Here is a 121896-nt window from a genome sequence, read left to right as displayed (position 1 = left end):
TACGCACTGTTTTGGTATCTAGAATGCACTGTCAGGGGTTTGGTTGAGGTGAATACAATGGGGACACTTCAAAGACGCATGGATTTAAGAAAAATGGAGGTGATGGACTATGATGGAGGGAAGGGTTTGATCATGGAGGAGGTTTGTATAGGTTAGTACAGCATTGTGGGCTGAAAGGCCTGTACAGTTCTGTTCTAACCGATATCAGTTTGCACTATTTATAATCCTTCTGAAATGTTGCCACTGGAACTATTTTAAAGGAAAATACTTGTTTTCACAGCATTATTTTTAATTAGCCAAATGATTAAACTTATGGAGACACTTGAAGCAAAGAATCTGATATGAATATTGAAAATTAGTTGAATCTTAGTGAAAAATTAACTTGCAGACTTGAAGTTTTGGAAAAATACAAAAGATCATTTTTTAATAGGGTCAGTTCCAGTGGTAAAGGAACATTTATAGCTTGTTGATGTACTTGAGGTTAAAAAAACAGTGCACTTTTACAAAAGAATTGTGGATGAGTGTGAATAGTTCCTGCTTGAATGAACACGGGAAGGAACTAGGAGGTAAAATGCTGGAGGAAAGTATACAGCAAATGTAATCGAACATAAGGCAGCCAAGTTAACGAGAACATTAGAAAAACCTCAGTAGGAAAAAGTAATAAGGAAGGTGGAGTGTATGTAAATTTCTCATGGGCTGTTGATAGCTAAATGAGGCAAAGTACTTAGAAGTTAAAAGTCGTTAAGAATTCAGGGCAAAATAATGAGAACAGATTGATTTCTATAGAGTCACCCTTTGTTCAGATTTTCATGTGCAAATCAGGCAAATAGTGATTGAGATATTTAGGATGAGGTGCATATTGCAAGGAAATAAATTTGTATTTGAGGAAAAGTTTGATTAGAAAAGTTGCCAGCCTCTATCAAGAAGATAATATCAGAGTTTCTACTGTGTGGTTTCCCACAGAAATGTGCAAGTTTTCAGCTCCTTTTGTGACTGTGAGCCAAGCTGTCTTGAAATACTCTGAATTCAAAGCATAATGAGACCTCACAAAAGCTCAACCTTGCGAAAAAAAGGTGTGATTATGTATTGCTTAGGGGTGGGATAATGGATGAAGGGTGGCGTGCAGTCGTCATCTTCTGCCATGGCACGGCATGCTTGAAAGTAACAGTAGGAAAAATAATCCTGGATCAGTAATCAGTCCAATTTAAGTTTGTACCAATGAATAGGTGTGGGCCAAATGAGCATGCTCTGGGGTAGCAGGATGGTTGTTGAGGTGAAAGTTTTTTCTAGTATCTGCTGGGGCAGGAATCCATTTAAAATGCTGGAATGTTAAGAGTGAAGGAGAAAATAAATGGGTTGAAAATGTTTTTCAAAGAATTTGTGCGCGAGTCTGTGTCAGACATTTTTATAACGACATCCTTTATTCACAGAGAACTAATGTGCTCTACCCCATGGCAAATAATTAGATTTGTAGTTCACATAAACCATAGTAAGAGCTAAACAATGTTAATCTTTGCAGTTACATTTAATGATTCTCTCACTCAGCATGGAGATATTTATGACATGTTCTCATGGTTGTTTTTTTTTTTGATCACTTTAAGTCAGATTTCTGCCAACTTTTAAAATTTGCATTTCATTCATATTTGCAGCAAAAGATTACCCATGGGAATGTTTCCCTCTTGGGCTGAGAACTGCTATGCCCTAAGACAAAACTAACTTTATAATTTTCCATTAGTAAAGGGATCGAAACCAATCTGAAAGTCCAACTGGAACAGTTTCAAGAACTGATGACCTAGTTATGAGGGAACTAGAAATGTCTGATTTTTGGTGGGAAATTTACAGAAATAATTGACACTTCCCTTAAAGTAAGGTAAAGCACCATATTTTTGGACAAACTAGCATGTGCTTTGTATCTCTGTAGTATGTGTAAGTTGATGTGACCTCGAGTGTGGTCTTGAAGTAAAAGTGACTCTTGAAGCACACCTGAACTTTGCACTGATGTTCCTGGAAGAACCCATTACATGGCAAATCAACATAATTCAAGAAATTTATTTCTGTTAAAGAAATACCCAGTTGGATATCTGTGCGAAAGGGTTAAATCTGTGAATTTTGGTCAATTATTATTGAAGATTTCCCTGCAACATTTGGTTTCCCAACAGGGCTCCAATTAGAAGTGTAAATGATAATGTTACAAAAGCACTGTGTGAAAATGGTTGTGTGTGTTTCTGAAGCCAGTCATATTCTTCTATTAAGTTTTGTGCTTCTAGTTCAGGGGACACTATCATCTGGATCTTCTTGTAGTAATTATTAAGCCAGAGAATCTAGGAAAGAAAACATTAAAAAAAAGCTTCTGATTACTAAGCATAATAAAAGGAATATTATTTCCAAATGATGGTTGTATCATTGTGCAGACTTGTTCATCAACAGGGGTAAAGATGTGTCTAAGAGGTACAAGAGTATCATTCAATAATATGTTCACCCCCACATATTCCATTCAATAGATTTAAACAATTGGAAATGGGTTCAACTGGTCAAATAAGAATACAGGTCTCTGCCAATAACTCCTGATTTTTGACATCCTACCAAGAAGCACAAGTTTGTTTGCATTGTTAATCATTATTGTTTTTGCACCAAGGACGTGAGAACACACTTTTTGTTGGATTGCACTTGTTCAATCAGATGATTTTTTAAAAAATTGAACATTATCTACAACCAAGTGCTTCCTGAAGACTGATGGCTTGAGTGATGAGTGAATTTTACTGTTCACTGAACTGAATTGCTCCCTTCTGAAAATGGGAGTTCCAAAAAAAATTAGTTAGCTCAGTCAAAATATCCTACTTTGAATTTTACTTTAATCTGAAAATGTTTCTGATTACATTGCCACTGACAAGATCTCACTTGACATATGCAAACATTTCTTCCAAAAATAATCACTAAACATGACTACTCAGCACCAATCCAAGGGTGTTTCTTCTTCAGACATGGTACGTTAATTTGGGATGTGCAAAATAAAACCCTGCAAAAGCTAGAAAAAATTTTACACACAATAATCCATTTTGCACCATTTTTTTCCTGCAGTGGTTATAAACTTGTATTCCTAATTAAATTTGCAGTTGTGTTCAAACAGCTGACAGGGAGGAGGCTACTTTTGTAAGTTGAGTGCTCATGAGAGGGAACTTGATAAGCAAGAGTGGGACCACCTCAGAGACCCAAAATGGATAATTTTCATTGTCCAGAGCTAAATTCTCAGCTTGAGGAATGTATAACTTTGGATTTTTTTTTAATCTGCATGACACATGGAGCACTGGACAATGAAAATTTTACTTCCTGAATACTTCTAGGGGTGTATTTCATGGATTTTGGCTTGCTGATCATGAAAATCGCCTTTAAAAATGTTCCTATCATGTACTCTTTTAGAATATAATCTATTTTTGTGATTTCCTGTCATAGTTTTAAGTCTTCAAGAAGACAAAACCATGAGCTGTAACACTGAATTTTCTGCATTCACACTTGGATGACTTCCCTGCTGATCTTGGTGCACCCAGTGATGAACATGATAGGTTTCACAAGGATGTTATGCATGGGAAAGTGGTCTCAGGGCAAATGGAAACCATTAATGCTGGCTGACTGTTGTTGGACAGTGACAGAAGATATCAAATGCTGAGTACAAACAAATCAGTGGAAGAACATTTTTTGGTCAGTTGACCTTGTGCTATGTGTCAACATCATTATGTGATTAAACTTGCTAAATTCAATAAAAGCTAATTAATGTTTCTTCATCTTCCTATGTGAGTCAGTTTGACCTGTCATAATCCTCAATTTTTTTTTGGGGGGAGGGGGAGAACAAAATTGTTGTCCAGTATAATAATTTATTCTTAACAAGAAATTGGGTGAACATTTGTCTCCAGATTCCTTGCAAAGCTGATGCAAGAAATTAATAAATGTATTAATATTTCCATATCCCATTGTTTTGAACTGCATTCAGGAAATGCTCTGGAACAAAACCATACTCTCTGTTAGTTCTCCTTGACCAATAGAAAATTTGAGGTATCTCCTTTGGGTATTTGTGTGGAAAAGAAATTGGCATTAAAAATGGCTCTAACAGGAGATGGTAGGTTTTCTCTTGCCTTATTTTCTGATTAAGCTTATTCAGAGTGGCCAGAGGAAAGAGCATAACTTGTTTCTTATAGGGCTCAATTAATGGCAAGTATCTGACTCAGCCAGAAGATCAATCCTGCCATTTTTGGCAAAAACAGGATCAGGCCCAAAGCTAGATGGTGACATTGTTTTTTGGATAATGGTCACTCTCCCTCAACTCCAGTTGGCAGTGGCTGGGCTTTGATGAGGAAACACCTGCTCAATTTGAACAGCCCCAGAGGTTCAAGAGGATGCAGGATTCGTTGGATGGAATGCAGTCTCTGTACCATTCATTGTTCCTGGAAGTGTCAATGAAGCAGTAGACTGCAAAATGGGCAGAGTGACTTTTAGGGAGAAGTACAGCCCTCTTCAGAGCATTGGTAAAGGAGAAGTTAGATTTTCCAACAATCTCACCTCAACCCATTTGAAATAAATAAATGAAAAACAATACAAGTTCTAGTAATTTCCTAGAAAATTATGAAATTAAATAATTATGCAAACAAAAAGACTTCAGTCTTTTTAAAACATCTAAATGAGGTGCATGATGTCTTGAACAAAAAATGTGTTCTATAGTAAATGTATAAATTTTTAAATTTTCATCTGTAACAAAGGTTTTAGTAATGCCTTTGACAAGATCCCACATGGGAGGTTAGTTCAGAAGGTCAAGACGCTAGGTATCCATGGAGAGGTTGTAAATTGGATTTGCAATTGGCTGTGTGGGAGAAAACAGTGGTAGTGGATGGTTGTTTTTCAGTCTGACAGCCTTTGACTAGTGGTGTGCCTCAGGGATCTTTGTTGAGACCATTGTCATTTGTTGTCTATATCAATGATCTTGTGGTTAATTGGATCCGAAAGTTTGCTGATGACAAAGATAGGAGGCATTGTAGACAATAAGGAAGATTTTCAAAGCTTCCAGAGGGATCTGGACCAACTGGGCAAATGGGCCAATAAATGGCAGATGGAGTCTAATGCAGACAAGTGTGAGGCGATGGATTTTGGAAGGGCAAACAAAGGTAGGGCATTCACTGTAAATGATAGGGCACTGTGGAGAGCAAAGAGGTCTGGGAATACAGATACATTGTTCCCTGAAGATGGTGCCGCAAGTGGATTGGATTTTTTTTTAAAGTTTTTATAAATCGCAGTATTGTGTATAGGAGTTGGGATGTTATGTTGAAGTTGTTTAAGCTATTGGTGAGGCCAAATTTGGAATATTATATGCAATTCTGGTTGCCTAACTATAGGAATGATATCAATAAGATAGAAAGAGTGCAAAGAATATTTACTAGGATGTTGCTGGGTCTTCAGGGGTTGAGTTACAGGGAAAGATTAAGCAGGTTCGGACTTTATTCCTTGGACCGAAGAAGAATGAGGGGAGATTTGATAGAGATTTACAAGATTGAGAAATATAGAGTGGATGTGAGTAGGCTTTTTCTAAGGGGGGAGATAAATGAGAGGTCATAGTTTTAAGATGAAAGGGGAAAGATTAGGGGAAAATCTTCAGAGTGTTGGGAATGTGGAATGAGTTGCCATCTGATGTGGTGAATGTGGGCTCAATCTTGAGTTAAGAATAAATTGGATAAATACATGGATGGAAAAGGTCTGGAGGGTTATGGAATGGGAGCAGGTCAATAGGACTGATGGAATAATGGTTGGCACAGACCAGAAAGGCTGAATGGCCTGTTTTCTGTGCTGTAGCATTCCATAGTTCTAACATGTAAAGCACAACCTAAAATGCTTCTTGGGAATAATATCCAACAACATTAGAGATTGGGATCAGTGTTAAAGCTTGATCAAAATCCTAGGTTTAAGTGATGCCCTCAAGAAGAATGAGACTTAAACAGGTGAAGAGGTTAGGGAAGGAATGCCTGAGCTTGAGACCCAGGCAGCAACAGAAATGTATTAGTTTACAAATAAACAATTACTCACCTGCTGCTCATTCATGATGGATAAATCTATCAGTTTTCTTTCATAGGGAACGAGGGACACATGTTCAAAGGTCAAGTAGGGGTTTCCAAATGAATGCTGCAAATGAGAATGTTTAAGACGATTCTTATTTTCTCTGCATTTCAAATGAATCGTGTAGTGTTGTGTGAATCCTATGAAACTATATTTCAGTATCAACTTGTACAAATCTTAATCTAATTTTTTGATCAAAATACTCTGATCATAATCAAAACTCCATTTCCTATAATTTTTGACATCCAAATAGATGATTATCCTTGGTGCTGAAAGCTGCTGAGCTGTTTATTTAAAGTGAGTTAAAATGTATAGCAGTCTTGGCTGTTTTTATCATGTTTGTATGGTTAATGGTAGCTTTTTTAAATAAAAGAATATCCACTGATATTCATAGGAGCTACACAGAGCTACCCTGACCCGTTAGAGCACTTGTTGCAAAATACCTGGTACAGTAAGAAAGAAGGTCTCTTTTGTGAGGTTCTCTCCAGCATTACATGCAACCATGTAAAGAGCACAATTTATAGTCCAGGATGACCATGAAAAGGAAGATTAATTAGCACTATGGGTGGGGGGGGGGGGGGAAATGATGGCACTGTTATGGAATTAATTTAGCAGCCTCATGGCCTCGGGAACAAAACTGTGTTTTAACTTGTCTGTGCGTTTTCATATGCTTAAACCTTCTCAGTGAGAAGAGGGAAAAGTGAGTGTCTGGGATGTGGTGAGGTTCTCAGTATGTTTCCTGCCTTGGCAGCAGGACACATTGATATAGTCTGTGGAGGGCAAAGAAGTTCTTGTATGTTCTGAGCTGCATTGACTACCTCCTGTTGCTTCCAATCTTGAGCAGAGCAGCTCCCATGCCACCTGTGATGCATGCAGCAAGTTTGTTTTAGATGTTGCATCTGTAGAAGTTGTGGAGAGACAGGGGAATATGCTGAACTATCTATATTTTCAAAGCAAGTAGAGGCATTGGTGCACTTATTTAGTCACAGAATTGATGTGGTTGGACCAGCAGAGGGCCAATGTACCCTCTTTCTTTCAGTCTTAAACCTAGAAAATAGTTATCAGTTCTCCAACTGGGGAAAACAATCCCTTGTCAACCCCACTGAGAATATTACGTGTCAATGAAACTGCCTTTTATTCTTCTCAACTGCTCACAATACGTTGTTCAATCTTCATGAGACACAGCCTAGAAAATAATAGTTACACGACATCCAAGGCGAGCAGATACATTCCTCCTTGCATAAGGTGACCAAGCCTGGAACAGCATTCCAGGTGTGGTCTCATGCTCTGGACAATTAAGCAAAACTTGCAATTTTTGGAATCCAACCCTTGAAGAAAAGTTCGCATGTCCAGTGCATTCCTGGTTTCTTTCTGATCTGCTAATTGACTTTGGTATTCTGGTATTCAATATACAAGGGCACACTTCTTTCTAAACCATTGATGATCTCCATTTTAAAAAGGTTTGACTTTTATACCCTACCAAAATTAACAAATTTTTCCACATTTTACTCTCATTTGCATATTAGATCACAAGAAATCTGAATAAGACTGTTATTCAGCCCTTTGACCTGTTCCAACATTCTGTAAGATCATGGTTGATCTAACTTTCCTTGTCCTGTTTCCTGCTTATCCTTAGTCCTTTTATTTCCCCATCTGATTAAAATCTGCCTCTGTTTTCTAGCTTTCTGATACAAATAATTCCAAAGAATGGCAATCATTCATAAAATAATTCATCTTGATTTTAATCTTAAATGACTTAACATTGATTCTGATGTAATGCCCTCTGACCTTCATCATTCCCCCCATCAAACTCCCTTTCTGCTTCAACAAGATCGCTTCTCACTTTTCTAAATTCTAATACATTCAGAACCAATATATTTAACACGTACTCAACAGACTTCTGCCCTATTATCTGCACTCACATTCTGGTTCCCACCCTCCCCCCCGCCCGCCAAACTAGTTTAAACCCTCCCCAACAGCTCGAGCAAACCTGCCCCCCAGGATATTGATCTCTCTCCAGTTCAGAATCAGCCCGTCCTTTTTGTGCAGGTCAGACCTTCCCCAGAAGAGATTCTAATGATCTGGAAATCTGAACCCTTGTCCCCTGCATCAGCCACACATTCACCTGCCACAACTTCCTGTTCCTACCCTCTCTGACGTGTGGTGCAGGCAGCAATCCTGAGATGACCACCCCTGAGGTCCTTCTTACCTAACTCCCTATATTCCCTCTTCAGGACCTCATCGTTACTCCTCTCTCTGTCATTGGTCCCCACAATGTCTGGCTGCTCTCCCTTCCCCTCCAGTATGATGTGAACTCAATAAGAGACAACCTTGGCCCTGGCACGTGGAAGGCAACATACCTCAATCTCCTTCACAGAACTCCTATCCAGTCATTTAACCTACAAGTCTCCCATCACCATCGCTCTCCTCTTCTCACCTCTTCCCTTCTGAGCCGAGGGCCAGCCTCTGTTGCACAGACATGACCACCACAACTTGTCCCTGGTAGACCGTTCCCCCCAACAGTATCCATACCAGTATATTTATTGTTGAGGGGAACAGCCACAAGGGTGCTCTGTACTGTCTGCCTATTCCCCTTCCATCTTCTAACAATCACCCAACTACCTGCCTCCTGATGTTTGTGGGGAGGGGGTGACTGTCACCCCGAAGTTCCTCTTTATCGCTGCCTCCTGAATGATCCAGAGTTCATCCAGCTCCCAGGAGCTGCAGCTGGATGCACCTCTTGCAGGTGTAGACATTGGGGACAATTGTCCCACATCCTGCAATCAGAGCATTGGCGCCATTAACTCTTCTTAATTTAAATACCAATATCTTAACTGGCCTTACCTAACTGGAATCAAACAAGTCATTAGTCGCTGCTTGCCAAAGCCTCTAAGTCCCACCCCTTCCCTGAGCCACTCTCCACTGTCTGCTCCGCTTGAGCTACCCCTCTTTGTATTTGTTACAGCTCCTTATCTTTCTTTCTCCTCCTATGCACCAATCACCTTTCTGTTTAATCCTTAACTTGCTCCCTTTTAAATTGCGCTCACCTCCAGCTGGCTCCCATCTCTCCTCAGTCCCTCGCTCCTCCTCTTCCAGCGGTGGTCCCAAAATTACAATGCTCAAGCCCCTGCTCCTCTCCCTTTTTAAACTGCAAGGAAGCTACCTGGATTGGAGAGAATGCCTCACAAGGGTGGGTGGAGTGAATCTGGTCATTCCTCCTTGGGGGGACAGAGGGTGAGGGGTGGCCTGATAGAGGTGATGAGAGTCATTGATCATGTGGGAGGCCACAGACTTTATCCCCAGGGCTGAAATGGCTAACACGAAGGGGCATAGATTTAAGGTGTTTGGTTCGGTGCGGACTAGAAGGGCCTAATGGCCTGTTTCTGTGCTGTAATTGTTATGTTATGTTATCCCTTCCATATGCAAGGTTATCCAAATTAATCTCTGAATTTCATTCAATAGCCTCTTATTTTTCCCCTAGTGAAGGAGAATCTAAATGTAGAGGGCATAGAATTAAGATGACAAGGAAAATATTTAAAAGGGATGGGAGGCAACATTTCCCACAAGATGGCAGTTATATGAAATTAATTTGCAAAGGAAGTGGTAGAGAGTTTAAAAAGACATTTTAACAGCTTCATGGATCGAAAAGTTTGGAGGGACAAGTACAGGGAAATGGAACCAGAATAAGTAGACTGTTTGGTTAAAATCATGCAAACTCTGATTTCATATTTCCCATAGATTAGCCAAGCAAGATTGTTTGACTGAGGTGTGAGGTATAAGATTATTGTTTTCACAAGTATTACCTTTGTGTCTGCCTTCACAACCATGACAATATCTTCAATCCGAATTCCAAATTCATTATCTTGATAATAACCTGGTTCTGGAAGAGGAAAATTAACCAGTATAAAACATACCATAAGTAGTTACCCTGAAGAATTAAACCAGGAATATAACTTTCTTTCTGAAATTACTGTTCTTGAATTGAGGCCTAGAGAATGAATAATGTTAAACTACCAGTGATTGGTTGACCTGCAAATTGTCCATATCTGGAAAATTCAGGAGCACCAGAGATGCGGTGATTTGCAGGGCTCCTGAACAGGGTTCAAACCACAAAAATGATTTCCATGTTCCCCATTACAGTAATTAGTGGATAATCCAGTATGTCTTTTAACGATGTCTGTCATCCAGGGGCTGAGCCTTATCCCAATGTCAGCTGATGATGATGGTGGTTTGGGAGTTCAAAAAAACAAGTCTGAAGTATTGTTTCTGGAAGTGTGGCACCTCATGAGGTAGACAAGTGATTAAGATATGTTGTAGTTTTTAGTACTGTCACCTGTTTGTGAAACCTAACCCTGTGTAAGTTGAAGGTTTACAAATTCTCTCCTATGTAAGAGACCTACGATAAATCTTTTTCTTAAATACCTGTAGAGCATCCTACAATCTTGTTTTGTGTTTTATGCTATAGCACAAAAATAACTGGTGCAGTTTTTTTTGAGGTCACGGTATAGAGTTGGTCATGACATTGTTTTCCAGTGAGGCTGAATCTATATGGTAGATTAATATTAGTAGCTACCACCCATTTATCAATTAACAGTCGGCTTTTGTCTATGCACGCTTGGACGCTGATCTCAATTTGTGGCCACTCCACTGACACATGGGAAGATGAGCCCAACACTCAACATCTGCAAAACAAAGGTAATTTGTCAACCTGCCCTCTTTCTACAAAACCAATAAATCATTGAGACCCTCAAAAACATATTTATTGCCCAGACATCAAGAGAATTCTCAGTGAATGTAGTGATTAAATTCTCAATCATCTTCAGTCTGCTGGTTGATGCTTTTGCCTGATTGGGTGGGTGGGTTGGGGGTGGGGGGGGGAAGTGCTGGCACTTCATCAAGTTTATTGTCAACTGGGCAGCAGTAATTCATTCTCTTCTACATTCTTCTGAAATTTGGACTACCTACAGCAGCCACCTCAAGACACTGGAGAGTTATTACCATCATTGTCTCCACAGAATCTTCCAAGCCTACAAGAAAGATAAATGAACCAATGTTTGCATCCTCTTCCAGATCCACATTCCCAGCATTAAGGCCCTAATTACATGCTCAATTAGCATGCCCAACACCAAGCTCTGAAACAGACATTCAAAAAAGATGCATGGACATTAAAAAAAAAATTAAAGGTTGTTTGCAATACTTCCTTGAAAGCTTTCATTGAGGACTTCCTAGCCCACAGCAGCATCATGAGACTGGCCATGCTGCAAAAATGACTATCTGTTCCAAAACTACCAGTATTAAATCTTTTACACATAAGCATTCAAGAAAAAATAAACTCTGCAAACCTAAATCATAACTTGTGCTCCATCCCTCATGGTTCTGCTCTCTGTACATCATCAGGGCCTGGTGCTGCATGTTTACCATATGGGTAGAACCAAAAGAAGCCCCACCGTGTCCCTTTTTAAAAATGGCAGATATTGCACAACATTAATTTGATCATCCTGGTCTGCAGATAGGTGTGTATGAGTAAAAATCCTGGAAATGAAGCCCAATTGTATGCTGCATATGTTGGAGTCTATGAGATCCATTTAGGATCCTCTGTGTATAAGCATGTCAGACTCTGATGGTGGACCCAGAAAGATTTTGCAGTTAGACCCTGATTTTCCTTTAAACTTTGTTTCGTTGAATTCAAGTATCATGCACTGACTTCTATGTAAAAATGAACTATTGTAAAGCTTGCCATAAGTTGATTATCTTTTTTAAAAAAACAGCCATTTAAGAAATGTTTTCACATACAGAAGAATTAATGTGAATCTTTCATCTATGTGAGCTTTGGTACCTCAACTGTTAATAAAGTTCTATCTGAGTGATTTTGGATTTGTCCCAAAGGCTGTGACAAGTGAGATAAGCCACGACACGGTTAATGTAGTGATTAGTGTGACACTATTACAGCGTCAGTGACCCAGGGGTTTGAATCTGACACTAAGGAGTTTGTACATTCTCCCTGTGATTGCAAAGGGTTTTTCCCAGGTGCTCCAGTTTCCTCCCATCTTCCAAAATGTATGGAGTTGCAGGTTAATTAGGCAGGATCTATTTAAATGGCCAGAATTAGCTTCTACTATTGAAGAGTTGTGGCAAACTCTACTAGTATGAAGGTTAGTCCTAGAACATGATCTGACTAGAGAAAGTCCATCTAGGAATCTCTGCCATTTGTTAATCCTAATAAGCGTCAGAGGTATTTTTCAATACTAAAATGTATCCTGTTGAGAGAGCTCTGAAATTGTAGTGGAGTGAAGCTGCCACTGCTTTAGGCAAAGCACATAGCAACGAGATTTTTTTTTAATTGCACCTGTTTAAAATGACAGGGTGACATTAAAATTTCTTGTTCCATTCTCACACAAAGGAAATTATGATGGCCCAGTTCTCAATAAAAAGATGGGATGATTCTCACATTTCATTCATATCCCTCTACTACCTTCCTCTTCTCATGACCTTGCTTTGTTCCGTCTGTTTGACTATTCTCTTATCCTGCTTAACCCAAGTTCTCCACTGGGCTTTGATTCCTTATCCAGAATCTCACCAGTTGCTCCTTCATGCAAATTTCAGCTTGGTTGCACTCTAAACTGGAACATTCACTTTTATGAGAAAGTGAAGCTATAAAGGTAATGTCACCATATTGTCAGTGAACAGGATTTCTGTTATTCTGTCAACATTAGTTGTTCAATAGACATATAAAAAAGACCTAATTGGTTTCTCATCCAATTTATCTGTATGCAAATATAGCTCGAGAGTGCTTGAGGATGTGAAAAGAGGCGATTAAAATGCAAATTTCCTACACTGATACAGTTAACATAAAACATACAGGCCCATCAGCCCACAATGTTGTGTTGACTTTAAAAACCTACTCAACAATCTAAACCTTCCCTATCTCGCATCCATAACCTACTTTTCTTACATCCATGTGCCTGCCTTTTAAATCTCCCTCTTGTACCAGGCACCCACTATTGTGTTTTTTTAAACTTGCCCTTGATGTCTCCCCTAAATTCTCCTCCCCTCAACTTAAACATATTTGCTACTGTCACCCTGGGGAAAAAGATGCTGACTGTCCACTCTATATCTATGCCTCTCATAAACTTGTAGATTTCTATTAAGTCATCTCCCATGCTGCTTTGCTTCAAAGAGAAAAACCCTACCTCTGTTAACTTCATAAGACACTTTCCAGGAAACATCTGGGTAAATCCCCTCTGCACCCTCTCCAAAGCTTCCACATCCTTATAATGAGGTGATTTCGGAAATGAACACAATATTTCAAGTCTGGTCAAATCATAGTTTTATAGAAGTGGAAACTACCTTGTAGATTTTGAACACAGTCCTCCAACTAATGAAGGTAATCAAATCATAAAGCACCTTTAACTACCCCATCAACCTGCATGGATACATTGAGAGATCTATGAATTTGGACCTCAAGATCCCTCTGTTCTTTTACACTGTTAAGAATCCTGCCATTAACCATGTCTTTTACCTTCAAGTTCACCCTTCCAAAATGCATCACTTCGCATTTACTTGGATTGAGCAAGATCCTCCAACTCTGCGCCCTATCCATATTCTGCTGTAATCTGCAATAATCTTTGACACCTCAAAACTTCACATCTGCAAACTTGCTGACCCTTCCATTTCTGCATCCAGATCACAAAAAGCAGGTGTCCCAGAACAGATCCCTACAGAACTCCACCTGTCACCGACTTCCAGGCAGAATGCATTACCCCTTGCTTTCTGGAGGCAAGCTGATTCTGAATCCACCCATACCTTATGACTTTCTGAATGAGTTTATCATGGAGGACATTGTTAAATGCATTACTAAAATCCATATAGACTACATCTACTACCCTACCTTCAGTTTCTGTCACTGCTTCAAAAAGAAAATATTTGGATTTGAGGCATGATTTTCCCCTCACAGAGCCATGCTGACTGTCCCTGAGAAGACTATGCTTCTCTAAATGCCTGTAAATCCTATCACTTAAATATCATTAGGGTCTGTAAGAGCAAGACTGAATGAGATTAGCATTTAAAAAGCAATGGGAAAGATAGGTTCTTGTTTAAATTTCTTAGCCAATCAAAAGAACAGGAGATTAAGCAATGCAGCCAAGCATGTGAGTAGCCCAGGATTTGGAGGCTTTGGTGAGCAGAAGCCAAGAATGTACAACAGGTAACTCTTTACAGTAACAAAGAGTAGGTCATGGAGATGGCAGCTAGGGCAGTGGAATGCTCTAATTGCAGGATGTGGGAAATCTGGGAAAACACAATTGTCCCTGATAAAAGGGGTGGGGGGGGGTGATGGAAGAAAGGTACAAGGAGACTGTTCCATCCAAAAGGCAAGAGGCAGGTTGTGGTTGCACATAAAGCAGTCCAGAGCTACAGTCTAGCCTTGCAGGTTTGTCTTGCAGAGAGACAAAACCTCTTGGTGTACAAATTAGCTTATTAAATTGTACTGACAATAACCACAACAACAGTGCGAGTATAAGGTGTTCTCCACCATTGACCTGAAGGCAGCATACCACCAACTGCCCATTGGAAACAGCGGTTGCATTTACATGGCACTTGAGGCAGATGGCAGGCTGAATCAATTTCTGCGACTTCCCTTTGGTGTCACCAGTGTCCCTGTTTCAGAGAGCAATGGACCGAATAGTAGATGAGTCCAACTGAAAGCGGTGTTCCCCTACTTAGACGATGTGACAATCTGTGGCCACAAATTTAAAATGCTGCTTCCAGGCAGCCAAGGAAAGGCACCTAACGTACAACAGGGATAAATGCGTCTTTAGTGCCAGGAAGTTGCCAATCCTGGGCTGCATAGTGCAGAACGGGGAAATCAACTCGCATGCACTCTCTCCTAGACCTCCCAGTGTCACTCGCTGAAAGCACTTAAAAGGTGTTTGAGGCTGTTCACTTACTACGCTCAATGGGTCCCCAACTACGCCAACAGGGTCCGCCCATTTATAAAAGCCTCAGTTTTCCCACTGTGCCCAGCAGCCACCAGAGCATTCAGGGACATTAGGGACCATAATTGCTAAAGCTACCATGTGATCCATAGATGAGTCAATCCCATTTCAAGTAGAAATGGATGCATCCGATGCAACCAAGATGGATGACTGGTGGCCTTTTTCTCGTGAACCCTACAGAGGTCAGAAGTAAGACACTCAGCAGTAGAGAAGGAGGCCCTAGCCATTGTGGAAGCAGTAAGGCACTGGCGACATATCTGGCGTGCAAACACTTCACCCTCGTCATGGAACAACGGTCTGTGGGTTTTATGTTCGATAACCAGAACGGGGAGAATTAAGAACGACAAAATCTGTGCTGGCAAATAGAATTGTCAACATTTAACTATAACATTCTATTCCACCCCGGGAGACTCAACGAGCCCCCGGACGCGCTGTCCAGAGGCACTTGTGCCATCCTTAACCACACATCCCAGTTGCAGAACTTGCACAATGAGCTAGGCCACCCGGGGATCACTTGAATGTTTCACTTCATTAAAACCCAAAACCTCCCATTTTCAGTAGAGGAAGTGAGGTCAGTGAACAAGAGCTGCCCCATCTGTGCAGAATGCAAACTGCAATTTTACCGACCAGACAAAGCCACCCTGATAAAAGCGACCAAACCTTTTGAGCACCTCAGCCTTGATTTTAAAGGCCTGCTCCCATCCAATAATTGAAATGTCTATTTCCTAAATGTAATAGATGAATATTCCCGTTTTCCCTTGATCCATAGACATCTGTGTTTCCTCTGCGTTGTTCACACATCCGGCCGGCGCAAGATCCCTGGTGGCCACTGAGTCTTCTCTCCCATCTGGGAATGTGACGAAGGCGTACTGAGGATTCATGTGCCTCATCTCTACTTGATCCACCAGTGGGTCCGCTTTGTGGGATCTGCAGTGTTTCCAGAGGAGAACAGGTCCTGGTGTCATCATCCATTTAGGCAGCTCTGTGCCCGTCGTGGCTTTCCTTGTGAAAGAAAAGATATGTTCATGTGGGGTCATGTTAGTGGCAGTACACAACAAAGAACGAATAGCATGTAGGGCTTTTGGCAATACTTCTTGCCATCTAGTAACAGGCAAGTCTTTTGCTTTTAAAGTCAAGAGGACTTTGTAATCCCGTGTTCTGATGCATCAGCAGCCACTGTTATAAAATGCCTCCAACCCATCTTCAGCATATTTGGGTACCAGAACTACATTCACACAGACAGGGGAGCTGCATTCATGAGCGCAGAAGTACAGCAGTACCTGCACGAGAGAGGGATTGCTACCAGCCGCACTACAAGTTACAATCCAAGGGGAATGGACAAGTCAAAAGGGAAAATGCCACTCTATCTGGAAAACTGTCCTCTTGACTTTAAAAGCAAAAGACCTGCCTGTTACTAGATACCAAGAAGTATTGCCAGAATCCCTACACGCTATACGTTCTTTGTTGTGTACTGCCACTAACATGACCCCAGATGAACATACCTTTTTTTCACAAGAAAAGCCACAACCTACCTAAATGGATGATGACACCAGGACCTGTTCTCCTCTGGAAGCACTGCAGACCCCACAAAGCGGACCCGCTGGTGTATCAAGTGGAGTTGAGGCACGTGAACCCTCAGTACGCCTTCGTCACATTCCCAGATGGAAGAGAAGGCTCGGTGGCCACCAAGGATCTCACGCCGGCCGGATGTGTGAACAACGTGGAGGAAACACGGATGTCCACGGATCAACAAGGAGCGCAGCAGCAGTCACTAGAACAGTCGTTCATTGAGTCACCCAGAGGACTATACCACCCACCCTGGAAATCAGGACCCTGGGTACGCCCGCCCCACAAAATATCACCACCCTAGACTTGATGGCAGGACCTAATACCATACAAGAGGATCCCCAGCCCACATGGCCACATGATCAACCAGTACTTCCCACTCCCACACCTCTACCAAGAAAGGCTGAAAGGCAGACCACACTCCCTGCCCCTATACCACTACCGAGGAGGTCCAGAAGGCAATGGAAGCCATGAAAAATGTTGGACTTATGAACTTACAAACAAGGGAAGGAGGACGTGGTGGGGGGGGGGGGGGGGGAAGATAATTTTTTAAGGGGGGTGAATGTGGTGATATGTAATTACACTCACTAGGTCACCAGGGGTCATCCTGGTGACCTTGTATATAAAGCAGTCCAGAGCTACAGTCTAGCCTTCCAGGTTTGTCTTGCAGAGACAAGACCTCTTAGTGTACATATTAGTTTATTATAGCTGTCTTGTACTCACACTGCTGTTGTGGTTATTGTCAGTACACAGGTAACTGCATGACTGTTAGGTAGTCAGTGCAGAGCAACCATGGCTGTTCCCCTCAAAAATATGTATAATATTTTGGATCCTCTTGGGATATGATCTACCAGGGACATTAATAGTGGTCAGTTCTCTGGCACAGAGACTTGTAGTTCGACTAAGAAGGGAGGGAGGGAGAAGAGGAGAGTTATTGGGATTCACTAGATAAATAGATAGGAGGTTTTGTGAATAAGATCAAGATGAGTGGATGTTATGTTGCCACCCAGGTGCCAGGGTCATGAATGTTTCTGATAGAGTCCACAGCATTCTGAAGTGGGAGGGTGAGCAGCCAGTTTTCGTGATCCATGTTGGTACCAAGGACATTGATAGCAGTAGGGATGAGATCCTGAAGAGGGAATATAGGGAGTTGGGAAGGAAGCTGAGAACCAGTACTGGAAGGCTGGTAATCCAGGATTGCTACCAATGCCACATGAATTTGTGGCTGAAGAGTTGGTGCAGGGGGAAGGGGTTCCAATTTATGGATCATTGGGATCTCTTTTGGAGAAGATATGAACGTACAAAAAGGATGGGCTGCACCTGAACTGGAGAGGGACCAATATCCTGGTGGACAGGTTTGCAAGAATTATTAGTTGTGGAAGGGGATGGGAACCTGAATGTGAGGGCAGGGCAGAAGGTGGAAAGGGTGATGCAATGCATTGTGGTTTGTGAGGAAGGACAAGTGGGGAAGAAGCATAAATGTAGTCAGTTGGAGGGTTTGAAATATGTCTATTTCAATGCAAGCTCACACCAAGACACAAGAGAAACTTGTCCGTGAACTACTCTTTGCAGATGATGCCGCTTTAGTTGCCCATTCAGAGCCAGATCTTCAGCGCTTGACGTCCTGCTTTGCGGAAACTGCCAAAATGTTTGGCCTGGAAGTCAGCCTGAAGAAAACTGAGGTCCTCCATCAGCCAGCTCCCCACCATGACTACCAGCCCCCCCACATCTCCATCGGGCACACAAAACTCAAAACGGTCAACCAGTTTACCTATCTCGGCTACACCATTTCATCAGATGCAAGGATCGACAATGAGATAGACAACAGACTCGCCAAGGCAAATAGCGCCTTTGGAAGACTACACAAAAGAGTCTGGAAAAACAACCAACTGAAAAACCTCACAAAGATAAGCGTATACAGAGCCGTTGTCATACCCACACTCCTGTTCGGCTCCGAATCATGGGTCCTCTACCGGCACCACCTACGGCTCCTAGAACGCTTCCACCAGCGTTGTCTCCGCTCCATCCTCAACATCCATTGGAGCGCTTACACCCCTAACGTCGAAGTACTCGAGATGGCAGAGGTCGACAGCATCGAGTCCACGCTGCTGAAGATCCAGCTGCGCTGGATGGGTCACGTCTCCAGAATGGAGGACCATCGCCTTCCCAAGATCGTGTTATATGGCGAGCTCTCCACTGGCCACCGTGACAGAGGTGCACCAAAGAAAAGGTACAAGGACTGCCTAAAGAAATCTCTTGGTGCCTGCCACATTGACCACCGCCAGTGGGCTGATAACGCCTCAAACCGTGCATCTTGGCGCCTCACAGTTTGGCGGGCAGCAACCTCCTTTGAAGAAGACCGCAGAGCCCACCTCACTGACAAAAGGCAAAGGAGGAAAAACCCAACACCCAACCCCAACCAACCAATTTTCCCTTGCAACCGCTGCAATCGTGTCTGCCTGTCCCGCATCGGACTTGTCAGCCACAAACGAGCCTGCAGCTGACGTGGACTTTTTACCCCCTCCATAAATCTTCGTCCGCGAAGCCAAGCCAAAGATTTCAATGCAATGAGTAGAAGGAATAAAGGAGATGAATTTGGAGAATGTATCAGTACAATGTTGTGGGCAGAGATTTGGCTGACGCAAGGACAGGATTGGCTGACGCAGGTACTGGGATTTAGAGGTTTTAAAAGGGATAGGATGGGAAGTAAGAGGTGGTGAGGGGAGTATCATTGCTGGTTAGGAATAGTATCACATCTTCAGAAATGGAGGATGCAATAGAAGGAGTGTTAACTAAGTTAGATTGGGTGGAAGTCCAAAATAAGAAGGAAGCAATCACTGAAGTGGGAGTACCCTATATCCCCCAAATAGCCTGTGGGATAATGAGGAACAAATAAGCAGGTAGATTTTGGAATGGTGCAGAAATAACAGGTTAGTTATAGGAGGGTTCAACTTCCATATATTGACTGGCACCTCCTTACTGCAAGAGGGATAGAGCCGGCAGAATTTTTCAAATATGTCCAAGAAGGATTCCTGACACAGTATGTGGCCCAGCTGACAAGAGGAGAGGCCGTACTGGATCTAGTACTGGATAATGAAGATGGTCAAGTGACAGACCTCTAGGTAGGGAGCATTGCGGTGATAGTGACAACTCCCTGACCTTTTTCATAGTTGTGGACAAGGATAAAAGCAGACAAAATGGTAGTATTTAATTGGGGAAGGGATAATTGATGGAATGAGGCAGTAACCAGGGAGGAGAGTAAATTGGGACCAGGTGTTCTCAGGAGAAAGCACAAGTAATGTGGAGGATGTTTATGAACCACTTGTGTGGGGTTTTGTGGTCACATTGAGACAGGGGAAAATGACAGGAAAAGTAAACCCATGGTTGACAAAGCAGGTGAGGCAGATAGTCAAGAGGAAAAAGGACACGTACATTTAGATTTAGGAAGCAAAAAACAGGAAGGAGCTCATGAGAACTATGGTAGCCAGGAAGGAACTTAAGAGAGCCAGAAGGGGGCATAAGAAGGTCTATGCATTTGTGAAGAACAGAAGGATGATGAGTGAAGGTGAGGCCTCTTTAGGATAAAGGAGGTGATATGAGGCTGGAGGTGAAGTAAATTGGGGAGATCCAAAATGAATACTTTGCTTCAGTATTCACTGGAGAAAAGGATCTTGATCAAGGGGATTTAAAAATAAAATAGAATGCTTATGTGGTGGACCATGTTAACATTTAAGAAAGTACTGTAACTTCTTTAAAGCATTTGGATTGATAAGTCCCCAGGACTGGATGAGACGTATCCCATGTGCCAATGGGAAGGGAGGATAGAGATTGCTGGGGCATTGGCTAAGATCGTTATGTTCTCTTTGGTCATAGGGGAGGTGCCAAAGGATTGGAGAATGGTAAATGTGGTTCACTTGTTTATAAAAGGTAATGGAGAGAATCCTGGGACTTGTAGACCAGTGAGCCTTTTATCAGTGGTGGGCAAATTATTGGTCAGGATTTCTGAACATTTAGAGAAGTACTATCTTGGGGATAGTCAGCATGACCTTTTGTATGAAGGTCATGTCTCATGGGCCTAAATGAACTTTTTGAGATGGTAACAATAGAAATTGATGAAGGTAGTGTGGTTTCTGAACATTAAATATTAAATATTTTGTCTCCTCACTTTAAATCTCATTATTTTTCTTCTCCCAGTTCACTATGGTTTTCAAATGCAAGAATTCCAAAAACTAACATTAAATTTTTTCTTTGTTATACTTTTGGGGCTTTTCTTTTGGGCTCCACTGAGACAGTTATGTTATGAAAATAAACCCCTGAGAAACATTGCTTACCAATGGATGTAAACATTCCCTCTTCGAGTGTCCAAGTATCACCGCTCCCAATGCCAACTGGCCCTTTGTACAATAGAAAATGGAAACTGAAAGATTAATGTTACAAAGTACTTCTCTTCAGATATTTCCAATGACTTGTTGATTCTCTCACTAAAACACTTTGATTTACTCTTGCACACACGAACATACAAACACACATAGCCATTCATCAAATATATGCATTAGAAATCTAGACTGCGGCAATGCTTCTTATCAGAATCGATGAATGATTAATATTATCAGATAATATTCCTTAATTTTTTTTCAGAAATCTCATTCACTCTTTACTGTGTTACACATTTGAAAGGGAATAACTGGTTGGAAGTTGGATTGAATGTTTTCCTATTCTCAAAAACAATATTGTGTATACAGGTACAGTACCCCATATCCAAATACTCAAAATTTGAAAAGATCTGAATTTTTTTCAGCTATGGTTTCATAGGTTATATGTAATAGAGGTCAGAAATCCTGATTGGGGATCGGGATGTAGCAGACATAAGTCGTGCATTATGGAGTGTAGATTTTTTCAATACGTCTACATATATTTGTGTATATGTAAAAAAAATTATTATAATGTGAATGCATTTATCTTTAAATCTGAGTGAATGTATGCATTTTTTAAAAATGATGTTCCAAAACACTTCTAAAAGGGTACTCGACCTGCTTTTACCAACTTGATGGAAAACAAGTCTTCATTGATGTGGGAATAGGTTGCACATCAAAGCATATGTTGAAACATGACATATGGGATCAGCATCATTAGCACCTTTTTCCATTGGCCCAGAAATTAATGGGGAAATTAACTGGTGAAGGGTCCAGTGGAAAAACAAAACAATCAACACACTGGCATCAAATCACGCTGGAGATTGATGGGCTCTACCCCACCCTCATCCCCAGCATCAGCTGACACTGATGTGATAATTAAACCCATGGAAAAAGAAAAACTTCCATTTATTCGAAGGTGGACTCTGATGTGTGCTTAGTGGAAAAGCAGTCCGTGTCCCGGTTAAAGGTCGCCGAGTGGAAACAGTCCAAATGGCTTCCTATCCCAGGGACACTGCATGGCCAATTTAACTGGGATGCCAATGGAAAAATGGCTATTGTAATGCAGTGGTTAGAAAAAGACCACTCCGAAGGCACCACCAGAACATAGGTGGGCAAGAAAGGGAGAGACTGAGAAATCCTTTGTAATTATGCCTCTTCCGGGGTTAATGACTCCCCTGATCATGTAGGAGATCTAGCCCCATAATTTTGCTCTCTGTGAAATAATAGATGATTAAAACAACACTATTTTCTTACTAGAGGAAAATCCTGGTATCCATAATTCAAGTAACCGGCAAAAAAAAAATTGAGGAAAATATTTTTTTTAAATAAGAATCAAATAATAGGTAAAAATGCTTAAGTTTAAAATTCTAAAAAGTAAATGTTCTCTGAGTAACACATAAACCTTTGGTGAAGATGGGAGCAAATATTCAGCTAGTGGAGGGCCTTGGTCATTTTGCTCAAAACAGCGGTTTGAATAAAGTTGTGTGAAACAGCCCAGGATGAAGAGCTGGTTGATGGTGCTCACCATTGGGGTGACTCTCTTCAAGTGTCTCCTTATCCCTGCTTAGCAAGAGATGTCCCAGTCAGAGTCTTTATCTGTAAACTTAGGGGAGTGTGGGGGTGGGGGGGGGTAATTATCTAGATTGTTGTTAGTCTTTTGGGCGGCTCCATGGGGGGAGGAAACTGCTGACGCAGTGACAGTTAAATGTTTTCAAAGAATGTAACTGAAAATAAAGTAAAATGCTTTTAATTTTATAAATAGTCATGCAAGAAATTTTTTCAGTGCAAGTACAGTATTTTTGTATTTTAAATTGTTTATTCTTAATGCAGGTGTATTAATTAGGCCAAGACTCAAGCAATCAGAAAATACACTTATCTACCAAGTTTCATAGATGCCCATTTTTTTTACTGTAGTTACATTCACCATTTGGATCACTTTGAAATATAACCAGAATAATTTATGTGGCTGCCTTGTGAATTGTCCCAGCATTGATAGAATGATCCTTGAAATTAAAAAAGCAATATGTTGCTCTCTTTGAAATTTTTTTTTAATGTAAATGTTAACCAAAAGTAATTTCCTGGGCCTTGGAGCTGCAGCTTTTGTGGCAACAGTGTGAAATATGCAAAGCAAAACAATGAATGTTTTTTTTAAAAACAGGTTTAATGAGAGAAAAACTCCATTGCAACTGAAAATGCCTGGTGTAATATCACCGATGGGATTTGCTCCCAGTAAAATCAATTTTTGGATCATGTTGCAATTAAATAAAGCACGTGAATCGGGTTGTAGGCGATAATATACAACAGGCTTAAATGGTTGCACGTAAATAAATTTCCCAGCACCTTCACTGAAGGAGGGAAGATAGGAATATAATTGTATTTAGTTTTATACATAATCCTGTGGAATCATTTCAAAATCAAATAGTTTGTTTATGAAACCACACAGTAACTCTCAGATACCAGCTATTTTGTTTGATAAATGTTTCTATGTTGATTAAAGCATTTAAAATGAACACAATGGCAGTGTTTCAACATTTTAGAAAAAATATTTTGGAGCAAGTAAATTTTTCTTTTTCATCAACCCCATTCTTTCTCCTTGTAGAGAAATGGAAATCACAATCCATGTTGTTCAGATGGCCAGCTTCTCCCTTGGCTCCACCCTTTAAAGTTAGATGTATTATACCCCTGGATTTTCGCAGAATGAAGGTGCGAAGCTAGGAAAATGTGATAGTCCATCGGGTACACTCTTAAGTTGTACTGTGGAGTCATCACAGAGTTTATAAAGCTCTCAGTGGAGGCAGTGACTACTAAGCAATCAGTCAAATGCCCATTTACCCTCCCCTCCCCTCCTTTATTGGTGAGGTATTGCCAGGCGACCGATGCCAGTGCTCCAGAAAACCTGTCACTCCCCATGCTGATGTCTACTCTCTCCTCTTGGCCTGTGGGCAGACAAGATGGTGTCGACCATGAGGCACAGCAAGATGGCCACCCTCCATCTTGATCCATTTAAGGACTAGGTGGCGTCTAACTCGGTGTGGCAAGATGGCCACTGTGGCTTCTCATGATGCTTTACTTCCGGTGGGGAGTCCCGTCATGAGGTGCAGCAAGATGGTTGTGGCGAGAAGCACAGAGAGGCTGAAGCCGGGGTTGGGCACAGGTCGAGCGATGATTCAGGGGTTGCACATGTGGTTGCCCATTTTAGGTTCCCTTTAGCCCAGCAGACCTTCACCCAGTGCCCCCGCTTATTGTATCCTGAGCACACTTGAGACCTTCACAGGGTGCGGGGATGCTCTGCCTGTCCACCGAAGTAGCATCCCTGGTTGCGAGTGGCTGCAGCAGTTGACACTTGGACTGCGGAGGTCACTGGTGCCCAAACAACCTGGTCTTCCGAAAAGGTGCTGTTTTCACTATGAGGTAGTCAGCTCCCATTTAGGCCTGTTTGAGTGCTTTTGCTGGCTCCAGGGTGCTGGCCAAGTCTTTCTTCCCAAACTCCAGCAGTCACTACCTCATGTACCTCAACCTCACTCCTGCCATGAGAGTGTCCTGACTTTGTTCCTTCTCTCTCACCCAGGCCATGGCAGCTCTGGAGTGGCAGGGCCCACATTTCAAGAATATAGTCATCCAGCGACTCATGCGGATGGTGCCAACGTTGAGAGCTTGTGCCTCACCAGCACATTGTTCTGGGGTCTCATGTAGCATGCCTTCATTCTATGGCTGATTTGTATGTAGCACAGTCTCTGGCAGCATACCCTTTGGGGCTGACTCGAGAGAAAAGTGCCAATCTCCAGCAACTCTCCAAGTTGAAGACTTCTTGTGTGGCCGTCAGGTAGGACTGGAAGCACTCCAGCCATAAGACAAATTCCTCCGGGGCCTCAAGGGACAGAGGGTCGACCTGGAGCATGGCTGGCTTCAGCAGGGCTTCCATCCTGCTATTAAAATTGTAACATGATTGAATGCACTCAGAGACAAGTGAGGAGCACCAACACGCTTTTAATAGCTTACAATCAATGACCAGTAGACACAATAGTCCTCAGGTGAATCTGAGGTAAGGCGGGAAAACCAGGGTTTATATTGGGGAAGGTGAGGGTGGAGCCAGCCATCTGAACAATACATAAACAGTGAATTCCAGTTCACTGCACTTCTCTTAATCTCTTGACACGTGGAAAGGGATATTTTTCTGGTCAGTAGTTCACGTAGAATGTCTGATCCTATTGATGGATTTCTTCAAAGGGTAGCTAGCTTAAAAAAAATTCTAACATCGTTGGATTCAATGGTTTTCGTGACAACTTAAACTAATTTTCCTTTTAGCAAATATCTGAACTGACAAGTTTAGTTTTATAAATTTGCCAGTGACTTTTCTTAAAATATTGAAAATTTCTCACTGAAATGCTAAAAATTGTAAATTCAACAGAAGCTCTAAGGAAATCGGATTCAGAACTTCAGAGAGCTGTAAGTAGTTAAGACAGTGTTTATTAAAAATAGGTTGAATAAAATGAAAGTCATCTGATGCTGCTCGACCTACTGAGTTTTTTTATGCTCTGGATTCCATTATCTGCAGACTCGCGTCCTCATGACAGAATTAAGTGACTTGCTGGAAGTTCAGAAGTTTTAAAGTTTTTTAAAATGTTGACTGATGGTATTAGTTTCAGACTTTGTTTGCAAAAAGAGTGGCAGAGAGGATCAATGGAGTCTCCCTTCGGCCCCTCCCCCATCGATGTGATCAACCGGGACCATTGCCTGAAGAGGGCGCACAAAATCAGTGAACCGGTGCGGACTCGAAAGGCCAACATGGCCTGTTTCCGCTCCTTAAATGGTTATATGGTTATGGTTAAATCCTCAAACTTTTGTTACTTTCACCATCTTCAGACAAGTGAAAGAATATTACTTGTAAATTTATCCTCTGAGGTGAAGGTTGAGAGAGTAGATGAATGCTTGCTTGCTCTACAAAGTACAAATACAATGATAAAAGTTTGAACGTGCTCACATTCATGAACTCCAAGGAAACTGCCAATTCCATGTCCAGTTCCATGCATGTAGTTCAGTCCTACTTCCCACAATGCATGTCTAGCCCAGACGTCCAGAGTATCCCCTGAAGGCAAAACATTAATGAAGCAGAATTTTTTAAAAAGATATAAAGTCAGTAAATGTCTGAAAATATCTTTTTGCACAGCATACTTTTCAGAAACATGGAACACTCAATCCTTGGATAGAGTGCAACTTTTTATATATTAGTTCTCAGGTCTGGTTACACTAGTAACACTGGCATTTATTACTGCGATTAGGGATCTAATGTACTAAGGGACAAGTCCCCTTGCTAAAATAATCGACCCTTTTGCTTGAATGCAGCAAATTAAACTGCTCTCTTGGAAGGTGGCAAGCATAGCAAGTCTATCATGGGACCTGACCTGACCTCCCATCCATCAAAGACATCTGAATGAAAAAAGTACAGAAACCAAGACCAGAAGCTCCAGATTCAAGAATGAACCTGGAAGAAATTGGTGGGAATGTGGGGAATTAGTGTAGAAGTAGGGCAGCGTTGATGCGTAGAGTTTGATCAACACTATACAGTGCCAGTGGTCATGAGTGACCGTGGTTCGAAATTATGCTGCTTGTAAGGAGTTTACTCCAGCTGCTCAGATGAAGGTTTCATTGTCATTAACACTGCATTTAGAATGTAATATACATGAAATGCTTTAACTTTTGTCTACTGTAAGGCAGACAGAACGTCTCCACTTTGTCCCATGCCTCTCACAGAAATCTACAGCACCTGGTGTTCTTACATGGTCTGCTTAGCTTCTGAGATCAGACAATCTCAGGTACATTCAGGCTATTAGGCTTCCAAGTTTCCCCCCACCTGTTAAATTGTATGGGGGTTGTCAGTCAATTTGGTGTAATTGTTCAGGGCGGGCTCATGATCCAAAAGTGCTGTTACTCTGTTGTACATTTAAATTTTTTATTTAAATTTATGTTAACTATTACAAAATGGTTAGTGTGGACATAGTGAGATGAGATTGTTTCCACACATTGACTACTAGGCCTTTTCAAGCTGCTGTGTAAAATGGGGTTAACCGTGCAATTTGCCTGTTAAGTTCCCCCGCCCATGCGGCAGGTTTCCAATCCAACCGGGTCCCTGGCCTACCTCAGAGGTAGTCATGGAACCCAATAATACTTACCTAGGTTGTGTCCTCCTGCAGCCTTGAAACCCCTGATGAAGTGCCTGCCACAATCTGGAGGGGAGAGTGAGGTTGCTGCAGTTGGGGGGGGGGGGAGGAGAAAGGTTACTGCTGTGGGGCCAGGAAGGAGTGCCGCGGGGAAGGGGAGAGGGGTTGGCTGCCATGGGGTGGGGAGCATGATTGGTGGGGAACGGGAGAGACAAGTTTGCTTGTCGTGTCATTTACTGCATCATCGTGGGGGCGGGATCCCCCTCAAATCACCGGGTTGGCGATTAAATGGGTCGATCCACCCTCAGCATAAAATGTCCTGGCAGCACCTTTGCCCCACTAAGTGCACCTGGATCCCACAAGGGCCACTCAGGTGCTGCAGTTTAAAATCACCTACTGGCTCCGCGAAACATGTCCTTTCTATTTATCTAGGTTGCTCCATCTTTCACTTCAGCCTTTTTTGTTCCAAAGGAACAACCCGAGCTTATGTTATCTTCAGACAACTTGTTTGTAAATCCTCTTCTTCCTGCAGCCTCCCCTTCACTGTTTTTCATGTACTCTGGTTTCCAGAACTGTATGTGTATATATATATATATTCAAGTTATGGAGCAAAAAACAAGTTACTAGAGCAGGACTAGCCAACCTTTTTAATTTAGACATACAGCATGGAAACAGGCCATTTCTGCCCATGAGTACGTACCGGGGGATGTAGGTTAATTCGGCAGCACGTACTTGTGGGCTAAAATGGCCTGTTATTGTGCTTAAATTAAAAATTTTAAAAGTTGGCCAACCCTGTACGAGAGGAACTCGGTGGATCAGGTAGCATCTGTGAAGGCAAAGGAATGGTTGAAGTGCTGGATTGAGAGTGTAAAGTGGGAGAATCTATGCAAAGAGTTGAGGGGAAGGGATGAGGTATACATGAGATCATAAGAAATGTGGGGCTACTTGGCTCATTGAATGTGTTCTGCTATTTAACCCACCGTGACTGATCTGGACTTGGCTCCACTTACCTGTTTATTCTCCATAAGCCTTTGTTCTTATAAGCTTTAAAAATATATTTACCAGTGTCTTAAATATATTTAATGAAGCAGCCTCTATTCTGCAGAATTCCACAGATTCATGGCTCTGTGAGAGAAAGTTCCTTTTTTTTTAAAACTGCAATGCATGAATGCATTTGATGAACAGCCCAGGCCTGAAATAGTAGCCCTTTTTAAATTGCAGCACCTGGGTCGCCCTCCTGGAACCCAGGTGCAGTTGCTGGGGCCAAGGTGCTGGAAGAACCTTTTAAATTGCAGAGGCTCAACCCATTAAATCGCCAACCTGGCGATTAAGAGGGATCCTGCCCCGCAATGTTGCATCACGCACTCACCGAAAGTTCTGCCGGATGTTCGGATGCTGGCTGCCTGGTGACGCACGCACGCATGCAAGCGTTGCCGTCACAGGAATAAGCGGGTGGACCATTTTTGTTTTCAAATTGGCCGCAGATGAAACCTAAATTTAACTGGGGACCCTGACTACCTCGGAGGTAGGTCAGGGACCCGGTTGGGTTCGGACAAGGCTGACCTGCTTGGACCCTTGCCAAGTTAACTCCCTTTTACATAGCAGTTTGAAAGGGCCTATTGGTTACTATTTACTTCCTATGGATGCTGCGAGATCTGAGTTTCTCCATCCAGTTTGTATGTTATACTCAACCCCAGCATCTGCAGACTTTCTTGTTTAGTTCCTTTATATTTTGGTCTTAAATCGACTCCCCTGAATCTTGAGGCTATGTCTCTTAGTTCTGGTCTCACCTGCCAATGAAAACAACTTCCCTGCTTCTATCTTATTTATTTCTTTCATAATTCCCCTCCCACCATACTTCTAAACTCCAATGAATATAAATCCAGGCTACTTAAAACTCTCCATCATTAGATATCCCATTCATTTCCAGAATCAACCTGGTGAATCTCCTCTGTACTGTTTCTAAAGACAGTATATCTGTTTCCCAGTAAGGAGCTCAGAACTGGACGCAGTACTTCCAAGTGCAGCCTCACCAGCACTCTGTACAGTTGCTGCAGAACTTATTTTCTCTTAAACTTAATCCCTCTAGCAATGAAGGCCAACATCCCATTTCACATCTGAATTATCTGCTGCACCTGCAAACCAACATTTTGTACTTCATGCACAAACGCTCCCAAGTCTCTCTGCACAACGGCAAGCTGCAATACCTCACCAGCATGATCCAGAGGCTAGCAAGTGAATCCTGGTGAGAAAGGTTTGATGGAGGACAGTGAAGGAGGGAAGGTGGTGTGGAGACAACAAAAGGCTGCAAGTTATGAAAGGTGATCAGTGGGACCAGAAAATGGTGGGATGTTGGGTAAGGAGAAGAATTGGGGGAGCAGATAGGTGCCCAATGAGTTGAATGTCTGGGTGATAGGAAGATTAAACCAGGTGGGGAGCAGAAAGAAACTGATTAATAGAGGCTGGGTGGATATGTAGTGAGGGGGGGTGGGAGAAGAGGAGGGTTGGGAAGGGAACACAAAAGGATTAGTATCAGAAGGAGAGAGAAAAGAATGGTTAACTTGAAACTAGAGAATCAATATTCATGTGATTTGGTTGTAGACTTCAGATATGGCTGAACTACTGCAAAAACGAATGCCAAAAAAAAAATTTTTTTTTGTTGGTATTGGGAGAACTTGCAAAGGCTAGTCATAGCTAAAAAAGTATAAATAAGTGAAATTATTAGACAGCACGGTAACAGGTCATTTTTGCCCATACACCTGTGTTGCCTAATATACACCCAATTAACCTATACCACTGGCATGTTTAAAATGGTGGGAGGAAACGGGAGCCACTAGAGAAAACCCATGGAGATGCAGGAAGAATGTACAAACTCTTTACAGGGAGCGCGGGATTGTAAGGCACTGGCACTGTAAGGGTGTTGTACTAATTGCTACGTCAACCATACTGGCCTTGCAGCAAATAGTGTCAATTTACATAACATGCTATTAAATAGGCTAAATATTTTTAAATATCTTAGAGCTAAACATCAAAACCATCTTTTAAAAGAGTATTTTTGCAAATCAAATGTGGCTATATCATGCACATTGATTATTATTTCAAAATCAACCCAAGGAAACCAATTCTGATGGAAACAGGAATGTCACAATTTGGAGGCAAATTTGGTGATCATCTAATAAAAAATGTTCTATTACACGTGTGAAGAGTCATTGGGAGAGTACACACAGGTTTTGATCGTCAGCAAACAAGGCTTCCCATGGAAAGCTGGACTTCTTCACCTGAAGGCTGCCTTACCAATTGTTCCCACTGGGAAGATCGATCGAGCCAGGTCAATCTGCCCCATCAGCACCCGAGTGTAAGCTTCCTGATTAAATATTTTAAAAGTACACAAATCAAAAAGGACAACTTTATTCCACGTCCATAAACTGAAATGCATTTTTACTTTAATTGAAGAGCTCCATTCATTTTAATTAAATTCAACTTTCTAAACTTTGTGGGACAACTTTAGAATCCTACTCAAGATGCAAGTGCAGAATACTTCCCCTAATGGGAATATTTGGATGAAAATGTAGATTTTCATAAAGATCCTTAAACATTATTACAGTTTAATAGAGTTTTAGCAAGTAATGGTAAAAATAATTATGAGAGAATATACAAACAATAAAGGAACAAATACCCAAGGTTTCACAAATCTTTAAAAGAAAGATTGAAGGGGAAAAAAAGCCATAAAACGGGTGAACGGTTTTCTAAAATGTCTATATCAGACTAAGAATCAAATCAAAATTAGGGTGATGAACACGAGTTACTCCATAATCATTGTAATTTGGGATGTCTTACTTCTGGAAACTTGTTGGAGGTATGGAGATGATTTCATACCAAGACTGAAAGAATGCTAGTATTAATTCTGCAGATATTTGGTGTGTATTCTCAATGTACAAAACCATAAACCAGGAATAGAGTTTGAAAAACAGTTTCTTTGTTTGAACTTTAGGCTTAAAACCCAACAGGGGTAGAGTTTGTCCTTCTGAAGAACCAAATTTTGGAAATGGAACAGAGCAGGTGATAATTGGGTGGAAATTTGTCCAATGCTGATGGTCAGTAACTCTTGCACATGTGAATTGCACTTACCTGTGCATGAGTTATTGATCACTTCTAGAATGCACAAGGTTTATTTTTGGGGTATATTTCCAGGATTTTTTTTTGCATTGGAGGAGTGAATTATAACCATTATATTCAACATTGTTTATCAGTTTAATATCTTGCCTTCAATATTTCATGCAAATATTAAGATACAATAATCCATCAGCAATACCAGTTAGCTGCTCAGTGTTTGAAACCTCAGCAGTATTTAGGAGTACCTTAACCAGAACCACTGTAGTGGTTCAAGTACCTGGCTTTAGCACCACCTCCTCAACAGCTATGACAACTGAAATATGGAAACTTGAATAAATGACTCCAGCAGTCCTCTTTTCAAGGAGAATGGCAATTACTTTTAAAGAAGTGGTTCTCAACCTTTTTCTTTCCACTCTCCTATTCCCTATGCCATATGTGCTCTGTGATTAGTAAGGAATTGCTTAAGGTGGTATGTGGGTGGGGGAAAAAAAAGATTAAAAACATGTTTTAATTGTACCTAAATGACTCGTTATGTGCACGGTTTCATAACTCCAAAGGAAATGGGCCAATGACAATTTTTCTCAATCAAAATAACAATTGGGTCTAGAGCAGTGGTTCAGAACCTTCCCTTCCCACTTGCATACCACCTGAAGCAATCCCTTACTAATCACAGAGCACGGATGGCATAGGGATTGCTTCAAGTGGTATGTGAGTGGAAAGAAAAAGGTTGAGAACCACTGTTTTAAAGCATTCCTTTTCTTTTGGAAAATCAAATGATTCTGGAAATTCACAGCAGGTCAGCAATATCAATGAGAAGGGAAACTGATTTAATGATAAACTGAAGATCCTTCATAACTGATTCTGGAAATTCACAGCAGGTCAAGCAATATCAATGAGAAGGGAAACTGATTTAATGATAAACTGAAGATCCTTCATAACCTGGAAGGAGACAAAATAAGCTTGAAGTTGAAGGGAGGGTAGGGCAGTTCTTTGGGAATTGAGATTACACTCCTGGTCTATGCCATGGTGAATATTCCTGGAACCATAGTAGTTGGAATGTATTTGTGTCTTGCCTGATATCCTTTGCTACATCTTTAGTTTCCTGATAAATAAAAGAACACAAATCCAAAAGGACAGCATCGTTCTAAATTTGTAAATTAAAAATAACATTTTTCTTTTAATTGAGGAAATCCGTTCAATTTCAACCGTTCTAAATATTGTGGGCCAATTTTAAAATTCTGCTCAAAATGTAAGTATAGAATGCATTCCCTAATGGGATATTTGAATAAAAATGTAGATATTCATAAAGATCTTTAAACATTACAGTTTAATTGAAGTTTTAGCAAGTAATAGTAAAAATTAAATGAGAGAATATACAAACAAAGGAACAAATGGCCTAAATTGCACAAATGTTTAAAAGGATTCTGAGGAAAATCCATAAAAATGGGTGAACTGTTTTCCTAAAATTCATATATCAGACTAAGAATCAAATCAAAATTAGGGTGATGAACACGAGTTACTCCATAATCATTGTAATTTGGGATGTCTTACTGAAGAAACTATTTTAGGCTTTGAGACAGAGAATCCAGAATTGGTGATTATATCAATCAGATGATTACATTCACGGGCTTCTAAATTCACCTACCTTTTGAAAATCAGTTGGCATTCCCCAATGTATTGTACGGGTGATATCAGTTGTCCCATCTCTGAGATTTTAATGCAAAACAAAGAATTAGTAGAATAAAGCATTCACAAAGGTGGATCTACTTTATCCAGAGAACACTGAAGTTGTGGAATTCTCTACCCAAGGAAGCAATAGAAGCTTCCTCATTAAATATATTTAAGACACAGTTGGATAAATTTTTTGCATAGTAGGAGAATTAAAGGTGATGAAAATCAGCTAAGTGGAATGAGTCCGTGGTCAGATTAGCCCTGATCTTGTTGAATGTCATAGCAGGCTCAATGGGCCCATTCCCATTTCTTATATTCTTAATATAGGCAATTTCCAATATGTTGAGTTGGTTTTTTTTTAAAGTAAATTGGAATTAATTTCCAAAGTAGTACAGGGTTCTCACATGTGCTTTGAAGTTTTATGTTAAGGCTTAAATCTTAATTCTCTATAGGGCTTGGTAATCCAGATATAATCTTCACAGGAAACAATGACAAGGATCTTGTCAGCCTGTAGTCCCTGATTACTTTGTGTAGTCGTTTCACATTAAATTTACAATGTTTGATAATGCGGTTGACTTTTTGTTGCTGAATCTACATGGCAGCTTTAATTGGGTAAACTTTCACCAACATGAATTATTTCCATCGTGTTAAAGTGATTGACTTGAACATGGGCTGATGGTTTGAACTGATACTACTTGTGTGTGCACATTGACACTTACAGGTACTGCCCTCCAGAGTCGATCAGGTACATCTCGTCTGGTGTCAACTTCCTGTTGGTTTCTTCATTAGGACTAATCCAAAAAGTAAATAAGTCAGTAATCAAATATCTTTGATCCAGAAAAACAGCCTCCAGTTTGAATGGACTGATTTTTTTTTAATTAATGAACAATTAATGGCACCATTATTTCAACATAAGGGGTGCCGTGCTAATTTTTTAGGTGCTGGTGGTCACTAAAAATGGTGACAAGGAGTGCAGCTCTGGCAACACTGCACCCCTGTTCGATAAATTTTAAGAAAATTTTTTAATTGCATCATGTTTCTGACCCCCTTCCCTGACAATCTGTGGCATTAAACCCCTCTGTAGCAACATGTCAAGTCTGCCATTATCTTGAGACGTTACAAGACCAGCCATAAGTGTACTGTGGATGCAAGATCACCCCACAGCTGGGTATCCATTTGCCTTTCCTAATTCCTTACAGAAGTCAGAGCTGTAGTGGAATAGTCTTCAACTGCCTCAAGAATTCTTTCCGACAACACTTGGGGATATAAAGCTGTCCGCTTCATTATCATCCCATTCATTCTGTTTAACATTCGCTCCATTCACCATTGAAGTACCAACCATGTGCAATATACACTACAGCAATTTATCAAAGCTCATCTTTCCTCTCAATGATGCAACCTCTACAACCTAAAAGGACAAGAATTACAGATATTCAGGAAAATCACCATCTACAAGTTCACCCTCCAGGCACACCGCATTCTGACCTGGAAATACATAATCAATTTTGCTTTGTCACTAGATTTAAATCCTAGAGCATCGTACCCAGTACCAATATGTGAGTATCTTCACCAAAATGACCATGGTTTAAAAGGCAACTTACTATCACCTCTCTCAAAGTTATTATAAATGAACACTTAATACATTGCAGTGATGTTATAAACTCAGGAAAGAACTGAAACAAATTAAAAAAAAAAAATTATAGATACAATACTTGTCTTGCATATGTATTTTTTGCCTGTGTGTGTATGATGACTGGTTGTGTGTCTGAATGTTTTTGCACTGAGGACCAGAGAGCACAGTTTTGTACTTGTACGATAAGATGACAATAAACTTGATGTGACTTGATAAATTCCTGGAACTAAATTCCTTCATTCCAATATTCTTTCTTTCTCCTCATAACCAATCTTTTAAACTCTATGTCAATATAATCTAGGTATTTTCTCATGTGAAACAATGGAGAAACACGTCTGAGGATCCTACACAAAACACACAAGAACACGTTGTCCTTCACTGTGTTTCTATTATGATCAGATTCTTTGAAAGGTCAGTGTTTATCGTTAACCAAAATGCTGACTAAACCTCTCACCTCTAAACTTTGGCCTCGTAATTTTAAAACCAAGATTGAAATAGCGCATGGAAGTGAAATTCCTGTTGATTCACAGACACAGTGCACTTATTAAAACACCACACAGTGCCAAGAACCAGTAATAGAAATTACTTAATAGCAATACGACTGCCATCCATTGTAGATGTTCCAGGACCTTCCTTGAATGGGACTTACTTCCTTGAATTGCCCTCCAGAGTCTATCAGGCACATCCTAGGTGGACAGTTGCTAGAGATATTTATTTTCCTTGTGGTTTCAAATGTATATTATGCCCTGTCAATTTAGCACCTATGGCCACTCAGTTGTTTTTTTTAAGCTAAATTAGAAAAGGTGGCAGAAGTAGTTATTCTACCAATGTTTGAAAAGTATCCAGACTAACAGTTGAATTGCCAAGGCCCAAAGTGGGCATCAGACCCTGGATATGGAGCTAGTATGAAACTTCATGGTTAGTATAAATTTAGTGGGTAGAAAGGTCTGTTTCAGTGCTGTATGATTCTATGAATATGTGACTCTATTGTGTCTATGAAGGGAAGGGAAGATTTTTAGAAACCCAGAGCATCTGGATCAGGGGTTATTTTGCTCTGAAAATGTAAATTTAATGCTGCAATTAGCAACCGACTTGTCATTGCCCCAGATATATAACATCTTTTGAGCTTATCGAAGCAGATCTTGTTAAATATTGATGCACCTCAGCAATGGGAATAAAGCATTGAGAGTTATTAACAGGATTCTGTCCCTAAAAAGGAGGAACATGACCTAGTAATTTACCAACACTTCACTCATATTTTCCAATTAAAGGATAGTGGTAGTATTTCAATGGTCTGATCTTTATAAATGCTTCATCAAGTGAGATGCCTTTTAGTCTTTGCAATGTTAATTTTAATGAAAATGAGACTAAACAATGGAGGTGTGTCACACCACACTGTTCAGAGATTTCCCCAGTACGCTATTCATGGAGTTGCATCTAAATTGGATTCAACCTGAACAATGCCACAATAAATTTGAAGGCCAGCAATAAATCATGGACCCTAAAGTTTGCTAATGCAAATGGAAAAATTCCTTTTCTAACAAGAAAATGTGCATGGTACTTTTTTCCTCCTAATAAAATTGCAGGAAGGTATGCTTTGAAACATCCAATTTCTAAGGGCTGCGGGGCTATTCATTATTAGAAAACGTGCGTTCTCATACTTCTAATTAAAAAGAGAATCGTCCTGTTTTGAATCTTGGCATTCTGAATTTTAAACATTTTGACCATTGTAATTGAATAGTAATTATCAGGATGGAATAGAAGTACAAAATGTACATGATTCTGATAAATGCAATCAAAGATTTAGTCCCCAAATTAGAAATGCTGCAAAGCACCTAGTATCCAGCATCTATGGGGATTGGTAGATGACTGATAAGTGAGACTGTGTGTTGAGATTGGTGAACTAATGGAATGGTGTGCCAATTTTAAACTTCTGTATTTTTTTGCCGGTTGCTTGAATTCTGGATAACCAGGATTTTACTCTATCTCGCAAAGTAATGCTAAACCTTGAACAAATTTTGATCCAAAGGTTCATAACCATATGACAAAATGAAGAATTAAAGGAAAAAATTATAGCCATAATTGAGGATAGTGGAACATGAGGTAGGTAGGAATATGCAACAATGCAATTAATCAAAGTCAATTAGTTTTGGCAAGGAAGTAACATGCTTCCTGAGCAAGGATTAAAAATTGTTGACAAGTGGTAGGACAAAAATCTGTGACCAGCAGCAAAGGGATAGATCCACTGCTGGCCTTGGGGAACAGCTGGACACTAAGATTTACTGAGCTTGAAACATAGCGAGGCTCATTCAAAATATCACTTTGAATTTGGCGCCATCTATAGTGGACTTGTGGCATCCAACAATAGACAGGCTGATCAGAGCTTGCAGAATTTCACAGCAGAAAGCATTTCACCATCAGGCACCAAGGAGGGAATGGCAAGATCATCTTTCCAAATAAAGACAAAGGTGAATGTGCTTTATCAGTGTGGTGCAACGCAAGTCTGGTTTACAGTCCCAATCAGCCAAATGCAGGCTGCATTGCATTGTGACCTTGAAAGTATTACCTGGAAAGGTGGAAGCTGCACAAGTCAGAGTAAATTTGCAAAGAGAATACTTCAAGAAAAAAACATGGCTGTGAGAAAAGAGAAAGGAATGAGGATTAATTTGTTCCACTGCAGATGTAATTGAAATCTAGTAGTTTCCTTTGCATTTAAAGGATTCTGTGATTCTTAAAAAAAAGTGCACATTTTGTTGAGAGATAGGAGCAAAAGAGGCCAACAGCATAGTTTTATTTGACCTGATAAATTAAGATGAACTTTGCTTTGGCAGCACTCTTAATTCAGCCTCCCCTTGCTCATTGACTTGTTAAAGCATTTTCTACAGTAATTTATGACCAAATGACATGAACGTTCTGAGGCATATCTATAATAATCAAATTAAAGTTTGGTAATGAGTGAGCACAAAGTCTGAACTTGGAATTGCAATTTAAACATTTTTAATTCAAAAGCAAATCTTACAAAGCATGCAAATCACTTTTTATCCCACTTTCTTTTAAGTATTGGAATATAGATAAAATAGTTGTGAATGAATGAAATTGTAACATTAATTTTCATTGCGATAAAGGTTGTTTGGGGGCACGTTGAGGCTGAGGTGGCTTAGTATCTGGCCCTGAGCCCCCTAAGAGGATCTGAAAAGTGGAAATGGGGGGGAGGGGGGATGCAGGAAGAGAGGAGAGGTTGAGATTTATCTGCTGTGAAAGCAGCCTTCAGATATTTAAATACATTACTAATGAAATTGCAATAATTTAAGTTAAAAGCATTAAAATTCAACAAGTTGTCAAAACCACACAATAACTCAAAAATAATTAAATTGATTATAATGAAGCTGAATAATTTAGAAATGTCAAAATATACAGGGTCAAGGCTAATTTGGGTTTTTGGGCAGCACGGACTAGTGGGCTGGAAGGGCCTGTTACCATGCTGTAACTTAGTGTAACTTGCCTTCCTCTTTTTCTCATAATCCATGACATTCTCATTGGGATAACTGGGCTTCAGAACCTGGGTGAAATCAGACTGGCATAGAATAAAACAGGAGAATTGAATGAAGACTGAATCCACTGTTGGATTCCTTGGGAAGATGAGAGGTAACTTCCCAAATCCATCAGCAAATCCCAGTCATCCAGGATATGCACAACATTGAGTTATATTTCTGTTCAAGTGACTGAAATTGGTACTTCTCTTCAGCCACAGCTCCAGGATTTTGTCCAGTGTAGAAACGTAATACCTGTTGCGCCAATGGGCTGAATATCTTTGGACCAAGAGATGAGTTATTTGTTTACCTTGACTGACCACAGTCCTCTCTACTGACCTGTAGTGTGCAAGAGCTGCGTTCAACCCACTGGCTGAGATGGTTTCAAAGCTGGGTCCTCTAGAATAATTCTGCTCACTGTAAAAATATCATGAAAAATTAATACTCAGTTTTATTATTGATCGTTACCTTGTGATCTTTGCAAGATTCAAGATCTGAAAACTTAAGTTGGTAATTATAGATGTTAGATGTTTCATTCATTTATGTGACATTCCTCTGTCCACTATTTTAACTGGGTGTCCTTTCATTAAAAGATAGTGTTTAAAATAGTAGACTGTTTATACTAATGTAACTGATGCGCCATCAATTACCACAAAAGACCGAGATTGTGAAACCGATATCTTTTTATTGACTATAGACTGGAGCAGCACCCAGCCTCTTCGACTGATCCTGGCAGAATGAATGGGGGGCATGCAAAGGATTGTGGGTATGATTGATCTTGGTAGGAAAGTCCAGCTGGCAGTACCAATCACAGCATTACTGTGGTTTTCCACAGTTACCACACTCAATTTTAAGATTACTTGATCAGAGAGACATTGCAATTAATCAAAGTCAATTATTAACATTGCAACTGCACAATAAATATTCCAAAAGTTTTTTTTAAACCACGTAGGATAAAAGATTGTTTCTTCAGAAATGTCCCTTATAAAAAGGAAGAACAAGCACACAATAAGATGTCAATCTCAATTTCACACATAGTTTGCTGTATTCATGCTGACATTTGATGGTATTTTCATAGAAAGAAATTATCACAATCCAAGCAATAGGGTTCTTACTGTAAATGCATTTTACTTGTAATATCCCAGTAAAAACATTGTCTGTGTAGATTTTTTTTCCTCTAGTCATAGACAGTGGAAATGGCAGCCAAGACAAGGGAATGCTCCTCTTGCAGAATGTGGGTAGTCAGGGAAGCCAGCAGTACGCCCAACGATTTCATCTGTGAAAAGTGCATCAGCTGCTGCTCCTGGCAAACAGAGTTAAGGAATTGGAGCTGGAGTTGGATCAACTCCAGATCATTCAGGAGTTACAGGGATGCTATCACATCGAGGAGGCAGGAGGAGGGTGACAGTCAGGAGAGGGAAAAGGAACAGGCAGGAAGGGCAACCCATGGCTGTTCCCCTCAATAACAATGGTGAGGGACAAGCCATGACAATCAGGTCTCTGGAAGGGAAGGGAGGAGAAGTGGGGAGCTGTAGTGATAGGGGACTCCATGGTTAGGAGGACAGATAAGAAGTTCTGTGTAAGAGATCAAGTATCCTGAGAGGTATGTTGCCTCCATGATGTCAGGGTCTGAGATATCTCAGATCAAGTCCATGGCATTCTCAGGAGGGAAGGTGAGCAGCCAGATGTCATGGTCCGTGTGTAGGGACCAATGACATGGGTAGGAAGTGCGATGGGGTCCTGCAAGGAGAGCTCAGGGAGTTAGGTGCAAGGTTGAAGGACAAGGCCACAGGATTGTTATATGTATCATGTGGTAGTGAGGTTACAAATAGGAGGATAATGCAGCTTAACACATGGCTAAAGACATGGTGTAAGAGGGGGAGGTTCAGGTTTCTGAATAATTGGACTCCCTTCCAGGGAAGGTGGGATCTGTTCAACTGGGACTGTTTGCATCTGAATTGGAGGGGAACTAATACCCTTGCAGGAAGGTTTGCTAGTGCTGCTCTGGTGGGCTTGAACTAGATATTCAGGGGGATGAGAACCAGAGTGCCAGAGCAGATAGAGGAGTGGAGGAGGGAAAAGATGATGTGAAAATTGCATGTAACGTTAAAGTCAATGTTAGAAGTATGTGATGTAAATGATCTCAGGTGCATCTATTTCAAAGCAAGGAGTGTTGTAGGAAAGGCAGCTGAGTTTAGAGTGTGGAATGGCATGTGGAAATATGACATTATGGCCATTAAGGAAACTTGGTTGCCAGAGGAGAAGGACTAGCAGCTCTGTAGCCAGGACTGTTCTGGGCTTCTGTTGCTTCAGATGCAATAGAATGGGGGTTTGGAGTGGGGGGGAAGAATGAAATGGGGAGGAGTGGCATTGCTCATCAGGGAAAATATCACAGCTGTGCTCAGCCAGGAGTGCTCATCTATTGAGGCTGTATGGGTGGAGCTGAGGAATGGGAAAGGCATAACCAAACTCAACAAGAATTGGAGGAGCAAATCTGTAGTGAGATAGCAGATGGCTATGATAGTAAGAGATTTTAACTTTCCACATATTGGCTAGGACTCCCAAATTGCAAGAGGGCTGCATGACTTGGAGTTTGTCGCATGTGTTTAGGTAAGTTTTCTAAATCAATAATATAGAGAGAGTGCAATACTGGATCTCATTATTAGGGAATGAGACAGGACAGGTGACAGAAGTATGTGTCGGGGAACATTTTAGGTCCAGTGATCATAATGCCATTAACTTCATGTTAATTATGGAGAAAGATTGGTCTGGGCCTTGGCTGGAGATTCTAAATTATAGAAAGGCCAATTTTGAAGAAATAAGAAAGGATCTAGAATGTGAAGATTGGGATAAGTTGTTGTATGGAAAGGATGTGCTAGGTAAGTGGAAGACATTCAGAGGTGAAATTTTGAGAGTACAAATCCTGTTAGGATTAAAGGCAAAGCAGACATAGGGAGCCTTGGTTTTTGAAGGATATTGGGGATCAGGTTAGGAAGAGAGGTGTATTGCAGTTGTAGGCAACATGGTGCAAATGAGGTACTTGAGGAATATAAAAATGCCTAAAAACCTAAAAAAAAAAATCAGCAAGGCTAAAAGACATGAGGCTTCTTTGGCAGACAATGTGAATGAAAATCCTAAGGGTTTATTAAGGTAAATTAAGAGCAAAAGGATCGTAAGGGACAAAATTGGTCCCCTTAAAGATCAGAGAGGTCGGCTATGTTTGGAGCTAAAAGAAATGGAGGAAGATCTTAAATGATTTTTTTTCATCAGGCATTAGAGTAAGGAAGTGGGAAGTAAGGAAAATAATCAGTGAGGTCATGGAACCTATACAGATTAAAGAGGAGGAGGTGCTTCCTGTCTTTAAGCAAATAAAGATAGATAAAATTCTAGGGCCTGACAAAATATTCCCTTGGACCTTGAGGGAGGCTTGTGTAGAAATATTTAAAATGTCCTTAGCCATGGTTGTGTTGCCGGAAGATTGCAGGGGAGCTCGAGTTGTTCTGTTGTTTTAAAATAGGCTCGAAAAATAACCCTTGAAATTATAGGCCAGTGAGCTGACAACAGTAGTAGGTAAATTATTGGTAGATGTTCTAAGATTTCAGATATGCAATTACTTGATCAGCCGGAAACTAATTAGGGATAGTCAACATGGCTTTATGCATGGTAGGTCATGTTTAACCAATCTTTTAGTGCTTACCAGGAAAATTGATGAAGGAAGGGCTGTGGATATTTTCTACAGGGACTTTAGTAAGACTGTTGACAAGGTCCCACATTGGAGTTTAGTCAGCAAGGTTCAGACGCTTGGTATTCATGGTGAAGTAGTAAACTGAATCCGACAATGGCTGGATGAAAGAAGCCAGAGAGGAGTGGTGGATGTTTACTTCTCAGACTGGAGGCCTGTGACTAGTGGTGTGCCTCAGGGATCGGGGCTGCGACCATTGTTGTTTGTCAATGATCTGGCTGATAATGTGGCAAATTGGATCAGCAAGTTTGCAGATGACATGAAAATTGGAGGTGTTATGGACAACAAAGAGGGTTTTGAAAGCTTGCAGAGGGATCTGGACCAGTTGGAAAAGTGATCTGAAAATTAGCAGATGGAATTTAATGCACACAAGTATGAGATGCTGCATTTTGGAAGGATAAACGAGGAAAGGACATACACGGTAAATTGTAGGGCACTGAGGAGAGTGATAGAACAAGGGACCTAGGAATACTGATTCATAATTTCCTGAAAGTGGTGTGACAGGTGGATAAGGTTTTATAGAGAGCTTTTGACTAGTGGCCTTCACAAATCAAAGTATTGAGTTGGGATATTATGGTAAAATTGTATAAGACATTGGTGAGGCCAAATTTGAAGTATTGTATGCATTATTTGTCACCTAACTATAGGAAAAATATCAAAAAGGTAGAAAGACTGTTCAGGTTGGGTGATTACAATTTCATTCCTACAATTTGTCAATAGGATTCCCAAAATTTTTTAAATATGTTATGTAAATTATATGTAAATTTTTCAAGTTGTATACAACTACCTATTTTAGTATGCCATCTGCCCATTTCCAAATACACATCTGATTTCCAAGTTACTGCCTCACATTTTCTAGCTACCACTAGGGCTATTTTAATAAAATATTTTGGATATTTATTTAATTTCAATTTCAATTCTACGTCAAAAATATTTCCAAATTTTTTTAAAATTTGGATCTTGAGGAAACTTAATTTTTGTAACTCTTTCCAAAAATAAACCCAATTCTGTCCAAAAGGTCTTAATTTTGAACAAAAATGTACATATTTTGTTATTGCATCTCAAATATTAATCTGAAAAATTAGAATTTAATCCATTTAATTTATATGGAATAAGATATATTTGATGTAAAAAAAAAAATTATATTGTACAGTACTATTCTATACCAGGCAATCTGTGTTAGTCATACTATTCCTGACAAAGTTATAACCAAGTTTCCTCTTGAATATTTTTAAAATCTTTCTCCCATCATTGTCTTGACTTATGAACTCCTGGTTTATTCATTCCTTTTTTCAAAATTGTATAAGTTGTATTCACCCAACCTGAACCTTCCAACTTCTAAAATCAAAAAAATTAAGATATATTAGATTATATTTAATAGTTTTAGTAAGTTTTTATTAATACTATCCAGATGTTTTCATTCCTATTTTTTTTCTTTCCTATTGGGTTGTGGGGGGGGGGGAGGGGGAAAGATGGGAAATATTTTTTGAATCTCTATGTATTAATTTTTTCATTAATTTCTGAATAAGAAATGTGTATTTTTTAATGCATATGTGAAATTAAATAAAATAGAGTACAGAGAAGATTTATTGGGATGTTGCTCAGACTTCAGGAACTGGGTTACAGGGAAAGGATAAACAGGTTAGGACTTTATTCCCTGGTCCATAGAAGCATGAGGGGAGATTTGATAGAGGTATTTAAAATTATGAGGGGGACAGACAAAGTAAATGTAGGTAGGCGAAATACAAACCAAAGGACATGGGTTATGAGTGAAAATGGAAAAGTTTAAGGTGAACATGAGATAAACTTCTTCCCATAGAGAATGGTGGGAGTGTGGAACAAGCTGCCAGCTGAAGTGGTGAATATGGGCTCAATTTTAACATTTAAGAAGAATTTGGTCAGGTACATCAATGGGCGGGGTATGGATTGGGTGCAGGTTAGTGAGACTATAGGCAGAAAAATGGTTCAGCACAGAATAGAAGGTCCAAACCTTCTGTTGTAATTCTGTGTTTCTGTTGTAATTTTCTATGGTTCTATTACAAATTACTTTCTTACTTCAATAACTTTACTTTTACTTGATGTAAAAATGTTGTCCATGTTTTCAAATTGCCCCTAAACTCACATTCCACCTTAAGTAATCCCTATGCCATAAGTTCTCTGTAATTAGTAAGGGGTTGCTTAAGGTGGTATGTGAGTGGAAAGAAAAAGGTTTCAAAACCAAATTGATTCGTAGGGGTTTCATAATTGCAAAGGAAATGGGTCAATGACAATTATTCTCAAGCAGAATATTTCAGTAACAATTGGGTCTGGAGCAGAGGTTCTCAACCTTCCCTTCCCACTCATAGGGAATACTTAAGGTGGAATTTGAGTTTAGGGGCAGTTTGTTTTACGTGAAAAGAGGCTTATGTTCTGGGATTCTATAACTTTTATTTAAGACTAATAATTAATTAAATCTGAGTAGAAGTAAATTGATACTGTACTCTTAGTTTTGAAAATATTACTTGCTATATTGAACATTTACAGATTGTAACTTAACTGATGACAATATTGGAATTGGAGATCAGCCTACATGTACATCACTGTATTTCCATACAAGCATCCTGTAGGATTTGTACCTGCGTAACTTGTTTAAATAATGTGCACCTGAGAGTTCGGTCTCTGTTCCTTTTGGAACATTTTTTTCCAGCCACATCATGTAACGTATGACAGCAACTGCATCACGCACCTGAAGGAAAAATAGTAAAGGCAAATACCTGCATTGCAAGATATCATGATCTACCCAACTACTGTTGTCTCCTAAATGAATACTACTTCTCCCTTACCACCAGGGTCAAATCACAAACCCACCATCTGAGTCCAGAATTTATTCATCATTTCATCTGGACTTTACCAGTCTAATTACTTTTTCCGTGCATAAAATCATTCTGCCCATTTTAGCAATTTCTTAATAGTTTCTCAGACTTCAAAGCAAATGCATATGTCAATTTCCACAGAAGTGAATTAAATTAAATAATTACCAATTGTGCAAGAAGTAACTTCACCTAGTTCCCCTCCACTCCCTCCTCCTCCCTTATCTGGGTGGACTTGTTGAGGATTGAGAAAGTGCTTTGAGATCAGCCATTAAAAGGAAATAGTTTTGCTTGGAGTTTTCCTGTTGTGAATACTTCCAAAGCTTCAGGCTGCCTTATTTCTCAAGCAGGATGTCAATTTTTCTATAATTGCTTAATTATAAAACAATACTGGGCTCAACAACCATGGATGCTGCCTGATTTATAAACCCCTGATGTAGACGGATACATTTTTTAGTACAATATTGAGGGATTGCTACATTGTCAGAGGGGTTCTAAGCACATTCAGTTCAATATGAATAAATCCATATCATTTGTAGCTCCAGTAAGATGGCTTAAAAGAAGAAATTACAAGTAGCCTTGCCAATCTCTCAGTACAGAAAAATCAATTTGCACCAATCAATTACTTGGTCTAATAAATGTGCCCCTTTAAAGCAGTATTTTACTATTCTAATCCTCAAATCGTGCAAGATCCCTGGGTTTCTGATGACCTGACTTACAGAAATCTGACTTTAAGAAAATTCACACATACATTTTTAAAGCATTTTTCAAGATTGTAATAAAAATAATCAAATGTTTTGTGGTATTCATTAATAATTGGATGCTAGAGAGAGAGAGAGAGATTCCATTAGTTTTTTGGATGCATGAACAGAATCAACATGACATCTTTGAATCCACATGCCACCTCGAATGCTTCTAGTTTTATACTCACATGGGCAGCTTTCAATCCTTTTTGCTCAGTGGCGTCCTTGGTAGACTTGGTGATTTGAACTGGGGAGTACTCATCAATAAGTATCTTTGACTGCAAAAATTGAAAAATTGGATCAGTAACTGATTTTGAGACTATTTTCTTAGAGCTAGAATTGTTAAATTTTTGAACTGGCCATTTGTTTTTAAAGTTCAAATTTATCAGATATTAATTACTTTGAAACTTTTCCTCATGAATAGAAATTAGACCCAATCTCAATTCAATCATTTTCAATGAATTTTTTTTTAAAAATTGGATTGCATTTAAGGCTATCACCCTGGTAAGGTTTGTGTCATGCGACTCATTTTTCTTTGGGATGCAGCTAGGGAAGCATCTTTGAATCAGCTACATTTTGCGTCTCAAGTGTGTATTCGAGCAATGAACACCCACACTTTACAATTTTACAATTTTCAATAGCTTAACCGCTGATCTACATTGAAATGAACAATCCTGCATATTGTAATGAATTGGGTCAAAGCAAATGCTGGAAATATTGCCTGAGCGAGCTTACATCCAGAAATCATCTAACATTTAAACTCAATATTACAGGAGTAGGAAGAAAGTGATGGTGAGGAAAGGTGATTAAAGAGAGAGTGATCAGTGATTTCAATTTGACAAATATTCAGGAAGTAGAAAGTATATTCAGTTTGTATTTGCAGCAGCTTTATTTAGGATGTACTGCAAAACTTTGAATTTACCTCCGGAATGACCTTATAAACGCCATAGGTCATGTATTTTTGACCAATCCAGACAGTAACATTCCCTTTTGCATATTCTTCCACATTTTGTTGAATATCCTCATAGGACTTCAGTTGAACGCACTCAGCTGTGATACAGTCCGTATTCAAATATTCTCTGATGTCCGGAGGCAGTCGTGATTCATTCAGAAACAGTCTAGTCATTAAAGTAGATTTTCAGACAAAAATACACAGAGAATTGAGTTTAACCTGTCAGTTAGGTAATTATGTACTTTGTAAATTTCTACTATTTTGTTTACTGAAAATTATCTTGGCTAAGCCTCAATACCTGTTCTTCAGTATTAGAGATTGTATATTGTACTTTTCAAGGATTGAATTCTTATTTATAATTTTCTAACTTGATTCCAGCTGCTCTGAAAGTAGTCTGTGAAATTGTGGGTTCATCTAGGAATAACTGATTGGAGCTCACCCAGGGTTTTCTGGATTGATTATATAATTGAAGTTTGAAATATTGTAGGTCCAAACACAGAGGAAAGGATGACTTAGCCATTGGGTTTGAGTTAGAGTAGACCATCGAAGTGAGAGTAAACTAAAGATTACCTGAAATGGGAAGAGGATATGAATAAAGTGCTTATCATCCACATAGTTTGTGTGCCCTTCCTTAATGTAATGGTCTAAGTTTCCTACTTAATAATAACTAAGTTTAAATAACTGCAATATAAACAGTATTTTGATAGAATGTTAAGCATGGAGGACAAGTGAAATACATTTTTTAAAATTGCAGATGTGGGAAGTTTGAAATAAATACTGAAAATGCTGTAAAAAAAAATAAAAAAAAAAAAAAAATCAAACAGTATTGGTGGAACTGATGAAAGATTTTTGGTTTGGGTTATGGTAGGAAGAACAAACTATTATCGTGCTTTTTTTTACTTGGGGAATCAAAATATCTAGAGAAACAATGGGCACTTTTGAAATGGACAATGTGTTGATGAAGCAGATGTGGATCAGGGAATTCTAGTATTCTAGTTGTTTATGACCCACTACTCTAGACTAAGGTCAAGCTTCACAAGGTCTGTGGCACTGGAAGAACAAAATTGCACATTTCTGCAATTGAAAATTGTACTTGCTTGAAAAACCTATTGAAATTCTTGGAAGAAGGAACCAGTGGGCTAGTTAAAGGAGATGCAGTGGTTGTTGTGTCTTTGAATTTTCAGAAGGCCTTTGACAAAGTGCTGCACATGAGGCTATTTAACAAGGTAAGAGCCCAGGGTATAACAGCAAACATATTTGCATTGGTAGAGCATTGGCTGATTGGCAGGAAGCAGAGTCGGAATACAGGGATCATATTCTGGTTGGCTGCCAGTTGCTCGTGGTGCTCCACAGGAGTTGGTGTTGGGGCCGCTTCTTTATATGTTGTATATTAATGATTTGGATGATGGAATAAATGGCTTTGTGGCCATTTACAGATGATATGAAGTTAGGTGGAGGAGCAGGAAGTGATCAGGAAACAGGGAGGCTGCAGAATTGCAGACAGATTAGGAGAATGGGCAGAGTGTGAAATACTGCAGAGTGTCAGAAAATGTATGGTCAGGCACGTCAGTAGAAAAAGGGTGGATTTTTTTTTTAAAAAGGGGAGAAAATTGAAAATACCCAAATGCAAAGGGGTTCCTTGTGTAGGATAACTTTAAAAGTAAGTTTGCCTGTTGGTGGTGAAGAAGGCAAATGTTACTCTATCATTCATTTCAAGAGAAATAGAATACAAGAGCAGGGATGTGATTTTAAGGCTTGATAAGGCACTGATGAGACCTCGTTTGGAATATTGTGAGCAAATTTGGGCTCCTCATTTAAATTTTTAAAAATTGAATTTAGACATACAGCTCAGTAACAGTCCATTTCAGCCCATGAGCCTGTAGTGCCCAAATATATCCAATTAATCTACCTACCGGTATGCTTTCAAATGGTGGGAGAAAACTGGAGCACTCGAAGGAAACCCACGCAGACACAGAGAGAATGTGCAAACATTTTACCATCAGCGCAAGATTCAAACCCTGCTCCCGACCGCTGGCGCTGTAACAACGTTGTGCATGCCTCTACGCAAACTGTGCTGCCCCTTTAAGAAAGGATGAGCAGATATTGAAGAGGGTTCAGAGGAGATTCACAAGGATGATTCTGGGGATGAAACTATTATCATATGAGGAGCATTTGACCTCCATTGGCCCATATTCATTAAAATTTAGAACGAGGTTGATCTCATTGAAATCTTTCAAATATTGAAAGGTATAGACAGAGTAGATGTGGAAAGGTTTTTTCCCCCCCATGGTGGGAAAGTCCAGGACAAGAGGGTACAACTTCAGGATTGAGGAGTGTGGGAGTGACTCAATGGGCTGAAGAGCCCATTTCTGCTGCTATGTCACGGTCTTGTAGAAAATGTGAGAAAACTAGGACGTTGCAGGTTGTGCATGGGCAGGATTGGGGAGGGGTGGAAGAGAAACTATCAATCTCTGCCTTAACTACACCCAATAAATTGGCTTCAACAATGGCCTGTGGTGACAATTCCATAGATTTACCACCCTCTAGCTGAATAAATTCCTCTGCATTTAAGTTGTAAGCAGATGCCCTTCAATCCTGAAGGTTTGAGGATGAGGATGGGGTCCTAGGATGTGGTAAAAGCCTGCTTCATGGAGAATGGGAGTGTGGTGGCGTTCCCTGAGGATTGGGTCCTTATGCCTTTGGTCAAGTAGTAGGCCAGGGATGTGGGATGTTTGACAAGAACTGGGGTTGCCAAAAACAATTGTCCTGTGGTGGGGAGGAAGGGTGAGTGTGGTGTTTGCTGAGATCATTCCCTGGGCTAACTGGAGTACTAGTGGGAGAATTATTATTGGGGAAGGGGGGGGTGAAATCATGAGGGCCAGTGAGCCAGTGGATTTGCTGAGAGTGATCGGGGAGGCTGGGGGGTAGGATTGGAATTGGATTGATTGCCCTGAAGGTTTAAATATAAGGATCGGGCTGATTTTAGAAGGATCCCTACCTGGTGCATCATTAATGAGACCTAATTGCCTAGGGAGGCCCAGCAATGGTTGGTCTTGGAACACCTGAGTTAGTTCCATCAGAGTACTCTGAAATGAGAAAATAGTTTTCCTCAGCACGGCGCTCTCCGAGACAGGCAAAGATGACTCACACAGGAGAAATGTGGTTGTATTTTTGGTGTGAAAGAGAATGAAGGGTAATAATTGTTACTGAATAACATTAGTCTTCAATTACAATTCTGGAAAGAAATATATCCTGCAAATAGATTTCTAAGCTGTGGTGTCTAAATGATGCACATGGACTTGTGATTAGTGGTTAAATATTTGGTTCTGCAAGTTAATTTGAGGAAGTACAGAGCAAAATGGGAACCAGTAGATGTCAAATATACAAATTTCCTGAAACTGTTTGATCAGGGACAGTGTAGAAAGTTCCAGGATGATTAAAACAATGCTTAGTTTTCCACTGAGCACAAAGCTTAGGCTTGCATTGGCTATCAGTTGTGAATTTCAAGGTGGAAATTATGCACATCATTTAGGGTGTCACGATATCATACACAGGGAAGGACAGAAGACATACTGAACCCCTTCAATTATCATAATGGGTTTTAGGGCCACGAGTGTGTGTGTGTGTGTGTGTGTGTGCATGCTTCATTTGACCAATGTGTGGCAGTTTAAACCCTATGCCTACATTTCATTGTTACCAAGTTTCCTCTATTGTACATCATAATTATTGTGCAGGTACTCCCCGACTTGCAGCCTATGCGACTTGCATCCCTTCACATGTACAACCAAATTTTTTTTTTTAAATACAAGTAAAAATATAAAATTTATGCAGTTTATGTTGTATTTGACAAACTAACAGGGATTCAGTACATGCAAGAGCCAAATGTGAGCACTTACTTTGTTAGTTGGCATCGTACATGCACCAACTGAACTCCAGTACACGAACCCACCGCGCACACGCCAACAGAAGACTTGCGCATGCACCCAGCGTACAGATCCCAGGACGCCAACTAACAAAATAAGTATGGACATTTTGGCTCTTACATGCCCTGCATCCCTGTTATAGTTTGTCAAGTAAAACATTTGATTAAAAAGTTTGGTTTAAGACTTCGGTGCAGGCAAAATTCCGACTTGCGTCCACCGAGATATGACTGATCCTTCAGACCCAATTACAGTCATAAGTCGGGGAATACCTGCACTTTTGTTTCAAGCTGAGTTTTGCTGTGCCACAGTGTATTACCTGATCCAATTTGCTGTCAACAATGTGTAAGTTTCAAAAAAAGGATTGTATGGAATGTCATTCCCTCTCAGATTGAACAGCCCTAGATGAAAACGATGAGGAAAATTATCTTTAGTATTTGCACAGTTGATAAAATAGATACATCACTAAATTCCATTTCATATTTTTCTTTCTTAACCCTTTTCACGCAGATCTTATTTTATCTTGCACTTGTAGTAAGATGGGAGGCCCAATTAGTCCATTTGGTCCATGCCAGCAATCCAATCAGTCCTGTTCCCCCATTCTTATGACCTCGACCTTGCTGAGGCCAAACAATAGGTACCTCCTCTTTCATACCCCATGAACAGGACCCCACTTAAAAAAAAGTCAAGCCACTATCTATTGCATCCCTCCACATGTACAACCAAATTTTGCCCTCTATTGGCCCATATTCATTAAAATTTAGAATGAGGTTGATCTCATTGAAACCTTTCAAATATTGAAAGGTATGGACAGAGTAGATGTGGAAAGGTTTTTTCCCCCCATGGTGGGAAAGTCCAGGACAAGAGGGTACAACTTCAGGATTGAGGAGTGTGGGGGTGACTCAATGGGCTGAAGAGCCCATTTCTGCTTCTATGTCACGGACTTGTGGAAAATGTAAGAAAACTAGGACGTTGCAGGTTGTGCATGGGCAGGATTGGGGAGGGGTGGAAGAGAAACTATCAATCTCCGCCTTAACTACACCCAATAAATGCACCATCTCTGACCTCCTCACTTGCAGCCATCTCCCTCCCATAGCCTCTATCTTCATTGTTTCTCAACCCTGCACTTACCGCTCCTATCACCTACCCTAGATCCATAAACCCAATTGTCTCAGTAAACCCATTGTTTCCAGATGCTCCTGCCCCACTGAACTATCATACTTTAACTCCATTTTGACCCCTAGTCCAGTCGCTCCCCACCTACATCCACTATTCCTCACATGCCTCCACCACTTCAACAGCTTCTAGTTTCCTGAACTCGATCACTTCATTTTCACCAGAGATGTCCAATCTCTATATACCTCCATCCCCCATACTGAATATCTCAAAGTCCTTAATTTCTTTCTCAACAATAGACCCAACCAGTCCCCCTCCACCACCACCACCCTTCTCCACCTGGCATACCTTGTTCTCACCTTCAATACCTTCCCCTTTGACTCATCCCGCATTTTTCAGGTTAAAGGGGTAGCCATAGGTCCCAGCTATGCCTGCCTTTTTGTTGGCTATGTGGAGCAATCCAGGTTACAAGGCTACAAAAGCAAGGTTCCCAATTCTTTCTCTGCTAAATTCACGACTATACTGGTGTTGCCTCATGCACTCATGGATCCATAAATATAGGATCTAATGAATTTTTCTGGATAAAGTGAGGTCAGAAGTAGAAAGAGGATCATGCGTGGTCAGCTTGGTCCTCTGATTTCATGAACATGACCACTAGTGACTGACTCTGCCGTTTCCTGAACACAAGACCCCATGTGAGGAAGCTCTAGTGCCTGAAGATGCAAGCATTGGGCAGATTTTTTTTAGTATTTCCCTATTATTTTCCAAAAATAATTTAAATAAACCTCAACCTAATTCATTTGCCAAAACTAATCCAGTGTTTAATATCTTGCCCACATATTTTCCAGCAAGAGTAGCAGTTTGAGAAGAACCATAGAATGCTACAGCACAGAAGAGGCCATTTGGCCCTTCTAGTCTGAGCCAACCACTATTCTGCTAGTCCCACTGACCTGCTCCCACTCCGTAACCCTCCAGAGCTCTCCCATCCATTTATCTATCCAATCTTTACTTAAAACTCAAGATCGAGCCCACATCAGATGGCAGTGCATTCCACAATCCCACCACTCTGTTCCCCCAAACCTTTCCCCTTTCAGCTTAAAACTATGAACTCTTGTACTTATCTCCCCCAATCTAAGTGGAAAAAGCCTACTCACATCCACTCTGTCTATACCCCTCAATCTTGTAAACCTCTATCAAATCTCCCCTCATTATTCTTCGCACCAAGGAATAAAGTCCTACCCTATTTTATCTTTCCCTGCAACTCGACTCCTGAAGACCAAGCAACATCCTAGTAAATCTTCTTTGCACTCTTTCCATCTTACTGATATCCTTCCTGTAGTTAGGCAACCAGATCTACACACAATGCTCCAAATTTGGTCTCACCAATGTCTTAAACAACTTCAACATAACATCCCAACTCCAACACTCAATATTTTGGTTTATAAAGGCTAAGATGTCAAAAGCTTTCTTTACAACCCTGTCCACCTGCAACACCACCTTCAGAGAACAGTCAGAATCAGAATTTGTTGTCATGAACAAGTCATGAAATTCGGTGTTTTGTGGCAACATCATACTGCAAATGTCCGTATTATAACCATCTTACAACATTATATTTTTTTAAATAGTGCACAAAAAGTAAGGCACAAGATTCGTTAAACATGACCTACCATGCACAAACCCATGTTTACTGTCCTGAATCAGCCAATGGCTGTCCAAATACCTATATATCCCATCTTTTAGAACTCCTTTCAATAATTTACCTACAACTGATGTCAGGCTCACTGGCCTATAATTACCTTTATTTTTGGAGCCTTTTTTAAACATTGGGATGAGATGAGCTATCCTCTGGCACCTCATCTGTGGCTAAGGACATTTTGAATACAGGTACTTCCCAACATATGTCTGTGTTCCGCTCTGGATGACCAGTCATATCTCAGAATGGACACATGTCGGAATTGCGTACCTACCTTGCAGTCAGCATCTTGGGGGCTGTAGGCTGGGCGTGACCATCTTGGTTCCTGTGCTCATGCGTGGTGGGTTCAAGTAGTGGAATTTGGTTGGGGCATGCACGAGAGTTAAGCACCCTAATGATATTGAATTTGTGCTCTTAACTCTCGCGCATGTGCCAACTGAATTCCAATATACGAACACCATACGTGCCTACCAAAGAATCGCACATGCGCACAGGAATCAAGACGGCCGTGCCAGCCTATGGACCCCAGAACGCCGACTTACGAAGTTCGCACATTTTGGCTCTTACATGCTCTGTAACTCTGTTATAGTTTGTCAAATACCACATAAACCATGTCAATTTTATATTTTTTTTTAAATTTGGTCATATGTAGAGATGGATGCAAGTGGATAGGTTGCAAGTCTGAGAGTACCTGAGTATCTGCCAGGGCCCCTGTAATTTCTACACTCATCTGCCTGAAGGTCCAAGGGAATTCATATCTGGCCTGGGGGATTAATCTGCCTTTATTCACTGTAAGGCTTTACACCTCCTTAATCACCATATGTTCCATGACACTTCTGTTACCCTTCCTTCCAGTTTCAGTGCCAGTTTCCTGAGTAAATACTAATTTTTAAAAAGCTGTTTAAGTTCTTCCCCATTACACGAGTTGACTACTCTGATCCTCTAGGGGACTATTTTTGTTCCCTACCATCCTCTTACTCTTAATATATTTGTAGAAACCCTTCGGATTTACGTTCACATTATCTGCCAAAGTAACCTCGTGTCTTTTTGCCTTCTTGAGTATTTTCCTGCATTTTCTATACTCTTCAAATACCTCATTAGCTCCTCATTGCCTAAACTTGCTATACACCTTCCTTCTCTACTTAACTAGATCTCCAATATCCCTTGAAAAAAGGTTCTCTGTGCCTGTTAACTTTGCCTTAATCCTAACAGGAACATAAATTCTGCTCTCTCAATATTTCACCTTTCAAGGCCATCCACCAACTTAACTCACCCTTGCCACAAAACAACATATCCCAATCCACACTTCCTCAATCCTTTCTCATTTCTACAAAATTTGCCTTCCTCCAATTTAGAATCACAACATGAGGACTAGACTTATTCTTTTCCATAATTAACTTGAAGCGAATGACATTATGGTCACTGGACCCAAAATGTTTGCCTACACCAGGGGTCCCCAAACTTTTAAGACGATCCCCTTCAGGGACTACATGGTCCCTCATCGACCCCGAGACATGGAATCCTAGTGCTGGTTGGGGAGGCGGGGGGTGGAATGGACAGGGGGGGTGGAATGGACAGGGGGGGTGGAATGGACGGGGGGGTGGAATGGACGGGGGGGTGGAATGGACGGGGGGGTGGAATGGACGGGGGGGTGGAATGGACGGGGGGGTGGAATGGACGGGGGGGTGGAATGGACGGGGGGGTGGAATGGACGGGGGGGTGGAATGGACGGGGGGGTGGAATGGACGGGGGGGTGGAATGGACGGGGGGGTGGAATGGACGGGGGGGTGGAATGGACGGGGGGGTGGAATGGACGGGGGGGTGGAATGGACGGGGGGGTGGAATGGACGGGGGGGGTGGAATGGACGGGGGGGTGGAATGGACGGGGGGGTGGAATGGACGGGGGGGTGGAATGGACGGGGGGGTGGAATGGACGGGGGGGTGGAATGGACGGGGGGGTGGAATGGACGGGGGGGTGGAATGGACGGGGGGGTGGAATGGACGGGGGGGTGGAATGGACGGGGGGGTGGAATGGACGGGGGGGTGGAATGGACGGGGGGGTGGAATGGACGGGGGGGTGGAATGGACGGGGGGGTGGAATGGACGGGGGGGTGGAATGGACAGGGGGGGTGGAATGGACAGGGGGGGTGGAATGGACAGGGGGGGTGGAATGGACAGGGGGGGTGGAATGGACAGGGGGGGTGGAATGGACAGGGGGGGTGGAATGGACAGGGGGGGTGGAATGGACAGGGGGGGTGGAATGGACAGGGGGGGTGGAATGGACAGGGGGGGTGGAATGGACAGGGGGGGTGGAATGGACAGGGGGGGTGGAATGGACAGGGGGGGTGGAATGGACAGGGGGGGTGGAATGGACAGGGGGGGTGGAATGGACAGGGGGGGTGGAATGGACAGGGGGGGTGGAATGGACAGGGGGGGTGGAATGGACAGGGGGGTGGAATGGACAGGGGGGTGGAATGGACAGGGGGGGTGGAATGGACAGGGGGGGTGGAATGGACAGGGGGGGTGGAATGGACAGGGGGGGTGGAATGGACAGGGGGGGTGGAATGGACAGGGGGGGTGGAATGGACAGGGGGGGTGGAATGGACAGGGGGGGTGGAATGGACAGGGGGGGTGGAATGGACAGGGGGGGTGGAATGGACAGGGGGGGTGGAATGGACAGGGGGGGTGGAATGGACAGGGGGGGTGGAATGGACAGGGGGGGTGGAATGGACAGGGGGGGTGGAATGGACAGGGGGGGTGGAATGGACAGGGGGGGTGGAATGGACAGGGGGGGTGGAATGGACAGGGGGGGTGGAATGGACAGGGGGGGTGGAATGGACAGGGGGGGTGGAATGGACAGGGGGGGTGGAATGGACAGGGGGGGTGGAATGGACAGGGCGGGTGGAATGGACAGGGGGGTGGAATGGACAGGGGGGGTGGAATGGACAGGGGGGGTGGAATGGACAGGGGGGGTGGAATGGACAGGGGGGGTGGAATGGACAGGGGGGGTGGAATGGACAGGGGGGGTGGAATGGACAGGGGGGGTGGAATGGACAGGGGGGGTGGAATGGACAGGGGGGGGTGGAATGGACAGGGGGGGGTGGAATGGACAGGGGGGGGTGGAATGGACAGGGGGGGGTGGAATGGACAGGGGGGGTGGAATGGACAGGGGGGGTGGAATGGACAGGGGGGGTGGAATGGACAGGGGGGGTGGAATGGACAGGGGGGGTGGAATGGACAGGGGGGGTGGAATGGACAGGGGGGGTGGAATGGACAGGGGGGGTGGAATGGACAGGGGGGTGGAATGGACAGGGGGGGTGGAATGGACAGGGGGGGTGGAATGGACAGGGGGGGTGGAATGGACAGGGGGGGTGGAATGGACAGGGGGGGTGGAATGGACAGGGGGGGTGGAATGGACAGGGGGGGTGGAATGGACAGGGGGGGTGGAATGGACAGGGGGGGTGGAATGGACAGGGGGGGTGGAATGGACAGGGGGGGTGGAATGGACAGGGGGGGTGGAATGGACAGGGGGGGTGGAATGGACAGGGGGGGTGGAATGGACGGGGGGGTGGAATGGACGGGGGGGTGGAATGGACGGGGGGGTGGAATGGACGGGGGGGTGGAATGGACGGGGGGGTGGAATGGACAGGGGGGGTGGAATGGACAGGGGGGGTGGAATGGACAGGGGGGGTGGAATGGACAGGGGGGGTGGAATGGACAGGGGGGGTGGAATGGACAGGGGGGGTGGAATGGACAGGGGGGGTGGAATGGACAGGGGGGGTGGAATGGACAGGGGGGGTGGAATGGACAGGGGGGGTGGAATGGACAGGGGGGGTGGAATGGACAGGGGGGGTGGAATGGACAGGGGGGGTGGAATGGACAGGGGGGGTGGAATGGACAGGGGGGGTGGAATGGACAGGGGGGGTGGAATGGACAGGGGGGGTGGAATGGACAGGGGGGGTGGAATGGACAGGGGGGGTGGAATGGACAGGGGGGGTGGAATGGACAGGGGGGGTGGAATGGACGGGGGGGTGGAATGGACGGGGGGGTGGAATGGACGGGGGGGTGGAATGGACGGGGGGGTGGAATGGACGGGGGGGTGGAATGGACGGGGGGGTGGAATGGACGGGGGGGTGGAATGGACGGGGGGGTGGAATGGACGGGGGGGTGGAATGGACGGGGGGGTGGAATGGACGGGGGGGTGGAATGGACGGGGGGGTGGAATGGACGGGGGGGTGGAATGGACGGGGGGGTGGAATGGACGGGGGGGTGGAATGGACGGGGGGGTGGAATGGACGGGGGGGTGGAATGGACGGGGGGGTGGAATGGACGGGGGGGTGGAATGGACGGGGGGGTGGAATGGACGGGGGGGTGGAATGGACGGGGGGGTGGAATGGACGGGGGGGTGGAATGGACGGGGGGGTGGAATGGACGGGGGGGTGGAATGGACGGGGGGGTGGAATGGACGGGGGGGTGGAATGGACGGGGGGGTGGAATGGACGGGGGGGTGGAATGGACGGGGGGGTGGAATGGACGGGGGGGTGGAATGGACGGGGGGGTGGAATGGACGGGGGGGTGGAATGGACGGGGGGGTGGAATGGACGGGGGGGTGGAATGGACGGGGGGGTGGAATGGACGGGGGGGTGGAATGGACAGGGGGGGTGGAATGGACAGGGGGGGTGGAATGGACAGGGGGGGTGGAATGGACAGGGGGGGTGGAATGGACAGGGGGGGTGGAATGGACAGGGGGGGTGGAATGGACAGGGGGGGTGGAATGGACAGGGGGGGTGGAATGGACAGGGGGGGTGGAATGGACAGGGGGGGTGGAATGGACAGGGGGGGTGGAATGGACAGGGGGTAGTGCTGGTCAAGGTAGGGGGTAGTGTTGGTCAAGGTAGGGGGGGTTGGATGGGTGGGTAGCTGAGAGACTATTTTAAATCACCCACCCAGTGTTTATTGACCCCCTTTTGACCCCTGACACTTATAAACCCCCTGAATGGTCCCATCAACCCCTGGGGATCGATATCAACCACTTGCTAGTAGTAACGTTTGTCTGCAATTAAGCCAAATATTACATGGCAATGACAAGCCATGGGCCAGTTCAGGTTACAATGACATGATGTAGGAAATGATTGCATGACATTTCACTGAGGCCACTTGTTTCTTTAAATAGCAGGCACTGAACTTATCATTATTGCCAATTATAGTTTCTGGCCTACATTTAAATTGTACAATTAAAAAAATCTGTATGTTTAATGATTTAAACAATTGGCAAGAAGCTACTGTAGAAAAACTGTGAAAGGTTGTTTATTTCAATCTTCCTTATGAATACAGTCAAGATAGTAGAATCCAATCTAAGGTTGTTAATTTTAAAGCATAATTGAATTTTTCAGCAAACCTTAATCCCATTCAATTTAAAAATTTTTTCAAGTCAATTTTGACGTGAGACAATTCAAAATTAGTCATCAGTCAGATTTATTCCAATAAATGAAATGGTAATTACATAAAATGGTATTGAAGTCAAATTAAGGGAAGTAAATTCTAATACCCTATCAAGTATCAATTTCTGCCAGAGTAAAGGCTCAACATTGTATACAAATTCAAGCCCCATCAAAGGACATTTATTCATTCATCAAAATCTCTTCACAATTTCAAATCTTTGTTCATCACAATTTATCTTAATGTATTTACTGAAAAGGGAGAAAGATTCTTATCCGAAGGAATAGGTCTCACATGCAGTTTCATCCAGTGCAGAGATTAACACTGCTGTTGGCTTGTATGGGTTATTTTCCATTTGTGTGCGGATTTCTTTCACCTTTTCTTGCCACGTTCTTTCTGCAATGCAATGTACAAAGGATTTTAAAACTCCCACTCCTGCCAGAGTTATGTATATGCATTTCAATATGAACACACTTAAAAAGAAAAGGTTGTTCCTCAGCTTTTTTTTTTGGATGAAGGGAATGATTTTGATGAAACAGAAGATAAACACAAACAAGGCTGGGTTTCTGTGTCCATTTCAAATCTGCTTTTTTCCCCCAACACTCAATTCCTTTGACAGAGTGGTCCAATTATGTGGTCCGTTTTTCCCTTGTTGCTTCAAAGAAAGTTGGCCTTAATGCTGATTTTATGGATTGATTTAATCTTTTACTACATTCATGTGTCATAAAGAAACTACAAAAAAATGGAAAACTTCAAAACCACAAGAGATTGATATGACTACAAATAGTACCAAAATTCCATTATATTTGCAGGTAGGCTTAAATTATTTCAATTTGAGATCAAGTAATTGAATGTTCATTCTTGGTTAAAGTTAATATCTATAGAACATTACAGGACAGGACCTCAGCCCTCAATGTTGTGCTAACCTTTCCTACCAAAAAAAACTAAACCTTTCTTACCTTGTAACCCTTTGTTTTTCTTTCATCTATGTGCCTGCCTGAGTCTCTTAAATGCTCCTAATGCTTCAGCCTTCACCACCATCCCTGGCAAGGCACCAGGCATTCCAGACATCTACAACTCTGTATTTTAAAACAAACTTATCCCTGATGTCTCCCCTAAATTTTCCTCCCTTCACTTTGTACAGATGTCTCCTGGTGATTGCTATTCCTGCCCTGGGTATAAGGTGCTGACTGTCCACCTTGTCTATCCCCCTTATAATCCTGTAGGTCTCTATTACGGCTCCTCTCATCCTTCTTCGTTCCAAAGACAGAAGTCCTAGCTGTGCTAACCTTGCCTCACAAGTCTAATTTCCCAATCCAGGCAACATTCTCATAAATCTCCTCTGCACCTTCTCTACAACTTTCTCATCCTGTCATGAGGTGACCAGAACTGAAGTAATGTGTTGGAAAATTTTAATTAATAGATTTTATTTTGTCTGAAGCTATTCCATTCTCAGCAACCTGATGTGCACTTAGAAGATGAGAATAGGATGCAATTTTGAAAATGAACTTTGTTATCTCCAATTTGAAATATTTTAAAATAAAGTTAATTATTATGTTTCTTTAATTCATTCATTAGGTGAGAACATTGCCAGCCTAACTAATGAGAACTATCATGGATAATAATGATTGATAGTTAAGAACCTTTGGCCAAGAAATTGTTTTGGTATTAAAGTGATTGTGGATAGAGTCCACACCAGGAATGTACAAGGTTCCAAGGCTCTGATACTCTTGTGTTATTGGCAAATCCAAAAAATGGTTTGCTCTCTGGGATGTCCTGCCACAAGAGAGAATATAGATTGTGGAAGAAATCTTTAGGCAGAAGACTGGGGATGGTGGGAGAATGGCTGGGGTTAAGATGAGAAATGTGGTAAGAAGATTGTGAGGGGGGGGGGGGGCAAATTTGGGTAAGGACCTGAAGTTGGGTGGGTGAAGAGGATTCAGGGAGAGTTAAATATCTTCTAATTTTAAGTACCTCTAACTGTTCACTCTCAGCCACCTTCTCAGCAGGAAAACAAATATAGTCTATCCCATTTCTCCCCATAACTACAGTCCTCCAATCTTGGCAACATGCTGGTGAATCTTCCCTGCACACTCTCCTGCATTTTGGCCTGAGAGAAAACCATTACCCGTGAAATTTTCTAGGACAGTGTTGGTTGTATCCTTTCACTGGTGCTGGAAGTCATTATCTCAGAGTTATTTCTACATGCTGCCAAGTAGAATGTGAGCTTTGTGCTCTAATTGAGAACCTTGTTTTAGAAAATTCTTGTTGTCAGTCATCCAAAGACTGTGTTGGCACTGTGTTAGGGTGAGTGGTGAATTTCATCACTAATGTTTATCATTTCCTGTGCTTCCTGGAGTCCTTTCATGGATCTTGATTAAGAGGCAGTGTTGTGTGACAGAGGCAGGTTGGAGAGGTATACATCCAATGGTAATTTTACTGGAGGCCCATCTATTCATACACCCGAGAAATGGATTCAGAAGTGATATAGTGCCCTACATCTGTGAGCTCGGAAAAGAGCATTATCTACTTTTTACAAATTGTTGAGGTTTTGGACATCTTGGCTCTGAAGATTGAATGGTTTCCTGCTTCATTTTAGAATGGAAAGGCTCATGGAAACTTTTCACCTCAATGATTAAACAATGGATAATTTAGTTGAGGCGGTATGTGACATTGGCTCTATACTCATAAGAGGGAAACCATCGACAGCAAAATCCCTATTATCCAGATTTAAAGCAACTGAAACACCCCCCTCCTCCCAGCAATTAGTTCACCAATCCATGCAAAATGCAATGGCAAGCAACCAGAAAATTCACTTATCCTGCATCTATCAATTCCCATAGATCTCAGATACCCAGAGTTTTACTGTATAGGATTCTGAGATAAGGAAATTGTATATTCAGACTTAATTTAGTGTTGTAATTATGGTTTCTAACTGAAGTGGGAATGTACACGAGGAAATAAGAGACCAATTTCTGATAATACCCATGACATCGTAACTGCAATGTTGATCCCAAAACTCATATTTGGTGGAAGGGCATCCTTTATTCCAGTATGCCACATGGCTGAGTCACTTGTGTGATTAATGGCAGATAAAACTAGCATGTGAATTAACTTGTGAATTTACTACAAGGGAAATTAGATGCATCTAATAAATCCTCACTGAGTTAACAAGTGGACTTCTCCCTGCTGCTTTATTCAATATTTTTCTTCATACAATTCTCCACTCCTGCCAGCATTCCTTATTGATTGATTACATCAATGTAGGTGAACTCTATCTTCATCTACCACAACATTTCTAGATAACCCAAACAGACAGAGGAGCTGGCTGAAACTGGAAAATATGCTGCATCTTCACCTTGGTTTAGCAAATTTCCTAGCTTGGGGAGAAACTGTGAGGTAAATAAGGTTATAAAACCACAAAGAAATACAGCAGAGAATCTAACCATTTAGCCATTTGGCTCTTCCCAATCATAAAGTTTCTATTAGGTTGCATTTGAGTTGCCTTTGGGATACCTCAGGATAATCAGGTTAGTGGTAAAATTTGCTTTGTTTTTAAGAATAAATCAAAGAGTATAATTTTCTTCCATAAAAATGAAAGTGCTTTCTTTTAAATTTAATAAAGTATTTTACCAAAAAACTGAGCAGGTACTTTGAAGATATCCTCTGTCGGTTTTGGTGGACGTTCTTCACCCCAGATGATATCCACCAAGTTGGATTCTTTGGAAATAAATTGTCGTTTGCCTTCAAGTAAAGAATTTCTGTAATTCTCCCATTGCACTATTTTTAAAAAAAATAGAATGCATTAATTGCTCTGAGAATAAAGAGTAGATGCACCTTTATTGGGGAAAAATATCAAGAAGGTTTATCAAATCACAAAGTTAATATATTGAGTTACATTCTGAAGTATGCAGGGCCTTTTTCTGTCTCACAATAACAGAAGAAAAGGAAATGATTCTTTTTTCTTTGTAGTGTTTGGTAAGGAAGCATTTTGGTCAGGACATCAGGAGAACACACTTTTCCTCTGCATGTGTGCTGAGACTGTGAATGTTGCCTGAATCAAGTAGAAATTCATTTTAAAATTTATTTTAAAGTACAACACATCTCACATGATGCTTCAAGATACTAACTTATCAACTATGAAATGCTGTACCTGTAATCACACCACCATATTTGAAGATGGAGTATTTCTCAATATGGGGCCCAATTTACTGCTCCCTCCTCTTTACCTGCAGATGCCGGCATTTACTGAAACAGTCTCAAAGATTATGGATGTTCTTTAAAAAAAATCTTTGATTATTATTCTCCAAATATCTACACATTAAATCCAGAGAACAATTATACTGATTTTCACCCTTTCAGCTTTATAAATACTGTAGTTTTCCAAAGTTTTGATTTTTTTGAATGTAAGTAATTGGGCACATACAGTCTTTTCTCAGTCACTTATTTAGATCAATAAATTCTGGCAAATAATCTCGACTCTCCAATTCTCCTTCTACCAGATCTTCTCATTCTATTAGTATCTACTTCCAATAAAATAATATCTTTTTAAAACAATGTTATCGGATCTCTGATCAATCAGTCCTGATCTGGGATCAAGTGGTGTTTGCTGCCTTTTGATTGAACTCATGGTTGGGAAAAGGGATTTCACCTTGCCTGACTCTATCCTTCTGTCACCTCCCTCTTCTGCCCCATGTTCAACTGTTGTGAAGCTCAGATTTTTTTGATTTTTTTTAAAGTAAATCGAAGACCTGACCACAAAATTACTTTCAAAAACTTTTATTTAGCAAAAAAATTTCAAATATCAACAAATTTATATTTTCTCGCATGAATTTTGCATCTGTTAAAATGTATCCTATCTTTTCTGATTTTTTTTTGGAATTGTCTTATAACTTTTTGTTAATCAGCTATATTTGTTTCTACATTTGGCAAGTCCTCTATACCACATATTTCCCTCAGGCTCTCTCAACTTTAGATGCTTTCTGTTCCCCTCTGCGTTTCTTGTCCAGCCACCATTCACTCTCTCGTTTGTGATGCTGTTCATGTCATCATTGATGCAACTGGAGAGACCGAGCAGAAGAATAGTGGAAGAGAGCACAGGAAAATGTCGGTGGGAATTAACACCTTGTGTTTCAGTTCTAGTTATTAAAGATGAAGAGGACAGAAAAGGGAAGAAACCGAAATGGAGATGCTGATTATGGTCAGAGATGGTGTTAGATTCTGATGGGGGGGGGGGTAGAAAAGTCACCAGAAGGAAGAGGAAGTAGAAAAAAATGTGTAGATTTGGGCAGCATTCTGCATTATGTTCTTTGTTGCAGCCCAATATTACAGCTCAAGCTCTGATGGGTTCAAGTTTTGTCCATGGAGAGCATACATGTTCTCCTTGTGCCTGTTTCATTTTCTCTGGCTGCTAGTTTCCTCCCACATTCCAGAGATGTGCTAATAGCTTGATTGGCCATTGTTGGTCTGGTGGGGGAATTAATGGGCACGTGAGAGAAAAGAGACACCTTTGGGTTTCTGGAGGGTAAACATCTCCAGTGACCATAGTCCATCCCATCAATAGCCAGGAAAACACTCGGGTCCCTCTATTTCCTCAGAAGCCAGAAGAAATTTGGCACATCACCAACATTCTTTACCACCATTGAAAGTTTACTATCAAGGTGCATCACTATATCATACAAGAACATCTGCACTCAAGACTGCAGAGGGTTGGAAAAGTGGCTCAGGCAGGCAGACAATAACAACTCCAGTTGCCTTGAAAACCTGATCAACATATTAAAAGACTCATTCCCACCCCCTGCCCGCCATAGTCTCTTCAGTCCCCTCTTATCAGGAAGAGGATTCACTAGTGTGAGATAGCACACCACCAGGTTCAAGGGCAGTTTCTTTCCCATCACTATCAGATTCCTGAATAAATCTCAATATAGTAAAATTCTGTTGCCTTTGCACCACACCAATTGATCTCTCTCTCTCACTGTACTTTTGTATTGTGTCCAACTTGTGCTAAGTATGAGATGTCCACTGGTCTACTCTCAAAATAACATCTATTACTACCTTAAACTGGACATATTGCACTTCAAGCCGATTCAGCCCTATGAGTTCATGCTGCCTAATTTACACCATTAACCTACACAGTACATTTTTGAAGGGTGGGAGGAAACTGGAGGCCTCAAAGAAAACCCATGCAGATGTGGGGAGGACATACAAACTCTTTACAGACAGCGTGGGATTTGAACCTAGTTCTGGTCCCGATTGCTGACACTGTGCTAACCACTGCACCAACTGTGCAGCCTATTAGCATATGCAACTGTTGGTGCATGTGACAATAAACTGAATTTGAATAGATTGCAGTGGGAGAGTGGGGGAGATGGGTTTGCTTTGAGAGTTAATATAGACATGAAGGCTGAATAGAATCCTCCTATTTCATATAGAATAATATAACATGAGAACCTAGGAGGATCTGGAATTTCAATGCAACTAATACATTAAAATGTAAGGGAAGAAAATAAAATGCTGGGGTGTGCAGTCCCTTCATCTTGTTGCTCCTCTGGATAAGAAGACTGCATGTTGTCACTGTGATCCATCTGGGATTTCAATCAAATCATGGTATCTCAATCATGGAAAAGAAAAATTGAAACTCTGAAATAAGTGTTTCAAATTTTCAAGGAGGATCATCAATCTGGGAATGGAAGAGGAATTCAACAAAGGGTGATGTTTCCAGCCATTGAAGAAAATCATTATCCAATCCTGGATTCCACAATCTTGATTTCCTTAGGAGGTAAAAATAAGCAACATTTCAGGCCTGAGCCCTTCAAGGGCTGAGTAAAAAGCAGACAGGCATCTGAATTAAAAGAAAGGCCATCGGGGGGAGTACAGACTAACAGACAAAAGATGTTAATTAGATATGGAGAGGAGGTTAGGGAGGAGGAAACAAGAATTGATTGGGGAAGGGTTTGGCTGAGAAAGCAGAGCTGGGGAAAAGGAGACAGAAATAGGAAGAGTGAGAGACAGAGGTTGAGGAAATTAGATGGGGGAAGGCTAAGAGAAACCAGAGAAGTCTATGTAAATGCCATCCATTTGGAGGGTGCCCAGACTTTGTGGGTGGACTCAGTCTGACAGTGCCCAAGATCAGGGACAGATAGGTTGGCAAGGGTATGGAACAGAGAATTGAAATGGATGGCCACTAAGAGATCCCCGCCATTGCAGTGAACAGAGCCAAGGTGCTCAAACTGGGTGGAGCTTCCATACCAAATCAAAGGTGATCTCCTCCTTCCCCTCTACCACCACCAATCTGCCCCTCATCCATATATCCTCCAATACCAGCACATCTGCCCTGGGCTCCTGTGTTGGTTCCCTCAAAGATCTTTGAAGCTTCGAATGGTGGTGAGGGAGGACATGGGGCTGCATGTTGAGCAGTTTCTGCAGTCACAGGGGTAGATATGAAGAGGGAAATTGGTGGGGAGGGAGGAGTAGACAAGGGGGTCATAGAAGCTGTCCCTGTAGTAGGTGGAGAGGGGAGGAACAGAGAAGACATGTCTGGTGGTGGAAGAAGAAATGGCAGGGGATTATATTTTAAAAGTGGACACTGGTAGGGTGGTAAGTAAACACAAGAGGAATCCTGTCCTTTTGCACATGGTGGCAGACAGGGCCAGGGCAGATGTGTAGGTAATGCAGGATATACCGGTGAGCGTTGAGTTGATGGTGGTAGAAGGGAAGCCATATTGTTTGAAGAAGTAGAAAATCTGTTCTGGCATGGAAGACCTCATTCCAGATTGAGCACCTTGGCACTGCCTGCCACATAGCAGGGATCTCCCAGTGGCCACCCATTTCAATGCCCCACTCTATTTCCCTTGCTGACATATCTGCCCATGGTCTCATGCACTGCCAGACAGACCATCCTCAAATTGGAGGAACAACATCTCGTGTTCTGTCTGAGCGCCCTCCAAATGCATGGCATTAGCATTGACTTTTCCAGTTTTTGTTCGCACTCCCCCTTATTCCCTTTGCCTGTCTCATTTACCCCAGCTCTGCATTCACAGAACCAAACCCTCCCCCAATCAATTCTCACCTTTCCTCTCTCCATGTCCAATTTGTCTGTAGGTCTGTACTCCACCTCCTGCCCTTTTAATTCAGATGCCTACCTGTTTTTTTTACTCATACCCTGAAAGACTCAGACCAAAAAGTTTGTTATATACCTTTACCCCTTTTAGATGCAGTGAATCTGCCAGCATTTTTGTATTTTTATTACAATCACAGATTATGCAACCTTTTGTGTTTCATTCCACAATCTTAACGATTGCAGGTGGAAAGCTAGAAAAAGCCTGATGATATTTGGAAGTCCTTTAAAAATGAATTAGAGATTGAACTAAGTTTTGATTTAACAATGTTGATAATAAACAGTTCTAAGAATATAAAAATTCTGAAAAACATTGTTTCCTTACCAACAGAAAACAAAAAGGGATCAGCAGCGACTATTTCTCCCTCTTTTGTTTCTTGCAGAATCCAGTTTACAATCGTTGCTAAGAAAAACAATATTTATATTAATAAAATGAAACCATGCCATTCAAAATTGAGTAATCCAGTCAGTTATTGTTGTCGAGGCTTACTTTCCCCTCTATTGAGTTCCCAGTTGCAGTCCATCTGACGTTCTGCCTGAATCCAGTAACGTCCATCTGTCCACAGTACAGCATTTGTCTTACTGACCACTGCAGTACCTATGAAATAATCAGATTGGCACCAACTCCCAAGTAAGCAATCTGTTTCTGTTTGACTCAAACCATAGCATTTTACAAATAGAAGCTTTTTTTTCTTATTCTTTCATACATTAAATTGTGCATATGTAAGACTGGCTGCCGGTTTTCCATTTCCAAAATCAGCTTCAATATAACCATATTTTAAAGGCAAGGAGTATCTGTGTACATCTTAGGGCCAAATATGAATTTTTGCTCCTTATATGTTGTTCAGATTATTTTGTATTTTCATAGAACAAGAATTTGGATTTATATTGCTCATTTCATGGCTGCAGGATAGTCCACATGCTTTGCACCTGATAAAATGCTATGAAAATGCAAGCATTGACATTAGCAAACAAAATATATTGCTCAGTTATCACGCAGTTAATTGTGTAAATAGTAAAGTACCCTGTAATAATGTCCAGATAATCATGCCTTCGAAAGTAATTCTGTTCGAGGGGACCAACATTGGCGAGGGGACCAACATTGGCGAGGGGACCAACATTGGCGAGGGGACCAACATTGGCGAGGGGACCAACATTGGCGAGGGGACCAACATTGGCGAGGGGACCAACATTGGCGAGGGGACCAACATTGGCGAGGGGACCAACATTGGCGAGGGGACCAACATTGGCGAGGGGACCAACATTGGCGAGGGGACCAACATTGGCGAGGGGACCAACATTGGCGAGGGGACCAACATTGGCGAGGGGACCAACATTGGCGAGGGGACCAACATTGGCGAGGGGACCAACATTGGCGAGGGGACCAACATTGGCGAGGGGACCAACATTGGCGAGGGGACCAACATTGGCGAGGGGACCAACATTGGCGAGGGGACCAACATTGGCGAGGGGACCAACATTGGCGAGGGGACCAACATTGGCGAGGGGACCAACATTGGCGAGGGGACCAACATTGGCGAGGGGACCAACATTGGCGAGGGGACCAACATTGGCGAGGGGACCAACATTGGCGAGGGGACCAACATTGGCGAGGGGACCAACATTGGCGAGGGGACCAACATTGGCGAGGGGACCAACATTGGCGAGGGGACCAACATTGGCGAGGGGACCAACATTGGCGAGGGGACCAACATTGGCGAGGGGACCAACATTGGCGAGGGGACCAACATTGGCGAGGGGACCAACATTGGCGAGGGGACCAACATTGGCGAGGGGACCAACATTGGCGAGGGGACCAACATTGGCGAGGGGACCAACATTGGCGAGGGGACCAACATTGGCGAGGGGACCAACATTGGCGAGGGGACCAACATTGGCGAGGGGACCAACATTGGCGAGGGGACCAACATTGGCGAGGGGACTTTTGTTGTTTATTCAATAATGCCACAAAGTCTCTATATACACTTGCCAAGTAGATTGGGCTTGGATTTAACTTCTCAAAAAAGATAGAATTTTTTAATAATGCAGCACTCAGAATTATTAACATTTATTATATGCCGTCACCCTCAGTGTGGGTCTTTATCTCCAAACTTTATGATTCAAACATGAGTGTGTCAAGGGAGCAGTGGGACATTGTAATATGCTCCATTTATCCATGAAAAATTGAATGGTTTGAAAGTGTAAAATGAGTTTATGATTATTATTCTTGATGACTGATTCAAGGTGCATAACTGGCTCACTCAAAAAATATACAATTTCCTATCACTTGAGTGGACAAGGCACAACATACAGAAATCATTAACTAATTTAGGTTGCTGTAAGATGTACATTTTACCATGAAACAATGAATTCTATTCATGTCAACATTTAGGGCCAGTATTAAAATGATGAAGAACCACATCTAAAGCTGCAGCTTCTATAATTAAAGAAGTACAAGTTAAAAAACAGGAAATAAGGTTTGATCTTTACAACAAATATGAAAAAGGGTCTTTGGGCAGTAATTATAAATTAAATTTCCTGCAAATTTGTCAATAATTTAACCTTCAGCATTAGCCCAAGGGAGACTTTCAATTTTCTTTAACTTCACCCTCTGCATATCCATTCCCTTATATAAAAAAAATTACTGTTAAAAATTCAATTTTTTTTTAAATAGTAGTTTTCTTTCTTGTGGTTTATAACTAAAACAATGATTTTTAATGCACTTAAACAAGCTTAGAATTAACAATGTGTAACAATTCATTTTCAATATTTTTATTGGTTTTATCAAATAAATGTTACATGGTACATGACAATAAAGTATTAACACATTTTGTATAGCCATACAAATATTGAAACTTGTTACATTAAAAAAGAAAAAAGAAAACCACTATACTAAACATGTCTAACAATTAACCAGTTAATATGGCTGCAAAAAATGGAAAAATGAAGAATAAACTATTCATTACTTGTTAATTTGAGGAAACCAAAAACATCACAGCAATAAATTCATTTTCTTGTACCTTATTGCACTGCTAATTGGGCAACTTAAAATGATATAAAAAAAAATGAAGCTGATTAATTTGGACCATTAGGGTGTCAATGGGAATCTCCATTTCAAAGATAGCTTTTTTTTGGGGAACATGCCTCAAACTAAACGGATGTCAAACCAAAAATGAGAGAAAACATTATTTACCCAAATCAGTTTTTTTTGTTCCTGTGGTTGATGTGGTCAATGACACAGGAATACCCAGTGATGCTGATTGGCTTCACAAGGACCAAATGATTATCTGATCACTCTCCAGGTTCACCTGGGCAATTGCCTCAAGCATTTTAAATGTCCTCAGATATATATATTTGTTAATAAAGTAATTAATAGAAACACAAGTAAAACAGTATATTTGTTTAAAATTATCTTCCATCAAAATATTTTGGTATGTTTATTCCTTCATACACTAAAGCCTCATTAAGTGCTGCTGCTTGTCCTCCCACCATTTCCAGATGGGACAATGGCAGAAAATAGGAAATTGCTGAGAGTAAGTGCTTTCAAAGTGCCTTGTAAAATGTGGTTAACTGGGCACTTTGCTTGGTTAGCACCCCACTCACAAGGCAGCTTGAAAGGGTCGGACCCAATCAGCATCATCCAAAGTCAAACAGGTCCCTGCCCTATGAGGTAGTTGGGGAACCCAGTTAAACTTACCCAGGATGTGTTGACCGGCAGCTGAACAGCAAAATGGCCGACCCAGTTACTCCTGTGATATCAGCGCTTACATGCTGATGTCACAGGGAAACCCCATTTGAAGTGTCTGTGGTGATCGGGGGGAGAGAAGGGTCACTGCCAGGGCCTGGGATGGATAGGGGTGAGAATTTGCTGCCACGAGGGGGGGGGTTGTGACGTTCCCACAATCAGTGGGAGAGGGGTCGTTGCCACGTGGGAGAGAGGAAACTGCTGCCACGGGGGCAGAGGGGAGGATTAGGAGATGAAATAGATTTCATCCAATCAAGAAATAGATCATGACTGCATTCAGTGAGGTTTATTCAGCCATGAAGATTTGGAGAAAGCTATTATGAAAGCAAGCATTTTAACAGGGGGCCTTTAGACTGTGATCAGGATTCTCTAAGAAAGAAAACATTAAAAACAATTTGGACATCTGTATGGTTTAATTAGAGCAGAAAAGTGAAGATGCCAGAAATCCAGAAACATCAGCTGGTCATGCAGCAGTGAAGGAGAGCAAAATATTGTCAATGTTTCTGACCAAGGACCCTTCAACAGAACTGGAAAAATGAGAAAACTCATGTTTAAAATTGCGGAGGGTGAAACAAAGGGGATTTCTCCGATAGGGCACCGACCAGAACTGTCAAGGTAACAATAAAAACCAGCATCTTGAATCAGAGATGGAAGAGATAAATCAAACAATTTGAGACAAATTAAAGTCACATCTGTGGAAGGAGGAAGAAATAATAGAATGGTTACTTGCTGACAAGAACAATATTAAACCCCAAGGGCCAGAACATAGTTGGAGGGAAGATGAGATTGTGCTTTTGGTCCTGCCAAAACAATCTTTTGGGAATAGGAGGCTCCTTATATACGTGCACGGAAATGAATTTTGTTCTTTTCTGACTGCAGCAAGTAGTCACACTTGATAATAGATCGCTGTAGCTGCATAATGACATTCTGCCCGCTTTTCCAAATATACCTGGCAGAAGAACTCTGGGGGGCGGGGGGAAATCAAAGGGGCTAGCTAATAGCAAAATTGCTCATTTTAAAATGATTGCAAGGCATTTTCGAGGTGTAAAGAAAATTATTTCACTTGTGGTAGAATCTAGGATATGGGAATGTAGCTAAAACACTAGAGTACTGTTCTTATTCAATTGATGTCCTTTGAACTCCAGCAACAACATTCAATACCCTAATAGCACACCTGGTTAATGAAAAATCTTCTAAGAAATTTTAAATTAAATTAATGATGCTGATATTCTGTACAATTTACAGTGAAATGTCTCAACTGTGAGTACTGTTCAAGTGGCCTTGAGTGCTATTTATTATACCATTAATGAAAGACACAATACATACTCTAGAAAGAATAATAAATATAACTGAGGGTACGTCAGCTTTAAAAGACCTACCTTCAACTGCAAGAGAACCAAAGAATGCTTCATATATTTGGAAACCAAATCGAAGACTGGGTACAATGCATATAATTAACAATAATAATTTAACATAATTGAGGTAGAAACCATGGAATGGAGGGGATATAATACCAGTTATTCCACTTTTCTGTCTATAATTTTTTTTAATAACTTGTATACACTTCTAATTAATTTCTAATTAGTCCCAAAATTTAAAATGGCTACTGATTCATGCTTTGGATTTCTATGGATCTGTATTTTGTGTTGGTGGAGGAGGTATTTGGATTGTGACACTATGCATTATTTTGTTTGTTATTCTATTGACATGAAATGGCACAAATTTTGAAATGTTACCTAGTCATGGGCAATTAAAATTAAATAATTTCTAACAAAGGCACCCATTAATTAGCTTGATGCTGAAATTGTAACAGTTTTCTGAATACTTTGAGTGCTTTAATCAATGTGTTGTCTGCAAATCTCTACTGCTTATGCCACATCTTAAAAAATTAATTGAGCTTCAAGCTCTGACAAGATGTGAGCCAAAATTCAGCAAATTCACTTATCTGCTGCATTGTGTGTTTGCTGCAGATTTTTGCTCAGGATTTAACCTGTTCAGGGTTCATTCATTAGGTTCATCCGATTCTGCCTATTGGGGAAAACTGATGCTTCATATGAGAAACAATTTTAACTGAAGAACTCTGCAAAGAAGAATGCTGATAATCTTCAAAATTTACTCCTGCCTTAAATTATAATATCCTATAACAATTCTAATATATGCTTTGCTTCGGATTCATATTTTGACATTTTCCATCTTCCATAGAGAATGAAGTAGCTACTCCTTCCTCTTTCCATTGTCTAACCTGTCAGTTTCTCTGAAGGCCACAGTGTGGCATCACCTTGATCTACAACATAATAGTAATTTGACTTTGAGAATTCATATGCTTTCTTTATCTATGCAAACTAGTAAACTCTTCCATGCATGTGGTGTACTCTTGGTAAAATATGGAGAAAGAATAAAACCACCTTAAATGTATTAACAGCCATAATCCCCATTCTGGGATAGTAATACCTGCAGTTCCAGTGAATCCTGTTATCCAAGCTCTTCTTGCATGCCGGGGAGCAATATACTCACTCTGAAAGAGAATACAACTTAATTTCAAGCCCCATTTACCAAAAACATCCCATCATTACTGCAATAGAAAATCTTATGCCAAACTTGCAGAGATTGATTAGACAAATAATCAATTTTCTGCTGAAAATCTTTAGAAGTTTGACATTTTGTTGATGTAAATTCCCAAATTACTGTAAATGGAAGATCAAATTGAAAAACAAATTGTATTTTAATTTCATTATCCCTTCCATTGTAAATGTAAAATTTCAAGGACTAAAACCGGAATATGTGCAGTGGATGATGGAGTAAATTCCCAAATTTAGTTAATTTATTATTGATGGAACTAAATTGTGATTCCTTCGAGTCAAAAGCCCAGTTTAATCATTTTGCACGCTTAAATAATTAGAAGTATGCCAGGATTTTAGACTACGTGATAGAAGACTAGTATCTCTCATTGTGGTGTCCTAGTATCAGACATCATTGCCACTCTCTTGGCATTAATCAAGCAGCAGACATTGCAGCAGGAACAAATAGCTTGACTGAACAGCGGCAGAGCTGTACCACCCGACAGCAGTGCAACAAGACTCTGGCCTCTAAACTCAATGGTGCATCATCATATCTAGTCTGTGGCAGTCGAATACAAGGCCAGGTCGGTGTTGAAAAGAACTTGGATCATATTCAAAGTCGACAAACTGCATTAAACACTAAAATACTGAAGTTTCTAGCACCAACATGTTATTTTGTTTTAATTCTACACTTGTCTTAAGAAAAAGCTTAAAAGCAAAGGCATTTGATCAGATAGTCTTGTATTTTCATCAATTAAATGAATTAACTAAATGAATTGCTGAATCACAGAGATTAAAAAATGTAGATTTCAATAGATACTAAATTGTTATTTATTTTACATTTTTATGTTGAAAAGATTTAAAAAGTAAGAAGTTTTTGAATTTTGAAGAATTGGGAATCTGGTTAATGCAATTGCTTCATTTTTTTCCCCATTTGACTGATAGATATCAAATATCAATAATAATCTTGGTACATGACCAAGCTTATTACCCGAAGCATAATTTGAGAAAAGCAGAAAGTACAGGCCAGTCATATAATTTTTAAATAGATATCAATAAATATTTTAAACATTTGTCTGCAAACTCACCAAATGAGGGTCAGTGGCAGGAATCACATATACACTGATGTTTTGTGCATCCATTAAATTCCTGAGAGCATTTAAACGTGCTGCAGTAATGACTACTGTGGGAGGCAGGTACTACATATGGAAGAATACAAAACAAACTTAACAGTTAAGATTGTAGGTAAACAAGAAAACTACAAAAGCTATGGTCTATTGTGCTGGAGAAACTCAGCAGGTGACACAGCATCGATAGTTTTTATTTATTGGTATACAACAGTGTTTCTACTCTCTCTAAAATGAGATGGATCATGGACAAATTATAGGATCAAACCAAAGAATAATATTTAACATTGATATACAGGTTTCTGAACAAAACAATGGTTATATATTTTAGTCTCAAATATTTACCATTTCATTAAATAAACTGTTGCTTTTATATTTAGAGAGGTGCAGTTAGCGTAGCCTTTAGAGTAGCGCTGTCACAGCACCAGTGACGGGGATTCGAATCTGGCATTGGCTGTAAGGATTTTGTACGTTCTCCTTGTGTCTGCATGGGTTTCCTCTGGTTGCTCCGGTTTCCTCCTACCATTCAAAACATACTGGGATGTAGGTTAATTGGGCAGCACAGACTTGTGGGCTGAAAAGGCATGTTACTGTGCTGTATGTCTAAATTTAAATACAACTGTTTTAGTGGGTAGGTAAAGCAACTAATATGATGCAAACCTGCACAAATCAATTATTTAGATTCCTTTGTGTAATAGATAATTGATTTCAAACAAATTTAGCCCCTATCTCTCACGTCATAAAGGGGAAAATAAACCAAGATTCTTGACCTAATCAATATCCAATGACTTGTCAGAAAGTGAATCACAGTGGCATATTTACCAGTTTGACACAAATGAAGAGCAGACATATGGCAACTGGAAGGTGCCTTTAGAACAGAATCCAAGGAAGGGACGTTATGCAGCAGAGAATGAAAATGGGGGATAGTTCAAATATTGCAGTTCTGTGGCATGTGTAGATCATTCTTTTGTTTTTTAAAAAAACTTGACAGTCACGTACCAAAATGTAAAATTTGGGAATGAAAAAACTGCAGATGCTGGAAATCAAAATGGAAATTTCTGGAAATACTCAGCAGGTCAGGCTGCATATGTGTAAAGAGGAATGGTTAATGTTTCAAGTCAAATCGGTTTGTCAGAACTGATCAACTATTTTCTAACTCCTGGGCTTGTGTGAGTTTTGGATCATGTGTCGCTGTTGCAGACATCACATTGCACCAAGAGACAGTGAGAGGAGAAATATTTGTTGTAGTCTGATTCCAGTGATGCAGTTATACAAATCAAAGTTACAGTGAAATCAATGATGTTGCTGTTGTTTTATTTATTTGGGCATTCATGTTTAATATTAGAAAAAATGTGGGGTTTACTACATTTGCTTTCTACATCTTACAGATCCTCTACTCTTAATTCTTCCTGCTGGATAGCAAAATGCATGAACCACAGGCATTCCTTAAAATGCCACTAATTTGGTTTTAAAACAGGCTATCAAGTACCTTTCTTCTCCATGACTGGTTTGCCTAAAATCAAGTAAGCCCATTTTCTAATGGAAATCAGAAATGAGGGGAGGTTAGGTTTATCAGAATTTTCCTGGAAGATTTCATCTGTAGCTGTGGGATAAACCCTCATTTATAAATTCAGGGCAAAAGGAAAACTGCTGGAGGATCTCAACAGGTCAGGCAGCATCCATGAAGGAAAATCCATCAAAACTTTAGGCTATTTATCCATCCATATTTCACCAGCTGAACCATCTTACAGCGAGGAACTATATTATCTTGTTCATTTTAAATAATCTCATCTTGTAATTTTATCTCTACCAATCACATACATTACCACCTCCAAATTTGGCTCTCCTTTCAATGTTCATTATCTTGGCTACTTACTGGTGGGTTTGTAGTGCAATTTCTCACCAGATCGGTGTTACTTTTATCTGAATGAACAGGATCACTTCTTGCCTGCAAGAGCAAACCTGAAAAATGACCAGCAATGCATTGATGTTATTTTTCAGTTGACATTCCATGGTTTTGAGAGTTGCATTGTTTTAAAGCAATTGATTTAACTCTGACATCGGTGTTGAGTTAGGAAATCGCTGAATGTGTAATTGTTTACCAGGACTGAGAATTCAGGTGATAGTAGAGGAGCCGTGAGAGAAAGGAGTTATACATCATGTGATCCTGTTGCCTCTGGCATTCAGGCACCAATCCATCAGTACAACCAGAAGATAAGCATGCTGGTTGGTATTTCACAGACTGGAGCTGGTACAAGGGCAGGGACTCGTTGTCATAAAGTCTTTTTTTTGTCATTTTGAATGGAAACAGGCCCTACAACTTACTATTTAAACTAGTTCTGCACTTATTCTGTTTTATTCTCTCCACATTTCCATCGAACCATTCTTCTTTCCTTCCACATTCCATGACTTATCTACACTCTGCAGGCTATTTGCAGAGGCCAATTAACCCATCAACCTGTGCATCATTGGGACATGAATGGAAACTGAAGTACTCACTGATCAAAAGGAGAACATGCAAACTCCACAAAGATATTGGCAGTCAGGATGACTCAATATCTTCAAAGCTGCATGGTAGCAGCTCTGACACCTTCTTGTGCAGGGTAGCAGCTCTGTTAATTGCGCCCAATGCAGCTCCAGTGCAGCCATCATGATCAAATAACCATACTTCAAAGCCAAGGACAAAGCCTTCCAGCCACCCAGTGACATCCACAAGGGTTGCTGGTAGCCCCACATTTTGCCAAAACCACAAGTCAACCGTAGATTATGATTTTAAAGTCTCCTTTGCAATCAAACATCTTATGTTACATTAAAGTTAATGTTCCATTTGTAGAACCACTATTTAGCATAAATATTAATTTACCTGACTGTTCATATTGCTCATTTATTCTGTGGTTCCTCAATCTTACTAAAGTCTGGCAACTGCATGGAGGATTGGAACAGCTGCCACTGGAAATTAAGTCCCATTCTTCTCTGACACTTGTACTTCAGGCAAGTTTCAAAAGAGGGGAAAACAAAGTGCATTTCTTGAGCAAGTGCAAATATAGCGATCTGCATCTGATACCTAAATATTCCATTGAATCAAGAGTGTTTTTTTTTAAAAAAGCATTCCTTCTGATTTCACTGAATAATGCAGCCACTTTGTGTGGATCTTATCCTATACTAGTATACCCAGTGGTTGACTGCTCGCAGTATGAAATTTCTCACAATACTTCAGTATTTGCGAGAGTAAACTTGAACTTGATGAAGTGAGACAAGAAGGTGGCAAAGGTGAGGTGCTGCACAATGGAGACTTTCAACACCAAGAGCCACCTGTCAGGATTCCCCAAAGGGAGCACATTTTGGTTGTGGCATGTAGCGACATTTGATTCTGAAAATATTCTTATAAACTCCCATTACATCCACTTCAATCTGCATTCTCCGATCACATGCACATTTACATCACCACAAAACTCAGGAATACATTAAATTGAAAAGATTTAGGCACCTTTATCAGCCATGCTGGATTTATTCTCGATTTTGAACAAATTACTTATTCTAAAATGGTCATGATCTTCTCCCATAGGCAACAGTCTGGAACACCTAAAATCAGTTCTCATTCTGAGGGATACACTTTTAGAGCAAGGAAATATTCACTGCAAATTCCTTCTTCTTTACTAAGTCAATATCATAGTGAAACTCTCTACATACTGAATACAAATACTCAATGCATATACTGAGTTAATATATTTTAAAATCTGCTCAGGGGGTGAAAAACATCATGAGCAAGTCTTCTCATTCACAAACTTGAGGGATGATCATCAAATGGACCACTTAATTTTTTAAGTCATACATTTATCCATATTCAAAATTCATTGTACTATATAATCATATAAAACCATATTACATGTTGACTTTAAAACCCAAATCTATCTACCCACCCACCTCCCCCTACACCTCACTCTTCAAGTCATTCCCCTTCTCTCAAAGATAGGGCCCACTACTAACACCACTTGACAGAAAAAAAATTAAGAATAGAAAAAAAAATTTGGGACTAGTATCAAAACAAAAGGGAACTTTTTGCCTTTTTAACCAGATCTAAAGAGTACAACTGTGAATTTCAAAAACATAGAAAAGTAATCTAAAATTTATAACATTCCTTAAAATCTTTAGTTATATTCCACAGAAAAAACATTGTTATCCATTTCATACCTTTCCTTCTATCCTCCCAATACCACATTCCTTTCAAAAACCATTTCATTTCTCTCATAGGACCCAATATCAACACTTCCCAAAAAATATATGAAGTCCCAAGAATAAAGGATAAAGTAAAGAAAAAAGTGAGAAACCCTCTCTTTAGTGTAAAAATCAAAATTACACCCCCCACCCCCCCCCCTCTATTTTACAAGTAATGGGAAAGCCCACTAAAAAACACATGTATGGATTTTGGAGGCTACCATCTCGAACTCCCAGGCAAAACAATTACAGAAAATGTTACACTTTTTTTCCCCCCAAAAGGATTAATATTAAACAAATACACAGGAAGAACTACTATCATAATTCAGATTTAAAGGATCATGTTTAAAGAAGTTCTCTTATTCTCTTTCAATTTCCTTCAAAGTTGGTAATTTGTTCACAAAAATTCTTCACTGTTTCAATATCAGTAATTTTTTTGTCCATTTGGCTTCGTGATTTTCAAATTGGCTGGTTGACGCAGCATAAATTTGTAACCTTTTTTCCCAAAGGGTGTTCTTCATTGGATTAAATTCCCTTCTACGCAATATTAGTGCAGCACTTGTATCAGGATTTTAAAAATATTTTCACCTTCAACTTCCAGAGGTTTTCCTTCTCTCTTTATGTTTTTCACTGCAGCTCTTAATATTTTTTTCACGATCATTAAATCTCATGCATCTAATTAAAAGAGCATGGTTTTTCATTAATTCCTGAATGTGGATAAGGAGATCTATATACTTTCTCAATTTCTATCTTTGCTCCAACATTTTGTACTCCCAAGACATTTGGGAACCATTCTTGAAAGAAGTGGATGGGATTTACCCCCTCCAGTCCCTCTGAGTCCCACCATTTTAGCATTATTATGTCTACTAAAATTTTCTAAAGAATCCATCTTTTCCAATATTTTTGCTTTTTTCTGTAGCCCATTCATTTTTTTCCCCCCACTTTAACCACTTTCCATAGTTTCATCCATTTTTTTCTGCCACTTCCATTACTCTTTCATTTAAAATCCCAATTTCTGTTTCTAGCCTGGTCACTACTTTTAAAATATGATCCAGTTTCTTGTTAGTATTCTAATCTTTCAATGAAAGTACTTTCATTACATCTTCATTAGTGTATTTTTCTTTAGTTTATACATTAACTTTTTTTTTTTAAACTTGGTTCACTGATTTAACATTTACCAGTTCATCCTCTTCTTCTGTACTTTGATTAGTCTCCAAGTCATCATTTTGGGAGGGAGCTCTTCCTTGCTTCTTCCAGTTCTCTTTCACTGTGTACATGACCAGTCTCCTCTTCTTCCATAACATCTCTTGGGTCCAACACTGAAGGCATTCCACCACTCCTCCCAGACTTCGGGTTGTCTCACGGGAAGCAGAACAAACCATCACCCCCTGTAAGTAGGCCCTTTTCAGTTGAAAAACTGTGCTTCTCATTAGGAGCTCAAAGTCACTGACAATTCTTGATTCTTCTTCAACATCTGCACCATAAAAGTATATTATTCCTTTTCTTCCTGTTTAACTGACTGCAAATTATTTTATTTTATAATTACCTGGGAGCTTTGGGAGACCACCATTTTCCTCCTCTGAATCACGTGACATCCCCCGGAAATATTGCCATGTTGATAACAACATTGCTGGTTCCAGCTTGACTTTTCCAATGGACGTGTTGCAAGATCTCTACATTGTTGTAATAGAACACTAGAGGGGATGGTGTTTGTGGGCAGCTCTTAAAGGGAGATACACTTGACATGCAACATATACAAATTTCCTGACTGGTTTTCAACTGTGTAAGATTTCTCTAAATAAATTTCTAAATCAATTTGTAGATTGTTCAGCTGACAGTTTGAGCCATGGAAGCCCTAAATAGAAGAGTAATGAAGCAAAACATATCAACAATAGTGGGAAAAATGAGCTGGAGCTTGCAAGCATAGGGAACAATATCATAATTCATGTGCATTGCACATATAATTTTGAATGAATTTCTTTTGCTAGTTATAAGAACTGCTAATGTCGGGAGAATAAAGCTCTAATCAGTACACTGCCTTTTAATTCAAGATCAAAGATCAGGATACTTTATTTTTATCTACCATCAGACAAGATATCAAGTGATAATTTTTAAATTGTTTGCCAATTTAATTCCATTCTGTAATTATTTTTATTTCCACTGTAAACTTATTTTTGTTTTTATTTGTACCATGGCAAAGTTTTAGTAATATATTCAACATCATTTTCTAGATTGAGAACATAAAATCGTTCAAGGGTCTAAAAATTCATGGTGTCAGGTTCCAGCCAATGGGTGGGACCAGAGAGCAGTTTTTATTTGATTGCATTATAAAGTTATAAACCATGTTAACTCTGCAACTCACACCAAGCCTGTTTATTACAATACAATTCAATAAATTCAGGAAAATAAATGGTTCTGTATATACCAGCACACAAACATTATTCCTTACAATCCCTTAAGGTTAGTTGCTCAATTTCTATACACGTTTAATCTTCGACAATGATGAAACTTTGAAAATCAAATGGAGTTCACAAGAAGTCCCAAGGAAACACACAATGGATAAAATCCAAGTTATTACTGGCAAGGTCAGAATTGGTAGTCTATTTCTAAAGGCTCCTTAAAAGTGAGGATGAGAAACCTCCTTGAAGCACAATTGCCTTTCTGATGAGGGTCAACCCAAAGTACAGAAGGGGAAGAAATCCAAGAATATAAGCCAAACATTAAATTAATATCCATGTCGAGGGAGGACCTGCAGGCAACTGATGCCTGCTGCCTTTGTTCTTCTTGGGAATGGAGGTCAACCCACAGTACAGAAGGGGAAGAAATCCAAGAATATAAGCCAAGCATTAAATTAATATCCATGTCGAGGGAGGACCTGCAGGCAAATGATGCTTGCTGTCTTTGTTCTTCTTGGGAATGGAGGTCAACCCAAATGACAGAAGGGGAAGAAATCCAAGAATACAAGCCAAGCATTAAATTAATATCCATGTTGAGGGAGGACCTGCAGGCAACTGATGCCTGCTGCCTTTGTTCTTCTTGGGAATGGAGGTCAGTAGTCAAATACAGGGCATATATAATTTAGATATATAATTGAGTGCATTTAGTTCATACCATTTACAAACTGTGGAAAGTGTATTTTGTCACTGGACAGCACTAAGTTATATCTGTGCAACCTGAAAGAAATAGTTAAGTGGAAAATTTAAAAACTCTTCAATGTGCAAAGACCCTGGTAAATGCAAGGAACTCGATGTTCAATCCATAAACATGAACAATGTACTATGACTGAATTTCCTGAGTCAACAAGCTATATAAAATGGTGCTCTACATCCTCAACAGTTGTGTGAAAGAAGAATCTGTTTATATGGACAAAACCAGAATCCAGAGCTTGACACCTCCTTTCTCCAGAATGCATGCTTAAAACTGAAGGCAAACTGAACTTAACTACACCAATGTTTGAGTCAGCATTTGACAAAGAATGGTAATATTGAGCAATAACAGCACTGAGGATTTTAGTTGAGCCTGGCAGTCCAACCTGAGGCTGAAGGACTGAGGTTAGATTTAGTTTTATACTCGAGCCTGATGTCTGAAAGCTGGACTTGGAGTAAAATGAAGGAAGGTGACTGAAGTTGTTAGAAGCCTCAAGTGCTTCTAACAGTTCTTCAGGATAAGTTACACATCTATACAACAGTCAGTTGTTTCATCAATGACCTGCCCAGATAGTGCTGAGTTTAAAATTTAGCATTTTACTCAAAACACACAGAAAAAGTTTTTAAAAGCCTTCAAGAACTGGAGAATAAAAACTTTAAAGCAATGGTTCTCAACCTTTTTCTTTCCACTCACATACCACTTTGATTAATCCCTATGCCATCAGTGATCTGTGATTAGTAAGGGATTGCTTAATTTGGTATGAGTGGGAAGGGAAGGTTGAGAATCCCAGTTTTTACTCAAAATACGTTGCTTGAGAAAAATTGTCATTGGCTCATTTCCTTTCAAGTTTTGAATTTGTGCACATAACAAGTCAATTAGGTACGATTTAAACAGTGGTTTTCAATTTTTTTCCTTTCACTCACATACCATCTGAAGCAATCCCTTACTAATCACAGACCACCTATGATGTAGGGAATACTTAAAGTGGTATCTGAGTGGAAAGAAAAAGGTGGAGAACCACTGCTTTAGAGTGAATGGAGGAGTGAAAGAAATTAGCATGAGCATTAATGGTTCTGTAAACTTAACTAAACTTAAACATTAATAACTTTTTAATAATCTTAGAAGGCTGCTAAACCTTTCTTCTGTCAGGTATTTTTGTTGTGCCTATGTCTCGTGATCTACTATTCTAGTATGGGACAATTCAGTCTTACAGCTGGCAATCAGAATTAAGCTTATGTAATCAAAGGAGAAGCTGTATCAGTCACATTCTCAGAGGAAGATTTTTCTGATGATTAAGAAAGGAGGGCTGAGGTAAGTCTTTAGCAACTTGCACGCAGCTTTGGTGAAGTAGTTCATATGGAAACCAGTCCCAAGGTGAGTAGGTAGGTGTAAAATAAGAGGGTTCTGATGCTCATTCTCTGTTAAAGAGACACAACAGGGAACAGATGCCATTAGTAGTAATTAGGGGCAAGATTGAGAAAAATGGAGCCAGACTCGTGTGGTGTGACCCAACTAGTTAATGAAGGAAATGCTTGGAGGAGGATGGTGGGTTATCCCTACCAAAGGTGACATTTGGTTGAGAATAGCAAGGAGGAGTAGGTTGCTCCTGGTGCAACCATTTGTGAATTTGGCAAAAGCTGCTTCAGTATCATGGCAGAGGTGGAAGCATGAATGGCTGGATTCAGTGGACTTCATGGAAAAAATAGACAGACTTCAGATGCAAAAACAATATTAAACTAATAATGAATAACTAAAAGTAATCCAGTACTATGTTCAACCCAATCAATTCATATATAATGATTAACAGCAAAAGAGAATATAATTAATAAACTGTTGAAAGCTGTTACAGCAAGAAGAGGCTTAATGAACTTGTATTAGTAATTGGTTATTCTCGCTTCAGAAAGGCACAATGAGTTGTTAGGAAATTTTGCAGCAATTTAAAGAATTGTAAATTTAGGTTAATGTTCACTTGCAGTACTGTAAATGTGTGAAACCCAAATTCTAATAAGAAACAAATGTCCCTTGCAATTTCTCTTCAAGGAATAAGAAAATACTGAGGAAATCCAAGTTAATGAGCATAGTAATGGCAAGATTGTAATTTAGCTTTTAAAAAATTAATGTGCTCACCTTCTAGTATCAGAAGCCATGTCCAGATTGCAGTACAGTAAAGTTTCATACTTCAAATGAAGTCTGCTCATTTACACAATGGAGGCAGTGCAGTCAACTGAGGAAACATGTGAACAGACAAACTTTAATAGGCTCTGCTAGGGTCACATGGATATGCCTTAACAGATCATAAATTAATATGTGCACATATACTAATGTATAGTTCGTTGCAGAAACAAGACAAGCCAAATTCTAATTTGATCTTTATGCAGAAATAAAAACGGATTGAGAAAAATTCACCCATACTTAAATACAGCACCTAATGCAATAAGAAACACAAGTGCAAGGTGTAGTGTTACATGACAAAGTGTAGGACATAGAGAACAGAAGAATTTTAGTAATTTTTGAAGTGTTAGAGATACAAAAGGTCAAATGTTATAATGAATACAGGAAATCTACTAAGAGCAGCTTGCAAAATGCCTCAACTTTCCAAAACTATCTTGTAGGGTTTTTTTTATTTTTCTCATATAGTTGAAGGCACAAGAGGGGAATGGAACAGATGAAAAATGAATTAGCAGCTCAAACCTACTCAGTTATGAAAAATAAACAGACCAAAAAGCCCTTCCTTTCCAAATAATTTCTCTCCTTCCTGCTTTCATTTACAACTTGATGCTCTGTGTAATGGGATCTTGGATTTCCTCACCTCCAGACCCCAATCAGTGAGCATTGGTAAGAAAATCTCCTCCACAATCTCCATCAGTACTGGAGCACCAGAGGGGTGCGTTCTTAGCCTCCTGCTCTACTCATGTTATACCTACGGCTGTGTGGTTCGGTACTGTTGTGAGCGAGGAAACGGGTTTGGTAGGTCTCAAGGGCAAGGACTCAGGACCCACAGTTTAGGTAGGGAAGGATTTTATTTACAGAAGGCATGTAGGAGATGGTAACTGATGCAAAATACACAGACACACCTCTAAACTGGTACATATAATGATCAAGGAAAAATCACTACAATGCCCCACCACCCCTTGGCTCAGTGCAGGTAAGGCTGTATGCTACAAGGGACACTAATTTTAAAACTCCCAACCCTTTTAACAGTGAACATCTTACCAACAGTTTCTCCAGTGCCCTTCTACATTTGCAGGCCTGGAGTGAAGCAGGGTGGTCCCAAACTAGCAAAGAGGGAGAACAAAGAACACATGCACCTTTATAGTGCTGGAGCGTGTAGCCCAGGTAATTAGCAGGATCCAATGGCTTGGTACCAGGAGAGTTAATCCAATTACAACAGCCAATGGCTCAAGGCCAAGTACAGGCAGGCTGGAGAGTCAAGTCCAGGCCAACAGCAAGGTGTGCACTAATAGGTGGGGTGGAACCAAACCTTGATTGACACCTGGTGTGTTCTCCAACTCATTCATGGGCAGTGTTGTCACATGACAGCCACAACCCTTCTCAATACAGGTTCAACAATAAAACCATCTACAAATTTGTCAATGATACCACAGTAGTGGGTTGTATAAAGAAAGGTGATGTCAACATACAAAAGGAAAAACTTCAAGAAGGGAAAGTCAGAGGTGTACAATCCAGTGATCATTGGAGAGAATTGGAGGTGAAGAGGGTGAAAAAATTTAGTTCTTGGGAGTCTGTATCTTGGAGGCTCTTTCCTGGACCCAGCACACCAATTCCATCGTGAAGAAAGCAGATCAGCACCTCTACTTCCTCAGGAGTTTGTGGAAGTTTGGTATGACCCCAGAAACCCTGGCAAATTTCTACAGATATGTGGTGGAAAGTGTGCTGACCCACTGCATCACAGTATGGGGACTCCATTATCCCTGAGTGTAAAGCCCTTCCTAAAGGTAATGGACAGAGCCCAGCACATCACAGCCAAGACCCTCTCCACTATTGAGAACATCTATAGGGAAAGCTGCTGTCAGAGAGCACCAGGAATCATCAGGGTTCCACACCACCCAGCACTTGCTCTGTTCTTGCTGCTGCCATCGGGAAAGAGGTATAGGTGCTACAAGACTCTCACCACCAGGTTCAGGAAGAGCTACTACCCCTCCACCATCACATTCCTCAACAACAAACTCAATCAGGGACTCATTTAAGGACTCTTACTCTTTAATGATTTTTTAAAAATTCTTTCTATATTGTGCAGTTGGTTTGTTTACATTCATTATCTGTTTGCACTTGTTCTTTTGTTTACATGCATACACTTGTACAGATTTATTGGCACTACCAATTAGTGATAATTCTGCCTCGCCCGCAGAATAGGAATCTCAGGATTGTATGTGATGGCATGTATGTACTCTGACAATAAATTTGAAATTTAAATCTAAACTCATTTCACTTCTAACTTAACCTATTTCTGATTAAAGGGACTTGGCATTGAATTGTCACTCTTTTTTCTCTTTAATGGTGTAACTGGCAAATATTTCCAGTATTTTAAGTTTTTATTTCTGAGGAAACAAGGATTCAATTTGCAAGAGTTAACTTTAAATACTTGAGAAAACAATTCACACATGACATTGTTAAAAGTAAATTAACAGTTAAATTTTTGTCTCAAGTTGCAAATGCCATGCTTGGTAGGTTTGAGTTGTGAAGAACATCTGCTGCACATATTCCTAAAGATAAGGGAAGCACAATTACTTCCTTCTTCCCTGTGGAGACAGAGAAGAAAATCTTTTACATCAGTTGCAAGGGGATATATTTTCCAGAAGATGCTGATTGCACACTGCAACTTGGCTAAAGTTCCACAGAAAAGCCTAGAAATACACCTTCTGGCATTCCTCCAAAGTTTCTGAGAATTATCCACCAAATCTGAGACAAATTAATTCATGCAGAGGAATGGAGAACTCATGAGAAATATTGTTTTGTGAGCCCTCCACTTCTGAAAGAAATTTTAAAAGCCCATAAATAGGCTTAACTTGCAATACTTATGCAATTATTAGGAAATGTATGGGGAAAGAAGATCCTAGACTTGCATTAAGAACTCCACTGGTTTTAGCAGATTAACTAAGAGAACCTGTCTCTTCAACAATAATTTGTATCTTTTTCTAATCCCACCCTTGTACATTTTTTATGACACAGAGCATTATAAAATGTTTGAAAATGAATGTATCATTTTAATTTAAATTAATAATTTCAAGTTCATCTGATATAATCTCAGGATGGATGATTTTCAACACCTCCGTTTTTCATGATCAGTTTTGTTGCGGTAAATGCACATTGGATGTGCTAACTAAAGAATACCTGCTTTCATTTTTCAGCTAAGTGAGGTTCTGAACTAGTACACATCAATGGTTTAAATTTTGCAAATCTCCTTAGCTGGCTTTGGGGTTGTTGTGAATGCAAAAGTAGAATAAGATCACATGAAGCTACTTCCCTACCCATGAATGGGCATTATATGGAGGGGTAGAAACATTAATGCAACAATTTGAGCTGCTATTTTGAACCACACATTTAAATACCAACATGTCATCAAATGCCTGCTATCTGATAGTCTGCTGTCCATGATACCCAATTCACTGGATGCCATAAACAATCCTTGTGTAAGAAGCATAGAATATGTTGAGACACCAGCCCACAAGCAAAAGTAATTTCACATGGTTACTGGAAAAATTCAGTATCCAGAAACCTTTTAGTGATTATTTCAATATCTGTAGTTGAAGGACCAATTTTGTCTTCTGTACACATTTTCTAAATAGAGAGAAAACCGAAAAAACTGAGGTCTAAAGGGATTTGGGAGTCCCAGTGCAGGATTCCCCAACTTGCAGGTTGTGGCGGCAGTCAGGAAGGAAAATGCAATGTTAGCATTCATTTTGAGAGGATTAGAATATAAATGCAAAGATGTAATGCTGAGGCTTTTCAAGGCATTGGTCGGACCTATTTGGACCAGTTTTGTGCCCCATAGCGAAGGAAGGATGTGCTGGCATTGGAGATGGTCCAGAGGAGGTTTAAGAGAATGATTCCAGGGATGAGAGAGTTAACATCCAAGGAGGATTTGATGGCTCTGGGCCTGTACTTGCTTGAGTTTAGAAGGATGAGGGGGGAGTCTCTGAAACATTCCAAATATTGAAAGGGAAAGATAGAATAAACATGAAGAAATTGTTTCCAGTGGTGGGAGAGTCTAGGGTCAGAGGGCCCAGCCTCAGAATAAAAGGGCATCGTTTTAAAATAGAAGTGAGGATAAATTTCTTCAGCCAGAGGGTACTAAATTTGTTGCCACAGACTGTGGTGGAGGTCACATCATTGGGTGCATTTCAATCAAAAGTTGATAGGTTCTTGATTAGTAAGGGGATCAAAGATTCTTGGAAGAAGACAGGAGAATGAGATTAAATGAAAAAATACATCAGCCATCATTTGGATGGTGAAGCAGACTCAATGGGATAAATGGCCATATTCTGCTCCAAAGTCTTATGGTATTATGATTCTGGAGATGTCTGTAGAGCAGAGAGACCTGTAGGTACAGGGACAGAGTCTATAAAAGTTGCTACATGGGTAGACTGTGGTGAAGAAGGCATATCTTCAGTCAGGGTATCAAGGTATTGAGTACAGGAGCTGGGATATCCTATTTCAACTGTACAAGACACGGATGTAGTCTGGTCATCCAGCTATGGGAAAGATAACAAAAAGCTGGAAAACGTGTCATATATATTTGTACGAATGTTGGTAGGACTGACAGGATTGAATTATAAGAAGGTGGATAGACATTGATTTTTTTCCCCTGGAGGCTGAGGATGGAATCTTTTATTAAATCATTATAAGGTAAATAGTCACAGTTTATTTTCCAAGTAATGAGGAATTTGAAACTAGAAGGCATAGATTTCAGTGAGATGGGAAATATCTAAAAACAACCCAGTGGGTACCTTTTCAAGGAAAGGGGAGTGGGTATATGCAATGAGCTACCAGAGGAAATGGTAGAAGTGCAGATAATTGTAACCTTTAAAAGGCACTTAGACAGGCAAATGGGTAAGAAAGGATATGGTCAAATGCAGGTAAATGGGACTACTCTGGATAGACCATTTGGTCAACATGCTCTATTTGGGGGCAATGAGAGCTAAAGGCTTTAGGCAGATGACAGAAATTTACCTTTCCTGATTAGCCTTATTCACTTTGTGGTTAAACCAAAAAATAATTAAAAAATACATGCACTAATTGGACTGAAAGGCCTCGTTTCCATGCTGTAAATCTATATGTCTAGGATTCGTTTGTAATTTCCATCCCAACACTTACTTCCAACAGCAAAATATAACATCAATTCATACAGATAGAGAAACATTTTCATCTGAACCTGATCCATTTTGCATCCCCATCAACTCCAGATACCTCGCTCCCAAGGTATAAGTGTGTCCTGCAGACATAAGAGATGCAGTGGATTTCTTGTGCTGCTGGGAGAAAAAACACCCAAGAAACATATTTCAATGTTAAAGATGTAAAATATTAGCTCCTAGATGAGATTGTTTTTTAGCTGTCAGGTAATGTGACCACCTACAGCACACATGTCAAACTCTGGCCCGTGGGCCGATATAATTATGTTTGGCCCGCAAGATCATTTCAAAAATGTATTAGAGGTGGCCCGCTGGCCGCCGCGCCAGTATAGCGCATGCACAGTAATACAACAAATCCCAGAATGCATTGGCATCAGCCCACTAATCGCCCCCACCTTCTCTGTTTACGTTGCAGGGTCTCACCGTGGACTCTGGTTTTGGGGCCTGGCCGGTGTCAGGGGAAGCCAAGACCGCTTCCCAGCGCCCGGAACCGGAGGCCTCGGGCCTGACCTCGCCAGGAACGTTGCCCACTCCCCCTCCCTGCCGCAGGCCGACCCGCGACTCACGGTGACGGGGCTGCTGATCCGCCGAGATGCCGCCCTGCAGCGAGAGCCGATGCCCCCGCACTGTCGTTGTCCAACCCGATCGCCCGCAAACCCCGCCCTCCCGCACACAGGCCTGAGTAAGGATTATGAACTTTAATCTCAGGATAAAACGATCTTCCAATAGTTTCATGTCACAGTGATAAATATATTCCTGGTTAAAAATGGTCCTGCACCTGGATACAAGCTCATTAGGCATAAAACTTGAAAAGTGTGTAAATCAAAGGATATCTGTACCAATGGAAAAAGGGCATGGCAAATAACCCTGCTAGAGTTCATGCCCACAATCAGTCACCCATTTGATTGTTTCAGGAATCATGTTATTCTCCCACATTCTCAATAGCCCTCAGATTTTACTATTCGACAGCACACTAGCAACATTTGACAAATCCTCTATAGAGAAATATTATTTATTGAATATTTTATTTCTCATTTGTTAATGCTTCTGGAAAGAGTTTATCCAAAACTATTATTAAACATTTATTTTAATAAGAAAAAGTTTAACATTACATATGTTGAAAGAAGAGAAAACATGCAGATGTTGTTGAAAATTTTCAATAAATATTTAGTTCGGCCCTCGACTTAGTCCAAGTTTTTAATTTTGGCCCTCCGTGAATTTGAGTTTGACACTCCTGACCTACAGGTTCTCAGATTGTTGATGAGAACCATGTGGGAACCACAGAAAGGGACAGGAGGAGCCTAAGAGGTAGGTCAGGTGCAGTTTGATCTGGTGTGCTCTGGATTACATATCCTTCTAGTAGATTTAGTGGAAATAGAATTGGTGGTATCTTTTTAATGTTGAGGTGCCTGGTGCAGGTAGCGGACACTAAATCTGGAGGTGTTGTGGACAGCGAAAGGTTTTCAAAGCTTGCAGAGGGATCTGGACCAGCTGGTAAAATGAGCTGAAAAATGGCAGATGGAGTTTAATGCAGACACATACAAGGTGTTGATCTTGAAAGGACAAACTAAGAAAGGACATACATGATAAATGGTACGGCACTGAGAGTGTGGTAGAATAGAAGGATCTGGAATACAGATTCGTTGAAAGTGACCTCACAGGTGGGTAAGGTTGTAAAGAGAACTTTCGGTATATTGGCCTTCATAAATCAAAGTATTGAGTAGAGGAGTTGGGATGTTATGTTAAAGTTGTATAAGAAATTGGTGAGGCCAAATTTGGAGTATTGTGTGCAGTTTAGATCACAAATACAGGAAATATATCAATAAGATAAAAAGAGTGCAGAGAAGATTTACTAGGGTGTTGCCTGGACTTCAGGAACTGGTTCAAGGAAAGGTTAAATAAGTTAGGACTTTATTCCCTGGAGCATAGAAGAATGAGGGGTGATCTCATTGAAGTATTTAAAATTATAAGGGGGATAGACAGAGTATATGTTGGTAGGCATTTTCCACTGAGGGGAGGTGAAATATAAACTAGAGGTTAAGGGTAAAGGGAAAAGTGTAGAAGGAACATACAGGGAAACTTCTTCACAGAGAGTGGTGGGTGTATGGAATGAGATTCCAGCTGAAGTGGTAAATACAGACTCGTTTTTAACATTTAAAAAGAAATTTGACAGCTGCATGGGTAGGAGTGTGGAGGGGTATGGGGGCAGGTCAGTGGACTAGGAAAAAAAATGGTTCAGCACAGACTAGAGGGGCCAGCTTGTTTCTGTGCTTTAATTGTTCTATGGTTGTATGGTTCTAGATCTCAGAAACATATGCTACCTCGTAATGCATGAGATAAAACAATTTTATTTGGGGATCTGGGCAGTAAGACTTTGCCCCACATTCTCTGCAGAACAATATTATGTTATTGACAATCTGGTTCTTTACACATATCATAACCCCTTTTCACACTGCCACTGAACTTGGGTTGAACCAAACAATTTAGTGGGTATTTAGTGGGTTACCTGCCAGTGTGAAGGCTCCCAACCAGGCAGGCAGGGTAAAAATCAACTAGGCTCTGATACAACCCCCTGGGCTGTATCAGAGCCTGGCTGAGTTGGCTCAGCTCCAATGTGAATGGGCACACCGCTTAGTGACATCAGTGCCTGCGTGTGTGCATCAGTCGGGTAGTTTTAATATCAGTGCAGTTATATTTCAAAGGTTTATCATGTAGGTGTTGATCACAAAACACAAAGGTTTGACGCTAGGTCTGCCAGATTGTGAGGGAGCTAAGTTTGAACAGTCTGAAGCCCACTGCAGTGGATTTTCCCACAGTCTTTTATACATTGTGCATGTATGTCTTATTAAATTAAATTGTGCGCATATTTCCCACACTCTTTCACGTGCTTTATTCCCGCTACGATTTCACTGGCCTGTGAATACATAATGCATCACTCGGGACGTCTGCCCCCCCCCCCTGATCCGCAATTTCGACATGAACCAGGTCCGGTGTGAACTGCTCACCCGGTACTGCAACACAGTTTATTTACTTGCCTATATAGTGGGTTGCCAGTGTGAACAAAGTTGATGTAAAGAATGGCTTTGTTTTACATTAAAATGTTTTGATGAACTTCACTGTTACAAGTATCAGTGAGGTTCCGAAAGTCTTGTGATTGTTGGTCACGTTGCAAAGAATATTGAATGAGGCCATTTATTTTTTTTCACTTTTTTCATTAGGAATCTTTGAGCAAGAAGAAGTAGCTTAGATAGGAAGTTTGATCAGCATGGATGAGTTGGATCAAATAGTCAGTTTCTGTGCTGTAAATCTCTATAACTGAGTTTCTGGCCAGTTTTGGGATCTTGATCTATAAATACACTTTTCCTTAATTGACAAAAAGCTGTACTGAAAACATGGCTGAATTTCATATCACTATCACCAAGATGTGTCTCGAGATAAAAGCTTTTCGTTTATTCTTAACTTTATTATTTATTGTCAATGGTTGGTGTGATTCAATAGAGGTAAACTGGTAAAGGACATCTGTCTATGGATATCATGTGTAATGTTATAACTTGTAAGCTTCATTAAAAGAGTCAGTGTTGGCTTGAAATGGGATAAACGTGCATGTGCAATTTAAATTTTGACATATAGCATAGTAATAGGCTTTTCTGGCCCACGAGCCCATGCTGCCCAATTACACTCCATTAACCTACAACTCCTGTACGTTTTGAAGGGCAGCTGAATTAGCACCTAGTTCAAACTCCTGCTCTGCCTCCTGTGGCATCAGGAATCTGGGTGTAAGAAACTTGCCACAAAGCACTCCCTGCTGCTGCTTGCTGCTTTGCTGGGAACCTGGCATGAATGTCTGCTCTAAGCTGGTACTCCTGCAATAAAGAATAACCCATATCCTGGTGCAGAGCAGCTGTCTGTGAGGCTGGTGTTGAGCCTTTTGTTTGGCTGCTAACTTGCACAGAGGCTTCTCTATGGCAACATACTCAAAAGTGGTTGCTGTTACCATAGAGAAATCTCTGAGCTAGCGAGAGCTGTGCAACTAAACAAAGAAAGGGAAATGGCAACTTCCTTCACATCTAGAAGAGGTGATGAGGGAGTGGTGGCCTGTCAACACGTGGAGGAAATCTGCCCATCTCCAGCAATAGCAGCACATACTGTGCCAACCAGGGTGCTGCCCACATCTCCATGCTGTGTGGCACATTGTCTGCCCCAGTGGCCCAGCACCAATCCTCCAAGATAGACTCTATGGATTAAGGCATGAATGATTTGGTGGTAAATAAGAGAATCTACAGATGATGGAAAACTGGAGCAATAAACACAAAATACTGGAGGATCTCAGCAGGTCAGCCAGCATCCATGGAAGACAATGGACAGTCGAGGAGGGAGTCACGTGATGGCGTAGTGGCCGGACGGTGAACTCCAGCCCTCTCCAGAAAAGTCGGGAAAAACAAAGGAAAACACAAAGGCACAGAAATAAAAGTTACAGAAAAGTGAGTATAAAGGTGCAAAGAAGATGGCGACAAAAAAAGAAAAATCGAAAACAACGGTAAGAAGAGAGGAAGAGAAGACAAAGGAGGAAAAAGGTGAAGGCCTTACCTGTCCGAAGAGGCCCGCTGCGGAGAGAGAAACCCGCTCCCTCAGGTCGGTAAATAATGGACTACAAAAATGGCTCGCAGAGCCGAGTAAAAGTGCGCAACCGCGCATGCGCGATACTTCGCGCATGCGCGATGCGAATGAAAAAAAACACACCGACGGGAGGGGGGACCAGCTGGGGAGTCGACCTCCACAGCTGGCAACGACAGCTGCAGAACACCTGCAGCAAGAAGAGACCACAGAAGACAATAGAAACAAGAAAGAAGAGGAGGAAAGGGCATCAAAGAAACAACAGATGGTCAACCCAGAGGAAGAAGAAGAGGAAGAGGAAGAGTACAGGGAAATAGAAGAAGAAAAGAAAGGCAAGGTAAAGGATATACTTGCTCTTATTAAAGGATACATGGAGTCATTTAAAGAATGGCAAACACAGGAATTTAAGGATTTAAGAAAAAGAATAAACAACACAGAAGAGAAAATAAATAAAATGGAGATGACCTTAACAGAAATGGGAAAGAAAATGGACAAGATGGAAGAGCGGGCAGTAGCAGCAGAAATGGAGGTAGAAGACTTAAAAAAGAAATTGGAGAAATCTAATAAAAAAACTAAAGAGACACAAGAACTACTAGCTCAAAAAATAGATACAATGGAAAACCATAACAGAAGAAATAACATAAAGATAGTGGGCCTTAAGGAAGATGAAGAAGGCAAGAATATGAGGGAGTTTATACTACAAGAGAAAAGGTACTGGAGAAGACAATGGAAAAAGTAAGAGAGGGCAACAAACCACTGGAGTATAAAGGGCAAAAAATCTTCATTTATCCAGATATAAGTTTTGAACTCCTAAAGAAGAGAAAAGAGTTCAATACAGCAAAGGCGATTTTATGGAAGAAAGGGTATAAATTTATACTAAAGCATCCAGCGGTATTGAAAATATTTATTCCAGGACAACAAAACAGACTATTCTCGGATCCAGAAGAAGCACGAAAATTTGCAGAACAATTACAAAAATAGACTGAGGGAGGAAGACGGGTAATGAGAGTTAAAATGATCACGATTGATATGGATGTGGGTAAAGACAAAAATAGACTGAGGGATGAAGACGGGTAATGAGAGTAAAAATGATCACGATTGATATGTATGCGGGTAAAGAGGTATAAGAGTGAATAGAGACAATGAGCATACATGAATGTATCTGTACTTAGAGGAAAATATAGATAGTATAGACAAGAATTAATAAGGGAAGGTAATGGAATAGAGAGAATAAGGAGGGAATTAAAAGAGTGACCTTTGTGACATATGAAAAGTGAAATCTTTTCTGGGGGAGGCGGGGTGGGGGGAAATAGCGGTCACTGCAAAATCAGTTGACGCTTGCGAGTGGATTCGCAAATCCAAATGGAGAGGGGAGATGTGGTTGTCCGACAAGGGATAAAGGACAACTCAGGAGGTGAAGGGGAGATTGGGGATAAATAAGATAGAAATAGGAGAATAAGGAAAATGTTGGATGTTGTAGAAATGTTGTCTTATAAAGAGTTGAAAATAAGAAAACAGAAATGGAAAAGGAGGAAAGGTAATGATGGAAAAACGGAAAGAGAAGATAAACAAAATATAAAAGGGCTACGCTGAACTATATGTCTTTAAATATTAATGGAATACATAACCAAATTAAAAAGGAAGAAACTACTAAATTTAAATGAATAAATGTATTCCATTAGAAAAAATAACATATAGGTTAAGAAATAATATTGAAATATTCGAACAAGTATAGGAGCCTTACATTAAATACAATAGCGAAAACCTACCGGGGACAAACATTACCTAAGTTGATGGAAGGAGAAGGAAAGAAAAGAATGGACTCAGTAGAATTTCTGGTGTAATTTTGTTGAATGACAACATTGTCTGACTGGCTTAATGCAACCTAGATTGTATACCTAAAATGGATGAGAGGGGGGGGTGGGGGGGTGGCTTGGGAGGAGGGGGGGGAGAAAAAGTCACTGTATATGTGTGAAAAAGAAATAGTGTATATCATGGCTAATGTGATTTATGGTGTGAAAAATAAAAAAATTAAAAAAAAAAGAAGACAATGGACAGTCAATGTTTTAGGCTGAAAAACCTTTGTCAGGAACAACAAGAAAGAGGGCAGAATGGAAAAGGTGGAAAAGGAGCAGGAACTGGGTGGTGATGTGAATATAGATGGGGAGAAATAGTGAGAGAAGTAAAAAGCTAGAAGGTGATGAGAGGAAAAGGCAGCAGGTTATGGAAGATGCACTGATGGGGGGATATAAGATCATTGAATGAAGGGAAGGAGGTAATATCTAGAGTAAGGAAGGTGTGGATGATAAATAGATAGGGTGAGGGTGAAGAGAAAGAAAAAAGAATATGGCAAAAAGATCAGGGAAAGCAAGGGGTGGGAGGGGTGCTTATGAAAACAAGGAGGGGTGTATACCAGAAATTAAGATGCTTTTTTTTGGAGATAGCAAGACAGGACATTAGATGAAATAAGAGCCATTTTGAGAGAGTAGAATTTCAACCCAAGTTCTAGCACAGCAACAGGTAGCAATGACATGGCGGCATGTATGAATGGCAGGATGTAGGCATTGCACCAGTTCTCTGCCTTACAGCAATGTCAATAATGAATCTAATGACCCTACTTTGATGCTTTTACTATTGGTTCCATAACCATTCTTTATTTTAGGACTACTTCTGGAGGCCTGAATGAGGTACCAGTGCACCAAGTAATGGCTCTGAACAAAGTGGCTCCAATCAGTTGACCAATGAACAAAAAATCAATTCTCTTAGTATATCAGAACATCAAAAAAATAGGAGCAAGATGAGTCCACTCAAGCCAGTCTCACCAATCATAGCTGATCTTCCCCAGGCTACATCTTCTCTTCTGTATCACTTCCCTATAGCTCTCAGTTCCTTGAACTTTCAAAAAATGGACATGCTCTTTCTTGAGCATGATTTGGTTTCCATATCCTGGAAGGGTAGAAAATTCCAGAGATTCACCATTCTCTGAGAAATTTCTATATTCCCTAGTCTTAAAAAGACCAGCCTTAAACCTAGTAGTTATGTCCCATCATTTGAGATTCTCCCAATAAAGGAAACATCTTGACATCTACCCTGTCACCCCTCATTCTTATGATGTTCAAAGAATATGGATCAAATTTGTTTAACTCCTTGTTAAATGGCATGATTAACATTGACACAATTTCACACCTGCTTTATTTTAACACAGATTGCACATATCAGCTAATTTAATCTAAATGTACTTGTACAGTATTGAAATAAATTTTCAGATGTTAAACTGATCCATTAACAATAACACAAAGAATAAGATCTATTCACATTATTTATGAAAATATTTATCATTTTGTATTAATCTGCACGTGCTCTCTCTCCCGCGCATGCATTCTCGCGCTCTCTCTTTAACCGATGTTTCAGGGAAAAGAAATGGGGGATTTGTCAGAAAGAAAATAGAATTGACTGTAAGAGAGAATCATAGCAATATTGAACACAATTGAAAATATTGTTAAGATGGCTGACTGTTGCATACAAGATTTCAATGTGAAGTCTTTGAAAAACACGTCCTCAAAAGTACAAATATTGATTACCCTATTAAACAATGTAAGAGCAATGCAAGGGCAGCCTGAAATTAAAGGCAATGAGTAAACAAGGCGGGAAATGTTCATTATTTTGAATGCCACACAAATTAATTGCAGGAGAGATGGCAAACTCCAAGACCACTTTATCCAATTGAAGTGTTATTCATCAGGAAACACACTGAACAGGACCCAATTTGAAATGCACATTATTTGCAATTAGTACAGCTGATAAATAAATTATTTAAAAATGCCAAAATCTGAAGTTATGGTGTGTATTTTGAACCTTTCTCACAACATTATTAACTTGTAGTAATCTCCAAAACTCAATAGTATTGATATGATAGGGAAAGCTTCCTATCCCAAGATCGCAAAGATATCTGGGTGAAATAACAGAAAATGTGATTACTTCATGTTTTCACCATTTATTGTGACATAGATATAGCACAATAATAAATAAAAGATCAGTATTAAGAAATACAAACATTTAAAAGGAAATCTACCAGCCTGGCAGAAACTTTGAATGGGTTTTTCCATTGAAAGTTAAACTTACCTATTCACCTTTTCATGTTTAATTGGTTTATGAAAAGCAATATGTGAAGAGGGCTCTAAAAGAGTAGAGCAATATCTGAAGGAGTGAGGGAGTTGTGGAGGAGGGGCACTTGAAACCTAATGATTAGCTCACACCTGTTCTTGCCAGTTCCCTACTTTACAGCCATTGCACTAGTTGGAGTGACACATTTACCCAATCTAAAAATAATTGAAACAGTAGGGAAAATGGATATCACTAGGATGAAGGCTGGGAAACAGTAGACAGCGTGGAGATGCTTTTTTTTCCCCAGCATTATCTGACTGAATTTGGACATTTGGAAGGGGAGAAATCGAAAAAATGGCTACTTTTCTGGGATTTTGTCATTTAACTGGCACTTCAACAGGAAGAGTGCATCAAATGTTTAATGCACAGGAGGCAGACTGGCTGACAATCATGCAGGACTGTTTTAGAGTAATCCCTGGATAAATTGGGTCACCTTGTTTCCACAGCAGACGATCTGTTGGCCACACACTGGACAGCACGTTTTTACAGCCCTCCCTTAAATGTGGGTGTGCAAAAGAGCTGCAGATATATTAGACAGTGCCAGGCTCTACTGTGGATCATTGTTGAGCCAAACTGCTTATGGAAGGCTCCAGTTATTGACACAGTCGCCCTGGGTGCCACTTCTCCCTTGTTACCTCTTTGATGCTTCCATGATGATTGAACAGGGTTCAATGTGTAAGTAGGCCACAGAGGTAACAGATATCTTCTTGAGGTCCCTGATGGAAGAGGACAAGAAGGGTCCATGTTTTTAGATTTAATCTCCACTGATCATGCAGGGAACCACACTTCTACCTGCAACTCTTTGAAGAGCAATGTATTCCGAGTTTTCTTAGTGTTGCTGGAGATATGTGAGCTCTTGTGAGCTGAATCACAGCTATAGACCTGTGCCTGGATTCATCTGCCCAATTGAACTCACCAGCCTGGGATCAATTGAGGCAATAAGAGCTGCTCTAGGCCATATTTCACTACAGTTCATGGGAAGATAATGATTCATTTTATTTCAGTAAAAAGACCAGGTGTTGCATGTATTATGTGATCCCCAGGAATTTGCCCTGGTCCAATTTCAGGTTAATGGTGAACACCTTATATTCAGCATCTTTGCAGAACTCATTTATTCCTGGAGAGTCCGTCTTAACTTTAAAGTTGAACTGTCAAAAGGCAAAGAGGTGGGAATGAGGGCTGGATCTGAATAATAAGATCAATCCCATCCATCTTTGATCTCCACCTGCTCTCTGGGCTCCAGTGACTATACCTGCACCACACTGTAACATTGAGACAACCAGAGGCTTAGAGGGGTCTGCGATGTCCCCAAGATAAGGTTGTAGTATCTGCATGTTCCCTTCATCGCCATCTGCTACTTTCTACACAAGCTTTTCACTGGGAAGGATAAGGCACTGCTTGAGAACTTCCAGTGAGAGGGGAAGGAAGTAGAAAAGGAGGAGAAGACAATGAGACCCAAACATTGATGGTGGTGGAAGCAGAGGATCATGGCCTCCAAAAGTCATTGGGGAGACTTCTCTGATATTACTGCTCAGGAACTAAATGATTGTTCCTACAGATTCTCTTGATTTCCCTGAGAATCCGCACTCCTAACTCAAGCTTTCAGATTTAAGAGGGCCTTGTCTAGCAATTCAATCCACTTCAGCCTTGGTAAGTTTTAACTCTTGTTTGCAGTGAAATCACAAGAAACTTATCCAAAAATGCTGTGCAGTTCCTGCTGAAGGACTGAATTTCCTTCAGCCTGCTGTGTTCTGTGAATGGGTCAAATACTATCTATTGCCATGTAATAATACAGAAATGTAATATTACATGAAATTGTCTTTCATCTACCATAGGTTGATAAAAATTCACCATTAGCATTGCCAGGTGTCCCTTATAGTCAGAGAAAGAGAAGCAAAAGAAGGTCTCTCCAGAGTTGCGTCCAGGTATCACATCCAGCACTCTGCAGTCACACAAGCCTCCAGTTCAGTTCAAACCATCGGCAACCTGAGCCCAGATCCAAACCTTTGACATGATGAAGAAGCCTTCAGCGTCCAGGGCCCTTCGAAAGCCCTTCTTGCCCTCAGCACCCTCTCAAATCGCAGTTTCAATACCTGGTACCTGGCTTTCCATTAACCTGTCTCCAGCAGCCCTCAGCTTGTCATGAATCCTTTGACCTCAAGTTGCCACAGCTTGCCACCTATGTTGGTCCTTCAGCTCTAGAGACCCTTGCTGGTCTACTGCTGTGGTCACTGTTGTTTGGGTCATCTCCTCTGCATCTCCTCAATGGAAGGGTGGGGGGGGGGGGGGAATGGTGTTCTCCCCATTACTGTGCCCTGTGTCAGTCCACTGCTCCCCCAGACTCTGCAACCATTTGAGGCTGCTGCTAAACACAGGAACTGCCATCTTGGGCCCAGACCTCGGAGTCGCAGAATTTTAAATAAAACTCCATCGGCTCCTCTAAAAGGGTGTTTAAAGTCTGTTCGAAGCTATCAGCAGTAGATTTAGGTAGTTGGACAAAGCAGGGGAGCTCTGTGTCTCCATTCCCCCGCTCTCCGAGAGTATGTACCAGCGACATCATGGCCTTTTTTTTTGAGTCAAAAGGATGATGTAAAAATTATTCATCTTCAATAGAATTCTGTATTAAAGGATCCAAAAATTTCCAGTGGCCATAAAGAGATTAGACCTGATGTAGAAACGGTGAGTTAATTTTTTTTGAATAAGAAAGAACAACTACAGCGGAAGTGTAATGTAATTTACATTTTTAAAATTAAAGTTGCAACTATTTGAATTGTTTCTAGAGCTTGTGTCTTTCAATTTTAATAAGTTCAAGATGTCTTAAAAGAAAACTTAATTTGCGACGGATCTTGGATTTTGCAAATGATTCACACTCTTTATTGCTCTGTATAGGTTGTGCATGGCTTATCCAACGTAATGTATTTCATTAAAGCGTTTCAATCCGATGTCCTTGAGTTGTGCCGATCCTTATCTTTCATGTTGTTCTCCTTTAAAGGAAACTTTCACTGTGGGACTCACTCATGCTATGATTAACTTCAGCAAACAGCTCATGAGGAAACTCAGTGGGCACATTGCTCTGTAGATTAGGCCCAATGTATTTCATCGGCATCCATCTCCATCCTACTCACTCCCCCACCTCCCCAATTATGTTCCCAACTCTGCTGCGCTGGGGGTTAAACTTCCCCTGATGATCAAAAAGAGATGGTCAGAATGATAGTACAGCTTGTGGCACTCTCCAGATATATTCATGCGGTAGGCCAAGAAATTTAGTCCTATGACATACTTTAAGAAAAGAAACGTGTTTTGCAAAAAAAATTGTCTAAACCATTTGAACTATTTACTGCTTGAAATGAATTCTGTTGTGAAATCCTGCATTCCTGCCCCTTCCCATGGTCACCAACCAAGCTTCTGATATGCTCACTGGGAAATATTTTGACAATGACTTGACAACTCAATCTGAGCTTCCCATTTTTATGTTCCATTTGGAGGAAATCAGAAGGGTACCATCATGCCAATATTTATGTAGGCTCAGGTGAAAATGAGGAATTGGTGAACATGAAGATTGTGTGATACTTCAGATACAACTTCTGCCTCCAGAAATGACATTTTGCACTAATTTGCTTTTAGATGTTGTGACCATCAAGACTTGTTCCTCTGCTTCTGTCAGAGTGAGACCTCCAGGTACAGCACAAAAACTGCCCTTGTGAAACCCAAGCATCCTCCAGTCAAGATTTGGTCCATCTTTATCTCTTGTGGGTGAATGTAATGCAGAGGATTAAAAGAGAGATACCAGCTCCAGGTAAGGAATCTGCTGCTCCTTGACTATTTCACCTGATGCTGAGGAGATGACATTAGACCATGTTTGCTGCATTGCAAAAGCATGAGGAAGGCATTGTGCTGTGTGTCAGTGATTAGATTGAAGGCAATAAGGGAAATCAGTAATAAGGTAAGCAGATTTAATCATGTCTTATGCTCGCTTTGAGCAGGGAGCCAATGGAGAGGTGCATCCATAGCAATTAATACAAGCAATGTTACACCCCTGGTCATTGTCACTGAAGTCCAGGTGGTCTTTCAGTTGGTTAACCCACAGACAGTGCTTGGCCAAGATAGAGCCCAAGATGTGTCCTAAGAGCCTGTGCAGATCACTGGTGAATGTACTTAAAGACATCTTTAATCTCTCCTTATAACAAGCCAAAGTCATTACTTGCTTCACAAAGGCCACTATCAGGACCACCACAGAAGAAGAGCATAATAATGATACCCCACCAGTGGCTCTGACATCCACCATCACAAACTGCCTTGAGAGGCTGGTCATGGCTCACATCATCTCTGGCCTCCCAGAGCTCGTCAGCATATGCATTCAGTCCACTGCTCCCTCTACGTCTCTTTCTTTGGCTTGGCTTCGCGGACGAAGATTTATGGAGGGGGTAAATGTCCACGTCAGCTGCAGGCTCGTTTGTGGCTGACAAGTCCGATGCGGGACAGGCAGACATGGTTGCAGCGGTTGCAGGGGAAAATTGGTGGGTTGGGGTTGGGTGTTGGGTTTTTCCTCCTTTGCCTTTTGTCAGTGAGGTGGGCTCTGCGGTCTTCTTCAAAGGAGGTTGCTGCCCGCCAAACTGTGAGGCGCCGAGATGCACAGTTTGAGGCGATATCAGCCCACTGGTGGTGGTCAATATGGCAGGCACCAAGAGATTTCTTTAGGCAGTCCTTGTACCTTTTCTTTGGTGCACCTCTGTCACGGTGGCCAGTGGAGAGCTCGCCATATAACACGATCTTGGGAAGGCGATGGTCCTCCATTCTGGAGACGTGTCCCACCCTCTACATCTACAACTGTACTAAATAGCATTCCAATTCCATCTTCAAATTTGCTGACAACACCACAGTTGTGTGCCAGGTAACAGATAACAAGGAGTTGAATTTAAGGAAAGTTATTGCAAATCTCATGGCATGGTGCCAAGATAACAACCTCTCAACATCAATAGGATGAAAGAGATCATTATTGTCTTCAGGAGAGGCGGCAAAGTCCACACCAATGTGTAAACATTAATGGTATTAAAGTCAAAAGAGTAGTTAGCTTCAAGTTGTTAAGGAATAAATATCTTCTATAACCTGACTTGGGATGTGCATTGGCATAACAATCAAGAAAATGCACCAACACATCTAATTTCTTAATTTCAGCATGTTCCCCTTGTCCCTCAATAACTCTTATAGGTGCACCCTTGAAAGTTTACTTTCTTGATGCATCACTTTGCGATTGATATCTGAACTGCTCTACTCAATACTGGCAGAAATTACAGAAAGTAGTGAATGTAGCTGGAATTATAATGAAACCACTCCCCTCCATTTACATCTTCTGCTGTCTGGGAAAGGCAGCCAACATACTGAAGGCTCTGTTGTACCCCAAATACTCTCTTTTCTCTCCTCCCACTGCGGAGAAGGCTTCAGTGTTTTAAAAATTGCACCAGCAGGCCTAAACAGAGTTTTGTTCCTGAAGTCATCAGTATCCTGAATGAACTCTATAGCTGTGTTCTCACGCTGCCCTTGTTTGGTGCTAATTGATGTTCCTTTTTGTTGTAATCTTGAACCCCGTAAACCATGCTCTATACAAAGATATAGGAAATGCTTGAGGCTTGTTAAATTCTATAAAACTGTAGAACTGCTTTTCCTTCTGTTCCATTCCTGAGGCAATAGGTTCCAAAGACTTTCCAGGAGCAACGTTCGCTTCTGTCCAAGCTCATCACCTCAAAGTCTTTGAGTATGAATTGAAGAAAACACGTCAGCGCCTCTACCTCCTCGGGAGTTTGCCGAGGTTTGCCTATATGGGGTTGGAGGGTTATGGGCGAAGAGTGGGAGGGGGGAAATGGTGGAGTTGTTCAAGTGAACCGGCGCGGACTCCAAGGGCCGATATGGCCTGTTTCCATGCTGAAAACTGTTATATGGTTATATGTTACATGGTAACCTACTGTTCTAATTGTAGAAGAGTCTTTCTCATGGTGCCAGGCATTTTGTGAAAAATAAACTTAAACTTGAATGTGAAGTGTGAGGCTAGTCCTTCTCCAGGCCCACAGGTGTATAGCCAACTAGAGTTAAAGCTTGAAAGATGGCTATAAAGTTAACAGCTACAATACAATATATAAATAGACAACCAGCATCATTGGTACTGATTAATTATTAACAGCCCTGCATCTTAATTAAAGCAAGAGACAGACAAATTGAGGATGTGTTTGAGTTTAAAGTTTTGCCTGATTTCCATCCATTCATTTCTCAGGATCAAAATACATCCTGGGTTTCTAAATCTGGGTTCCTCAGGCCCACGCTTGGATTGAGTGCTGTTGGCCACAGGAACAGTTCCTACAAATAGATTCCTACAACCAGATTAGGGTCCATTTGGCATTCATTGGTAAACTCTCATGAGCAGCATGTTATTTGCTTGAAAGTGGTTCATGTTACCCTTGGGCATCAATAACAGAATTTTAACTCCTATTTCCACAAAGCATGTATGTAGAAATCACTCCACTGCTAATTTAATATTGTGATTTAGAACTTAATTTTAGAATTGTTAGAACTTAATTTTGTTTGTTAAATTACAACCACTAATGCAGTTTACACGTGTTTATAGTTTGGTGTAATTGATGAGAGTCTTGATTTTAATAATGGTGACTCTCAAAACAAGCAAAACTCTTGGAATCCTGGTCCAAACTTGAGTCCAGCCAGAGTCCAATTGGCCCTACTGTGTCCCATTCAGAGTCCAATTGGCCCCTCTGCATCCCAACCAGAGTCCAATTGACCCCTCTGTGTCCCAACCAGAGTCCAATTGGCCCTACTGTGTCCCAACCAGAGTCCAATTGGCCCCTCTGTGTCCCAACCAGAGTCCAATTGGCCCCTCTTTGTCTCAACCAGAGTCCAATTGGCCCCACCATGTCCCAACTAGAGTCAAATTGGCCCCACCATGTCCACCAAATCCAATTGGTTCTAATGCATCCCAACCAGAGTCCAATTTGGTCCCAGAGGCTCCCAACAAGAGTCAAATTGGCTCCAATGAATCCAATCAGAGTATATGACAAACTAGCCAGCATCTTTATAGGAAAAGAATGATTATGATGGAATTCATTATAATGGAGGTATACATGATGGAAGTATAATTTCCACTTGCTTAGCAATCTACTTCAATAGTGCTCTGGTCATTCTGGTCCATGCTTTTTCAAAACCTTGGACCAAAAGGATGATGTTTGCTCTTGGTGTCCATACAATATTTGTTTGAGTATTGTGTCAAGGAATACCAACAAAATTGAAGTCAATGTGAAAAATCTGCACTGACTCCCACAAAACAGCATGTTCATGATTGTTGGAAGCTATCATTTTTTAAGATATTATAGAGTTTGGCATAGACATTGTAGGTCGATGTTCTTGTGCTGTCCTGGTACATATTCTGTGTTCCACTGTAACTCCATCAAAAATTTCAAGAGATAGCTAGCCCAGGGGCTTTGGGGGACTGGAGTGTTGGGAGTGAGGGATTATGGGAAGATAGGACAGAACCAATTGAAGGGTTGGTGTAGGTTGATGTATTGAGCCAGGGCAATCAGTATCAGAGCCAAATGCATTGGGGAGGGATTGGTGGGGCCAGGATGGGACTAATCAGAATTTATTGCCATGAACAAGTCATGAAATTCAGTGTTTTGCAGCAGCATTGGAGTGAAAACATTCATATCATAAACCATCTTATGACATTGCTATATTAAAAAAAAGTGCACGAAAAGTAAGGCATTGTCTTTGGTTCATTGATTATTCAGGAATCTGATGTCAGTGGGGAAGAAGCTATCCTTGTACCATTGAGTACTCATATTTAGGCTTCTGTACCTCTTTCTCGATGGTAGCAGAGTGAAGAGGGCATGGCCTGGATAGTAGGGGCCTTTGAGGATAGAGGTTTTTTTAAGACACCACCTCATGTAGATGTCCTTGATGAAGTGAAGTCTGGTGCCTGTGATGTCGCAGACTGAGTTAACAACCCTCTGGAGTTTATTCTTGTCTTGAGAGCTGGTGTCTCCATACCAGGCAGTGATCCAACCACCCACAATGCTCTCCACAGCACACCTGTAGAGGTTTACGAGAGTCTTCGGTGACATACCGAATCTCCTCAGGCACCTCATAAAGTTAGCACCTGGTGAGCCTTCTTTATGATTGCATCAGCATCAAGGCTCCAGGATAGATCCTCAGAGATGTTGACAGCCAGGAATTTGAAGTTCTTGACCCTCTCCACTACTGAGTCCTCGATAAGGACTGCGTCATGTTTCACTGACTTCCGCTTCAAGTCCACAATTATCTCCTTGGTTTTGCAGACGTTGAGTGCAAGGTTGTTGTCGTTACACCATTCAACGAGCTTATTTATCTCATTCTCATATGTTTCCTCATTGCTGTTTGTGATTCTGCCGATAACATGGGGGCCCAGTTTGTTACTCAATACAACATAGAAAATTACAGCACTGTTCAGGGCTTTTGGCCCTCAATGTTATGCAGACCTATATATTACTACTGAAAAATAAAAATAAATCTTCTTACCTTGTTACTCTCTATTTTTCTTTCATCCATGTGCTTGGCTAAGAGTTTCTTAAATGTTCCTGAAGTTTTAACCTCAAGCACCACCTCTGGCAGGGTATTCCAGGAACCCACTACTCTGTGTAGTTAAAAAGAAAACTTACCCCTGATGTTGCACCTAAACTTTCCTCCATTCACTTTGTACAGATGTCCCCTGGTGTTCGTTATTCCTGTCCTGGGAAAAGGGTGATGACTGTCCACCTTATCAATGCCACTCAGAATCATGTAGACTTCTATTAAGTCCAAAGAGAAAAGTTCAAGCTCTGCTAACCTTATCTCATAAGACGCTCTCTAATCCAGGCAATGCCCTGATAAATCTCCTCTGCACCCTCTCCACAGTTTACATATCTTTCCTATAATGAGGTGACCAGAACTAACATGACCTCTTGACTCATGAACTCAATCCCCCTATTAATAAAGCCCGGCATCCCATAGATTTTCTGCACAGCAATCTTGAGAGATGACTGGACCCCAAGGTCCCTCTGTTTCTCCACACTGTTAAATATCTGATAATTAACCCTGTACTTGACCTTCTCATTTGACCTTTCAAAATGCATCACCTCACACTGATCAGGATTGAGCTCCATCTGCCACTTTTCCACCCAACTCAGCATCCTGTCTATATCCTTTGTAACCCATGACAACCTTCAGCATCATCCATAACTCCTTCAACCGTTATATCACATGCAAGCTTACTGATCCATCCTTCTGCTTCTTCGTCTGTTCTTTATAAAAATCACAAAGAGCAGGGGACCCAGAACAGATCCCTGTGGATATCCACTCATCACTGACCTCCAGGCAGAATACTTTCAGTCCATTACTATGCTCTGCTTTCTACATGCAAACCAATTTTTAATCCACCTAGCCAAGATTCCATGGATCCCAGGCCTCATGAGTTCCTGAATAAGTCTTCTCATGGGGGACCTTATCAGTGATAACAGTGGTTTCAGGGATTGCAACAATAGATAATTTCTGAGCAATAAATGATAATGATTATTTTCCCCTGCAATGCTGAAAAAGAGACACTACATGGGAGTACAAGTCTTTATCCCTTTATCCGTGATACCAAAACCCAAACATTTTTTTACTTCATGTACAGTATGCTTTCAGGGGTTCTCGAGAGAGCAAGGAGAGAACGCGGCCCACGGCGAGTGGGGAGAGAGCAGCAGCACGATTCAGGTGGGTGAGCGGGAAGAGAGTGGCAGTGCGACATGGGTGGGAGAGCGGGAAGAGAGCCATTTAATTCCATAATCCAGAATAATCCGAGTACCGAGGTGTCTGGTCCCAAGGATCTTGGATAAAAGGATAAGCACCTATAATACAGTAGAATTAACATACAAAACAAAATTAGTTTGGATGTGAAAATATTGAGTGATGAAAATGGCCCAGAAATGGTTTTGAAATTTTCCACTCTATGATGGGTAAAATTACAGTTGGATACCTCTGAAATAAACAGTGCTGGATGGCCAATATATGAGATGTGAATATTTGATTATATTTAATAACTGTTCTAACATAATTAGCAACCCTGGACCCTCCATAAATTCAGAATTTACTACTTGAAAATTAATAAAACTACAGTACAATTGAATGTTAAAACTACTGCACCCTTTGAGCTCTACCAAACATTTCAAGGTATATTGTAATAAGGAGCTAGAGGCAATTGTACAAAGTTCAAGGATTGAAAACTAAGCATTCTCTTCTACATCTTTGGTGCATGTACTATAACTTCCTTAAAGGACAGATAGTAATGAGAATAAAGGTCATTGCTATATTATGTTACTAACTTTCACAAGAAACTTGCCAACGAGGAAACCCATTTGATCTATCATGGTTCATCTACCCAGAACAGTTTAAAATCTGCCGCTTGTAATTCCTTTGTAGTTGTCATTTGTTTCTTAAATAATGCTATGAATGGGCTTGGTACTATAATTTTTTTTCATAATATGAGGATTGTTCACAAATGGAGACTTGAACACTAACTATATAATTGCATATTTACCTAACCAGGTCAGTATGCCAGGCCACATTCAAGGAAAGACATCATAGAATGAGTCTAATATTTAGAACAGTCTGGTTAATGTCCCATAATAATCACAAAAAGCTGATCTTGTGAAATTATCAGGCTTTTAATAACTAAAGACTGGAACGACCAGCAACATCTTGACTGATTGAAGCAAAGAGAAAGGGGAACATGCAAGGGGCTATGGGTAGGATCAGTCTTAGGAGGCGTGTCCAGCTGGCAGCAGCCAATCATGGCATAACAGTGGTTTACCGCACTGGTATATTTTGGTTATTTGTCTTGATTCTTATCTAACTTGCTTAATTTGATGTTGTCATTATCAGAGCAAGATATTCAGCAAGATCTTCTGCTGATTGACGAACGGTTCAATTCTATTGCTAATTTTTCCTGACCATTTCGTTTCTTCCATTGTGGTTCCAAGTTTAATATTCAGGCAGGAATTCAGTTCTGATTCCCACACCCCTCCACCCTCAATTCCCCACTGATGACCGTGAATTTTCTCTTTCAATCTTATTGATATCTTCCCTGTCGTTAGGTGATCTCAACTGCACACAAGACTCCAATTTTGGCTTCACCGTAAACTCCACATTGTGAAACTCAGTACTTTGATATATGAAGGCCAATATGACAAAAACTCTCTTTACAACTCTATCCACCTGTGACAGCATTTTCCCAGTTCCCCCTGTTCTACCGCACTCCTCAGTGCTCGACCGTTCACCGTCTTTTCATGGTTTGTCCTTCAAAACGCAACACCTCACAGTTGTTCATGTTAAATTCCATCTGCTGTTTATTCCAGCTAGTTCAGATCCCTCTGCAAGCTTTGAAAACCTTCCTTGCTGTCCACAACGCTTCTGATCTGAGTATTGTCTGCAAACTTGCTGATCCAATCACCACATTGTTGTCCAGATTGTGGATCTAGATGACAAGCTATGCTGATCCCAGAACCGATCCCTGCAGCACACCACTAGTCACAGGCTTCCAGTCTGAGAAGCTATTGTCCTCGGCCACTCACTGGCTTCTCCCACACAGCCAATGTTTTTGAATATTTTAATATGAGGTTTCACATCCAAAGTACAGAGGACCTATGGAGAGATGTTAAAATTCTCAAAGATACACTACACTTAAAATCACCAATGCCTGAAGAGGGCGCACAAAATCAGTGAACCGGTGCGGACTCGAAAGGCCAACATGGCCTGTTTCCGCTCCGTAAATGGTTATATGGTTATGTCCTGTGCAGGGCAACATCTTTATAATTGAGAGTAGCCAATTTTGCCTTAAATGGTGACCTTGCCGAGAGCTTGCCTCTGCTCAGTGGCTGAAAAATCTGTCAAATAACATGCAACATTGCTGAATCTGCCAAAATACTCCAATCATGTTTGTTTTAATTTTTGAAGCATATTATTATAATGTAAAATAGTACAAAATGCTGTGCTCCATCATGACCTCTGCAACTGTAGTGTACACATCTAACAGTAACCTGTGGTATATATTCACTTGTACCTGTCTCTGAATCTGGGCAGATAATCAGTGGTTCCTCAGCAAGCTTCCAAAAATTGTTCTGAACTTTCCTTGCTTTATAATGCAAAAAATAAACATGAAACATTTTGATTGCTACAATCTTGCTTTTCAATTGGAGCATTTCACTCTTTTTGCCTGCTTCTTCTTTGGCTTGGCTTCGCGGACGAAGATTTATGGAGGGGGTAAAAAGTCCACGTCAGCTGCAGGCTCGTTTGTGGCTGACAAGTCCGATGCGGGACAGGCAGACACGATTGCAGCGGTTGCAGGGGAAAATTGGTGGGTTGGGGTTGGGTGTTGGGTTTTTCCTCCTCTGCCTTTTGTCAGTGAGGTAGGCTCTGCAGTCTTCTTCAAAGGAGGTTGCTGCCCGCCAAACTGTGAGGCGCCAAGATGCACGGTTTGAGGCGATATCAGCCCACTGGCGGTGGTCAATGTGGCAGGCACCAAGAGATTTCTTTAGGCAGTCCTTGTACCTTTTCTTTGGTGCACCTCTGTCACGGTGGCCAGTGGAGAGCTCGCCATATAACACGATCTTGGGAAGGCGATGGTCCTCCATTCTGGAGACGTGACCCATCCAGCGCAGCTGGATCTTCAGCAGCGTGGACTCGATGCTGTCGACCTCTGCCATCTCGAGTACTTCGACGTTAGGGATGTAAGCGCTCCAATGGATGTTGAGGATGGAGCGGAGACAACGCTGGTGGAAGCGTTCTAGGAGCCGTAGGTGGTGCCGGTAGAGGACCCATGATTCGGAGGCGAACAGGAGTGTGGGTATGACAACGGCTCTGTATACGCTTATCTTTGTGAGGTTTTTCAGTTGGTTGTTTTTCCAGACTCTTTTGTGTAGTCTTCCAAAGGCGCTATTTGCCTTGGCGAGTCTGTTGTCTATCTCATTGTCGATCCTTGCATCTGATGAAATGGTGCAGCCGAGATAGGTAAACTGGTTGACCGTTTTGAGTTTTGTGTGCCCGATGGAGATGTGGGGGGGCTGGTAATCATGGTGGGGAGCTGGCTGATGGAGGACCTCAGTTTTCTTCAGGCTGACTTCCAGGCCAAACATTTTGGCAGTTTCCGCAAAGCAGGACGTCAAGCGCTGAAGAGCTGGCTCTGAATGGGCAACTAAAGCGGCATCGTCTGCAAAGAGTAGTTCACGGACAAGTTTCTCTTGTGTCTTGGTGTGAGCTTGCAGGCGCCTCAGATTGAAGAGACTGCCATCCGTGCGGTACCGGATGTAAACAGCGTCTTCATTGTTGGGGTCTTTCATGGCTTGGTTCAGCATCATGCTGAAGAAGATTGAGAAGAGGGTTGGTGCCAGAACACAGCCTTGCTTCACGCCATTATTATTGGAGAAGGGTTCAGAGAGCTCATTGCTGTATCTGACCCGACCTTGTTGGTTTTCGTGCAGTTGGATAATCATGTTGAGGAACTTTGGGGGACATCCGATGCGCTCTAGTATTTGCCAAAGCCCTTTCCTGCTACAAGATCATGAACTACAGTATTTGATGTTCAAAAGTTAGCAGAAATATTCGATAGGAAAAAAGTCTGAACTTATCAACAGTTTAAAAGATTGTTAATAGATTTTACTTTGTTTAGATTTTCTGCTTTCAAAGGCTTTTGAGGACAGAAGCAGGGCACCAGAGTCATCTTTTTAATCTCTAAGATGACTTCTAACTTTTGGTATGTTATACAGGTACACGATCCCTTATCTGGAACCCTTGGGGAACAGTGTGCTCCAAATTTTGGATTTTTCCAGATTTCGGAAAGCCAGATTTAAGCCCACCCAAATTGTGCTACTGTATCTACTCCCACCTCCTTCCAGTCACCCTGCCGTCTCCCCCACCCACCCCTCGCCCGCCCGACTCACGCTGCCGGTCTCTCGGCCGCCTGACTCGGTCTGCCGCCTCTCTCTCCACTTGCCAGATTTTGGAGCTTTCCGGATTTTAGATGTCCGGATAAAGGATCGTGGACCTGTGCATAATTCCATCTGATTTGTTTATTTGTAATCATCACATCCTCCAGAATCAATTCTGTTCATTCAGCTTCACATTTATTATCATCTTATTGTACAAGTTACAACCCATTAAAACAGCGTTCTCTGGTCCTCAGCCTATAAACACATATACAACCAAACAATACAAATGGAGTATGTATATACATACATAAAATAGATTAATATTGTTAAATAGTAGAGACTTGGTTTGTATGAGCAGTTCATTCATTTTTCAGCTATCTCACTGCCCGTGGGAAGAAATTGTTTCCCAGCCTGTGGTCCTGGCTTTGATACTTCTGTATTTCTTTCCCGATGGCAGGAACTGGAAGATGCTGTGTACGGGGTAATAGGGGTCCTCTTCTGACGGTGGTCCCAGTAGATCATGGAGGGGAGGGAGATCAAGGGGATCATATAGGCTATTAACTTTGATAGGACAGATAAAAATGTGGAGTAATTTTTAAAACCTGAGACATTGAAAGGACAGAATGGATGTAGAAAAGTTGTTTCCCATGGTGGGAGAGTCTTGGACAAGAGGGCACAACTTCAGCATTGGAGGACTCCACTTAGAACAGAAATGTGTAGGAATTTCTTCAGCCAGAGGGTGGTAAATATGTATAATTTGTTGCCAGAGGTGATTGTGGAGGCCAGGTTATTGGGTGTATTTAAGACAGATTGGTAGGTTCTTGCTTAGCCAAGGCATCAAAGGTTATGAGGAGAAGGCTAGGCAGTAGGGGCTAAGTGGGAAAATTAATCAGCTCATGATTAAAGGGAGGGGCAGACTTGATGGGATGATTAGCCTATTTCTGCTCATATATATATATATATATATATATATATATGTGTGTGTGTGTGTGAATAGTATAGTGCCCTCCATAACGTATGTCAAAAACACTTTTTTCCTTTACTTGGCCCTGAGCTTCACAGTTTTAAATTTGCAATCCAATAATTCACATGTAATTAAAGTGCATATTCCAGATTTTATTCAGTGTTATCTGTATACATTTTGGTTTGACCATGAAGAAACCACAGCACTTTTTATACACAGTACCCTCATTTCAGGACACCATCATGTTTGGGATTTTTGCCTTCACAGGTGTTTGAGTACTTAGGTATGTTTAATTGCTTCATTAGTGCAAGTGAAAGAGAGATAGGCTTGCTTCAAACCTTTTGATCACGTTTGAGGTTTATAGTTGCCATTTTTCAACATGAGGACCAGATTTGTACTAATGAAATTCAAAGAAGCTATTATGAGGCTGAAAAACAATAATAAAACAGTAAGAGACATTGCCCTAACCTTAGCATTACCAAAATCAATAGTTTGGAACATCAATAAGAAGAAAGACCATACTGATGAGCTCAAAAGGACTGGTACCTGTATTCCAAGGAGGACTTCCACTGCAGAAGAATTCTCATCATAATGAAGAAAAATCCCCAAATGTATGTCAGACTGATCAGAAACACTCTTCAGGAGGAAGGTGTGGATATGTCAATGGCTACTATCTGCAGAAAACTTCATTAACAGAAATACAGAGGCTACCATGGAAAAAGTGGTAAACTTTGGATCTTGGGCAGTTCCTTTATGCCTCCACACTTTGCTCTTGTGTCATTCTGATACAGGTTAATCTTGGTCTCATCTGTCCACAAGGCCTTGTCCAGAATTTTGCAGGCTCTTTTAAATACTTCTTGGCAAACTGTAAACTGGCCATCCTTTCTGTGGCAAACTAATGGTTTGCATCTTGCACTGCAGCCTCTGTATTACTGTTCACAAAGTTTTCTGCAGACAGTAGTCACTGACAAATCTACACCTGCCTCCTGAAGAAGATTTCTGATCTGCAGGACATATGTTTGGGTATTTTTCTTCAATATGATGAGAATTCTTCTATCACCAGCAGTGGATTGTACGTTTTTATGAAGCACCTATTCAGTCACATTAAGTAAGAATTTTGGTGCATTGTACAATGCATTTTACAATAAACATTATCATTATTCCCTGAAAGGTATTCTAAGAGAAGAGATCAGATAATTAATTATTTGGATAGCCAGAAACTGATTAGGGATAGTCAACACGGCTTTGTGCATGGTAGGTCGTGTTTAATCAATCTACTAGAGTTTTTGAGGAGGTTACCAGGAATGTTGATGAAGGAAAGGGTGTGGATGTTGTCTGCATGGACTTTAGACATGGTCTAACATGAAAGGTTAGTCAGGGGAGTTCAGACACCAGGTATTTTTGGTGAAGTAGTGAAATGGATTTGACAATGGCTGGATGGGAGAAGCCAGAGAATAGTGGTGGATAATTTTTTCTTAGGCTGGAGGCCTGTGACTAGTGGTGGGCCTCAGAGACCGGTGCTGGGTCCATTGTTGTTTATCATCCAGATCATTGATATAGATGATAATGTGGTAAATTGGATCAGCAAGTTTGCAGATGATTGGTGGCGTTGTGGATAGTGAAGAAGGTTTTCAAAGGTTGCAGCTGGAAAAATGTGGTGAAAAATGGCAGATGGAATTTAATGCAGACAAGTGTGAAGTATTGCATTTTGAAAGGGCAAACCAAGAAAAGATATAACGGTAAATGGTAGGGGATTGAGGAGTGCGGTAGAACATAGGGATCTGGGAATTCAGATACATAATTCCCTAAAAATTATGTCACAGGTGGACAGGATTCCATGGGGGTGGTACATGGGACTACTGGAAAACTAATGTTAATAAAATTGATTGATCTGAATTGGCCTTCATGTATCGTGCTTCTTTGAAATAAATATAAGATAAGATACACTCTTAATACATGGGCTAAGGACTCGAACATGTCCTGGCTCCTCTCTGTGCATGAAAACGAAAGTGCCATGCAAACGTATTCTCTGAAGTCGGCAGTGGATTATCGAAGTGGCGTTTGTACCCTGTCAGTCTTCTCAGTAATTAAATTCAGGGCCATGTGTTAAAGGCTGAAAATCAAAACAATCTTTGACAGTCACAAAGCAAGCATTGATCAAATTCAATGTCAAGGCCAGAAAAAATCTAAATTGGTAATATTCATACAAATTAGCGTGGACTTTAGTGAAGGCTATATTCCAATCGACCTTTAATAAAACATGTAATTTTCATCTGATTATTTGTGCTTTTTAATTTGAAGTTCATAAGTGAAGTAAAAATGGGGCAGAGAGTGCCATTTTTTTTTGCTAGATAATTAATTATTGTTGAGTGAACATTTAATCTAACCATAAGTGATAACCTCCATGGAGATGTGCATTATTATGTTGAAATAAAAACACCTATTGTTCAAGCTATAATTGTCAATTCTGTAGAAAAAAACTTTTTATGTCATTATGACGGTAGCAAAATCGTCTGCAAAAATTAAAGTTGAGCTAGACTAACAGATTGAATAGATGCTGTATGTTACAAGGCCAAAGTAAATGTTTCCATTCCAGTCAGGGTTTTTGATCAGATGTGACTTAACAATGTGTTGTCGCTGCTTACCAGCGTGATCAGTTACTTTGCGAAAGGTTATAACTTTTTTACTTTGTAGTTACACAACGTCACAAACCAAACACATGATGTTTCTAAATTTTAATCTGGTTTTGCAAAAATCTTTGTGGTTGAATAATGATGAAGTAATTTGAACTTCAAACATCATTGGCATTAATGGAGACATTAAATTTGAGAAAGGAATCGAACTGTGTAGTTGCTTCAGTAAAACTAGTGCTGCAAACGAGTGGGTGGGCATGGCTCACGAATGCCCTTCCCCCATAACGCCAAACCTGGGAGGCCCTACTAAAGCTTAGCCTAAGGCCCGGGATGTAATTAATCCACCACTGCTTCACAGGTAGTGCAGTTGTTGTTGTGCCTTCTGACAAGTGAGATTTGTTTTTTTTTAATACTTTATTTTTTTTCCATAAATATATTCATACAGTCTTTTAACTTTTGTACATTTCAAATATTTACAAAAAAAACAGAAAAATTTCCTTTCTTTTTCCCTCCCTCCAACACCCCCGCCCCCCACCCAAAGATAAGAATATAACTTTTTGTACCATCAGAGCTCTCATTTCTTTCATATTTCTCTTTTCTGGGACATACCATGAAGAGACTGGTTTACAATTGGACCCAACAGAATCTAAGTATGGTTGCCATATCTTAATAAAAGTGTCATATTTATATTTTAAATTGTAAGTGATTTTCTCCATGGATATACAACTGTGTGTCCCCGGCCCATCAAGTAATAAGTAGGGGAGAGTCGGACTTCCAGTGATTGCTATATACTTTTTGCCCACAGCCAGGGCTACCTTAACAAAACAAATTTGAAATTTAATTAATTTGTTGCTCACGTCCATAAAGTTGTGAAGTCCACCCCTGTTATTCTTGTTAGTGTTTCAGTGATAGCATGCCAGAATAGTCTTACCTTCACACACGACCATGTAGATTGTATAAAGGTTCCAATTTCGATGCCACATCTAAAGCACGTTTCAGATTTTGATTTATGTAATTTCTGTGGTGTGGGATTTAATTGATGTAAAAAATTATATTGAACCAATCCATATCTCACATTAATCGTTGATGTGATGTTGTCCAAACATCAGTCAGACCAGCATTTCTCAGATATTGTAACACCTAGATCTGACTCCCACATCTCTCTTGACCTTTGTAGGCTTTACTTAACACTTTCACCTTGGAGAGCAGAATGCATCCTAGATAAAAATGTAGGTGTGTTTCTCAGTAAAGTATCCTCTCCACTTTATTACTTGAGGGTGGGGCCCAAGAAGGACCTCAACTGAAGAAAGCAGAAGGTTCCACTTGAAAGATTATATTTCTGTTTTAATTGTTTAAAGGACATAAGTAACCCTTCTTCATAACAATTTTCAATATATTTAATTACTTTATCATGTCAAATATTTAAAATTCTATTGCCCAAATTCATGGGGAATAGTTCATTTTGGCACAATGGCGCTTTTGGTGATATCCCCATTTTTTCCCAATACTCTCAATAATCTCATACCAAATTTTAATCATGTTTATTAGAATGGGGTTGCCTGGTTTTTTTTGGTTATTGATTTGACATTCCATTTATAAATGAAATCCTTCGCTGTATACTCTTTCATTGTATGTAGTCCCATTTACGTCCATGAGGGAGATTTCCATTTCAAAAAGGATGAAAGGAACCTCACCTGGAATGCTAAATAATATATTTTTGAATCTAGAAATCTTAATCCTCCCAGTCTGTATTCCCACGTCAATTTTTCCATACCAGTCCATCCAATTTACACATTAACTTACACGCCTGGTACATTTTTATAGTGGGAGGAAACCGGATCCTCTGGAGAAAACCCACACAGACATGGGGAGAACATATAGCATGGTGGTATGAGCCCAGAGGACTCCAAAAACCAGTAGCAACAGAAATTTACCAAGGCAATGGTTATTTAAACAAAAGTTGCTTTTAATTTTTCTTCAAATGTAATAATAAGATCACTGTCTATATTCAAGAGAAAAATGTCTGTATGTATCTTGGTCAATATGGTTTATAGTGTGAAAAATAAAAACAATTAAAAAATATATAATAATAAGATCAATCTTTAACTTATTACTATTAACTTAACCCCCTTTGAATTCTAAGCGCACGCATATGTAATGTGTATGTTTTCAGGAAAATATTTTGCTTCACTGTTCAATCATTCACTTTTCACTTCTCCAAGTTCGCTGGCATCAGGCAATTTTTCATACTGTGCACAGAATTAAACACATGATCTCACCAGGATTTGGTGCTTGAACTTAAATGGATACCGCAAAGGATGGTCATTGTTGGTTTCAGAGAGAAATACTCATTGTTTGTTGGACACACACACAAGCTGATCTCCTTCAATCAGCCAAAGAAACTAGCCCTCTCTAGGATTTTCCCCTATTCCAGGAGAAACACATTGACCAGCAACTTACTCTTATAATTGACTACAAAGGTTGAGAATAGGTTGAACTCAGAACTCAAAACCTTTCTTTAAATGGGGTCTTATAGCAGGAGTGCAAAACTTGCAGCCTTCAGCACCAACTCCTTCTGTAAACCTGACTGTAGCCACTTTCAGGTACCCAGAATACACCGATGTAAAGCTGCATATTCTACTCAAATGCCACTGTCGGGAGGCCACCTGAAAGAGCCTGACACGGCTCAGAGGAGTACTCGCCAACCCTCCTCCAGGAGGTATAATGTCTGCATCTGAGCAGTCCCCCGAGGCACCTAAATAGATACAATGACAGCATTTAAGGTGCTTCTCGATGAACACATGAAGATGTAGGAAATAGAGGAATATGTATTATGTGCAGACAGTAGAGCTTTAGTTTAACTCAAGCATCAGTGGCACGGTTGGCATTGGGCAGCACGGTTGGTGTTAGGGAAGCATGGTTGGTGTAACAGTTAGCTCAATACCTTTACAGCGCCAGTGATTGGGAACGGACTGGGGTTCGAGTCCCATTGTTATGGAGTGGGTTAATAAAATTATGATTAAAATACTTCTTCAAAAGGTATAGATGGTGGGGGTTTAGTTTTGGTACATTTCACAAACAGACTTTAACATTTCACAAAAGACATCTCATTTAAAATGCAAGAGCTATGCCTAAAGTGGAGCCTACAAGTCTACAGTGACTCTGCAGAGACAATGGAAGAGTACTTGTAACAGATTTACAAGTAGGTGTTAATGGGTCACCATGTTTACACAGGGTATAGGTTCAAGAAATGAAAATCTTGTGCTGTTAAGACTGGTGCTGGAAGTTTAAGCTGCTGGTTGAAGGTTGCTTTTCTAAGAGGGATCCTGTGGTTTTACAAAGAGAGAGAGGGGGAAAAAAAGTGATTCTTTGGGTGGGTGGGGGGGGGGGGGCGGGGGGAAAAAAGAGAGAGAGAGAGAGAGAGAGAGAGAGAAACAGTAGCTTCTTTCAGGTGCATTCTCGGCCAAGAATGCGCCTACAGAAGCGGATACAGACCTGTGGAATGGTTGTTCAGGTGGCAGCCCTGAAAGTGCTGTGCTGTCCACCTGAAAGGGACAGCTGCAGGAGAGGTGCCTCGGAGTGCACTCTGGCTCCTGTGGCGCAGGACGTTGGGGCAGGGGCAGTGGGGAGATGGGGCTGCCAGGCACGGGAAGGGAGGCTGTCAGGCACAGGGAATTGGGTCACCGGCTGATTGTCATCAGCCCACCCCCTAGCAGCCGCTTTCAGGCGGCTGCATTCAGGTGCCTCGGGGGACTGCTCAGATGCAGACATTATACCTCCTGGAGGAGGGTTGGCGAGTACTCCTCTGAGCCGTGTCAGGCTCTTTCAGGTGGCCTCCCGACAGTGGCATTTGAGTAGAATATGCAGCTTTACATCGGTGTATTCTGGGTACCTGAAAGTGGCTACAGTCAGGTTTACAGAAGGAGTTGGTGCTGAAGGCTGCAAGTTTTGCACTCCTGCTATAAGACCCCATTTAAAGAAAGGTTTTGAGTTCTGAGTTCAACCTATTCTCAACCTTTGTAGTCAATTATAAGAGTAAGTTGCTGGTCAATGTGTTTCTCCTGGAATAGGGGAAAATCCTAGAGAGGGCTAGTTTCTTTGGCTGATTGAAGGAGATCAGCTTGTGTGTGTGTCCAACAAACAATGAGTATTTCTCTCTGAAACCAACAATGACCATCCTTTGCGGTATCCATTTAAGTTCAAGCACCAAATCCTGGTGAGATCATGTGTTTAATTCTGTGCACAGTATGAAAAATTGCCTGATGCCAGCGAACTTGGAGAAGTGAAAAGTGAATGATTGAACAGTGAAGCAAAATATTTTCCTGAAAACATACACATTACATATGCGTGCGCTTAGAATTCAAAGGGGGTTAAGTTAATAGTAATAAGTTAAAGATTGATCTTATTATTATATATTTTTTAATTGTTTTTATTTTTCACACTATAAACCATATTGACCAAGATACATACAGACATTTTTCTCTTGAATATAGACAGTGATCTTATTATTACATTTGAAGAAAAATTAAAAGCAACTTTTGTTTAAATAACCATTGCCTTGGTAAATTTCTGTTGCTACTGGTTTTTGGAGTCCTCTGGGCTCATACCACCATGCTATATGTTCTCCCCATGTCTGTGTGGGTTTTCTCCAGAGGATCCGGTTTCCTCCCACTATAAAAATGTACCAGGCGTGTAAGTTAATGTGTAAATTGGATGGACTGGTATGGAAAAATTGACGTGGGAATACAGACTGGGAGGATTAAGATTTCTAGATTCAAAAATATATTATTTAGCATTCCAGGTGAGGTTCCTTTCATCCTTTTTGAAATGGAAATCTCCCTCATGGACGTAAATGGGACTACATACAATGAAAGAGTATACAGCGAAGGATTTCATTTATAAATGGAATGTCAAATCAATAACCAAAAAAAACCAGGCAACCCCATTCGTGAGCCATGCCCACCCACTCGTTTGCAGCACTAGTTTTACTGAAGCAACTACACAGTTCGATTCCTTTCTCAAATTTAATGTCTCCATTAATGCCAATGATGTTTGAAGTTCAAATTACTTCATCATTATTCAACCACAAAGATTTTTGCAAAACCAGATTAAAATTTAGAAACATCATGTGTTTGGTTTGTGACGTTGTGTAACTACAAAGTAAAAAAGTTATAACCTTTCGCAAAGTAACTGATCACGCTGGTAAGCAGCGACAACACATTGTTAAGTCACATCTGATCAAAAACCCTGACTGGAATGGAAACATTTACTTTGGCCTTGTAACATACAGCATCTATTCAATCTGTTAGTCTAGCTCAACTTTAATTTTTGCAGACGATTTTGCTACCGTCATAATGACATAAAAAGTTTTTTTCTACAGAATTGACAATTATAGCTTGAACAATAGGTGTTTTTATTTCAACATAATAATGCACATCTCCATGGAGGTTATCACTTATGGTTAGATTAAATGTTCACTCAACAATAATTAATTATCTTGCTTTGCGGAAACTGCCAAAATGTTTGGCCTGGAAGTCAGCCTGAAGAAAACTGAGGTCCTCCATCAGCCAGCTCCCCACCATGACTACCAGCCCCCCCACATCTCCATCGGGCACACAAAACTCAAAACGGTCAACCAGTTTACCTATCTCGGCTGCACCATTTCATCAGATGCAAGGATCGACAATGAGATAGACAACAGACTCGCCAAGGCAAATAGCGCCTTTGGAAGACTACACGAAAGAGTCTGGAAAAACAACCAACTGAAAAACCTCACAAAGATAAGCGTATACAGAGCCGTTGTCATACCCACACTCCTGTTCGGCTCCGAATCATGGGTCCTCTACCGGCACCACCTACGGCTCCTAGAACGCTTCCACCAGCGTTGTCTCCGCTCCATCCTCAACATCCATTGGAGTGCTCACACCCCTAACGTCGAGGTACTCGAGATGGCAGAGGTCGACAGCATCGAGTCCACGCTGCTGAAGATCCAGCTGCGCTGGATGGGTCACGTCTCCAGAATGGAGGACCATCGCCTTCCCAAGATCGTATTATATGGCGAGCTCTCCACTGGCCACCGTGACAGAGGTGCACCAAAGAAAAGGTACAAGGACTGCCTAAAGAAATCTCTTGGTGCCTGCCACATTGACCACCGCCAGTGGGCTGATAACGCCTCAAACCGTGCATCTTGGCGCCTCACAGTTTGGCGGGCAGCAGCCTCCTTTGAAGAAGACCGCAGAGCCCACCTCACTGACAAAAGGCAAAGGAGGAAAAACCCAACACCCAACCCCAACCAACCAATTTTCCCTTGCAACCGCTGCAATCGTGTCTGCCTGTCCCGCATCGGACTGGTCAGCCACAAACGAGCCTGCAGCTGACGTGGACTTTTTACCCCCTCCATAAATCTTCGTCCGCGAAGCCAAGCCAAAGAAAAGAAGATCTATTTCCACTACAACTGGCACCCCATTCTAGGCACCTACCACTTTCAAAAACTTGCCCTGCACATATCCTTTAAACTCTTTCTCCCTCTCTCCATTAGCTTGATTGGATCTTCCAGTATGCGTTGTTTTTAACCCGGGAAAAAGATTTGGACTGTCTACCCTATCAATGCCCCTCATAAGTTTATATAAAAACACAAAATA

General features: G+C 40.9%; 1 protein-coding gene across 1 annotated transcript; it reads right to left on the bottom strand.

Annotated features, from left to right (window-relative positions):
- Positions 1 to 1999: 1999 nt before the first annotated feature.
- Positions 2000 to 83710, bottom strand: xpnpep2 (X-prolyl aminopeptidase (aminopeptidase P) 2, membrane-bound). The gene is made up of 21 exons (XM_069896017.1): positions 83662 to 83710; positions 76049 to 76134; positions 74134 to 74244; positions 72939 to 73002; positions 67233 to 67340; positions 67068 to 67145; positions 62260 to 62406; positions 58921 to 59022; positions 50698 to 50779; positions 46429 to 46624; positions 45695 to 45784; positions 44530 to 44639; positions 38512 to 38589; positions 33729 to 33800; positions 32984 to 33044; positions 30520 to 30589; positions 26049 to 26153; positions 20984 to 21046; positions 9897 to 9973; positions 6064 to 6159; positions 2000 to 2321 (listed from the first exon to the last, which is right to left on the bottom strand). The coding sequence occupies exons 1-21, from the start codon at positions 83708 to 83710 to the stop codon at positions 2121 to 2123; spliced, it is 2046 nt and encodes a 681-aa protein (XP_069752118.1). The 3' UTR covers positions 2000 to 2120.
- Positions 83711 to 121896: the final 38186 nt, after the last annotated feature.

The sequence above is a fragment of the Narcine bancroftii genome, chromosome 8, assembly GCF_036971445.1.
Source record: "Narcine bancroftii isolate sNarBan1 chromosome 8, sNarBan1.hap1, whole genome shotgun sequence".
Classification (NCBI taxonomy): domain Eukaryota; kingdom Metazoa; phylum Chordata; class Chondrichthyes; order Torpediniformes; family Narcinidae; genus Narcine; species Narcine bancroftii.
Note: the sequence above shows the minus strand (reverse complement) of the source record. Positions and strands in the feature narration are given on the sequence as shown.

Coding starts and splice junctions, on each gene's coding strand:
- xpnpep2 (XM_069896017.1), bottom strand. CDS start 83,710: ATGAAACTTTACTGTACTGCAATCTGGACATGGCTTCTGATACTAGAA. Junction 73,003..74,133: donor CTGCCACTGACCCTCATTTG/GTGAGTTTGCAG, acceptor ATTCTCTTTCAG/AGTGAGTATATTGCTCCCCG. Junction 2,322..6,063: donor CCATCATGAATGAGCAGCAG/GTGAGTAATTGT, acceptor TTTCTTTCCTAG/ATTCTCTGGCTTAATAATTA.